The sequence below is a fragment of the Mustelus asterias genome, chromosome 22, assembly GCF_964213995.1.
Source record: "Mustelus asterias chromosome 22, sMusAst1.hap1.1, whole genome shotgun sequence".
In the NCBI taxonomy this organism is placed as follows: Eukaryota; Metazoa; Chordata; class Chondrichthyes; order Carcharhiniformes; family Triakidae; genus Mustelus; species Mustelus asterias.
In genome coordinates this window covers 53891130-54035308 of record NC_135822.1, presented here as the reverse complement: position 1 = coordinate 54035308, position 144179 = coordinate 53891130, and the positions used below count along the sequence as shown (strand labels likewise).

Below are 144179 nucleotides of genomic sequence, written 5' to 3'. Positions count from 1 at the left end.
CAGATAGCTGCGGGGGGGGTGAGCCCCCAAGCTGACTGCACCCCCCCCCCCGGACCTTCACCACAAACACCGCCCTGACTGAAACTACCTCTCTGAGCCAGCAGTGCCGGCTCTCACTGCCTCTGGACAGTTAAAACCATTTCAACGATGTCAATATTAAACACTGAATCTCCACTGGATAATCGGAGCTGATTTAGGAGTCTCATCACGCTGGAATCATGCTATCCAAAGCATAGGTTCTCATCACACGGCCAGCTTGCTTTAAAGATTCGTTTGAAAGTTGATTTATTAGCATTATGAGTAGGCTTACATTAACGCTGCAGTGAAGTTATTGTGACTATCCCCCTAGTCGCCACAATCCGGCGCCTGTTTGGGTACACTGAGGGAGAATTTAGCACCTGACCGGCACATCTTTCGGACTGTGGGAGGAAACCCACACAGACACAGGGGAAGAATGTGCAGACTCCGCACAGACAGTGACCCGAGCCGGGAATCGAACCCGGGTCCCTCCGCTGTGAGGCGGCAGTGCTAACTGCTGTGCCGCCCCCTCTGGAGCGGTGCGCTTGCTCCTGGAGCACCAGCAAGCGATGGAGGGGTTATCAAAATTAGAAAATTTTAAAAACGCTCAGCTCACAGACGGAGCGAAGTTAGCAACTAATTTCAAAATAAAACCCAATTGTGTTTTGTCCTGCTTGAATTTTTCAGCAAAGCAGGCAATACCAATGCTTTTTTTTTTGGTTGTCCCCTCTCCAAAACGTACGGGCAGGTATTTCAATCGCTGGCAATCTTCCTCACCAGTGCAAAGAAAGAGCTTTTTCCTTGACCTTTAAAGCAAACGGACCATTGATACAGTGTCAAGCAATGATCAGTGGGTAACAAACTCAAAAATTTCTTTAAAAATCTATTATATATAAAGGACTCACAGTACATACTGAACTATATTATGTAAATATTCATCATTTGTTGTCACCAAGCAACTACTGACTTCTCACACATCTTGCCACTAATTTATCTGCATACCAGTCTCAGCCTAATGTACATGGCAAAAAAACAGTACAAGCAGATGCAACTGTACATTTTATTCCCCCAAGTGGAACACAACAGTGATCGGAGAGGTAGCTAGGCACACAGCTATTGGGAGCCGAGTCGGCTCAAGAAAAGCAACGGGAGGGTTGTCGTGGCAACCCTCGGGCTGCACGGACTGGCGTTTGAAGGGAGAAATTGTTCAGCGGCCATGCCCCACCCGACAGGCGACCCTCGCCGGTGATCTGGCCGCATGAACTATCATGCCTCTCCCTTCCTAGCGGGGTGTCATCCGCAATAATCAGACGCGACCATCACTACACAGAGTCGCTGTTCTCCAACACTTGAGGGTATCTGGCCTCGTGTGGTCCTCGGAAACCGAGCTGAGTTCTTTTAACATTTTTTTTTTACTGAATGCTAACTTATAACTTGCATTTTGTTGTTTGTTGCCATATACAAGCGGGTAAATGATTGAAAAATGGGCTGTTCCTACCGCCAGAGGAATAGCGTTCTGGGTGTTCGAAGTTTATTTAGCGTTGCCACAAGTAGGCTTACGTTAACACTGCAATGAAGTTACTGTGAAAATCCCCTGGGCGCCTGTTCGGGCCAATGCACCTTAACCTGCACGTCCTTTCGGGACTGCAGGAGGAAACCCACGCAGACACGGGGGAGAATGTGCAGGCGGTGAAGCTGAGCCGGGAATCGGACCCGGGTCCCTGGCGCTGTGAGGCAGCAGTGCTAAACCACTGTGCCGTCATGCCCTCCCATTCTGGAATTATCCCCAGCGAGATGGGTGGGTAGGGGCAAGGCGGGGAGGGGATGGGAAAGAGGGCAGGATGGTTTACTTGGTAAAGGGTAAACTGCATCCGTTTCCCCCCCCCAGCTCCCGACTGGAATGGGATAACGCTCCCAAGTGTTGAGGCAGTTGCCGAATTCTGGCATCCACTGTATTTATTTACGGCAAACATGATTATGGATAGATCAATGCAGCGGGCAGGAACTGGAGCACCACGCCGAGGACGGGCACCCCTGATCAGCTAACAGAACAGACTCTGTCGAATGCCAGTCATAAAACAGCAGCAGGCAGTGCATGACCACGCCTTGTACCAGGCAAGATTACGGATCAAAGCCCTGCCGTGGCAATGAGAGATGACAGTCACTAGCGCACGGCAAGCCCTTCCAAAGCTCAATCACTCCACCGACCGGTGAAAGAGATTGGACTTCAAGGGCCAAGCTGTAATTCTCCACTGCTGTCCGCCAGTAGCAGTAGATGCACTGGGCACAGTGCAGAATCTTGGTCCGTTGCACACCGTACTAAGGCAATCCCTCAGTGAGAAAGATCACACACACACACACACACAATCCTGTGACACCCCACCCCCCCAATGAAAGGGTTTGGGAAAAGGCAAATCAGGACTGGCCTGTGGGCGTTACCCCATGCCCCCCCCCCCCCCCCCCCCCTTCCCCACCCACCCCTCAGCAACCGTTCATGGGAACAGTTCAGGACAGAATCTGGGAACTAGCTGCTTGGTTCTCAGAGCGGATAGCGAGATATCTGAAAAGAGGGAAAAGCGGAAAGTATATATAAAAAAATCAAAACCTCAAACGTAGTAAATTTGCTTTAACTGAGACACAAAAAGCTAGTTACCAAAAAAAAATTAGCTAGAATAGATCAAGTCTAGTTTATAACCTTTTAAGTGTCATTTCATCATTTACACATATTGGTACCTCCCCATGTGTCAAATTTCAGCACAGTGTCTGGGACTTTGTGGTCAATTTTGACAAATGTAGGGCAAAGCTTACTTCATTGTGAAATGTCTGGACATCATGAACACTGAGCACCAGACTGTGCTAAGAGTGATGACTTCCGGGATGAACCAATGCACCCTCAGCCCAGTGGACAGGCTGCCACCCACCAGGCTTAAGCACCCGTGCCCTTCCTTGGTAACTGCAGCCAAAATAAAAATAAATAAAGGGCGCGAGGGGGAGGGGCAGTACTGGGAATTGCAACTTCCTACAACAGGGCATCAATCTTCTTTAAAAAATAAAGGGGGTAAGCAAATGCCCGAGGGGGCGAATACTGGATGGGAGCCGCGCAAAGTTAGCACCGAACTAGCCATCGCGTCTCACCCTCGGAAGGATCACTCTGGATTCGAGCTAATTACTGCATCAAATAAGCCAAACCGCCAGAACGAAGAGGGAGAGGGGGTTACACCCCTCTCTGCACCTCCAGCAACAAGCTGATGGACACAGGGCACTGGAGTGAGTGTGATGGGACCAAACTGGATAGGGATCCAGTGACTCATGCAACTGTGCGTCAGAGCATGGAAAACCGTCATACATCACTCTTAATTGGAACAACTTTCACCGCACTAGTGTGCAAGGTCCAAATTTCAATACGCTTTCACACAGCCAGGCTGCGGCTGACAATGGTTAGTGTGTGACAAGGTTAGTGAGCGATGCTCAATATTCGAACTGCAATTATTATTTCGACAGACACAGGGTGGTGGGGGGAACATTACTGATTAAAGGATTGTTAATTGGTCAATGCCTAATTAGAAAGCAGGCATCGGGGAGCCCTGCGCCAACTACCGTCCGAGCCGCTCGCGGGGCTGGTCTGAAGGGCTCCCTAATCTGCTTCCCAGAGCCAGTTGACCCTCTCAAAGCGGGTTATCCCCGTGGTAAGTTACACATTAATAGCCTATGAGTCTTTTTTTTTTCCTTTTTCTATATATTAATGGCCCGTGAAGGGGGCTACAGTATTTCTGAAATAGGGTCAGTTAAATTGTAGCTCTTTACACTGCTGGATTAAGCACACACATGTACAGAATTTATTATATCTCCCCCGCCCCCCAAATTAAATTCAAAAAGGCTGGTCTAATGCGAAACATCTTCTAACGTCATTCTGCTTTGTGAAAGACAAACTGATCTGTTTAACTAATAGGACGGTCAGACTGTGGAGGTCCAGTGAGTCTTTCTTAACCGTATTGTCACCCGTTATGAAGGTGTGGGACAAGTGAGAATTGGTCCAAGTCTCCCCCCGCCACCTCCCCAACCACCACCGAACTTCCACAATCAATCAGATTGCTTCTCTCTCTGGACCCACTTCCCTTAAGAGAAAAAAAGAGAAGTTTGACAGTCTTTAAAGGGAACTGCCCATGTTTGGGAGCCTCGTGACCAGCCAGCAGTACAAGTCTACCTGAAGGTCAGATGGGCCGGGAACAGCTCTGCTCTCAAACGCCAGGGATGGCACTGTACTACGCGGCGAGGCCAGCGCTCATGAGGGAACTACGATCACCCGGACCCATTAGAATGGGGAGGGTGGGTCACAAGTCACCTGGGTGGGGGGAGGAACGGAGCAGGAAACGTCCAACAGCGCGTAGCTCGACGATCGAGAGCTGGGAATACATTCCCATTGCAACCCCGTGCAAGCTGCCCGTGTTCCTGGTCACCCTCCCCTCCGCCGTCCTGGACTTGGCCAGATCGTGGATCTCTCGTGCGAATTAGCAGAGTGTGAAACTGGGCCCAACTGCTTCTTAAACCCTCCGCTACGCCGGAGGGAAAATGGGCAGGCGGCTCGATGATTAATCAGCAGCGAGGTGCTCAAAACAAGTCAACTGTATCACGTATACCCGTCACAGAACGAGGTTCAAACCAAAAGCTCACATTAACAAAAGCCCTTTAAAAAAAATTTCATTCCCCCCCAAGCTTTTTTTAACAATGTGCCCAAACCAAGAATGACGCAGAGGTTGTGAGAAAGAGGCCCTGCTGCATTTGCAAGCTCATTTAGAAAATGTTTGAGATCAATAAATGAAGCTGTGGCAGTGCACCTGTAGGGAAACACCTTCTCTACTGTGGAAAACCTCTAGCCCTTCCACTTTGCACACTCTCACTCCGAGTACGGATATTCTTTTGAACTGCCGAATGCAGAGGTTACCTGGCTCCTGATTTACCCAGGAAGATGGCTCACCCACAACGCATTCCCCTCTACACCAGAAGCACTTCTCCCTCACCACATCCAACCAGTCTGCCCCCCCGAGGTAAACCATTCCCACGGCCCGGACCAGCTCCGAGCAGGCGGGGAGGCAGTCGTACTCGACAAGGATGCCACTGGCGTTACTGTCACGTTACACGGAGCAAGGAGGTGCAAACTGCAGCCCCCCCCCCCCCCCCCCCCCCCCCGTGCTACTGGTAACCTAAAACCCCGGAACGGCGCACCCCTGCTTCCTCGTCTCTCCTCACCTCACGAGGCCGACAGTCTAAAACCCCCAAAACGTACACAAGTGCAACGGGTCCGGAGGCGATTGCGGACAATCGCTTCTCCACCGGTATTAAAGCGATAACATTCTCATTTCATATATTGCTCAGCAGTTTTCTCCCGGGCTGTCCTCGGCTGCCAGCTTTACAGGAGATTCACCTGTTTGCGCTTTGCAGCCAAGAGATTGTGTTTACAGCAAAATACATTCAAACAGGAAGCTGCGGGGGGAGGAGGAGGGGTGAATGTGCTGTCAATGTCCTCGCTTTGATTCCTACGCTTAGATTCACACCCCCTCAACCCCCCTCCACACACCCACACACACAACAACTTAAACCGGGCAACACATCACAACTTTTAAGATGGAGGTTACCCGTGGGAATCCAACAACAAGAGATTACAGAAAAAGAAACTTGAGGGGGGGTTCGATGAATGAGCACAAAATGTAAGGGTCTACAAATGTGGGATAATAACTTGCAGGGGGGGGTGGGGGTGGAAACAATGGACAGAAAATTATGCTCCATTATCTGCTCTAACACGCCAGAGCTCTTGAGGGGAAAATACTGCAAAATATAATTACTGCTTTCTAATAAATAAATACAATTAAAAAGCCTAAATTCCTGCCCAACTTAAAATGGAAAAGAAACCATAAAGATCTGCCTGACTCCTTATTCTTCTTTAAGTGCCGGCTTTAGTTAATTGTTTAACATTTGTTCTCATCTACGCTGTCCAATATCTAATCACTTTGTGGACGTAAATAATGTTTCTTGGGAAATGGCGGCTGCGAATTTTTTTTTATACAATTATTCTGTTTAAAAGCAAATGCACATTCTCAAGTCTGGAAAAGTCAAATCGTGTCGCGTTTTCTTTTTTAAAAAAAAAACCCCTAAAAATAAAAAGAAACTTGAATATTTCTTTACAAGGCTTGACATGTCACGTGTCAGTTACCCACAGTAGCACCTGGGCTAGTTACAAGCAGTCTCTACTGCAAGGATAACAAGTCCACACTAGCAGCAAAAGGTCTGCTTGATGATTTGCACTGGGAGCAGTTAATACAGATGCGTGTTAACACTGCCAAAAGAATACTGGGAAACAAAAAACAAACAAACGCACTACAGATAACCAAAATACAAAATCGGGAAAAAAAAAGTATTACTGGCTAAAGAATGAGTTATCAGTCACCAATATACATGTTAACCCTGGCAGTAGATATTATGTGGAACTAGCTCTGAACTGTAGACTAAGCTACTGAATAAGTCAAGCCTTCATATTATCTCTATTTAAAAACATATTCATTTTTTACATCAGGACCAAGACATTTTTTATCAAAGATATATTTCAAATATTCAGAATGAAAACAAATTTTAAAAATGACTCGATTGTCCAGTATTTAAAATAATTAAAAAAAAAACTTCCTTAAGAACTTTGCTTTGTATATGAAAAGAACTGTGTTTTCCAAGTGTTGCTGGCATCAGTGACACACGTGGTGGTGTCTCTCCAGGTCATTTCTCACTCCAGGTTGGGATCAGATTTGGTTACTTCTTCCTTTGCGTTTAAGAATTTTTCTTTTGCTTTGTTCTGTCACCGTGCCAAATCTTGTTTTTCTTTTCTCTGCAAACTGAATCGATGGCTCAGTGACAACGACGCTTTTCCACAAATAACAGTGTGTATTTTGCCAACGAACCGTTTTAATCCATCATCTTCGAGAAGAAATTGCCCCTTTCCCCACCTCCCCGGTAGCATGTCGTCCGATCTGTTGACACGCTCGCATCCACACGTACGAACCGAGACATGTCGCAGTGAGCGTGTCGGTTCCTCCTCCTCTGAAAGAAGATGTGTTTCACCGATGGAACGGTTTCCCAAAAAATACTATTCGATACTCCTTTTCTTCTGTTTGTGTGTCGATACTCCTTTATCCTATGTGTGCGAGTGTGTTTGTGTCTATAATCCTTTTCTTCTGTGCGAAGCTCCTTTCCTTCTGTATGTTTGTCTGCAAATGTTCATACTCATTTTCTTCTATGTGTGGGGAAACTCCTTTCCTCCTGTGTGTGGATACTCCTTTTGTTGTGTGCGTGCCTTGACACTACTTGTGTCAAACTCCTTTTCTTCTGTGTGTGTGTGGAAAGTCATTTTCTATGTATGTGTATGTTTGTATGTGTGTCAATATTCCTTTTCTGTGTGTATGTCTTTTTCTGAGTATACATCTGTGTATACTTTGTGTGTACATTGATGCGTATACTCTTTTTTTGTGTATGTCTGTGTCGATACTCCTTTTCTTGTGTGTCTGTGTTTGAGAGTGAGAGAGAAAACGTCCAAAACAAAAGGTGATTTGCACCACAGATCCAATCATGCTTTTCCTTCTTCTCCAATTGTGTTAGGTTTGAGACAATATTGTGAGATTTTTGTTAGCTCTGTATTGGTTTGAGGGTGTATGTATGGGTGCGTGGGGGGAGGGTATGTAGGAGCGAGGGGAGGGTGTGTTTTGGTTAGCTGTGTGTGGGGGGGGATTATGTGTGGGTGGGGGTTATGTATGGGTGGGTGTTTGTGTGGGGATGTGTTTTGGTTAGCTGTGTGTGTGTGTGTGTGTGTGGGGGGTATGTATGGGTGTGGGGAGAGTGTGTGGGTGGGTGTGGATTGGTGTGTGTGTGTGGGGGGTTATGTATGGGTGGGTGTGGGGGGGTTATGTATGGGTGGAATGGATGGGTGGGTGTTTGCGTGGGGATGTGTTTTGGTTAGCTGTGTGTGTGGGGGTTATGTGTGGGTGGGTGGGTGTGTGGGGGGTATGTATGGGTGGGTGTGGATTGGTGTGTGTATGTATGAGGGGGGGGGGGGGGGTGGAAGGCTTCTGAATGGACACCAAGTGTTGGTGAGTGTCTCCTGGGGTTCTCTCTCTCTCTCTCTCTGGGTGTGTGGTGGTGGTGGCGAGGCAGCCTCGGCTCAGTCGTCGTCCACGTCCTCGGCGTCCGACTCGTCGGGCCGCCGGTCGAAGAGCAGCTTGTCGCGGTGCTTGTCCTGGATCTCCTTCATCTCCTCGGCGTACTTGGTGAAGGCGCCGCCGAACTTGGCCCAGGCCTTGTAGGGCACGGTGATGGAGTTGCGGTACGAGGGCTTGACCTCGCTCACCCGCATGAAGACGCCGTACTTGTTGGAGCCCACGTCGAAGAAGAAGCGCTTGCTGTCCACGGTGATGGAGGTGCCCTCGGGCAGCTCGGCCTGGCCGCACGGCTCGTCCTCGGCGCCGTAGTCGTCGATCAGCTTGGCCAGCGCGTCCCGGAACTCGATCAGGCCCTGGGCGGGCAGCGCGATGGTCTGGCCCTGGCTGCCGCCCAGCCCCGGGCCCCGATTCAGGGTCTGTCGGACCCGCAGGAAGCGGCCGCGCTGGTTCTCCTTCAGGTCCATGTAGTACTTGCGGTTCTCCCGCACCAGGAACTCGGATTTGAGGGCCCGCCGCGGCTCCTCGCCGCCCCCTCCGCCGCCACTCGAGGCCGAGGCCTGGCCCGCCGCCTCCGACTCCGAGGGCCCCAGCTGCGCGTAGTGCTCGATGAAGTCGCCCAGGTAGTCGCGGAACTCGGCCGCCACCGCCATGCTGAGGGTCAGGCGGCTCTTGTTGCCGCCCGCGCCCACCTCAGCGATCTTGATGAAGCGGCCCTTGGCGTTCTGCTTGACGTCCAGGTAGAAGCGTTTGTTCTGGATGTCCACCCGCTTGGAGGCCAGCTCCTGGGTCTCCTGCTGCCCCTGCAGTGCCGGCGCCGCCAGCAGGCCGCCCCCGCCGCCTCCCCCTCCTCCTCCACCACCACCACCTCCACCGCCCCCTCCTCCGCCGCCTCCACCTCCGCCGCGCTCACTCCCGCTGTCACCCTCCGCCATCTTAGCCGCCAGCCTTCCCCTCTCCGCCCGCTCCAGCCCGCTCCGGCTCCAACTCCCGCCGCCCCCCCCAACCCCGCGGCCGGACCTCGCGAGAGCACGGCGTCGGCCCGCGTCTGCACGCCCAGCGCACCCCGTGTCTGCACGCTGCGGCACCGCGTCAGCACGCTGCGGGGACCACGCACAGCGCACCGCGTCAGCACGCTGCGGGGGCCACGCACCGCGTCAGCACGCTGCGGGGGCCACGCACTGCGTCAGCACGCTGCGGGGCCACGCACTGCGTCGGCACGCTGCGGGGCCACGCACAGCACGCGGCGAGGGCACGCACAGCGCACCGCGTCGGCACGCGGCGAGGGCACGCACGGCGCCGCGCACGCTCTCCCTGTCTCGGCCACGCGCCAGTCTGACCCGCTCACCCTCTTCCCTCACCCGGCGAACGCAACCGCCTCCTTACGTCCTCACGTCGCCCGTACACGTCCCTCAACAACGTCCTCCTTACGTTCTCGCGTCTTCCAAGACGTCCCTCACGTCGCTCATGCGTCCTCTTTACGTCCCCTCGCAACGTCTTCTTAACGTCCCCCTTACCTCCCTCAAATCATCCTCCTGACCGCCTCACGTCGTCCTTACGTCGCTCACACGTCCTTCTCCGATCCTCACGTCTCACATACGTCCTTCTTACGTCAGCACGTCTTCAATGCGTCCCTCCAAACGTCCTCCTCAGGTCCTCCCGGGTTCCATACGTCCTCTTTACGTCAGCACGTCCTCAATGCGTGCTCGTTACGTCATCGCGTATTCAATGCGTGCTCCTTACGTTCCTCATGCCGCCGAGACATCCTCCTCACGACATCCTCACGGCTTCCATGCGTCCTCCTTACGTCCCTCACAACGTCCTCCTTGCGTCCTTACGTTGTGGCGACGTCCTCCTTACGTCCCCTCCCCCGCTGGGCGTACACCTGACGTTCAGCGCACCGCGGTGGCCCCGCCCCTAGCAACAACAGCAGGTCCTTCAGCCCGTTAGCCCCTCAGTGCTATCCCCCTGTCCACTCTGGAGATGCTGGCGTTGGACTGGGGTAAACACAGTAAGAGTTTTAACAACACCAGGTGAAAACACAACAGGTTTATCTGGTAGCAGAAGAACCTGCTGGACTTTAACCTGGTGTTGTTAAAACTCTGACTGTGTCTATCAGGTGGCCAGGCATTGAGCTCCATCCCACTCCCCAGTCCCAGCTCTATCCCACTCCCCAGTCCCAGCTCCATCCCACTCCCCAGTCCCAGCTCCATCCCACTCCCCAGTCCCAGCTCCATCCCACTCCCCAGTCCCAGCTCCATCCCACTTCCCAGTCCCAGCTCCATCCCACTCCCCAGTCCCAGCTCCATCCCACTCCCCAGTCCCAGCTCCATCCCACTTCCCAGTCCCAGCTCCATCCCACTCCCCAGTCCCAGCTCCATCCCACTCCCCAGTCCCATCCCACTCCCCAGTCCCAGCTCCATCCCACTCCCCAGTCCCATCCCACTCCCCAGTCCCAGCTCCATCCCACTCCCCAGTCCCAGCTCCATCCCACTCCCCAGTCCCAACTCCATCCCACTCCCCAGTCCCAGCTCCATCACCAGCTCTGCTGCAAGTGTCCCAGCTTCCACATCAGCCTGTTTAAAATCTACTTTACGAATGTTTCCCAGGATAGATCCTGGTCATTCCCTGTGGGATCCTGGGACCTGGGTCATTCCCTGTGGGATCCCGGGATCTGGGTCAGTTCCTGTGGAACCCGGGATGTGGGTCATTCCCTGTATGATCCTGGGATGTGGGTCATTCCCTGTGGGGGCCTCGGATCTAATCATTCCCTGTGTGATCCCGGGATCTGGGTCTGACCCTGTGGGATCCCAGGATCTAGTTCAGTCCCTATGCGATCCTGGGACAGATGTTGATCAGTCCCTGTGGTATCCCGGGATCTGGGTCAGTCCCTGTGGTATCCCGGGATCTGGGTCATTCCCTGTGGGATCCCGGGATCTGGGTCCCTGTGGGATCCCAGGATCTGGGTCAGTTCCTGTGGGATCCCGGGATCTGGGTCAGTCCCTATGCGATCCCGGGAAGATGTTGGTCAGTCCCTGTGGAATCCCGGGATCTAGTTCAGTCCCTGTGGGATCCCGGGATGTGGGTCATTCCCTATATGATCCTGGGATCTGGGTCTGACCCTGTGGGATCCCGGGATCTAGTTCAGTCCCTATGCGATCCTGGGATAGATGTTGGTCAGTCCCTGTGGGATCCCGGGATCTAGTTCAGTCCCTATGCGATCCCGGGATAGATGTTGGTCAGTCCCTGTGGTATCCTGGGATCTGGGTCAGTCCCTGTGGTATCCCGGGATCTATGTGAGAAAATAGAGGTGTTGGTGTGTTCTTTCACTATAGCGTCGGCAGGGAGGGACCAGGACAATTTGTTGATGATTTGGATACTGAGAAACTTGAAGCTCTCGACCATTTCCCCTCTGTTTCAGAGGGCATTTGAGAGTCAACCACAATTCGCTGCATCTGGAATCACATGTTAACAGACCAGGTAAGGGTGGCAGATTTCCGAAAGGTGGGTTTTTACGGCAATCGCCTTTTAATTCCAGATTTTTTAATTATTGAATTCAAAACTCGCCATCTGCCATGGTGGGCTTGGAACCAGGGTGACTAGAACATGGATTACTAATTGAGTGTCCAATGCCCTTGACCTCCTCCACACCATGGTGATGACTGGCACTGCGGATCCTGAGCATTGGCACTCACTGGCATTCTGTTGCAAGCTTGGGCATACACATTGCCCCACTCCCTCAAAGCACATCTGCATTATGAACATAGGGCGGCACGGTGGCACAGTGGTTGGCACTGCTTCCTCACAGCGCCAGGGACCTGGATTCGATTCCGGCCTCGGGTGAGTGTGTGGAGTTTGCACATTCCCCCCATGTCGGCGTGGGTTTCCTCCGGGTGCTCCGGTTTCCTCCCACAGTCCAAATATGTGCAGCTTAGGTGGAGTGGCCATGCTAAATTGCTCCTTAGTGTCCAAAGATATGCGGGTTAGATGGATTGGCCATGCTAAATTGCCCCTTAGTGTCCAAAGATGTGTAGGTTAGGGTGATTGGCCATACTAAATTGCTCCTTAATGTCCAAAAATGTGCGGGTTAGATGGATTGGCCATACTAAATTGCCCCTTAGTGTCCACAGATGTGTAGGTTAGGTGGATTGGCTATGCTAAATTGTCCCTTGGTGTCCAAAGATGTGTAGGTTAGGTGGATTGGCCATGCTAAATTGCCCCTTAGGGTCCAAAGATGTGCACATTTTGTGGATTGGCCATGCTAAATTGCCCCTTAATGTCGAAAGATGTGCGGGTTAGTTGGATTGACCATGCTAAATTGCCCCTCAATGTCCTAAGTTGTGCAGGTTAGGTGGGTTGGCCATGCTAAAATGCCCCTTAGTGTCCAAAGATGTGCAAGTTTTGTGGAATTGCCATGCTAAATTGCCCCTTAGTGTCCAAAGATGTGCAGGTTAGGTGGATTGGCCATGCTAAATTGCCCCTTAGTGTCCAAAGATGTGCAAATCTTGTGGATTGGCCATGCTAAATTCCCCTTTATTGTCCAAAGAAGGTCAGGTTAGGTGGATTGGCCATGCTAAAATGCCCCTTAGTGTCCAAAGGTGTGTGGGTTAGGTGGATTGGCCATGCTAAATTATTCCATAATGTCAGGGGGACTCGCTAGAGTAACTGCATGCGATTACGGGGATAGGGCCTGAGTGGGATTGTTGTCGATGCAGGTTTGATGGGCTGAATGGCCTCCTGTACTGTAGGATTCTATGAATGGCGGTGCTGAACAGAGTATCTTTCAAAAGACAACTGTCAGAGATTTAGAAAAGAGTCTCGGCCGGGGTGCCTAACTGGATTGCTCTTCGGAAGATTTGATGGGCCGAATGGCCTTTCTCTGCACTCCAATGTTCGGTGAACACCTTTAGGAGAGAATAGTAAGTACTCTGATAGGGAAGAGGAGCTTGTATCGGGTGTGTCTGCGAGACACAAGCAAGACAGAGTGGGTTATACTGAGCTTAAAATAATGCGATGGACGCTAAGGTTGTAATCGGAGAATCCCTGCAGTTTGTTTTCACTGATTCTCCCCAGATTGACTGTTAATTTGGGAGAAGGGAGCGGGCATTCCTCCCTCAGTTTCTCTCTTTTTATTGCGTCCTCAAAAATCCTTCAAAAATGGGATTTTAAATGAATAATGAAGATTGACCTCACCTTTGTTGCTGTTGTTTGGTTGTAATACTAATAAATGACCAGCAGAGGTCAGTATCGGGCACACACTCCATGATACGTCCCATAGAAACCATAGAATCCCTCCAGTGCAGAAGGAGGCCATTCGGCCCATCGAGTCTGCACCGACCACAATCCCACCCAGGCCCCACTCCCACAACCTTACACATTTACCCTGCTGATCTCTCCAACCTACACATCCCGGGACAGTAAGGGGCAATCTAGCATGGCCAATCAACCTAATGTGGAGATGCCGGCGTTGGACTGGGGTAAACACAGTAAGAAGTTTAACAACACCAGGTTAAAGTCCAACAGGTTTATTTGGTAGCAAAAGCCACACAAGCTTTCGAGGCTCTGAGCCCCTTCTTCAGGTGAGTGGGAATTCTGTTCACAAACAGAACTTATAAGACACAGACTCAATTTACATGAATAATGGTTGGAATGCGAATACTTACAACTAATCCAGTCTTTAAGAAACAAAACAATGGGAGTGGAGAGAGCATCAAGACAGGCTAAAAAGATGTGTATTGTCTCCAGACAAGACAGCCAGTGAAACTCTGCAATCAACCTAACCCACACATCTTTGGAGTGTGGGAGGAAATCGGAGCACCCCGGAGGTGAAGATATTGTGAAGATATTCAACAACCAGTTCTTCATCCAGACACACGGAACAGCCATGGGGACCAAATTCGCACCTCAATATGCCAACATCTTCATGCACAGGTTCGAACAAGATTTCTTCACCGCACAGGACCTTCAACCGATGCTATACACTCGATACATCGATGACATTTTCTTCCTTTGGACTCATGGTGAACAATCACTGAAACAACTCTATGATGACATCAACAAGTTCCATCCCACCATCAGACTCACCATAGACTACTCTCCGGAATCGGTTGCATTCTTGGACACATGCATCTCCATTAAGGACGGTCACCTCAGCACCTCACTGTACCGCAAGCCCACGGATAACCTCACGATGCTCCACTTCTCCAGCTTCCACCCTAAACACGTTAAAGAAGCCATCCCCTACGGACAAGCCCTCCGTATACACAGGATCTGCTCGGATGAGGAGGATCGCAACAGACACCTCCAGACGCTGAAAGATGCCCTCATAAGAACAGGATATAGCGCTCGACTCATTGATCAACAGTTCCAACGCGCCACAGCGAAAAACCGCACCGACCTCCTCAGAAGACAAACACGGGACACGGTGGACAGAGTACCCTTCGTTGTCCAGTACTTCCCCGGAGCGGAGAAGCTACGGCATCTCCTCCGGAGCCTTCAACATGTCATTGATGAAGACGAACATCTCGCCAAGGCCATCCCCACACCCCCACTTCTTGCCTTCAAACAACCGCACAACCTCAAACAGACCATTGTCTGCAGCAAACTACCCAGCCTTCAGGAGAACAGTGACCACGACACCACACAACCCTGCCACAGCAACCTCTGCAAGACGTGCCGGATCATCGACACAGATGCCATCATCTCACGTGAGAACACCATCCACCAGGTACACGGTACATACTCTTGCAACTCAGCCAACGTTGTCTACCTGATACGCTGCAGGAAAGGATGTCCCGAGGCATGGTACATTGGGGAAACTATGCAGACGCTGCGACAACGGATGAATGAACACCGCTCGACAATCACCAGGCAAGACTGTTTTCTTCCTGTTGGGGAGCACTTCAGCGGTCACGGGCATTTGGCCTCTGATATTCGGGTAAGCGTTCTCCAAGGCGGCCTTCGCGACACACGACAGCGCAGAGTCGCTGAGCAGAAACTGATAGCCAAGTTCCGCACACACGAGGATGGCCTCAACCGGGATATTGGGTTCATGTCACACTATTTGTAACCCCCACAGTTGCCTGGACCTGCAGAGTTTCACTGGCTGTCTTGTCTAGAGACAATACACATCTTTTTAGCCTGTCTTGATGCTCTCTCCACTCCCATTGTTTTGTTTCTTAAAGACTTGATTAGTTGTAAGTATTCGCATTCCAACCATTATTCATGTAAATTGAGTTTGTGTCTTTATATGCCTTGTTTGTGAACAGAATTCTCACTCACCTGAAGAAGGGGCTTAGAGCTTCGAAAGCATGTGTGGCTTTTGCTACCAAATAAACCTGTTGGACTTTAACCTGGTGTTGTTAAACTTCTGACTGTGTTTACCCCAGTCCAACGCCGGCATCTCCACATCACTCTGGAGATGACGGCGTTGGACTGGGGTAAACACAGTAAGAAGTTTAACAACACCAGGTGAAAACACAACAGGTTTATTTGGTAGCAAAAGCCACACAAGCTTTCGAAGCTCCAAGCACCTTCTTCAGGTGAGTGGGAATTCTGTTCACAAACAAGGCATATAAAGACAAACAGTTTGACTCTCAAACTGACTAGCACAAACAAACAGTTTGTGAACAGAATTCCCACTCACCTGAAGAAGGGGCTTGGAGCTCCGAAAGCTTGTGTGGCTTTTGCTACCAAATAAACCTGTTGGACTTTAACCTGGTGTTGTTAAACTTCTTACTGTGTCTATCAGGTGGCCAGGCATTGAGCTCCATCCCACTCCCCAGTCCCAGCTCCATCCCACTCCCCAGTCCCAGCTCCATCCCACTCCCCAGTCCCAGCTCCATCCCACTCCCCAGTCCCAGCTCCATCCCACTCCCCAGTCCCATCCCACTCCCCAGTCCCAGCTCCATCCCACTCCCCAGTCCCAGCTCCATCCCACTCCCCAGTCCCAGCTCCATCCCACTTCCCAGTCCCAGCTCCATCCCACTCCCCAGTCCCAGCTCCATCCCACTCCCCAGTCCCAGCTCCATCACCAGCTCTGCTGCAAGTGTCCCAGCTTCCACATCTACTTTACGAATGTTTCCCAGGATAGATCCTGGTCATTCCCTGTGGGATCCCGGGATCTGGGTCATTCCCTGTGGGATACCGAGATCTGGGTCATTCCCTGTGGGATCCCGGGATCTGGGTCCCTGTGGGATCCCGGGTCTGGGTCAGTTCCTGTGGAATCCGGGATGTGGGTCATTCCCTATATGATCCTGGGATGTGGGTCATTCCCTGTGGGGTCCTCAGATCTAATCATTCCCTGTGTGATCCCGGGATCTGGGTCTGACCCTGTGGGATCCCAGGATCTAGTTCAGTCCCTATGCGATCCTGGGATAGATGTTGATCAGTCCCTGTGGTATCCCGGGATCTAGTTCAGTCCCTGTGGTATCCCGGGATCTAGTTCAGTCCCTATGCGATCCCGGGATAGATGTTGGTCAGTCCCTGTGGTATCCTGGGATCTGGGTCAGTCCCTGTGGGATACCGAGATCTGGGTCACTCCCTGTGGGATCCCGGGATCTGGGTCCCTGTGGGATCCCAGGATCTGGGTCAGTTCCTGTGGGATCCCGAGATCTGGGTCAGTCCCTATGCGATCCCGGGATAGATGTTGGTCAGTTCCTGTGGAATCCTGGGATCTAGTTCAGTCCCTGTGGGATCCCGGGATGTGGGTCATTCCCTATATGATCCTGGGATCTGGGTCTGACCCTGTGGGATCCCGGGATCTAGTTCAGTCCCTATGCGATCCTGGGATAGATGTTGGTCAGTCCCTGTGGAATCCCGGGATCTAGTTCAGTCCCTGTGGGATCCTGGGATCTGGGTCAGTCCCTGTGGGATCCCGGGATCTGGGTCTGACCCTGTGGGATCCCAGGATCTAGTTTTCAGTCCCTATGCGATCCTGGGATAGATGTTGGTCAGTCCCTGTGGGATCCTGGGATCTGGGTCAGTCCCTGTGGGATCCCGGGATCTGGGTCAGTCCCTGTGGTATCCCGGGATCTATGTGAGAAAATAGAGGTGTTGGTGTGTTCTTTCACTATAGCGTCGGCAGGGAGGGACCAGGACAATTTGTTGATGATTTGGATACCGAGAAACTTGAAGCTCTCAACCATTTCCCCTCTGTTTCAGAGGGCATTTGAGAGTCAACCACAATTCGCTGCATCTGGAATCACATGTTAACAGACCAGGTAAGGGTGGCAGATTTCCGAAAGGTGGGTTTTTACGGCAATCGCCTTTTACTTCCAGATTTTTTTATTATTGAATTCAAAACTCGCCATCTGCCATGGTGGGCTTGGAACCAGGGTGACTAGAACATGGATTACTAATTGAGTGTCCAATGCCCTTGACCTCCTCCAACACCATGGTGATGACTGGCACTGCGGATCCTGAGCATTGGCACTCACTGGCATTCTGTTGCAAGCTTGGGCATACACATTGCCCCAATCCCTCAAAGCACATCTGCATTATGAACATAGGGCGGCACGGTGGCTGGCACTGCTTCTTCACAGCGCCAGGGACCTGGATTCGATTCCGGCCTCGGGTGATTGTGTGGAGTTTGCACATTCCCCCATGTCGGCGTGGGTTTCCTCCGGGTGCTCCAGTTTCCTCCCACAGTCCAAAGATGTGCAGGTTAGGTGGATTGGCCATGCTAAGTTGCCCCTTAGTGTCCAAAGATGTGCAAATTTTGTGGATTGGCCATGCTAAATTGCCCCTTAGTGTCCAAAGGTGTGTGGGTTAGGTGGATTGGCCATGCTAAAGTCTTCCATAATGTCAGGGGGACTCGCTAGGGTAACTGCATGCGATTACGGGGATAGGGCCTGAGTGGGATTGTTGTCGATGCAGGTTTGATGGGCTGAATGGCCTCCTGTACTGTAGGATTCTATGAATGGCGGTGCTGAACAGAGTATCTTTCAAAAGACAACTGTCAGAGATTTAGAAAAGAGTCTCGGCCGGGGTGCCTAACTGGATTGCTCTTCGGAAGATTTGATGGGCCGAATGGCCTTTCTCTGCACTCCAATGTTCGGTGAACACCTTTAGGAGAGAATAGTAAGTACTCTGATAGGGAAGAGGAGCTTGTATCGGGTGTGTCTGCGAGACACAAGCAAGACAGAGTGGGTTATACTGAGCTTAAAATAATGCGATGGACGCTAAGGTTGTAATCGGAGAATCCCTGCAGTTTGTTTTCACTGATTCTCCCCAGATTGACTGTTAATTTGGGAGAAGGGAGCGGGCATTCCTCCCTCAGTTTCTCTCTTTTTATTGCGTCCTCAAAAATCCTTCAAAAATGGGATTTTAAATGAATAATGAAGATTGACCTCACCTTTGTTGCTGTTGTTTGGTTGTAATACTAATAAATGACCAGCAGAGGTCATTATCGGGCACACACTCCATGATACTTCTTTCGATACCAATCAAGTAAACGAACTCAAATTAACTTAGGGACAAAGTAAAAGGGGCAGCTCCCCAAAAGGAAGGGGGGAACAGCCCGAACCAAAATCAAAGTCGAAAGGAAACTTAAAACGTCAAACCAAAAGGTGATTATCGGGGTCGATAATACACCCCAGCCCCTGCGGCGCCCAGCGGGCGCGGAAGGCATCAACCGCGCCCGTGGACACCGCATGCTCCCTCTCCAGAGACACCTGGCTGCGAATGTAGCCGCGGTAGAGGGGCAGACAGTCGGGATGGACGGCCCCGTCGATCGCCCGCTGCCTGGACCTGTTGATGGCGCATCTCGCCAGGCCCAGGAGCAGGTTCACGAGGAGGTCGGCATCCCGACCCGCCCCTCTCCGCACCAGGTGCCCGTAGATCAGGAGCGTGGGACTGAAGTGCAAACAAAACATCAATAAGAGGTGTTTGAGGAAACCAAAAAGGGTGTGCAGCCTAAAACACAGAACGTAGACATGGTCCACGGACTCCACGAGGCCACAGAAAGGGCAGTCTCGGGAGCCCGTGTACCGGAAAAACCTACGGTTGCACGGCACTGCTGCGTGCAGCACCCTCCACCCCAGGTCCCCGAGATAATTGGGGGAGATCCCTCCGTAGAGGGACCTCCACTGGGGACCTCCGCCGCCCGGCGGCAACAAGGCCCGCCAAGGTGTATCCGGGCGACGGGCGAGGACGCGGTAGTGAAAGGTGTGCAGCAGCAGCCCGTACAGGAAACGCCTCCGCGCGGTGGAAAAGGGCACGGAGGGCATTTCCGCGAAGCGGCACACGCAGTGGGGCACCTGACCCGGGGGGGGTGGGGGGGGGGAGAGGTCTAGGCTTCGGGCCAATGTGAAATTCCGTCCGAGCAGGGGAACGCTCGGGCAGGATCCCACCGCACGCCTGCGCCGCCTCCAGACTGCGTGCGCACTCGGGGCCGAGCACGACTGTCCTAAGGTCTTGGATGGCTTTGGCCACGCGCCGGACGGTCACCCCCGCGCGCTCAGCCAGCACGTCGGGGCTCATCCAGCCCGCCCCTCCGCCATCCAGCACGTCCCCAATCCTGGTCACCCCGGCGTCCACGGCCCTTCTCTCCGCCAGCCACCTGAAGTCGTAAGGTTGGAGGTGCGGATTCCTGAGCAGCGGCTCTCGTGCGAGAGCCGCTACTCCTGACGGGGGAGAGCTGCGTCGTGAGGCGACCGTGTTCCAGACCGTGAGGAGGTCCTGGTAAAAGACGGGCAAGTCCCGCAGGGAGGTGGGAATACGCCCCAGGTTGATGTGCAGGAGCTGCACATCGTAATTGAGGCCGTGCAAGTGGCGGAAAAAATACGTCGCCATCGCACGCCATCGTGGAGGAGGCTCGACGTAAAGGTATCGCTGCAGGGTCTGGAGGCGGAAGGTCACTACCTGCGTGCAGAGGCACACCAGACCTTGTCCGCCCTCCTCAATCGGGAGATGCAGCACCTCGACAGCGACCCAGTGCAGTCGGTTGTCCCAGAAAAACCGCACGAGGGCTTTCTGCATATCGGTGACAAAGCCAGGGGGAGGGGTCAAAGTGACCAGCCGGTACCACAGCATGGAGGCAACCAGCTGGTTTATGACGAGAACTCGCGCCCTGTAGGACAGCACTCAGAGCAGTCCTGTCCAGCGACCCAGGCGGGCGGAGACTTTGGCCTCCAACTCCCGCCAGTTCGCCGGCCAGGATTCCTCGGCTGGGCAGAGATGGACCCCCAGGTAGAGGAGGTTGGTCCTGCTCCAGGTGAAAGGCCTGAGCTCCTCCGGAAGGGGGTCCGTCTCCCACGGAACTCCCTCCATGATACGTCCCATAGAATCCCGACAGTGCAGAAGGAGGCCATTCGGCCCAGCGAGTCTGCACCGACCACAATCCCACCCAGGCCCCACTCCCACAACCTTACACATTTACCCTGCTGATCCCTCCAACCTACACATCCCGGGACATGAAGGGGCAATCTAGCATGGCCAATCAACCTAACCCACACGTCTTTGGAGTGTGGGAGGAAACCGGAGCACCCGGAGGAAACCCACGCAGACACGGGGAGAATGTGCAAACTCCACACAGACAGTGACCCGAGCCTGGAATCAAACCCAGCTCCCTGGAGCTGTGGGGCAGCAGTGCTAACCACTGTGCCACCGTGTCGCCCCAGTGGGCAATTGTCGTGCTTCTCACTTTGAAGTGCCCAACAGGCAGGAAAATGGGAGGTTTTTACGCCTGTTTTTTGGGTGAGTGTAGTAAAATGGATTTTAGGCACTCTGCAACACAGAGGCCATCAGCCGATTCATGCCAGTGTGGGGAGGGGAGATGGTGGGGCCTAACCCTGCTTAAGAGGCTGGCATCAGACTGCTGAGGGGGCCATTGGGCATGCGCCAATCTCCCCAGCCTCTGATTGCCGGCCCCACTTCAGCACCCCCCTTTCCCTTCCCTCCTATCTCCCCACCCCCTGCCCTTATCTGTCTCTGCCATGGTCAGGTCCTGCCTCCCCATGAGGCCCCTCCCTCTCAGGCCCCACTACCTTGGTGCTGCTTGGTGGGCAGGGCCAGTGTGCCAGGCAGGCAGGGTTAGGGTGCCAGGCAGGCAGTGTCATGGTGCCTCATGGGCAGTGCCAGCGTGCCAGGCAGCCAGTGCCAGGGTGCCTGGTGGGCAGTGCCAGGGTGCTCAGTGGGCCGTGCCATGGTGCCAAACTGGCACTACTCAAGAGTCCCTGCCCCTGCCACCGCCGACTTCCCAGGGGAGCCTCAATGGCCTCCCACCCCACCAACAAGGCCATCACGTCAGGTCCCCTGTTGCTGGGAACTATCTGTGATCCCCGCTGGTGAGAACCTTCACCGGCGAGGTCGGAATATAAAGTAAGCCCGGAGACTTGCGTCCCGAACTCGCTAAACCAATGTAAATGATGTTATAAATACTTAAATCAGCCCTGCACTGTTCCCCAGCGTGAGGCTGAACACGTGATAAATATTGACCCAGGAAGATTGGGACAGGCTGGACCCCGGTCGTGATTCCCGTCATTGGCCACCCACTTACGCTTCCCGGCCCGCTAGGCCACCCAACCAGCCTGGCAGGGCAGGATAATGGCACCCAATCACTTTGTTGGTCGGAACTGAAGAAAGGGAGAAATGCGTTAGGTTTTAACAGTGAGAGGTTGCAACAGAAGTGTTGCAAATTTGGGAAGAAAAGATAGATGGGCCCGGTGCGGGAGGGTAACAGTCCAAGACTGTCGAACTCAGCAGTGAGTCCCAAGGACTATAACATGCCCTGCAGGGAGATGACAGAGCATCGGGAACAGTGAACCCAGTGGACAAGTTGAAGGAGCTGCAAGTGAAATATTACATAACCCGAAAGGAACACTTGTGTCCTTGAATGGTGAGGAGGGAGGAAGGTGAGGAGGAAGGGGGTGAGGAGTTGGGCATGATGGAGGAGTGGACCCGGGTGTCACGGAGGGAGTGGTCCCTGCGGAAGGCTGACGGGGGTAGGAGGGTGGGTTTCATGGTGGCATCATACTGGAGTTGGCGCAAATGGTGGAGGATTACAACAGCACGGTGGCACAGTAGTTAGCACTGCTGCCTCACAGCACCAGGGACCCGGGTTCAATTCCTGGCTTGGGTCACTGTCAATGTGGACTCTGCACATTCTCCCCGTGTCTGCGTGGGTTTCCTCCGGGTGCTGCAGTTTCCTCCCACAGTCCAAAGATGTGCAGGTTAGATGGTTTGACCATGCTAAATTACTCCTTAGTGTCTGAAGATGTGCAGGTTAGATGGATTAGCCATGCTAAATTGCTCCTTAGTGTCCAAAGATGTGCAGGTTAGGTGGCTTGGCCATGCTAAATTGCCCCTTAGTGTCCAAAGATGTGCAGGTTAGTGGATTGGCCATGCTAAATTGCCCCACAGTGTCCAAAAATGTGTAGGTTAGGTGGATTGGCCATGGTAAATTGCCCCTTAGTGTCTGAAGATGTGTAGGTTAAGTGGATTGGCCATGCTAAATTGTCCCTAGGTGTCCAAAGATGTACAGGTTGGGTGGATTAGCCATGTTAAATTGCCCCTTAGTGTCAAAAAATGCGCAGGTTAGGTGGATTGGCCATGCTAAATTGCCCCTTAGTGTTTAAAGATGTGCAGATTAGGTTGATTGACCATGTTAAATTACTCCTTAGTGTCTGAAGAAGTGTAGGTTAAGTGGATTGGCCATGCTAAATTGCCCCTTAATGTCCAAGGATGTGTAGGTTAGGTGGATTGGCCATGCTAAATTGCCTCTTAACCTCAGGGGGACTAGCTAGGGTAAATACGTGGGGATACGGGATAGGGCCTGGATGAGATTGTTGGCTGTGCAGGTTTGATGGGCCGAATGGCCTCCTTCTGCACTGTTGCGATTTTATGATTCTCGGCTGATCCTTTGAATGCAGTCTGATGGGTGCAAAGTGCGGAGAAGGGGGGGAACCCATCATGGCTGTGGGAGTGAGGGGAAGGGGTCGAACCCGGTCGAGTGCCCTGCCAGTCTCGGCTGGGTGGGACTTCGGATAAGGAGACAAGCAGACATACCAGAAGCACCATTTCCGAGTCGGTTTATTGAGAAATATCATCGTGACAAAAGCCAAGTTAGTGATGACGATACAAACGGACAAATCAGTCATAATTGATGGCACAGATATTAACAATAGTTAAAATAAAATAGCACAATCACAAAAGAATTACACAATTAGCATGAAAATATGTTGCAAATACAGGACTTAATCGACAAAAGAGAAATGAAATGGCCACAGCGTTATGCATTTTGCATTGAAGATCCAGTTGAGTTCATTCAATTCCCAATCATTTACATCCTAATGATCCATCTAAACATGGAGCTATTAAAAAATGGGATTCTAATGGGGCGGCACAGTTGTTAGCACCGCTGCCACAGCGCCAGGGACTCAGGTTCGATTCCCGGCCTCGGGTCGCTGTCCGTGTCAGTCTGCACTTCATGTTTGGCACAACATGGTGGTCGAAGGGTCTGTTCCTCTGCTGTGTTCTATGTTCTAAGATGAGCCTAAGGAATTTATAGCAAAGTGTTTTGCCAGTGTTGTCGAGGGGGCAGATGTGCCATCCGCATGGCTAAAGGCCCCGATTTCACCACAGCTCAGGAAGGAATGATGGGGGAAAGTTATTGAAACACCCGAGAGATGACGAATAGGACAGGATTCTCCATCGATTGCCAGGTACGTACCTCCGACCAGGTTCTTCTGCCCGCCCCCATTTGGCTTCCCCGTGACGGAGGCGGGGTTCATCATTGGCCGCAGGCGGGACCTGTCAGCGCCGCCAAAGTTATTGGCTATTTGCGTTGTTGCCGGGAAACCCGACGGGAGGTGTGGTTGCCTTCATTCGACAGGAAGACCTCACCAGTGGTAAAGGTACACCGTCCACGCTTTTCCAACACAAAGAGGGTGTTCTCGCTATCGCAGTCGTTGTCAAGTTTTAGAACTTTCTTGGAGACGCAGAGGAACCAACCGTCATTCAGGTAGGGCTGGAATTTGTATCGTTCGCTGTCTATTGTCACCTTGAAGAGGTTGGCCTTCTCCGAGGTGACATAACTCTCCTGTGGAAAAAGAATGGACACTGGTTCCAATTTACCGAAAAGAATCACTTGGCGTCTTTGATGATTAATTTACTCACGTTGATTTGTGAGGCAAATCCGAAATATTGGTGAGAATTTAGCCCTCGAGGTTAAAAGGATGTTAGCATCTCTGTCTCACAGCACCAGGGACCCGGGTTCAATTCCCGGTTTGGGTCACTGTCTGTGTGGAGCCTGCACATTCTCCCCGTGTCTGCGTGGGTTTCCTCTGGGTGCTCCGGTTTCCTCCAAAGATTTGTGGGTTTGGGGGAATGGCCATGCTAAATTGCCCCTTAGTGTCCAAGGTATTTGGTTAGGGTGGATTGGCCGTGCTAAGTCGCCCCTTAATGTCCCAAGATGTGGAGGTTAGGATGGATTGGCCATGCTAAATTGTCCCTTAGTGTCCAAAGATGTGTAGGTTAGGTGGATTGGCCATGCTAAATTGTCCCTTAGTGTACAAAGATGTGTAGGTTAGGGTGGATTGGCCATGCTAAACGGCCCCTCAGTGTCTAAAGATGTGTAGGTTAGGTGGATTGGCCATGCTAAATTGCCCCTTAGTGTCTAAAGATGTGTAGGTTAGGTGGTTCGATTCCCGGCTTGGGTAACTGTGTGGAGTCTGCACGTTCTCCCCGTGTCTGCATGGGTTTCGTCCGGGTGCTCCGGTTTCCTCCCACAGTCTGAAAGATGTGCTGGTTAGTTGCTAAATTCTCCCTCAGTGTACCCGAACAGTGTGGCGAATAGGAGATTTTCCACAGTAACTTCATTGCAGCGTTAATGTAAGCCGGCTTGTGACGGTAATAATGGCGTACTCTCCATATGTCAGATAGTTTCCAAAAACAAATTAACTATTATATTATTAGTTTACTTTACATATTAGTGCTGTGAATAACGGGTGGGCTGAAGATATATCAGAGATGTTATTACCTCTGGTTTCAGTTCCAAGCATGGATTATCTTTTTTCTCCTTGCAATAAAGGAAATATTTTTTGGATTTGTGCTTAAACATAAATGAGACGCAGATTTGATGTGGATCTGGCTGTGGACTTTCACAAAACCGTACTTCTATGAATAAAGCAAAGAGGATGTTTTATTGCAAACCACACACGGACACACACAGACACACACACAGCAAAAGATGGTTCAACTCTAAGCTCATTTGATAAATTAAAGAATCCATAGAATCATACGGTGCAGAATAGTCCCTTCGGCCCATCGAGTCTGCACCGACACGCGAGAAACACCTGACCTCCCATCTAATCCCATCTACCTGGGCCCATAGCCCTGAATGTTATGACGTGCCAAGTGCTCCCACGCAGCACATTCCAGGCTGCTTAAAGTCTAAAGTTTATTTATTAGTGTCACAAGTAAGCATACATTAATGCCACAATGAATTTACTGTGAAAATCCCCTAGTCGCCACACTCAGGGGCCTGTTCGAGTACACTGAGGGAGAATTTAGCACCTAACCCGCACGTCTTTCGGACTGTGGGAGGAAACCCACGCAGACACGGGGAGAACGTGCAGACTCCGCACAGACAATGATCCAAAAAGGGAATCGAACCCAGGTCCCTGGGGCTGTGAGGCTAATCACTGTGCCACGCCACCCTCTGGATAAAAGCTTTTCCTCATATCCCTCCCCCTGAACCTTCTGCCCCCTCACTTTGAATCTATGTCCCCTTGTAACTGACCCTTCAACTAAGGGGAACAGCTGCTCCTTATCCACTCTGTCCATGCCCCTAATAATCTTGAACACCTCGATCAGGTCGCCCCTCAGTCTTCTCTGCTCCAATGAAAACAACCCAAGCCTATCCAACCTCTCTTCATAACTTAAATGCTCCGTCCCAGGCAGCATCCTGGTGAATCTCCTCTGCACTCCCTCCACTGCAATCACACCCTTCCTATAATGTGGCGACCAGAACTGCACACAGTGCTTCAGCTGTGGCCTCACCAAAGTTCTATACAACTCCAACATGAATTCAACCAAAAGAGAAAATGCTGGAAAATCTCAGCAGGTCTGGCAGCATCTGTAAGGAGAGAAAAGAGTTGACGGTTCGAGTCCAGACGACCCTTTGTCAAAGCATGACTTCCCTGATTTTGTAATCTCTGCCCCGATTGATAAAGGCAAGTGTCCCATGTGCCGCCTTCACCATCCTACTAACTTGCCCTTCCGGCTTCAGAGATCAATGGACAAACACGCCAAGATCCCTTTGTTCCACAGAACTTCCTAGTGTCCTACCATTCATTGAGTACTTCCTTGTCAAATTACTCCTTCCAAAGTGTATCACCTCACACTTTTCAGGGTTAGGTCCAGGGCCAGAATTTAACATTGCTTGGGCAGGTGTGCTGACATCATCGCGTGCTCTTCTGGTCAGCCAGTGTCCCAGGTGCACCCACCACTGACTCACTGGGACCCACCTGATGAAGGAGCTCTTGATTCCAAATAAACTTGTTGGACTTCAACCTAGTGTTGTGAGACTTGTACTGAACTTAATACAGGGTAGGTTGATTCAAAAGTCTGATGGAAGCAGGGAAGAAGCTGTTCTTGAGTCGGTTGGTACGTGACCTCAGACTTTTGTGTCTTTTTTCCGACGGAAGAAGGTGGAAGAGAGAATGTCTGGGGTGCGTGGGGTTCTTAATTATGCTGGCTGCTTTTCCGAGGCAGCGGGAAATGTAGACAGAGTCAATGGATGGGAGGCTGGTTTGCGTGATGGACTGGGCTACATTCATGACTTTTTGTAGTTCCTTGCTGTCTTGGCAGAGCAGGAGCCATACCAAGCTGTGATACAACCAGAAAGAATGCTTTCTACGGTGCATCTGTAAAAATTGGTGAGAGTCGTAGCCGGTGGCATGACATGTTGCAAAGCTGTTTGACTGGATCCTTTGCTTTATTCGCAAGAGATGGAGTCAATAAAGCACTCCAAACCCCCAGTGGACACGGAAGACCTTGATGATGCCAGCAGATGTTGCATGCTCCCTTTCCAGGGATACCCAGGCATAGAGGAGGTGATGGCCTAGTGGTATTATCGCTACACTATTAATCCAGAAACTCAGCTAATGTTCTGGGGACCCGGGTTCGAATCCCGCCACGGCAGATGGTGGAATTTGAATTCAATTTTTAAAAATCTGGAATTATGAATCTACTGATGACCATGAAACCATTGTCGATTGTCGGAAAAAACCATCTGGTTCACTAGTGCCCTTTAAGGAAGGAAATCTGCCGTCCTTACCTGGTGTGGTCTACATGTGACTCCAGAGCTACAGAAATGTGGTTGACTCTCAGCTGCCCTCTGAACAAAGGCAATTAGGGATGGGCAATAAATGCTGGCCAGACAGCAACTCCCATGTCCCACGAATGAATAATAAAACACAAAAGCAAGGGGGTTACATCAAACTACTATATCACTGAACTCATATTTGATTCGAATCATAAAATCCCAATGTTGCTGAAGGAGGCCATTCAGCCCATCGAGCCTGCACTGACTACAATCCCACCCAGGCCCTATCCCTACAACTCCAAGTATTTACTCTGCTAGTTCCACTGACACTAATGGGCAATCCATGCTGCAGGTTAGGGGGATTGGCCATGCTAAATTGCCCCTCAGTGTCCAAAGATGTGCAGGTTAGGTGGATTGGCCATGCTAAATTGCCCCTCAGTGTCCAAAGATGTGCGGGCTAGGTGGATTGGCCATGCTAAATTGCCCCTCAGTGTCCAAAGATGTGCAGGTTAGGTGGATTGGCCATGCTAAATTGCCCCTTAGTGTCCAAAGATGTGTAGGTTAGGAGGATTGGCCATGCTAAATTGCCCCTTAGTGTCCAAAGATGTGTGGGTTAGGAGGATTGGCCATGCTAAATTGCCCCTTAGTGTCCAATGATGTGCAGATTAGGTGGATTGGCCATGCTAAATTGTCCCTTAGCGTCCAATGATGTGCAGATTAGGTGGATTGGCCATGCTAAATTGTCCCTTAGCGTCCAATGATGTGCAGATTAGGTGGATTGGCTATAGTAAAATCTGCCCCTTAGTGTTCCATTAGCCATGTTGAATGTGTGGGATTACGGGGATAGGGTGGGGGAGAGGGTCAGACCCTCGGTCAAAGTGTCGGTGCAGACTCGATGGGCCAAATGGCCTCTTCTGCACTGTCGGGATTCTATGATTCTAACTGTGGGATCCACATACGAGAATATGCTTAACAAATATGGATGCTATAGCAGCCTGACACCGCCCCCCCTAGGTTCAGGTACAAAATGGTTAGATGTAGATTAGAGAGAGACTCGCTCTATCATGCACTCCCAAGATATGAGGTTAGATGAAGAATAAAGCTCAACCCTTCCCTTTACTCTCAGCGCAAGCCAAGTCATAAATTTGCAAATACAGTTTCATCCACCCCTTTGAAGTTGATCCGAGGAAGACAGGTCAAAAGGGCTGCGTGTCTGATACCACTTACCCACTTCTTTATTCGCTTTCGTTGTCATGACAACGTATTTCTTGTTGGCTTTCCGCCCAACAGTTAGTGCTCTGTTTCTCATCTTCATGATGACGGTCATTTTTCTCCTCATTCTATCTATCAACTCCCTTGGAAGCCTCGGAGACTTGCTTCGACCCATTGTGCTGTATTGTAATGAACAAACTGAAACTAACGGTACATATTATGTAACATTCTGCTTCAGGTTAACTCTGCGCGAGCCACACCGAGAATCATCAAACCACTTTCATTTTGATCATTGGCTGATCATCAAATTCAATATCCTGATCCACCCCTTCCCCCCCCATATCCCTCGATCCCTTTAGCCCCAAGAGCGAAATCTAATTTCTTCTTGAAATCACACAAGGTTTTGGCCTCAGCTACTTTCTGTGGGAGTGAATTCCGCACATTCGCCACCCCCTGAGTGAAGAAATTTAGAATAGAATCCCTCGAATCTGAAAGACGTGCTGGTTAGGTGCTAAATTCTCCCTCAGTGAACCCGAACAGGAGTGTGGTGGCTAGGGGATTTTCACAGCAACTTCATTGCAGTGTTAACGTAAGCCGACTTGTGACTAATAAATAAACTTTACAGTGCAAAAAGAGGCCGTTCGGCCCATCGAGTCTGCACTGACAACAATCCCACCCAGGCCCTATCCCCGTTACACCATGCATTTACCCTGCTAATCCCCCTGACACTTAAGGGGCAATTTAGCATGGTCAATCAACCTAACCTGCACATCTTTGGACTGTGGGAGGAAACCGGAGCATCCAGAAGAAACCCATGCAGACACTGGGAGAATGTGCAAACTCCTCACCTCAGCGTTAAAAGGTTTACCCATTATCCTCAAACTATGACCTGGATTCTCCCACCATCGGGAACATTCTTTCTGAATCCACCCTGTCCAACCTTGTTAGAATTTTATAAGTTTCTATGAGATCCCCTCTCACTCTTCTAAACCCCAGTGAATATAATCCTAACCGACTTAGTCTCTCCTCATATGACAGACCTGCCATCCCAGGAATCAGCCTGGTAAACCTTCGCTGTGCTCCCTCTATAGCAAGGACATCCTTCCTCAGATAAGGACACCAAAACTGCACACAATACTCCAGCTTTGGCCTCACCAATACCCTGTGCAATTGCAGCAAAACATCCCTATCCCTATACTCAAATCCAATTAAACCTGAGGTTAAAATGGAAGCTTACATGCATTTCCCAGTCCTTCATAATTCTTCTCCCTCCCCACCATTCTCTTACAAGCAGACAATATATAACATAACATGCATATTAGCAGTGGTTAGCACTGCTGTCTCACAGCGCCAGGGACCCGGGTTCGATTCCCGGCTTGGGTCACTGTCAGTGTGGAGTCTGTACATTCTCCCCATGTCTGCGGTTTCCTCCCACAGTCCAAAAGTCGTGCTGATTCGGTGCTAAATCCTCCCTCAGTGTCCCCGAACAGGCACCAGAGTGTGGCAACTGGGGGATTTTCACAGTAACTTCATTGCAGTGTTAGAACAAACAAAGAACAAAGAACAATACAGCACAGGAACAGGCCCTACGGCCCTCCAAGCCCACGCCGCTCCCTGGTCCAAACTAGACCATTCTTTTGTATCCCTCCATTCCCACTCCATTCGTTTGGCTGTCTAGATAAGCCTTAAACGTTCCCAGTTTGTCCGCCTCCACCACCTTGCCTGGCAGCGCATTCCAGGCCCCCACCACCCTCTGTGTAAAATATGTCCTTCTGATATCCGTGTTAAACCTCCCCCCCTTCACCTTGAACCTATGACCCCCTCGTGAACGTCACCACCGACCTGGGAAAAAGCTTCCCACCGTTCACCCTATCTATGCCTTTCATAATTTTATACACCTCTATTAAGTCTCCCCTCATCCTCCGTCTTTCCAGGGAGAACAACACCAGTTTACCCAATCTCTCCTCATAACTAAGCCCCTCCATACCAGGCAACATCCTGGTAAACCTCCTCTGTACTCTCTCCAAAACCTCTACGTCCTTCTGGTAGTGTGGCGACCAGAACTGGACGCAGTATTCCAAATGCGGCCGAACCAACGTTCTATACAACTGCAACATCAGACCCCAACTTTTATACTCTATGCCCCGTCCTATAAAGGCAAGCATGCCATATGCCTTCTTCACCACCTTCTCCACCTGTGACATCACCTTCAAGGATCTGTGGACTTGCGCACCCAGGTCCCTCTGCGTATCTACACCCTTTATGGTTCTGCCATTTATCGTATAGCTCCTCCCTACATTATTTCTACCAAAATGCATCACTTCGCATTTATCAGGATTGAACTCCATCTGCCATTTCTTTGCCCAAATTTCCAGCCTATCTATATCCTTCTGTAGCTTCTGACAATGCTCCTCACTATCTGCAAGTCCTGCCAATTTTGTGTCGTCCGCAAACTTACTGATCACCCCAGTTACACCTTCTTCCAGATCGTTTATATAAATCACAAACAGCAGAGGTCCCAATACAGAGCCCTGCGGAACACCACTCGTCACAGGCCTCCAGCCGGAAAAAGACCCTTTCACTACCGCCCTCTGTCTTCTGTGACCAAGCCAGTTCTCCACCCATCTAGCCACCTCCCCCTTTATCCCATGAGATCCAACCTTTTTCACCAGCCTACCATGAGGGACTTTGTCAAACGCTTTACTAAAGTCCATATAGACGACATCCACGGCTCTTCCCTCGTCAACCATTCTGGTCACTTCTTCAAAAAACTCCACCAGGTTAGTGAGGCATGACCTCCCTCTCACAAAACCATGCTGACTATCGTTAATGAGTTTATTCCTTTCTAAATGCGCATACATCCTATCTCTAAGAATCTTCTCCAACAACTTCCCTACCACGGACGTCAAGCTCACCGGTCTATAATTACCCGGGTTATCCTTCCTACCCTTCTTAAATAACGGGACCACATTAGCTATCCTCCAATCCTCTGGGACCTCACCTGTGTCCAATGACGAGACAAAGATTTGCGTCAGAGGCCCAGCGATTTCATCTCTCATCTCCCTGAGCAGCCTTGGATAGATTCCATCAGGCCCTGGGGATTTGTCAGTCTTTATATTCTCTAACAAACCTAACACTTCCTCCCTTGTAATGGAGATTTTCTCCAACAGTTCAACACTCCCCTCCGAGACACTCCCAGTCAACACATCCCTCTCCTTTGTGAATACCGACTCAAAGGATTCATTTAGGATCTCCCCTACTTCTTTGCCCTCCAAGCATAATTCCCCACTTTTGTCCCTGAGAGGTCCGATTTTTTCCCTGACAACCCTTTTGTTCCTAACGTATGAATAAAATGCCTTGGGATTCTCCTTAATCCTGTCTGCCAAGAACATTTCGTGACACCTTTTTGCCCTTCTAATTCCCCGTTTGAGTTCTTTCCTACTTTCTTTGTACTCCTCCAGAGCTCCCTCCATTTTTAGCTGCCTGGACCTAACATACGCCTCTCTTTTCTTTTTGACCAGTCCCTCAATTTCCCTGGTTATCCACGGTTCTCGAATCCTACCCTTCCTATCCTTCTTTTTTACAGGCACATGCCTGTCCTGCAGCCCTAACAACTGTTTCTTTAAAGACTCCCACATGCCAGATGTGGATTTACCCTCAAACAGCCTCTCCCAATCAAGAGCTGCCAATTTCTGCCTAATCCCACTAAAGTTAGCCTTCCCCCAATCCAACACCTTACCCTTGGGACACCACTCATCCTTTTCCATCACTATCCTAAAACTAACAGAATTGTGGTCACTATTTGCCACATGTTCCCCTACCGAAACTTTGAAGACCTGACCGGGCTCATTCCCCAGTACTAGGTCCAGTATAGCCCCCTCTCTAGTCGGGCTATCTACATATTGTTCCAAAGAACCCTCCTGTACGCATTTTACAAATTCCTCCCCATTCAGAGTCCCAGTTCTCAGCGATTTCCAGTCTATACCAGGGAAATTGAAGTCTCCCACTACAACAACCTTATTTTTCCTGCACCTATCCATTATCTCCTGACATATCCGTTCTTCCACTTCCCTTGGGCTGTTGGGGGGCCTGTAGTACACCTCCAACATAGTGACTGCGCCCTTCCTGTTTCTAAGCTCCACTCAGAGTGACTCGTTACACGACCCCTCTGAATTGTCCTCCCTCTGCACCGCTGTAATATGCTCTCCAACTAATACTGCTACTCCCCCACCTCTTTTGGCCCCTCCTCTGTCTCGCCTAAAACACTTGTACCCCGGAATATTCAGCTGCCAGTCCTGTCCCTCTTTCAACCAAGTCACTGTCACCGCATCCACATCCAAATTCCTCGTGAGCATTAAGGCCCTAAGTTCATCTGTCTTACCTGCTACGCTCCTTGCACTGAAGTATAAGCACTCCAGACCTCCAGGCCCAGTGAGGTCATCCTCCCCCAGAGTGCTCTTCTTCTTTGCCAGCCTTGTCCCAGCCCCAAGCTCGTCCCCAGCCTCTACATTTGTAGACCTAATATTTTGATCCCCACCCCCCTGCCATACTAGTTTAAACCCCCCCGAACTGCACTAGCAAAACTCCCAGCCAGGATATTCGTGCCCTTCCAACTTAGTTGTGACCCGTCCTTCTTGTACAGCTTGTTAACATAAGCTGACTTGTGACACTAATAAATAAACTTTAAGAAAACTTATACTGTTTGTACACGATTCATGAATACTCGACCTAAGGTAGCAAAGCATAAATTTGAAGTATAGCCAGTACAAATATTAGGTTGCAATAGATTTTGTCACAAGCCCAGATGAAAAAGCTTGGCAGATAAACTTGGCAGATCAACTCAGAGAGTGTGGGAGAGGCTGAGAGCGAAAGAAGTAAAGTTAATTTTTCAGTGTCACAAGTGGGCTCACATTAACACTGCAATGAAGTTACTGTGAAAATCCCCCAGTTGCCACACTCTGGCGCCTGTTCGGGTTACACTGAGGGAGAATTTAGCACCTAACCAGCATGTCATTCGGACTGTCGGAGGAAACCCACGCAGACACAGGGGAGAACGTGCAGACTCCGCACAGACAGTGACCCGAGCTGGGATTCGAACCCAGAGCCCTGGTGCTGTGAGACAACAGTGCTAACCGCTGTGCCACCATGTCTCCCCTATCGAGCCCTATCCCTATTACCCCATGCATTCATCCTGCTAGTCCCCCTGACACTAAAGAGCAATTTAGCACGGCCAATCCACCTAACTTGCACATCTTTGGAGTGTGGGAAGAAACCGGAGCATCCGGAGGAAACCCACGCAGACACCGGGAGAACGTGCAAACTCCTCACCTCAGTTCTAAAAGGTTTACCCCTTGTCCTCAAACTATGACCCCCTAGTTCTGGACTCCCCCCACCATCGGGAACATTCTTTCTGAATCTACCCTGTCTAATCCTGTTAGAATTTTATAAGTTTCTATGAGATCCCCTCTCACTCTTCTAAACCCCAGTGAATATAATCCTAACCGACTTAGTCTCTCCTCATATGACAGACCTGCCATCCCAGGAATCAGCCTGGTAAACCTTCGCTGTGCTCCCTCTATAGCAAGGACATCCTTCCTCAGATAAGGAGACCAAAACTGCACACAATACTCCAGTTGTGGCCTCACCAACGCCCTGTACAATTGCAGCAAAACATCCCTATCCCTGTTAGAATTTTATAAGCTTCTCGGTGTTCCAAACTCCAAAGTGTACAATCTTCTGAGAGGGACGCTCAGAGTGAGAGAAACCTGGCTCACCTTAGATTGAGAGGCTGCGGTGAAAGATGGCGGAGGCGAATAGCTGTCCGTTCAAGTGTGGCTGATGTTGAATCACCTTCAGACCTGCAGCACTGCCGTTCCTCCTCTAGTCTCCGGAGTGAGGTGCTCGCTAAACTTATGAGCCAGGAAAGAAAATAGGCAGTAAGTCCTCAGTTGAGTTTCTGCTCTGGTTTACAATGTGACGGGAAAGACAATTGATGCAGAAGGCAACAAATTCAAATCAGAGACCACTCCCAGCACTGAGTTGAGTTTGACTGTTCCGTGACACTGTCTTTATAGGACTGGAAAGTGTGGCGGGGGGCGGGGGGGGGGGGAGGTCAATTTTCAAATATTCCTGGACTAAATAATCTTTGACTGAACAATTAAGTGTCATTGGCAGGGTTACTGTGAGGGAAAAACATTTCCAAATCGGTCTCCAAGCCACCAATGCACTGATCACATTATGATGGCTCCAGGATTTGGCTGGAAAGGAAGTGTGCTTCACTGCACAATATTAAATCAAGTACTTAAAAACAAACCACAAGTCTCTGGAGAAAGACAAAACAGGTCCTGACTGCGTCAATGTAATCGTGCGAATTAATAATGTAATTAGCTGCATGGAGTGCAGCGAAGGTTTACCAGGCTGGTTCCGGGGAAGGCGGGACTGATGTATGAGGAGAGATTGACGAGGTTAGGATTGTTTTCACTGGAGTTCAGATGAATGAGGGAGGATCTCAGAGACTTATAAAATTCTAACAGGACTAGACAGGGTAGACGCAGGGAGGATGTTCCCGATGGTGGGGGGAGTGCAGAACCAGGGGTCACGGATTCGGGGTAGACCATTTAGGACGGAGGTGAGGAGACATTTCTTCACCCAAAGAGTGGTGAGCCTGTGGGATTCATTACCACAGGAAGTAGTTGATGCCAAAACATTGAATGTATTCGAGAGGTGGCTGGATATAGCACTTGGGGCGAATGGGATCAAAGGTTACGGGGAGAAAGCAGGATTCGGCTATTGAGTTGGACGATCAGCCATGATGGTGATGAATGGCGGAGCAGGCTCGAAGGGCCGAATGGCCTCCTCCTGCTCCTATAAAGAACAAAGAACAAAGAACAATACAGCACAGGAACAGGCCCTTCGGCCCTCCAAGCCCGCGCCGCTCCCCGGTCCAGGATTGAATCCTGAATCCAGGATCCCCGCCCAATTTTCCAGCCTATCTACATACCAATATCCTATCCACCGAGCTGTCCCTCACAGCTACGATGCTTTGTTCATTACAACCTATTAACTCACCCCCACCCCCCTATTCCAGACCATGTGATCCCCAGGGAGAGGCGAAAACCCAGAGTGAAAAACCCCAGGGCCAATATGGGGAACAAAAAAAATCTGGGAAATTCCTCTCCGACCCCCTGAGGCGATCGAAACGAGTCCAGGAGATCACAATGGCCCTGATCGGAAAATGCTTCCCAACCCTAGTCATTTCCACTTCCATGAACACCATATGAATTCCCTGCCCCCGAGACAGGTTCCCAACTATCCGCAGTCTCGCTCTGTACTGGCACCAGCAAGATGATCATAGAATGAAGCCTTGAAACGAGAAACAAGGAACAATTAGCCCGCGCCGCTCCCTGGTCCAAACTAGACCACTCTTTTGTATCCCTCCATTCCCACTCCGGTCATATAGCTGTCTAGATAAGTCTTAAACGTTCCCAGTGTGTCCGCCTCCACCACCTTGCCCGGCAACACATTCCAGGCCCCCACGACCCTCTGTGTGAAATATGTCCTTCTGATATCTGTGTTAAACCTCCCCCCCTTCAAAGAACAAAGAACAAAGAACAGTACAGCACAGGAAACAGGCCTTCGGCCCTCCAAGCCTGTGCCGCTCCTTGGTCCAACTAGACCAATCGTTTGTATCCCTCCATTCCCAGGCTGCTCATGTGACTATCCAGGTAAGTCTTAAACGATGTCAGCGTGCCTGCCTCCACCACCCTACTTGGCAGCGCATTCCAGGCCCCCACCACCCTCTGTGTAAAAAACGTCCCTCTGATGTCTGAGTTATACTTCGCCCCTCTCAGCTTGAGCCCGTGACCCCTCGTGATCGTCACCTCCGACCTGGGAAAAAGCTTCCCACTGTTCACCCTATCTATACCCTTCATAATCTTGTATACCTCTATTAGATCTCCCCTCATTCTCCGTCTTTCCAAGGAGAACAACCCCAGTCTACCCAATCTCTCCTCATAGCTAAGACCCTCCATACCAGGCAACATCCTGGTAAACCTTCTCTGCACTCTCTCCAATGCCTCCACGTCCTTCTGGTAGTGCGGCGACCAGAACTGGACGCAGTACTCCAAATGCGGCCTAACCAGCGTTCTATACAGCTGCATCATCAGACTCCAGCTTTTATACTCTATACCCCGTCCTATAAAGGCAAGCATACCATATGCCTTCTTCACCACCTTCTCCACCTGTGTTGCCACCTTCAAGGATTTGTGGACTTGCACACCTAGGTCCCTCTGTGTTTCTATACTCCTGATGACTCTGCCATTTATTGCATAACTCCTCCCTACATTATTTCTTCCAAAATGCATCACTTCGCATTTATCCGGATTAAATTCCATCTGCCACCTCTCCGCCCAATTTTCCAGCCTATCTATATCCTGCTGTATTGCCCGACAATGCTCTTCGCTATCCGCAATTCCAGCCATCTTTGTGTCATCCGCAAACTTGCTGATTACACCAGTTACACCTTCTTCCAAATCATTTATATATATCACAAATAGCAGAGGTCCCAGTACAGAGCCCTGCGGAACACCACTGGTCACAGACCTCCAGCCGGAAAAAGACCCTTCGACCACTACCCTCTGTCTCCTATGGCCAAGCCAGTTCTCCACCCATCGAGCCACTTCTCCTTGTATCCCATGAGCCTTAACCTTCTTAACCAACCTGCCATGTGGGACTTTGTCAAATGCCTTATCTTCTATGTTTTCTTACAATGGTCACCAGTAGGAACGGCACGGTGGCACATGGTTAGCACTGCTGCCTCACAGCGCCAGGGACTCGGGTTCGATTCCCGGCTTGGGTCACTGTCTGTGCGGAGTCTGCACGTTCTCCCCATGTCTGCGTGGGTTTCCTCCGGGTGCTCCAGTTTCATCCCACAGTCCGAAAGATGTGCTGGTTAGGGTGCATCGACCGTGCTAAATTCTCCCTCGGTGTTCCCAGGACTGTGGCGACTAGGGGATTTTCATAGTAACTTCATTGCAGTGTTAATGTAAGCCGACTTGTGACACGAATAAATAAAAAGAAATGGAATGGTAACATGTTCAGTAAGTGTGGTTAAAGATTCAGCCCAATTATACAAGATAAAGGCAAAATACTGCGGATGCTGGAATCTGAAAGAAAAACAGAAAATGCTGGATAATCTCAGCAGGTCTGACAGCATCTGTGGAGAGAGAATAGAGCCAATGTTTCGAGTCGAGATGAGTCATCCAGATGCTGTCAGGCCTGCTGAGATTTTCCAGCAATTTCTATTTTGGGAGAATATATCACACTGACAGAAAAATGTTCCCATTCGGTTTTGTTTATTTATTAGTGTCACAAGTAGGCTTACATTAACACCGCAATGAAGTTACTATGAAAATCCCTTAGTCGCCACACTCCCGGTGCCTGTTCGGGTTACACTGAGGGAGAATTTAGCACCTAACCAGCACGTCTTTCGGGCTGTGGGAGGAAACCGGAGCACCCGGAGGAAACCCACGCAGACACAGGGAGAATTTGCAGGCTCCACACAGACAGTGACCCTGCTGAGATTTTTCAGCATTTTCTGTAATTGCAAGATGTCTTCCATGATCATATTGAATGACGGAGCAGGCTCGAAGGGCCGAATGGCCTACTCCTGCAGCTATTTCCAATGTTTCCATGTTGGGTCTGAAACAATAAAGCTATCCGACTCTTGTTCCTGTTCTACCATCTTCAATTCTCTGGTATCATAGTTTGAAACTCATCTTTAACTTCGCTTTCTCTGATTCTGTCCCTCGCAACTGTTCTTTTATTCATCCGTGGGACATGGGACGTCGCTGGCTGGGCCAGCACTTATTGCCCATCCCTAGTTGCCCGAGAGCCAACCACCGTTGCTATGGCTCTGGAGTCACATGTAGGCCAGACCGGGTAAGGACAGCAGATTTCCTTCCCTGACAAGTCTTCCCATATGAGCGAGTGGGTGCAACAGTCCACGGGAGCCAACCAGAGACAAGGATAGAGAGATTGTGTCTTGTTTTTTGTCAAAATCGAGAAAGAGTTTCTTGTGTTTCTCACATCAGGACAGCCCCACTTGAACTGCTGGTAAATACAACTTGAAGTTTCTTCAGGAATTTTAAGAAAATTAAGAGTTCTCTTCCAATGTTCCTCCCTTTCTTCCCCTCAAGTAAATAGCAGAGTATTACTCTACCTATACTCCCTTAGGAGTATTGACAGGCAGAGAGATCTGGGCCTACATGTCCACCAATCACTGAAAGTGGCATTGCAGGTGGATAAGGTAGTCAAGAAGGCATACAGCATGCTTGCCTTCATCGGCCGGGGCATTGAGTATAAAAATTGGCAGGTCAGGCTGCAGGTTCGGCCTCATTTAGAATATTGCGTACAATTCTGGTCACCACACTACCAGTAGGATGTGGAGGCTTTGGAGAGGGTACAGAAGAGGTTTACCACGATGTTGCCTGGTATGGAGGGCATTAGCTATGAGGAGAGGTTGGATAAACTCGGTTTGTTCTCACTGGAACGACGGAGGTTGAGGGGTGACCTGATAGAGGTTTACAAGATTATGAGGGGCATGGACAGAGTGGATAGTCAGAAGCTTTTTCCTAGGGTAGAAAAGTCAAGTACTCGGGGACATGGGTTTAAGGTGCGTGGGGAAAAGTTTAGAGGAAATGTGCGAGGCAAGTTTTTTACACAGAGGGGGGTGAATGTCTGTAATGTGTTGCCCAGGGAGGTGGTGGGAGCGGGTACAATAGCGGCATTTAAGGGGCAACTAGACAAATACATGAATAGAATAGGAATGGAAGGATACGGACTCTGTAAGTGCAAAAGGTTTTAGTTGAGGCAGACATTATGATCGGCGCAGGCTTGGAGGGCCCATGTTTTGTTCCTGTGCTGTACTCTTCTTTGTTCTAAAGCTGTTTATTGTATTTTTTGCCACAATGCAGTGAAGGAGGAAAAATATACAGATGGGTACACATAAGATGGTTGCCTGGCACACAAACAGTCACCTGGGAAAGAGACATTAAACAGACAGTGACTTTCAGTACAGACAGCCACCTGAGATTAAAACATAAAGGACAGACAGCTATCCAAAGTTAAACATGCAGGAATCAAATCCTACAGGAAGCCAGCCAGGGCTTAAAGATAAGGACAATAGGGGAAGATAATGAGATTAACTACATGTGGGATCGGGAATACATAACTGCAGGAAAACCAATTACTGTAAATTACTATATGAATAGGCCGAAACTAAAAACCATTGATAGCCACTGACGTAGGAAATGTATCCATTCCTAAGACAATGTGATGTTAACATGTTCATGTCTGTATTTGTCTATAACGATGTGTTAACGATCGATCACCAACTTGATTACAACGATGTGATAATGGCTAGATGCCGGTCCATCTATTGTGTAAAGGGTATAAAGATGGACTGCTCCTATTGTCTCATTGAGAGAAGGTTTGCTGCTTGTTAGTGCCTTTTCTCCACGAAGCTTCGTTAAAATAAAACTGTATTCTTGAAACCTTCAAGCCTGACCTTGTGGTACTTTTCCCACAACAATTGGCGTAGTCGGCAGGATCCTATTACTGGTGAGATCGATTGGCCACGATCGGAGCCGGAGTAGAGATCACTGAATCTGTGAGACTCAGACAAGGTCAAGAATACAGTTTGCAAGGGGTTAAACTTAAGGGATATTTGTATTAATAAGTATTGTTGTATGTGATACAGTGATAAGTACTAACTGCTGATAGTGATAAGTAACTGTTGCTTGTGCTGACCGACAAGAGGACAAGGTAGTGCCTGTCTCAAAACCCTGCCTTAGACCGGTTGTTAAGAGGAGGAACCTCCCACACGAAGGTCAGGAGATTGAAGTGGGTAAAGAGACACCAAGGGCACTTAGGATTGTGATGCACAAGTGGCAGAGGTCGGTTAACATCAAACCCTGCAGTGGCGAACAAACGCAGAGTTGCCATCTGATTGCATGAAAGTTTGAAAAGTTGGGAACTGTACTGTCAATGTTGTGAAAAGCGGGGTGAAAAGGAGCTTGATCAACTCTGACCTAAACTGGACTCCGGTGGAGAAGCACCTTGCCGAGGTGGTAATAGTGGAAGCCGTGAGTATAACTTGAAACCCTGTAACGCTAGTGAAACACGGTGCTAGAGTAGTAATAGTGGCCGGGGGTAATGAAGTCCCTACGGTAGAGAGCACACTTTACGAGGGAGTAATCGTGGCCGGAGTTAGTGAAGTCTGTGAAATGGCAGATAATGAAGTTAAAAGGGGAACTGCAGGATCCCTCATTGAAATTTACATGACAGACAGGAAAGAGTTAATAAAGAGAATGCAAAAGGATGCTGGGATACTTCTCACACCTTAGAGCAGCAGAGAGAGTGGATAGATAAAGAAAAGAGAAACAAGACAAAGAAGATAGGAGTAATGTTAATACATCAGTTAGCTGGTCTAATTGAGCAAGTAGTCGCCTGTACTAAGAAGTGGAGAGAAAATAAAGAAAGGATTAGAGAATTAGAATCCTGAGTGAGGGAACTGGAGAAGCAAAACCAGGTTTCAGAAGAAAAGCAATGGAGAGGGGAAACTGTTCCTATACCTCCTTATGAGTCCACACAGCAGGGACCAACTGCTCCCCCAGAGGAGTGGGAAGCGCTAGAACACAACTTAGCACCAGTAACCCGAGGGGGAACAAATGCATGACCAAAGGCAACTTATCAACCCTTCACCCCAGGTGAGAGACAGCAGATAATGGCTTCCCTGGGTAAATTACAACCTAGAAGTGCAAACACTCAATTCTGGGAAGAATTAGACACAATCTAGGTAGGACACCAATTACACCTGAGAGATGTACACCAGCTGGTCAGGGCAGCCTGTCCAGCGGATAAGTGGGGGCAGGTAGCAGGTGGACCCGCCGCTCCTCCAGCACAGGATTATAATGGGGGACGGTGGACACATGCAGTCGCCCGAACATCAGAGATAGATGCCCAACAGGCGCCCTTCACCCAGTTTAAAGCAGAGATTCAGAGAGTATTAGGGAATGCTCCCACTAATTGGAGCAGAATGACCACAACAAAACAGTTAAAAGGGGAAGGAGCTTCTGAATACGGGGAACGGTTGTTCCAGGTATATCAAGAGTGCTCAGGACAAGGGAACCCAGGTTGAGAGGATCGAGCGTTCATCCAGGCTTTTAAGGATGGACTCTCCAGCGCTCACCAGGTCATCCTAAAAATGGGAGTGATTATGTCCCAAGATTACGATGAGTTGGTAGAGTGGGCTAGCGGAGTACCGGGAGAAGAGAAATCCCAGGCAAGAACAAGGCTAGAAAGAGTAGCAGCCGACAGTAATGGGAATGGAACAAAGTCTAAACTGACTTGCCACAATTGTGGCCGGCAAGGACACTTTGCGAGGGATTGCGGGACTCCACGGAAAGGGAACAGATTTGGGAACAGTGGGAAACATTGCAGCCACTGTAAGAAATATGGACACACAGAAGCAGTGTGTTGGAATAAGCATGGGAAACCCCCGACCCAATCCATGACCACAGCAGAACCGGAGGAACCACAGGATCTCCGGGGTCAGCAAGATTGACGGTCTGCAGCCCCCATTCACAAGGGTAAGAAGGAGGGAAGGATTTACACATCAGCACTAGTAGGGGGCAGGCAATGTGAGATGCTGGTGGACACAGGAGCGTCCATATCTGTCACCAACCTACCCTTACCCACTACAAATAAAATGATTTACCTGACCGGGATAGGAGGGAACAAAACACCCGCCTACCTGAGCGAGACCACGTTAGTAGAGATAAATAATCTGTATATACCAATGAGGTTTTATGTCTGCAAAAATAATGGGGAATGATCTGATGAAAGAATATGAGATTCTGATAGACTGTGTGCAGTCGGGAATGGGTTAATGACCCTTGTCACACTTAAGCAGTAAGACCCGAACTCTGTGATTTTGTTTAGAACACTGCAGAGTCCATGTTTTCGTCAGAGTTCGGTGTTTTTCATTTCTGTGCCAGATAATAGGAACAGCTATTCCTCTGTCTCCATTTGTTATCAAGAAATGCGATTAACCCAGCTCGAAATAAGCTAAACAGTCTCCATTTTTATGTACCTTTGTTTAACACAATGGAGTTGGCATGTATGCCTTCTGTCTTTGAATCACCATAGATTCATATATATATATTCATCATACGTTATTCATCTTATCCTGATATAAAGTATTATACAAACCTGTATGTAGATTAGTTAACTTGTTTGTGCAAAACCTGTAATATTGTTTCAAGGCAATGGCGAATGATCGTGGCCTTGGAGATCGAACAAACTACGCAGAGGAAGATACTGCTAAAACAACAAGAATCTCACCATGAACAATGACAGACATCTTAGAGAATTGCAATGTAATGAGGGCGGGGCCCGGGACATATATAAACTCTGTTCTTACTTGTGTTCGATGAGAAGCCCTGGGTCCACTGTTAGGAACCTCACTTCTCCCACAATTGTGAAAATAAACCTGCATTTTGATCTACTAATAGTGTCAGAAGTTTTTTACCTACATCACTGTGGAAAGGGAGAATTAATCTGGCCAAGACAGGACGGTCGGAAAATGAGAATAGGGAGACTTACAAGTCACCTCGAAATTATTAGGGTGGCCACAGTCATCACCAAAAATTGGGAATTAGAAACAGGAGGGTTCGGAGCCATCTGTGCTTCCATCCCCGGAGTATGGGCTAAAACAAAGTTAGATACCGGTTTGACTAAAACGGACCCAATAAAGGTACCGGGACCAGAGCATAAGCCACACCGACAATACCCAATCAAACCAGAGGCAGAGAAAGCTGTAGTGGAGATAGTTAAAGGGTTAGTGAAAAGGGGGATTCTGAGAGAAACCACAAGGACCACTAACTCCCCAACATGGCCAGTGAGCAAGCCTGACGGAAGCTATAGGCTCACGATAGATTACACCAGACTCAATAAAGTCACGTCCAAATTGCACCTGTAGCGGGATCCCTCTTTTTAACTCCACTGGGCTTATTTTAGGTTTGGTTCTCCGTCACCCAAACCCCACCAATGCCCGAGTGATTCTCTCTCTTGCCGATGGAACAATGGCCACCTTGCGTCTACTTCACTAGAGTAGCGCTCCCAAGAGAGAGAAAAGGAAACTGCTGCCTATCCACTACCTGGCAGCCTTTCCTGAGTGGGCGGTTTCGAAGCGCCCAGGGTACCCTCAGTTCTAGACTCCGGAATTATGGTAAGGAATATTTATATTGTGACTTAGTCAGAGATCATTGGTGAGAAATTGAAAGATCAAAACGGACTCCAACGGAAGTCAAAGATATATATTAAAACATCAAGGTCAAAGGTCACCAAACACCAGGAAAACAACACACAATGCCTTATGCTCTATGAGACTATAACTATGGAAGGAATACTAAAACGGACGCATCGGAATTCTTACTTTATACAAGTTTACCAGTATCTTAAACTATGAAAGGTGCATGCAAAAGCCTCCCCACTTTCCCCAAAGCCTCATCCACTATGATGATCTCGGGAACTTCGCGAAACAATCCTAGTTTAAATTGCTCAGTGGGCTTCGGGCTGTGTGCTGGATACGAACGAGAGGCAGGAACAGGAGAGTGCTGTCATGCTGGTCCGAAGAGAAAAGAGAGAAAAAATGGCCGGCCTGACCATCCTTTTATATTGTAAAACTTGAATTCTTTTCCTGCCAACTCCGCCCCCCTTCCAGCCGGCAGTTCCACAGACAAAGGCTTGCTCGTTATCTGCAACTGCGATCTTACAGTCCATAGAGACCAGATGGTCCCATCCCAGGTGATAGGTCTCTTGCTGTCCTGTATTGATCCATCGGAGATCGTTTAATTGTTTTCCTATTATGGAAATGGGCTTCTCCTCGCTCTGGGACAAGGCCATTATCACCTGTATTGAGTCCAGACCAGGTGCATTGTCTTGCTGCCGGCCTAGTCTGGTGATGTCGTGAGGTTCTTTTTGTGCTGCTGATAACCTAATCAGCAGTCTGTCTGCTTGCAATTTTTGGACTGGGCCCCTTCACACACACACACACACACACAGGCTGGCTGGGCTCCCTGGGACATTTTTGGTCAAGTCCTGCAGTCAAGTGTGGCCACTTTCACAGTTCTTTAGGGTTCAAGTCCTTTTCCCAGCTCATAAAAAAAGTCCTGAGTTGCCCGAAAAACTTACAGAAAGGGAGAATTAATCTGGCCAAGACAGGACGGTCGGAAAATGAGAATAGGGAGACTTACAAGTCACCTCGAAATTATTAGGGTGGCCACAGTCATCACCAGAAATTGGGAATTAGAAACAGGAGGGTTCGGAGCCATCTGTGCCTCCATCCCAGGAGTATGGGCTAAAACGAAGTTAGATACCGGTTTGACTAAAACGGACCCAATAAAGGTACCGGGACCGGAGCATAAGCCCCACCGACAATACCCAATCAAACCAGAGGCAGAGAAAGCTGTAGTGGAGATAGTTAGTGGGAAGGGGGATTCTGAGAGAAACCACAAGCACCACTAACTCCCCAACATGGCCAGTGAGCAAGCCTGACGGAAGCTATAGGCTCACAATAGATTACACCGGACTCAATAAAGTCACGTCCAAGTTGCACCCCATTGTAGCAAGCCCTTCGACAATCCTGAATGGACTGTCACAGGAGCATAAAATAATCACAGTATTGGACACAGCCAATGGATTCTGCTCCTTACCATTGGATCCTGAATCCCAAGACAAATTTGCCTTTACAGTGGGAGACAGACAGTACACTTGGACTCGTCTACCACAGGGATTCCACAACAGCCCCGCTATATTCCATCGAGTAATGTGTGACATCCTGAACAGAGTAGAACTGCCAGAGGGTAGTACGGTCCTACAATATGTAGACGATATCCTGATAGCTTCAGAGTCCAAGTCAGGACATCAAGAAGCCTTATATTTAGTACTGAATGAATTAAAAGCCGCAGGGTTAAAGGTGAGCCCCAAAAAGGCAGAAATCGGGAAAACACAGGTCCTATACCTAGGACACCTTATATCCCAAGGACTTAAAGAAATGCCAACGGACCGAAAGAAGACGGTACAACAAAAGCCGTGACCCGTCACCGTAAGAGGGGTCAGAAAGGTGCGAGGACTATTCAACTATAGCCGGAGTTTCATCCCAGGGTTCGCAAAATTAGCAGAACCCATACAAAGACTAGTCAAAGGGGGAAAACCAGCTTCAGATCCCATAGAATGGGGACCCGAGCAGGAAGAGGCTCACACTAAACTAAAAACAGAACTGATATCAGCCCTGGACTAGGATTACCCGATTCTAATAAGGACTTCCATATCCACTGTAGTAATGAGGGAGGGTTCTATTCCGCCGTGGTAACACAAGACCATGGCGACAGAAAGAGACCCATAGGATATTATTCCACAGCAGAAGGGCCGGTAGTTACCGGACTGCCAAGGTGCATAGCCGCCTTGGATTGCGCCGCCTGGGCTGTAAAGGTTAGCGAGCCCGTAATCATGGCAGGGAATATAATCCTTCACACCAAACACACCTTGGTGGAAATGTTGAACACGGGAAAACTAAGGTCAGTCTCAAACACGAGAAGGGCTAAGTGGGAAGCTGTCCTCCTACCTCCAAGCAAGTCCGTGATAATAATAAGGGATACAGGGAATAACCCAGCAGAAGGGATTTTAGACGAAGGAGAGCCACACAATTGTGAAGATGTAGATAGGGACGAGGAAGAGGGTAGGATAAAGGATATACCCTTAATAACAGCTGAGGAGACCCTTTTTGTGGATGGGTCACGCAAATATGTGGAAGGGTCACCCCGACCAGGGTGGACAGTGGTGAATGACAAATTAGAGACAGTAAGGTCAGGAAGGATTGACGGAGGTCTATCCGCACAAGTGGCAGAACTAGTGGCACTCACACAGGCACTAGAGTTATCGGAAGTAAAACGGTGAACATCTATACAGACAGTCGCTATGCATTCGGAGTCATACATGACTACATGACAGCATGGGGAAGAAGAGGGTTCATAACCACAGGAGGGACCCCTATTAAGCACCAGCAAAGAATTGAGGCATTATTGAGAGCTAGCGAGAAACCTAGAGAAACCGCAGTAATCAAAACTAAAGCACACCAGAAAGAGCCAGGAAGAGATAACCCGGACTGGTTAAATTTTAAAGGGAACCAAGCTGCAGACAGGGCAGCGGTGGCACAGTTAGCCTTAGGACAAGAAACAATTGGCGAGCTGCCAATAGCAGCAACAGAACAGACCGGAGACGAAATAGATATTCGGGACTTACATGAGGATATCCCATGGGAGGAAAAGGAGAAATGGGAAGCACAGGGAGCAGCCAAAGGGACTGATAACATTTGGAGATGGGAAGATAAGGTAATAGCACCAGAGTGCATACAAAACACCCTATTGGAACTACACCATGGACTCTCACATGTGGGTAGAGAGGCCATGATAACTAGTGTAGGAAAGGAATGGCGGTGGAAAGGAATGGGAAGAGACATAGCCCGACACTGTCACCGATGTGTGACGAGCGCGCAACACAACCCTGGTAGACCCATAAAAATTAAAATGGGACACCAGCCGAGACCCAAGGGACCCTGGGAACATCTGCAAATAGATTTCACAGGGCTACTACCACAATCCCATGGCAAAACCTATTGTCTGGTTATTATAGACCAGTTCACCAGGTGGGTAGAAGCGTTCCCTACGACAAATTGTACTGCTACCACGGTGGCTAGGATATTGGCAGAAGAGGTAATCCCTAGATGGGGTGTACCCCTACAAATCGATTCGGACCAAGGACGCACTTCACCGGAAAGGTGGTAAAAACAGTGTGCCAACTAATGGGGATAAAACAAAAATTTCACATCCCTTACCACCTACAGAGTTTGGAATGGTGGAACGCATGAATAGAACACTACAAAATGCATTAGCTAAAGCCATACAAACATCAGGGAAAATGTGGACAGAGGTATTGCCCACTATACTAATGAGATTAAGAGCTACCACAAACCGGACAACCGGATTAACCCCTTATGAGCTAATGACAGGACGGGCGATGCAATTACCAGAAAGCATCATAACAGTTGGGACCGATGTAGGTCCACTAAAAGCTAAAATCAGGAGATATGTTCTGGAACTGAGCACCCAACTAAAAGGGATGCGCAAATTGGTAAAGGACAATCAGGAAATAAAAGACGCAGAGAGAGAGCTTGAAGTGCTCCCTGACGTCCCAACAGCGGGAAGTCGCGTCCTAGTGAAAACATTACCTGACAAACCAGGGTTTGCACCAAAATGGAATGGGCCATATGAAGTTATAATTAGTGGAGACACCTGTGCCTGTCTAGACATAAGAGGGAAAGGTGTCTGGAAGCATTGGACACAGCTAAAACTATACAAGGGGACAAATACGTAATTAAATTGATGAACTAACGAAAATGCTTTCCTCAACACAGGCAAAGACTGCAAGCAAGAGCGACTGGTGCGCGCGGGTTGATAGATAATATAACTTGTAAAGATTATATGAATTATAGTGTTAGGTTTGATATTTGATCGTTGCGAATATGTATGTAATCGCGTATGTAACTGTACTACTTTGCGTTGTCGCGACTGTAAATTTAAGTGGATTGGAGGATAACTTGTTTTACAAAGCAAACATACATTTACACAGGAATCGAACTGTATGTTACCCGTTAGCACAATCGGTAGAAGCCCTATTTGTAGCCACCCCTGGGTGGACCCCTCATGACTTATATACTGTAGATACATCAGATACACGCTGTAAGGGACAAATTGGCAAATATAAAAGAGGTATACAGGGGAGATGTGTGGGACTTGTAAACCCCACAGATCCTGTGTGCAGGGGGTTCCAACAGGTGGGAGGAAAAGCTTGTTCAGATCCTGCAAGCTATCTGCTTTGTTTTACGGGGCAGGGATGGGGATGTGCCTCTGCCTTGGTCCCTAAGAATGATTCCTGCGTACAGACTCAGTGCATCCGTCAACATTGTCGGGTTAATAAGGGACAGTTTACTTGCACTTGTGATGAACAGAAATGTCTGAATATAACCGCGGGAAGACATCTTATTTGTGGACAATACAATAGAACTCACGGAAGCTCAGACAAATGGACATACCCATTTGATACTTACCAGGTGGTGGGATCAAACGGGGAGTCAAGTAAACCGAACAATTGGCAATATGAACACACTCATAATCAAGACACTAAATGTTACCGGGCTAAGAAGGGATATGTGTTCCTCTTCAATGGTACTTACATGACAGAAACACCAAACCTCCCAAACCGTTTTGCAGTAGGGACAATCGGACCACTGACTGTTCCATGCCCTCAGAAGGGGCATATTCGGAAGAGAATAGTAACTCGGGCTATCAGCAAAGAATTCTGCACTGACTGGGAAGCCCCGGGCACAATGGGATCCTCACTGGGATATAAAGAACAAAGAACAGTACAGCACAGGAAACAGGCCCTTCGGCCCTCCAAGCCTGTGCCGCTCCTTGGTCCAACTAGACCAATCGTTTGTATCCCTCCATTCCCAGGCTGCTCATGTGACTATCCAGGTAAGTCTTAAACGATGTCAGCGTGCCTGCCTCCACCACCCTACTTGGCAGTGCATTCCAGGCCCCCACCACCCTCTGTGTAAAAAACATCCCTCTAATATCTGAGTTATACTTCGCCCCTCTCACCTTGAGCCCGTGACCCCTCGTGAACGTCACTTCTGATCTGGGAAAAAGCTTCTCACCGTTCACCCTATCTATCCCCTTCATAATCTTGTACACCTCTATTAGATCTCCCCTCATTCTCCGTCTTTCCAGGGAGAACAACCCCAATTTACCCAATCTCATAGCTAAGACCCTCCATACCAGGCAACATCCTGGTAAACCTTCTCTGCATTCTCTCTAACGCCTCCACGTCCTTCTGGTAGTGCGGCGACCAGGACTGGACGCAGTATTCCAAATGTGGCCTAACCAGCGTTCTATACAGCTGCATCATCAGACTCCAGCTTTTATACTCAATACCCCGTCCTATAAAGGCAAGCATACCATATGCCTTCTTCACCACCTTCTCCACCTGTGTTGCCACCTTCAAGGATTTGTGGACTTGCACACCTAGGTCCCTCTGTGTTTCTATACTCCTGATGACTCTGCCATTTATTGTATAACTCCCCCCTACATTATTTCTTCCAAAATGCATCACTTCGCATTTATCCGGATTAAACTCCATCTGCCACCTCTCCGCCCAATTTTCCAGCCTATCTATATCCTGCTGTATTGCCCGACAATTCTCTTCGCTATCCGCAAGTCCATATGGGTTCCTTGGAGCCTTATCTCTTGGGGGGGGGGGGGGGGGGGGGCGCAGCAGGAGTGATTAGTGCAAAGAATAGGAATCATATTGTTTGTGGACTAACAGTCCTGGGAAACAGCACTTCAAAAGCACTGGAGGCTGTTAACCAAGAAATGGCTGAACTGAGATTATATGCACAACAGACACGATACACAGTGGACTATCAGTTAGCACAACAAGTGGGGGTGTGTACAATTATAGGCAATAAACCCATGTCACAGACGAGTCCTATAACATTACACAGGACATCAATAGCATTAGAGAACAACTTGATAGTTTCAGACAGGGACCCAAGAAAGGAAGTAACTGGCTGGAATGGCTAGTGGGGGGCGGGGGGGGTGGGGTCCTGGGAATCTTACTTATTACATGGATTGGTCACACTCATCTCAATTGTAATTGTCTGTTGTCTAACTGTTGGATGCCTAAAAGTCTGTTGCAAGGTGATGGTGACTAGAATTGTGCCAGGAGCCAGTGTATACATTGAAGAAGAAACCCCGATGAAGATCCCCGAAGACATCAGAAGAAACGAAGAAGGAAAGAAGAAGAACAAAGAATTATACATATAAAAATTGTATTGTTGGTCTAAGGATTAGTGAAACTCATAATCCGACCAAAAGTGGGGACTGAAGGAGGAAAAATATACAGATGGGTACACAAACAAAGAACAAAGAACAATACAGCACAGGAACAGGCCCTTCGGCCCTCCAAGCCCGCGCCGCTCCCCGGTCCAGGATTGAATCCTGAATCCAGGATCCCCGCCCAATTTTCCAGCCTATCTACATACCAATATCCTATCCACCGAGCTGTCCCTCACAGCTACGATGCTTTGTTCATTACAACCTATTAACTCACCCCCACCCCCCTATTCCAGACCATGTGATCCCCAGGGAGAGGCGAAAACCCAGAGTGAAAAACCCCAGGGCCAATATGGGGAAAAAAAAAATCTGGGAAATTCCTCTCCGACCCCCTGAGGCGATCGAAACGAGTCCAGGAGATCACAATGGCCCTGATCGGAAAATGCTTCCCAACCCTAGTCATTTCCACTTCCATGAACACCATATGAATTCCCTGCCCCCGAGACAGGTTCCCAACTATCCGCAGTCTCGCTCTGTACTGGCACCAGCAAGATGATCATAGAATGAAGCCTTGAAACGAGAAACAAGGAACAATTAGCCCGCGCCGCTCCCTGGTCCAAACTAGACCACTCTTTTGTATCCCTCCATTCCCACTCCGGTCATATAGCTGTCTAGATAAGTCTTAAACGTTCCCAGTGTGTCCGCCTCCACCACCTTGCCCGGCAACACATTCCAGGCCCCCACGACCCTCTGTGTGAAATATGTCCTTCTGATATCTGTGTTAAACCTCCCCCCCTTCAAAGAACAAAGAACAGTACAGCACAGGAAACAGGCCTTCGGCCCTCCAAGCCTGTGCCGCTCCTTGGTCAAACTAGACCAATCGTTTGTATCCCTCCATTCCCAGGCTGCTCATGTGACTATCCAGGTAAGTCTTAAACGATGTCAGCGTGCCTGCCTCCACCACCCTACTTGGCAGCGCATTCCAGGCCCCCACCACCCTCTGTGTAAAAAACGTCCCTCTGATGTCTGTGTTATACTTCGCCCTTCTCAGCTTGAGCCCGTGACCCCTCGTGATCGTCACCTCCGACCTGGGAAAAAGCTTCCCACTGTTCACCCTATCTATACCCTTCATAATCTTGTATACCTCTATTAGATCTCCCCTCATTCTCCGTCTTTCCAAGGAGAACAACCCCAGTCTACCCAATCTCTCCTCATAGCTAAGACCCTCCATACCAGGCAACATCCTGGTAAACCTTCTCTGCACTCTCTCCAATGCCTCCACGTCCTTCTGGTAGTGCGGCGACCAGAACTGGACGCAGTACTCCAAATGCGGCCTAACCAGCGTTCTATACAGCTGCATCATCAGACTCCAGCTTTTATACTCTATACCCCGTCCTATAAAGGCAAGCATACCATATGCCTTCTTCACCACCTTCTCCACCTGTGTTGCCACCTTCAAGGATTTGTGGACTTGCACACCTAGGTCCCTCTGTGTTTCTATACTCCTGATGACTCTGCCATTTATTGCATAACTCCTCCCTACATTATTTCTTCCAAAATGCATCACTTCGCATTTATCCGGATTAAATTCCATCTGCCACCTCTCCGCCCAATTTTCCAGCCTATCTATATCCTGCTGTATTGCCCGACAATGCTCTTCGCTATCCGCAATTCCAGCCATCTTTGTGTCATCCGCAAACTTGCTGATTACACCAGTTACACCTTCTTCCAAATCATTTATATATATCACAAATAGCAGAGGTCCCAGTACAGAGCCCTGCGGAACACCACTGGTCACAGACCTCCAGCCGGAAAAAGACCCTTCGACCACTACCCTCTGTCTCCTATGGCCAAGCCAGTTCTCCACCCATCGAGCCACTTCTCCTTGTATCCCATGAGCCTTAACCTTCTTAACCAACCTGCCATGTGGGACTTTGTCAAATGCCTTACTGAAATCCATATAGACGACATCCACGGCCCTTCCTTCATCAACCGTTTTTGTCACTTCCTCAAAAAACTCCACCAAATTTGTAAGGCACGACCTCCCTCTTACAAAACCATGCTGTCTGTCACTAATGAGATTGTTCCGTTCTAAATGCACATACATCCTGTCTCTAAGAATCCTCTCCAACAACTTCCCTACCACGGACGTCAAGCTCACCGGCCTATAATTTCCTGGGTTATCCCTGCTACCCTTCTTAAACAACGGGACCACATTCGCTATCCTCCAATCCTCAGGGACCTCACCCGTGTCCAAAGAAGCGACAAAGATTTCCGTCAGAGGCCCAGCAATTTCCTCTCTCGTCTCCCTGAGCAGTCGAGGATAGATGCCATCAGGCCCTGGGGCTTTGTCAGTTTTAATGTTCCCTAAAAAACCTAACACTTCCTCTCTCGTAATGGAGATTTTCTCTAACGGGTCAACACCTCCCTCCGAGACACTCCCGGTTAACACGCCCCTCTCCTTCGTGAATACCGATGCAAAGTATTCATTTAGGATCTCCCCTATTCCCTTGGGTTCTAAGCATAATTCCCCTCCTTTGTCCCTGAGAGGTCCGATTTTCTCCCTGACAACTCTTTTGTTCCTAACGTATGAATAGAATGCCTTAGGATTCTCCTTAATCCTGCCTGCCAAGAACATCTCGTGCCCTCTTTTTGCCCTTCTAACTCCCCGTTTGAGATCTTTCCTACTCTCTCTGTATTCCTCCAGAGCTCCATCTGTTTTCAGTTGCCTGGACTTAACGTACGCCTCCCTTTTCATTTTAATCAGATCCTCAATTTCCCTGGTTATCCACGGCTCTCGAATCCTACCTTTCCTATCTTTCCTTTTTACAGGCACATGCCTATCCTGCAGCCTTATCAATAGTTCCTTAAAAGACTCCCACATGCCAGACGCGGACTTACCCTCGAACATCCTCTCCCAATCAACATCCACCAATTCCTGCCTAATCCGGCTATAGTCAGCCTTCCCCCAATTTAGCACCCTGCCCGTAGGACAGCACTCATCCTTGTTCATTACTATCCTAAAGTTAACAGAGTTGTGGTCACTATTTGCCACATGTTCCCCTACCGAAACTTTGACGACCTGACCGGGCTCATTTCCCAGAACTAGGTCCAGTGTAGCCCCCTCTCTAGTCGGGCTATCTACATACTGTTAAATTACACATAAGATGGTTGCCTGGCACACAAACAGTCACCTGGGAAAGAGACATTAAACGGGCACTGACTTTCAGTACAGACAGCCACCTGAGATTAAAACATAAAGGGCAGACAGCTATCCAAAGTTAAACATGCAGGAATCAAATCCTACAGGATGCCATCCAGGGCTTAAAGATAAGGACAATAGGGGAAGATAATGAGATTAACTACAAGTGGGATCGGGAATACATAACTGCAGGAAAACCAATTACTGTAAATTACTATATGAATAGGTCGAAACTAAAAACCATTGATAGCCACTGACGTAGGAAATGTATCCATTCCTAAGCCAATGTGATGTTCACATGTTCATGTCTGTATTTGTCTATAATGATGTGTTTAACGATCGATCACCTACTTGATTACAACGATGTGATAATGGCTAGATGTCCGGTCCATCTACTGTGTAAAGGGTATAAAGATGGACTGCTCCTATCGTCTCATTGAGAGAAGGTTTGCTGCTTGTTAGTGCCTTTTCTCCACGAAGCTTCGTTAAAATAAACCTGTATTCTTGAAACCTTCAAGCCTGACCTGGTGGTACTTTTCCCACAACAGCAGCAACCCTGGTTTTCGAACCTCTCCACCCCCAACTCTACTGCAGCCCAATCTTATCATCACGAGCACAGTTCCTGTTAACTGCCTATCAGCAAACAGCGAGTAAGCCTTGGGAACAATCATGCTGACGACATGAGGAAATGCTTTTAACGTAGTGAGTGGCTAGGATCTGGAATGTACTGCCCGAGAGTGAGGTGGAAGCAGATTCCATCAAAGGAATCTTTCAAGAGCAAATTGACTGGGGAGATGAAGGGAGAATATTTACAGGGTTACAGGGGAATTATAGAATCCTAGTGCAGAATGAGGCCATTTGGCCCATCAGGTCTGCGCCAACTACAATCCCACCCAAGCCCTATCCCCATAACCCCATGCATTTACTCTAGTTAGTCCCCCTGGCACTAAGGGGCAATTTATCATGGCCAATCAACCTAACCCGCACATCTTTGGACACTAAGGGGCAATTTAGCATGGCCAATCAACCTAACCTGCACATCTTTGGACACTAAGGGGCAATTTAGCATGGCCAATCAACCTAACCTGCACATCTTTAGACACTAAGGGGCAATTTAGCATGGCCAATCAACTTAACCCGCACATCTTTGGACACTAAGGGGCAATTTAGCAAGGCCAATCCACTTAACCTACACATCTTTGGACACTCAGGGGCAATTTAGCATGGCCAATCCACCTAACCTGCACATCTTTGGAGTGTGGGAGGTAACTGGAGCACCCAGAGGAAAACCCATGCATGCAGACATGGGGAAAACATACAAAGTCCACACAGACAGTGACCCAAGCTGGAAATCGAACCTGGGTCCCTGGCGCTGTGAGGCAGCAGTGCTAACCATTGTGCCACAATGTCACCCCCTTTTACTTTTGATAGAGCTAATGGACTTTTGTTTACAAAAACAAAAGTTCCCCTGAGGTGTTCAATTAAAGGAATGGAAGGTGGGTTTAGGTAGGCAGGGTCATGTGATAATGGGAGGAGCTAGATATTTAGCAGGGGGAAAAACAGCTTTCCGTTCTGGTTGGGGATTGTTTAAAGACAGAGCTCTACAAGTGGCTCTGAAAATCAAAAACCTCTCTGAAAGCTTTAAGACTGCGTACACGCCTTATAACAAGCATATTTATAGTTATTAACTCTATTTAAAATAAAATTTTAAATCTGTAATATAATGTTGTTCATTTGGAACTGAAATAGGGATGTTAGAAATTAAAGTTGTTTCCTTTCATTTTTTAACTCTTGTTCAACTGTTAAGTTGCTCCATTTTGTTAGAATAATAGTTGAACTACAGTATTAAATAATTTTTTTAAATTATTCATTCGTGGGACATGGGTGTCGCTGGCTGGCCAACATTTATTGCCCATCCCTAGTTGCCCCTTGAGAAGGTGGTGGTGAGCCGCCATCTTGAATCGCTGCAGTCCACGTGCCATGAGTTGACCCACAATGCCGTTAGGGAGGGAATTCCAGGATTTTGACCCAGCGAGTGTGAAGGAACGGCCGATATATTTGCAAGTCAGGATGGTGAGTGGCTCGGAGGGGAACTTGCAGATGGTGGTGTTCCCCATGTATCTGCTGCCCTTGTCCTTCTCGATGTAAGTGGTCGTGGGTTTCGAAGGTGATGTCTAAGGGTCTTTGTTGAATTGCTGCAGTGCATCTTGTAGATGGTACACACTGCTGCTACTGAGCGTCGGTGGTGGAGGGAGTGAGTGTTTGTGGATGGGGTGCCAATCAAGAGTGGCTGCTCTATCCTTGATGGTGTCAAGCTTCTTGAGTGTTGTTGGAGCTGCACCCATCCAGGCAAGTGGGAAGTATTCCATCACACTCCTGACTTGTGCCTTGTAGATGGTGGATAGGCTTTGGGGAGTCAGAAGGTGAGTCCTCACCGCAGTATTCCTAGCCTCTGATCTTCTCTGGTAGCCATTGTGTTAATGTGTTGAGTCCAGTTGAGTTTCTGGTCAATGGTAACCCCAAGGATGTTGACAGTGGGGGAATTCAGTGATGGTTACACCATTGAATGTCAAGGGGTGGTGGTTAGAGTGTCTCTTATTGGTGATGGTCATTGCCTGGCATTTGTGTGATGTGAATGTTACTTGCCACCCAAGCCTGGATATTGTCCAGATCTTGCTGCATTTGGACATGGACTGCTTCAGTATCTGAGGAGTCGCGAATGGTGCTGAACATTGTGCAATCCCCACTTCTGACCTTATGATGGAGGGAAGGTCATTGATCATAGAATGCATAGAATCCCTACAGTGCAGGAGGCCGCCATTTGGCCCATCGAGTCTGCACCGACTACAATCCCACCCTGGCCATATTCCCGTGATCCCACATATTTACCCTGCTAATCCCCTGACACTAAGGTCAATTTAGCATGGCCAATCAACCTAACCCACACATCTTTAGACTGTGGGAGGAAACTGGAGCACCCGGAGGAAACCCACGCAGACACGTGGAGAATGTGCAAACTCCACACAGACAGTGACCCGAGGCCGGAATTGAACCCGGGTCCCTGGCGCTGTGAGGCAGCAGTGCTAACTGCTGTGCCATTGATGAAGCAGCTGAAGATTGTTGGGCCTAGGACAGTACTCTGAGGGACTCCTACAGAGATGTCCTGGAGCTGAGATGACTGACCCTCCTCAACTACAACCATCTTCATATATAACGGTATGATTCCACTTGTTTCAACAATAATAGATCCCTAATTTGTCAGTGGAATTACTCCAGGAGTGAAACATCCTATCAGATTTATACAAAAATAGAAAAAGTGTTGGTGTAAATTGCGGCTCTGGTCCAGGGTCCTAACAGTGTAAACGGAGGTTTCTGTTCATCTCACCAAAACAGCTTACGCAGTTCTAGAACATTTGATGATAATTGAAAGCAGGTTTGTTCCTTCTCTTGTTGAGAAACCTTAATGTGACTCACAAAGTGACAAATATTGGTGTGGGCTGTTGAGAAATCCATGGAATCGCTTTAGGTCACAGAATACAGGAAAGAGATAGAGAATCTGGGGAACTGGTGCGATGATAATCTGTCCCTCAATGTCAACAAAACGAAGGAGATTGTCATCGACTTCAGGAAGCGTAGTGGAGAACATGTCCCTGTCTACATCAACGGGGACGAAGTAGAAATGGTCAAAATCTTCATTTTCTAGGTGTCCAGATCACCAACAACCTGTCCTGGTCTCCCCATGCCGACACTATAGTTAAGAAAGCCCAACAACGCCTCTACTTTCTCAGAAGACTAAGGAAATTCGGCACGTCAGCGCTGACTCTCACAAATGTTTACAGATGCATCATAGAAAGCATTCTTTCTGGTTGTATCACAGCTTGGTTTGGCTCCTGCTCTGCCCAAGATCGCAAGAAAGTACAAAGGGTCATGAAAGTAGCCCAATCCATCAGACAAACCAGCCTCCTGTCCATTGACTCCACCTACACTTCCCGCTGCCTCGGGAAAAGCAGCCAGCATAATTAAGGACCCCACGCACCCTGGACATTCTCTCTTCCACCTTCTTCCGTCGGGAAAAAGATGCAAAAGTCTGACGTCACGTACCAACCGACTCAAGAACAGCTTCTTCCCTGCTGCCATTAGACTTGTGAATGGACCTACCTCCCATTAAGTTGATCTTTCTCTACACCCTGGCTATGACTGTAACACTACATTCTGCATTCTCTTGTTTCCTTCTCTATGAATGGTATGCTTTGTCTGTATAGTGCGAGAGAAACAATACTTTTCACTGTGTACTAATATATGTGAAAATAAATCAAATCAAATCTGTTATCAATCACGTAGCATGGCATGTCTAACCGCAGCTTGCTTGTTAATTCACATATACCTCATACTCAGTAAATAAATAATTTTCTGAACACAAACTGGAGGAACAGCATCTCATCTTCCGGCTCGGCACTTTACAGCCTTCCGGTCTCAACATCAAATTCAACAACTTCAGTTGATTTGCTCTACCCCACCTTCACCCCTTTGTTTCCATTCTATTTTTTAATTCTAATTTTTGTACTGTTCTCTACCTTTTATTGCTTTATGATCTTTCTTCATTTTTCTTCCTCCCCCACTCTCTCCTTCCCCCTACTTCATCCCCCTTCCCTTATCTTTTTTTCCCTACCCCCGCTTCCCCTTTTCTACATTCTACCTCTGTCCCATTTCTCCCCCCCCCACCTCCCCTAACATCTCCATCTGTCACAGCTTACAGCTTCTCTGCCGTTTGGCCATTCACACCCTTTATTCTCTCTATGGACAGCTAGTTGCAGTCTTTTCCCCTGGTTTCTATGGCTATGACTCAACTTTCATTCCGTCAACCTGCACTATAAATATCTCCCACTTTCTATGCCTTTTAGCTTTGACAAAGGGTCATCTGGACTCGAAACATCAGCTCTTTTCTCTCCTTACAGATGCTGCCAGACCTGCTGAGATTTTCCAGTGTTTTCTCTTTTGGTTTACCTCATACTCACCTTTGGAGGTCAGGAACTCTGATTCCTCACCAACATCAAGCCAGCCGAGAAATGGCCTCATGTGTGCAGGTCACTTCAGGCCTGGGGGGAATGGCATGAACATGCAGGTCAGATAACCTGATATGGATTGCCATTGTGTCGAGTGTCCCCCAGCGAGTTTAACAGGGGAGGGAGAAGGTTCCAAAATTGGGAGGAGGACACAGAGTTCTGAAAAGATGTCCCAGGTAAGGGACAAAGATAGGAGATAGGTCCCAAGAGCATAAGGAGAGGTGATGGCCTCGTGGTATTATCACCAGACTAGGAATCCAGAAACTCAGCTAATGTCCTGGGGACCCAGGTTCAAATCCCGCCACGGGAGATGGTGGAATTTGAATTCAATAAAAAAAGTCTGGAATTAAGAGTCTATTAATGACCATGAAACCACTGTCAGAAAAACCCATCTGGTTCACTAATATCCCTTTAGGGAAGGAAATCTGCTGTCCTTACCTGGTCTGGACTATGAAGAAGGGTTGAACAAACTTGAATCGTTTTCATTGGAGCATCGGAGGATGAGGGGGACCTGATAGAGGTTTACAAAATCATGACAGGCTTTGATAGAGTGGATAGTCAGAGTCTTTTTACCAGGGTCAGAGGAGGCATAGGTTGAGAGTGAGGGGGGGGAAAGTTTAAAAGAGATGTAAGGGGGCAAGTTTTTCACAGAGGGTGGTGAATGCTTGGAACGCACTGCCGGAGGAGGTGGTGGAAGCAGATTCTGTAACAACGTTCAAGAGGCAAGTGGATAGATACATGAATAGGCAGCGACTGGAGGAATATGGACCAGGTAGAGGCAAGAAAATATTAGAGAGGCATTTGTTTCAGCACAGACTTGATGAGCCCGTTCCTCTGCTGTACTGTTCTTAATTCGCGTGTGACTTCAGAGAAATGTGGTTGACTCTCAACTGCTCTCAGGCAACTAGAGATGGGCAGATGCTTATGTTCCCTGAATGAACTAAAACAAAATTATTATTCAAGCCATCAGATACTGCTTACCATTGGAAAGGTTTCCTTGAAGAAACATTTCTCTCCTAATAGCTCAGATCTTGGCAGGCGGTTTGTAAATGTGGGATTTGCGATATTCATTTGGTATGCTATCTACCCATGAGGAAAGCTCACAAGGAAGGGAAAAAATGAGTCCCTGTGCGCACATAAGTCGTTTGGCCTTTACATTCTTCACATCATGATTCAGTTGGCTTGCTGGACAATGGATCGTTGTTGGAAAGTGGACTGCAGAGCTCATATTCCACAGTTATTTCTGAGTCACTTCCCCCACAGGAATATCAGCACCATTTCCTGATTCGGTCACAGAAAGAATTGCAACGTTACTGCTGGATTCCACTGCGCAAGTTCCGAGTAACTTTTAAGGAATAAATAAGCCAAGGTGAATGTTACAAGCCAAGACAGGGGGATTTATCTTGGGGAGTAGGGAAATGACAGAGAAACTAAATGATTGTATTGTGTGTCCATCTTCAAAGATACAAGCATCTGAGGTCAAGTACAAACCGACTCAACTTTTGAATGGATCTACCTAGGGCGGCACAGTGGTTAGCACTGCTGCCTCACAGCGCCAGGGACCCAGGTTCAATTCCAGACTCTGGTGACTGCCTGTGTGGAGTTTACACGTTCTCTCTGTGTCTGCTTGTTAATTCACATATACCTCATACTCCCAGTGTCTGCGTGGGTTTCCTCCGGGTGCTCCGGTTTCCTCCCACAGTCAAGATGTGTGGGTTAGGTTGATTGGCTATGCTAAATTGCCCCTTAGTGGCGGGGGGGTTAGGACAGTAAATATATAGGTTTAGAATAAGACCTGGATGGGATTGTTGTCAGTGTAGGCTCAATGGGTCACATGGCCTCATTCTTCACTGTAGATTCTATGATCTACGATACCTTATATTAAGCTAATCTTTCTCCACACCCTAGCTATGAGTGTACGCTACATTCTGCACTCTCTCCTTTCCTTCTCCCCCATGTACTCTATGCACGGTATGCTGTGTCTGTTTGGGTGCAAGAAACAATACTTTTCACTGTATCCCAGTCCATGTGATAATAAGATATCAAATGGCATTGCTCTAACTCAAGAGGCCAGATTCAGCCAACAAGTCAAGGGAACACCAGTTCCAAAATGGCCATCTGGGCCGTATCCGGTCAGATTAAACTGGGACCAATACTTTGTACAGAACTTCCCATTAAGATCAGCCAGCAATGTATGAAGACAGACCATTAAATACACTAATTATTACCAGCAGAAATTTACTGCTGAACACCAGAAACAATCCCGAATGTAGGTTGGGGTAAAGGTTGCCAATTCTTTTGAATGGACCTACCTTATATTAAGTTGATCTTTCTCCACACCCTAGCTGTGACTGTAACACTATATTCTGCACCCTCTTCTTTCCTTCTCCCCTATGTAGTCTATGAACGGTATGCTTTGCCTGTATAGCGCACAAGAAACAATACTTTTCACTTTTTAAATTAATTCATAGAATCCCTACAGTGCAGAAGGAGGCCATTTGGCCCATCGAGCCTGCACCGACCACAATCCCACCCAGTCCCAATCCCCGTGACCCCAAGTATTTACCCTGCTAATCCCCCCTGACATGAAGGGTCAACTTAGCACGGCCAATCAACCTAATCTGTATGTCTTTGGAGTGTGGGAGAAAACCCACACAGACACGGGGAGAACATGCAAACTCCACAGTCACCCGTGGGACATGGTCGTCACTGGCTGGCCAGCATTTATTGCCCTCCCTAGTTGCTGGAGGACAGTTGAGAGTCAACCACATTGCTGTGGCTCTGGAGTCACATATAGGCCAGACCGGGTAAGGACGGCAGATTTCCTTCCCTAAAGGATATTAGTGAACCAGATGGGGTTTTCCAACAATCGACTCATGATCATCGGCAGATTCTTAATTCTAGCTGTATACCAATACATAAAGTTTGTTTATTAGTGCCACAAGTCGGCTTACATTAACACCTCAATGAAGTTACTGTGAAAATCCCCTAGTTGCCACACTCCAGCACCTGTTCGGGTACACTGAGGGAGAATTTAGCACCTAACCAGCACGTCTTTCGGACTGTGGGAGGAAAATGGAGCACCCGGAGGAAATCCATGCAGACATGGGGAGAATGTGCAGACTCCTCACAGACAGTGACCCAAACCGGGAATTGAACCTGGGTCCCTGGCGCTGTGAGGAAGCAGTGCTAACCACTGTCGCCTGGTGACATGTGACAATGAAAAATCAAATCATGGAGGTCGATGCAATAAAAAAACAGCCCCCAGGTACAGTAGAGAATGAAGGGACTTGCGGGAACAAGTCACTGAAAGAACTTTAGTAAAACGGAGTATTGGAGAAAATAATGGGACTGAAAGTTGGTAAATCCCCCTGGACTGGATGATCTAGATAGAAGCATAGAAACCCTACAGTGCAGAAAGAGGCCATTCGGCCCATCGAGTCTGCACCGACAATGATCTCCCCCCCCACAGGCCCCATTCCTGTTCCCCCATATATTTACCCCATTAATCCTTCTAACCTACGCATCCCGGGATACTAAGGGTCAATTTAGCACGGCCAATGCACCTAACCTGCACACCTTTGGAGTGTGGGAGGAAACCGGAGCACCCGGAGGAAATCCACACAGTCACGAAGAATGTGCAGACTCCACACAGACAGTGACCCAAGCCGGGAATCGAACCCGGGTCCCTGGAGCTGTGAGGCAGCAGTCAAACCACTGTGCCACCGCGCTGCCCATAAAAATAAGCTTTTAAACTTTAACGGTAGATTTTTGATTCCAGCTATTTTTTATTGAATTCAAATTCCAGCATCTGCCGTGGCGGGATTCAAACCCAGGTCCCCAGATCATTAGCTGAAATTCTGGATTTAGTCGAGTGATAATACCAGTAGGCCATCGCCTCCCCAAATCCCAGGATGTTGAAAGGAGTGGTTGGAGAGATAGTGGATGCATTGGAGGTCACCTATCAAAATTCTATACATTGTGCGGCTGATTGGGAAGTTCAAAGTGCAACATCACTATTTACTGAAGCTCTCCATAGTCAAATGCAGCAAAATCTGGACAATATCCAGGCTTGGGCTGACAAGTGGCAAGTAACATTCGCACCTCACAAGTGCCAGGCAATGACCATCACCAATAAGACACTATCATCCCTTGATATCCAATGGTGTAACCATCACTGAATCCCCCCACTGTCAACATCCTGGAGGTTACCATTGACCAGAAACTCAACTGGACTGAACACATAAACACAGTGGGCGGGATTTTCTGGCCGCTCTCATCCCAAACAGGAAAATTCCACCCGAGGTCAACAGACGCCTCCCAGTGACTACAAGAGCAAGTCAGAGGCTGGGAATACTGCGGAGAGTAACTCATCTCCTGACTTCCCAAAGACTGTCCACCATCTACAAGGCACAAGACAGGAGTGTGATGGAATATTCCCCACTTGCCTGGATGGTGCAGCTCCAACAACACTCAAGAAGCTCGACACCATCCAGGACAAAGCAGCCCCGCTTGATTGGCACCCCATCCACAAACACTCACTCCCTCCACCACCGACGCTCAGTAGCAGCAGTGTGGACCATCTACAAGATGCACTGCAGCAACTCATCCTTAGACAGCACCTTCCAAACCCATGACCTTCACCATCTAGAAGGACAAGGGCAGCAGATAAATGGGAATACCACCACCTGCAAGTTCCCCTCCAAGCGGCATGGTGGCACAGTGGTTAGCATTGCTGCCTCACAGTGCCAGGGACCCGGGTTCGATTCCCAGCATGGGTCATTGTCCGTGCAGTGGCTGCATGTGCTCTCCGTGTCTGCGTGGGCTTCCTCCCGGTGCTCCGGTTTCCTCCCACAGTCCGAAAGATGTGCAGGTTAGGTGCTGAATTCTCCCTCCGTGTCACCCGAGCAGGCGCCAGAGTGTGGTGGCGACTTGGGGTTTTTCACAGTAATTTCATTGCAGTGTTAATGTAAGCCTACTTGTGACACTAATAAACTTTTAAAAACTTTTTAAGCCACTCACCATCCTGACTTAGAAATTTATCGCCGTTCCTTCACAGTTGCTGGGTCAAAATCCTGGAATTCCCTCCCTAACGGCATTGTGGGTCAACCCACAGCACGTGGACTGCAGCGATTCAAGATGGCGGCTCACCACCACCTTCTCAAGGGGCAACTAGGGATGGGCAATAAAGGTTGGTCAGCCAGCGACACCCATGTCCCAGCAGCACTAACCACTGTGCCACCATGCCACCCAACTTTCCCATAACTCCATTCTGCTCTTCCCTTGGCACAACCAGAACTAAGCAAAGTACCGTGGCACATGATTCCTACTTATCCTGGTCAGTATCGGCCTTTGACGAAATCGTCCCTGGAAAAGGGAAATGTCACACGATCCAGCTTCAGTTTCACTTTTACCCGAGAGTGGAACACAGCGCACACAGCTCTGCTGCTGATGCCTTCAGGCTTTCCATCCCCAGCTTTCTAACGGTGGGAGAAGCTGCAACCCTCTCCCTCAATCCATCACTGCAGCGGGGAAAGGCAAACTGCAACATTTAAAACATTTGGCAACACATTCAGAGGAAAGATTCATAATGAGGACAGAGGAGGCAGATTAAAATAGAAACACGACAAGTGGTGGCAGAAGGAGGCAACGTCTTTCCAACATTTATCATGGATATTCAGGATAATATTACAATAATAATAGTCTTTCCAAAAGGTGAGAATGTGCATTACTGGAATGATGAGTAACAGAACGTGACTTGTCCAAGGGGACATATGCTGGCCTTTCGAGAGAATTCGATCATTTTTAACATTATAAGCGGCTAGAATAAGTTTAATATGTACAGTAATACATTTGATATTCATTATAAGGCTATTTACAAAACGATGCAGGCCATGCTTGAAGTGCGTACATTAGGGAGTGCTTTCGGGAGCCACGTTGCTGTCATTCTCCCAGCAGAGCCCGGTTCTCTCGATAGACAAAGGTTTCTGCCTCCTCCACGGCTAAGAGTTCATCCAGAGAGGTCACGCAGTAGTCATGTTCCTTCAGCATCGCAGGATGTGAAGTGGAGGCGTGCTCAATGCGTACGGAGCGACGGACTGGAGTGAGGAACTTCACTTCTCGTTTCCCAACCGACCGCATCCTATCCACAGTTTCTTTTCCTCTGTGATGAAAGACAGACACCGTGTCATCGTCTCAAACCCGCACTGCCGGGGAAGCAGGGAAGCCCCGGATCCAGGCTGGACACGGAGATCAGGAGCGGGAATCACTCCCTCACTGACCCAAGGGAAGCCCCGGATCCAGGCTGGACACGGAGATCAGGAGCGGGAATCACCCCCTCACTGACCAAGGGAAGTCCCGGATCCAGGCTGGACACGGAGATCAGGAGCGGGAATCACCCCCTCACTGACCAAGGGAAGTCCCGGATCCAGGGTGGACACGGAGATCAGGAGCAGGAATCACCTCCGCATTGACCCAAGGGAAGCCCCGGATCCAGGCTGGACAAGCAGATCAGCGGGAATCACCTCCTCACTGACCCAAGGGAAGCTCCGGATCCAGGCTGGACACTGAGATCAGGAGTGGGAATCACTCCCTCACTGACCAAGGGAAGCCCCGGATCCAGGATGGACACGGAGATCAGGAGCAGGAATCACTCCCTCACTGACCAAGGGAAGCCCCGGATCCAGGCTGGACGCGGAGATCAGGAGCGGGAATCACCACTTCACTGACCAAGGGAAGCTCCGGATCCAGGCTGGACACGGAGATCAGGAGCGGGAATCACCCCCTCACTGACCCACGCACAATCCACCCAGAACGTGGCATGATGGAAAGCTCTCCACCTGAACCAATGGAGGAGTTAAAGAACTTGCAGTTCCATAGCGCCTTTCACAACCTCAGCATCCTTGTACGCAGCAAGATTCTACAAACAATGTCACAAGTGACCAGAGAATCTTCTTTGAGTGATGATGCTTGAGGGATAAATATTGGTCAGGACCAAAGCAGTAAAGGGAACAGTGTATAAAAATGGGTCATCTTGATACAGCTGTAGAGGGCAAGACCACATCTGGATTTTGTTCTCCATATTTCATTGAATTCCCACAGTACAGAAGGAGGCTATTCGGCCCATCGAGATACATGGCTCTCTGACAGACCATCTTACCCAGGCCCTCTCCCCGCAGCCACTACATATTTACCCCACTAATCCCCCTAATCTACACATCTTGGGACACTAAGGGGTAATTTAGCATGGCCAATCCCCCTAACCTGTACATCTTTGGACACTAAGAGACAATTAAGCATGGCCAATCCACCTAACTGGCACATCTTTGGAGTGTGGGAGGAAACCAGAGCACCCGGAGGAAACCCACGCAGACACGGGGAGAACATGCACATTCCATACAGACAGTCACCTGAGGCTGAAATCGAACCCGGGTCTCTGGCAGCAGTGCTAACCACTGTGTTGTCCAATTAGGAGAGATGTATTTGCATTGGTAGGTTCACTACGCTTATAACTGGGATGAAAGGGTTTATCCTATGAGGAGAGGTTGAGCAGTTTGGACTATTCTCTTTGGAGTTAAGAAGAGAGGGGATCTTGTTAGAACACAAGAATGTGAGGGGGCTTGGCTGGGTGGATACTGAGAGGATGTTCTTCTTGATCTGGAATCTGGAACGAGGGGAAGGATTTTCCCACTTATGACGGAGATGAGGTAGAATTCCTTCTCTTTGAGGGTTGTTTCTCTGTGGAATTCTCTGTCCCCGACAGCAGTGGAGGTTGCGAGTCATTGAATATATTCAAGGAGGAGTTATCATAGAATCATAGAAACCCTACAGTGCAGAAAGAGGCCATTTGGCCCATCGAGTCTGCACCGACAACAATCCCACCCAGGCCCTACCCCCATATCCCTACATATTTACCCACTAATCCCTCTAACCTACGCATCTCAGGGCACTTAAAGGGCAATTTTAGCATAGCCAATCAACCTAACTCGCACATCTTTGGACTGACAGATTTGCCCTTGGAGTTAGACAGATTTTTGATAGACAAGGGAGTTTGGGGTTACAGGAGGATGGGTGGGGCAGAGGAGTTAAAGCCACGATCCTATTGAATTGTGGATCAGGCTCTATGGCCTACTCCTGCTTTCCAGCTTGGAGAATGTTTCAGCTGCTCATTTCCAAGGTCATAGATGAATCATAGAATCCGATTCAGACAGACAGTCACCTGAGGCAGAAGGAGGCCATACAGCTCATCGAGTGCACGTACCACAATCCCCAGGCTCTATCCCCATAACCCCATGCATTTACCCTAGCTAGTTCCCCTGACACGAAGGGGCAATTTAGCATGGCCAATCCACCTAACCTGCACATCTTAGGACAGAGAGGAAACCGGAGCGCCCGGAGGAAACCCACGCAGACACGGGGAGAACGTGCAAACTCCACACAGTGATCCGAGCCGGGAATCGAACCCGGGTCCCTGGCGCTTTGGGGCAGCAGCGCTAACCACCGTGCCGCCCATGAACATCAACAGGGTGATACTGCCACTGTGTTGTCTCAAGCAGTAGTGATGGGGGAGCTGGAGTTGCTGGGAGTCGGAATGAGCTTGCTCTTACAGGGGAGAGCACTGAAACAGTCAGGTCAGGAAGTACCAAAGCACGGATAAGAGTTTTGTTTTCTATTAATTCATGGGACATGGGCGTCGCTGGCTGGGCCAGCATTTATTGCCCATCCCTAGTTGCCCGAGGGCAGTTGAGAGTCAACCACAATGCTGTGGCTCTGGGGTCACGTGTAGGCCAGACCGGGTAAGGACGGCAGACTTCCTTCCCTAAAGGGAGCCAGATGGGTTTTCCCGACAATGGTTTCATGGTCATCAGTAGATTCTCAATTCCAGATTTTTTTATTGAATTCAAATTTCACCACCTGCCGTGGCGGGATTCGAACCCGGGTCCCCAGAACATTAGCTGAGTTTCTGGATTAATAGTCTGGCGATAATACCACTGGGCCATCGCCTCCCTCCTCAGGGCTGGAGGAGGGAGTCGACACTCTCAATGTTGGAGGGAAAGAAACGAAAGTTAAGAGAAAGGGCGGCACGGTAGCACAGTGGTTAGCACTGCTGCTTCACAGCTCCAGGGTCCCAGGTTCGATTCCCGGCTCGGGTCACTGTCTGTGTGGAGTTTGCACATTCTCCTCGTGTCTGCGTGGGTTTCCTCCGGGTGCTCCGGTTTCTTCCCACAGTCCAAAGATGTGCGGGTTAGGTTGATTGGCCAGGTTAAAAATTGCCCCTTAGAGTCCTGAGATGCGTAGGTTAGAGGGATTAGTGGGTAAATATGTGGGGGGGTGGGGTCTGGGTGGGATTGTGGTTGGTGCAGACTCGATGGGCCGAATGGCCTCCTTCTGCACTGTAGGGTTTCTATGTGTTTCTAAAGGAGTAAATGCTGCAACTATGTTGGCCAGTTGAGTATCTGACACTTTGCTCCCTGCTGAGTTGAGCATTTTGTGCTGATTTTTAACAGCGACCCCTGGTTCCACCACAATGCCAAGGAGCACATCTAGAATTGCAGAAGAAATAGAGGCAGCAGCCGAACTCAAAAATCCAAATACTTCCAGGAAGGAAGCATAACATTCCAAGAAACAACTGGCTCAGTGTTTTACTTGGATACGATACAATCTGATTGTCACACATTGATTTCTGTGGTTTACAATAATATTTATGTAATGTGAGTGACCAGCACAGCTGCCTCACAGCATCAGGGACCCAGGTTCAATTCCCAGCTTGGGTCACTGAATGTGTGGAGTCTGCACATTCTCTCCATGTCTGCGTGGGTTTCCTCCGGGTGCTCCCACAGTGCGAAGGACATGCTGGTTAGGGTGCATTGGCGGTGCTAAATTCTCCCTCTGTGTAACCCGAACAGGCGCTGGAGTGTGGCGACTAGGGGATTTTCACAGGAACTTCATTGCAGTGTTAATGTCAGCCTACTCGTGACACTAATAAATAAAGTTTAAAAGTTTGTGGGAGGGAAGTGGTGCTGACGCTGTGAGTCAGCAGTGCTATGCTAACCACTGTGCCACCGTGTCGAAGATGTGTGGGTTAGGTTGATTGGCCATGCTAAATTGTCCCTTAGTGGCAGGGGGTATTAGTAGGGTAAATACATGGGGTTACGGGGATAGGGCCTGGGTGGGATTGTTGTCGATGCAGGCTTGATGGGCTGAATGGCCTTTTTCAGCACGAAGGACTCGGGTTCGATTCGTGGCTTGGGTCACTGTTTGTGATGCACTGCAGTTTGCAAATGATACAAAGATAGGTGGAGGGACAGGGAGTATTGAGGTGGCACAGTGGTTAGCACTGCTGCCTCACGGCGCCAGGAGTCCAGGTTCTGTCTGTGCAGAGTCTGCACGTTCTCCCCGTGTCTGCATGGGTTTCCTCCGGGTGCTCCGGTTTCCTCCCAGTCCAAAAGACGTGCTGGTTAGGTGCTAAATTCTCCCTCAGTGTAACCCGAACAGGCGCCGGAGTGTGGCGACTAGGGGATTTTCACAGTAACCTCATTGCAGTGGTAATGTAAGCTTACTTGTGACTAATAAATAAACTTTAAAACTTTCTGCACTGTAGGGATTCTATAATTCAGTAATCCACATTACACTGTTCACTCTCACCTCCTCAATCCAGGTCTCCCACCCTGGTGAGTCAGATATCACCAACTGACCCCATTCTAGACACTGCTGCCGCGCCCTTGTAGTGACTTCTAAACAGCCAGGATAACAAAATGTTGTTCCAGTCAAACAGAATAGAGGGTGAGGCACACCAGCCAGTCTGAACTAAAGGAATCTGTGCATGTCATCCTCTGGCCAGCCATTGCAGGAGATTGGCATTTAACCAATTCTCCCCCAGTTTAAAAACAGAACGGAATCAATCCTTACCTGAGCACTTGAGGTGTTGCGGTAACTCTGTATTTGACCACGGATGAACCGTGACTCTCTGTTTCCTCACACAAGATCCTCATTGCTGTTGCATGTGGTGTGACGGTGGCTAATTCCACACAATCTTCAGTTTCATCATCTTCCGTTCTGTCATCTCCCGTTTCTATCAGAGACCAATGAGAGTCAAAGTTGACAAAAACCCCATCCATAGGATTTGAAAGAGGGTGCAGAGAGACTTGGGGTATTACATAGTAGAATCCCCCCATGCCGACGCTATATTAAGAAAGCCCACCAACTTCCGCTTTCTCAGAAGACTAAGGAAATTTGGCACGTCCGCTAAGGCTCTCACCAACTTTTACAGATGCACCATAGAAAGCATCGTTTCCGGATGTATCACAGCTTGGTGTGGCTCCTGCTCTGCCCAAGACCACAAGAAACTACAAAAGGTTGTGAACGAGGCCCAGTCCATCACGCAAACCAGCCTCCCATCCATTGACTGTCTACACTTCCCGCTGCCTTGGGAAAAGCAGCCAGCACAATCAAGGACCCCACGCACTCCGGACATTCTCTCTTCCGGGAAAAAGATACAAAAGTCTGAGGTCACGTACCAACCGACTCAAGAACAGCTTCTTCCCTGCTGCTGTCAGACTTTTGAATGGACCTACCATGCATCAAGTTGATCTTTCTCTACACCCTTGCTGTGACTGTAACACTATATTTTGCACACTCTCCTTTCCTTCTCCCCTATGTACTCAATGAATGGTATGCTTTGTGTATAGCACACAAGAAACAATACTTTTCACTGTATCCCAATACGTGACAATAATAAATCAAACAATACTTTTCACTGTATCCCAATACATGTGACAATAATAAATCAAACAATACTTTTCACTGTATCCCAGTACATGTGACAATAATAAATCAAACAATACTTTTCACTGTATCCCAGTACATGTGACAATAATACATCAAACAATACTTTTCACTGTATCCCAGTACATGTGACAATAATAAATCAAATCAAATCCAATCAGTACAGATGGAGGCCTTTTAGCCCATCGAGCCAGCACCGACAACAATCCTACCAGGCCCCATCCCTTTAGCCCCTTATGTTCATCCAGCTAATGCCTCTGACACTAAGGGGCAATTTAGCATGGCCAATCAACCTAACCCAGCGCCAGAGGCCTGAGTTCGATTCCTGGCTTGTGTCACTGTCTGTGCGGAGTCTATAAGGAGTTCTCCCCGTGTTTGTGTGGGTTTCCTCCGACAGTCCAAAAGACGTGCTGGTGAGGTGCTAAATTCTTCCTCAGTGTCCCCGAACAGGTGCCGCAGTGTGGCGACTTGGGGATTTCACAGTAATTTCATTGCAGTGTTAATGTAAGCCTACTTGTGATACTAATAAATAACCTTCAAAAAAATGAGCCTTTTTGGAAACAGCAGTCCTTTGACTGGAGCGTCAGCACTTATCAGCTCACACACAATGTTGTTTACTTTCCCAGAATTGCTGCTGGGCAGGTTTCCAACTAGCTTTTCAGCCACCTGGGACATGTCCCCATTATTACTTGAACCATACAATAAGGGTCATGCTGTTTCACAAAAGGCAAGTGAGATAGGCCAACCTGAACTGATCGGCATTTCACACCCACACATGTACTTTTCAACATCAACTAACCCAGCATAGAGTCAGGGTGCTGTGCCAATTCAGGGGTTGTGGACCCAAAACAGCGGAAGGACAATTAAATGCTGACCCAACCATCTATACGCAACCATCTATATGAACAAATAAACAACAGAACATTTCCAGTATTTTTCTTAATTGTTTAGATTTTTGCTTTCACCAAATCTGTATTTGGCTCAACTAATCACTGACATTTAAATTAATAAGACCACATTAAATGCATGTGTTTCCGGGCTTGGGTCACTGTCTGTGTGGAATCGGCACGTTCTCTCCGTGTCTACGTGGGTTTCCTCAGGTGCTCCGGCTTCCTCCCACAGTCCAAAAGACGTGCTGGTTAGGTGCTAAATTCTCCCTCAGTGCGCAGAAAGCAATGGCACTCAATGGCAAATCAATTGATTAGGGGTACCTGAGGAGATGATGGCCTAGTGGTATTATCGCTAGACGATTAATCCAGAAACTCAGCTAAGGTTCTGGTGACCCGGGTTCGAATCCCACCACGGCAGGTAGTAGAGTTTGAATTCAACTTTAAAAAATCTGGAATTAAGAATTTACTGATGACCATGAAACTCTTGTCGATTGTTGGAAAACCCCATCTGGTTCATTAATGTCCTTTAGGGAAGGAAATCTGCTGTCCTTACCCGGTCTGGCCTACATGTGACTCCAGAGCCACAGCAATGTGGTTGACTCCCAACTGCCCTCGGGCAACTAGGGATGGCAATAAATGGTGGCCCAGCCAGCGACGCCCGTGTCCCATGAATGAATAAAAAGAATGTCCTTTAGGGAAAGAAATCTGCCACCTTTACTTGGTCTGGCCTACATGTGACTCCAGAGCCACAGCAATGTGGCTGACTCTTAAAATATGCCCTCTGAAATGGCCTAGCGATCCCTTCAGTTCAAGGCTAATTATGGATGGGCAATAAATGCTGGCCCAGCCAGCGATGCACGCATACCACATGAGTAAAAAATTATTTGACTGTCCGAATGGAAACTGGGCCTTCCTATCCACGCTCTCACCCGTCAATAAAATTAGTCTCCTCTGTCCCAAGACAACCCTAGTGTATCCAAACCTTCCGCAGGAAAAACATTCTCTTCAATCTCCTCTCTTGTGTGACCGCATCCTTCCTTGCAATGCAGGTTTGTGGCCTAACTAGTGTTTGTACAGCTTGAGCATAACTTCCTTGCGCTTATGTGCCCGGGCTATTAAAGGAAAGTGCCCCCCCATCCAATGCTCCCTTAAATCACACTATCTACCTGTCCAGCTATCATCAAGGATCTATAGGCATCCATTCCAGGTACTCCCCTACACCTTTCAGTGCAGAAGCTAGTCTATCATGTTGCAACTGGTCAAAAGCCTTGCTAAAATCCATGCAGATGGACTACCCTGACAACCCTAATTGAATTAGCAGGACATGACTTTGCTGTAACAAATTCATCCCAACTGTCCTCGATTCTGGGGATGGAAGGGCTGGTGTATGAGGAGAGATTAAACAGTTTGGATTTATACTCGCTGGAGTTTAGAAGAATGAGAGGGGATCTGATCGAGGTATGTAAAATACTAAAAGGGATTGATAAAGTAAACGTAGCCCAAATGTTTCCCCTTGTGGGACAATCTGGAACAAGAGGTCACAGGGTATAGGCTGAGAGGCGGTAGATTTAAAACTGAGATGAGGAGGAACTACTTCTCGCAGAGGGTGGTGAATTTGTGGGAGTCGCTGCCCCATCGCGCGGGGAAGTCGGAATCATTAAATAGTTTCAGGAAGGGGATAGACAGCTTGGCCATTTCTGAGGGCAGTTGAGAGTCAACCACATTGCTGTTGCTCTGGAGTCACGTGTAGGCCAGACCGGGTAAGGACGGCAGATTTCCTTCCCTAAAGGACATTAGTGAACCAGATGGGTTTTTCTGACAATGGTCACCAGTAGGAGCGGCACGGTGGTTAGCACTGCTGCCTCACAGCGCCAGGGACCCGGGTAAGGACAGCAGATTTCCTTCCCTAAAGGACATTACTGAACCAGATGGGTTTTTCTGACAATCGACAATGGTTTCATGGTCGTCAGTAGATTCTGAATTCCAGATGGTTTTTATTGAATTCAAATTCCACCAGCTGCCGTGGCAGGATTTCAACTCAGGTCCCCAGACATTAGCTGAGTTGCTGGATTAATAGTCTAGCAATAATCCCACTAGGCCATCGCCTACCCTGTAACTGTTATTAAATAAGCTTTGTTTGATAAGAGCTCCCTAGTGGGTCACTTGGATCATACCTGGAGTGAGACACCTTATGCTCACCTGTGCCAGATTCAATATGGTCTAGGCTGACCTTCTGACCTGGATCATAACAGTTATGAATTTACCTGGCAAAGCTGTTTGAGAGTTGGCGTTCCTCATGATGGTTTTGACAAGCGCAGATCGCAATTCTTCAACAGGCTGGAAAAGTTAGAATTTGTTATTGCAATTTGCCTCAGGGCAAGGAGGCATTTTGACAATAAAAGGAGAATCTGGGAAGAGATCCAGCATTTTCTACACGCATATGCAAGATCCGATTTTCTGCATCTCCACCACAGGCCAAGATGCTGAAAATCTGCCTCAGAATATCGTACAAAAGGAAGAGGAATTTCTTCAGCCAGATTGTTTGGTGAATCTGTGGAATTCATTGCCACAGAAGGCTGTGGACGCCGGGTCATTGAGTGCATTTAAGACAGAGATAGATAGGTTCTTGATTGGTAAGGGGATCAAAGGTTATGGGGAAAAGGCGCGAGAGTGGGGTTCAGAAACTAATCAGCTATGATTGAATAGTGGAGTAGACTCGATGGGCCAAATGGCCTAATTCTGCTCCTATATCATAAAAATCCTACAGTACAGAAAGAGGCCATTTGGCCCATTGAGTCTGCACCGACCACAATCCCACCCAGGCCCTACCCGCATATCCCTACATATGTTACCTACTAATCCCTCTAACCTACACATCTCAGGACACTAAGGGGCAATTTAAGCATGGCCAATCAACCTAACCCGCATATCTTTGGAATGTGGGAGGAAACCGGAGCACCCGGAGGAAACCCACGCAGACACGAGGAGAATATGCAGACTCCACACAGACAGTGACCTAAGCCGGGAATCGAACCCAGGTCCCTGGAGCTGTGGAGCTCTTATCAAGACCATATCTTATGGTCTTGATATATTGGGCCAGATTTTGCAGTCAGAAGCAAAGCAAAGCAAGGGCACACAAGCCGAGAGATGCTGAGATTGCTGTGGCAAGAACTTGAATTCTCTCCAATGGAAGTATAGTTTTAATAGGGATTCCCAAGCCTTGCCCTGTGGTGATGGCCATCAAGCTGCCCAAACAGCCAAACACATTAAAGAATTCTCACAGCCAACCAGGAAAAGGTAAGCGTAATAACTCGATCACTTTATTTAAACAGATGAGGTCTTACACATTAGGCTAAGATAGAAGCTGAAATATCATGAACAAATTTTATTTTTAAACTCAAAAAATCTAGCATAATGGAAACATTTAATGACATTCTATAACATAACTTTCACTTTTCACGGCCAGCTGAGTTGCTGAACAGTAATTATTGCTCAGATTACTGTTAAAACCCCAGTTGGACTTTGTTTATTCATTCGTGGGACATGTGTGTCGCTGGTTGGCCAGCATTTATTGCCCTAGTTGCCCGAGGGCGGTTGAGAGTCAACCACATTGCTGTGGCTCTGGAGTCACATGTAGGCCAGACCGGGTAAGGACGGCAGATTTCCTTCCCTAAAGGACATTAGTGAACCAGATGGGTTTTTCCGACAATCAACAATGGTTTCATGGTCATCAGTAGATTCTTAATTCCAGATTTTGTTTTTAAGTGAATTCAAATTCCATCATCAGCGGGATTCGAACCCGGGTCCCCAGAACATTAGCTGAGTTTCTAGATTAACAGTCCAGCGATAATACCACGAGGCCACTGTCTATCATCGCCTTGCCATCGCAAAACTCAAGTTTTAGTGTTCCTCACAGTTTCAACAACGCCTCGAGACTAGAGAAGGGAAAGTTCAGAGAAACATAGAAGATAGGAGCAGGAGGAGGCCATTTGGCCCTTCGAGCCTGCTCCGCCATTCATCCAACTCAATAGCCTTCTCCCCATAACCTTTGATCCAATTCACCCCAAGTGCTATATCCAGCCGCCTCTTGAATACGTTCAATGTTTTGGCATCAACTACTTCCTGTGGTAATGAATTCCACAGGCTCACCGGGTGAAGAAATGTCTCCTCACCTCCGCCCTAAATGGTCTACCCCGAATCCTCAGACTGTGACCCCTGGTTCTGGACTCCCCCACCATCGGGAACATACTCCCTGCATCTACCCATGTCAAGTCAACTGATTTCAGCCTGTGGTGAGCGGTGACAGAAATGGCAACCTCAGGATGTGTGTGTTAATCTATGCCAGTGCAAAACTCAGATGTTTTGACTGGGTTTGGAGAGGTAACAATGGCAAAGTGCTCACACTTCCTGACCATTAACTGCACTTTAGTCACCATTTGTTCAAATCGTATGAAAATGGAAGCCATGGGTATTTACATGTAAAGTTACATTTTAAGAACTCGGAATTGCCTCACCTCTGCACCACTGTGAACCGCCTGCTCAAACAGTGCAACGACAGCCTCCATTGGGCCAGTTAACTCCAGAAGACGGGCCCGGCAGATCCAGTACTTGGCAAACTTTTCACCTTCTGGAACATTCTGCAGTGTGGCAGACACTTGCTCCGGTGGGGAACCCTGAAGGGACACAAAGCAAAGGACAAAACCTTCCCAGCTTAACACAAAGAGATCCACCATCAGTGGAGAACAAGGGGGTTAAAGTTTAGTGTTACAAGTAGGCTTACATTAACACTTCAATGAAGTTGCTGTGAAAATCCCCCTAGTCGCCACACTCCGGCACCCGTTTGGGTTACACTGAGGAGGGGAGAATTTAGCACCTAACCAGCACACCTTTTGGACTGAGGGAGGAAACCGGTGCACCTGGAGGAAACCCATGCAGACATGGGGAGAACGTGCAGATTCCACACAGACAGTGACCCAAGGCCGGGAATCGAACCCGGCTCCCTGGCGCTGCGAGGCAGCAGTGCCAATCATTGTACCACCCTGCCGCCCTAAGCAAGTGAACGATGCGAGTTCATGGCTCTGAAACGCTAACTCTGATTCTCTCTCCACAGATGCTGCCTGCCCTGCTGAGTGTTTCCAGCACTTTTGTATTTAATTACAAGCTACTGGGTGCATTAATCGCATGGATGAACCCACAGGCGTGTGTGGACGAACCCACACAGACACCCCGCCCTTCCCAAACCCCCACACACTCCCAAAACCCACCCATGCACCCGAACCCAATCAACGGATCATATCCAAGTTCTGCAATCCTACCACATTCCAGTTGGGAATGGTGGTGAGTCCAATTAAGTGGGGCAGGAGTCCAGCACATCAGTGCAAACGACAAGGCATTTGCAACCGTCCTCAGGCAAAAGTTTTTTTTATTGATTTATTCTTTTATGGGACAATTTGAGTCCCTTTGAGGTCTGTCACTATCCCCTTCACCAGAATTGTTCCAAAGGAGCGGCGAGAGAGGTGATTCAAGTGAGGAGAGCTGGTAGGAAAGAGGGATTTCTAACTTATTTTTTTATTTCCTTTTTCGGAGTTTTTGTAAGGCGGCTGGAAGTGTAAAACCGGAAGTAGGCCCCAGTGTGACCTGGGAAGTTTTTTTTTCTTCCTGACGTCAGCGAGTAGTGCGCGGAAGGTTTAAAAAGCAGGCCACTCTATCCAGCGGGCAGCATTGTGAGCGGGCGGCGGAGTGAAGGCTGAAGGGCTTTGGCTCAACGGGGTTAGGCGGAAACGGGCGATGCAGGGTAGGTTTAGTTCTTAGTTGCTTCCTGTCTTATTTGAAGAAAGGGGAATTGTGAGTGTGAGGCCAGTTTGTTGTTCTCGGTGTCGGATGTGGGAGGTCCTGGAGTCTCCTAGCCTCCCGGACGTCCATATCTGCGCCAGGTGCGTCGGGCTGCAGCTCCTAAGGGACCGCGTTAGGGAACTGGAGCTGCAGCTCAATGACCTTCGTCTGGTCAGGGAGAATGAGGAGGTGATAGAGAGGAGTTACAGGCAGATGGTCAGACTGGGGCCACGGGAGGCAGACAAGTGGGTCACGGTTAGGAAGGGGAAGGGGAAAGGTCAGGTACTAGAGAGTACCCCAGTGGCTGTGCCCCTTAACAATAAGTACTCCTGTTTGAGTGCTGTTGGGGGGGACAGCCTACCTGGGGGAAGCAACAGTGGCCGTGCCTCCGGCACAGAGTCCGGCCCTGTAGCTCAGAAGGGTAGGGAAAGGAGGGGGAAGGCAGTAGTGATAGGTGACTCTATAGTGAAGGGGTCGGACAGGCGATTCTGTGGACGCAGACAAGAAACTCGGATGGTAGTTTGTCTCCTTGGTGCCAGGATCCGGGATGTTTCTGATCGCGTCCAGGATATCCTGAAGTGGGAGGGAGAAGAGCCAGAGGTCATGGTACATATTGGTACCAATGACATAGGTAGGAAAAGGGAAGAGGTCCTGAAAGGAGAATGGAGGGAGTTGGGAAGGGAGTTGAGAAGAAGGACCGCAAAGGTAGTCATCTCGGGATTGCTGCCTGTGCCACGTGACAGTGAGAGTAGGAATGGAACGTGGTGGAGGATAAATGCGTGGCTGAGGGATTGGAGCAGGGGGCAGGGATTCAGGTTTCTGCATCATTGGGACCTCTTTTGGGGCAGGTGTGACCTGTACAATAAGGACGGGTTGCACTTGAATCCCAGGGGGACCAATATCCTGGCGGGGAGGTTTGCTAAGGCTACTGGGGAGAGTTTAAACTAGTATGGTTGGGGGGTAGGAATCAAATTGAAGTGACTGGGAGAGAGGAGGTTAGCTCACAAATAGAGAAAGCTTGCCGAGAGTGTGAGAGGAAGGATAGGCAGGTGATAGAGAAGGGGAGCGCTCAGACCGAAGGTTTGAGATGTGTCTATTTTAACGCAAGGAGTGTTGTGAACAAAGTGGATGAGCTTAGAGCGTGGATCACTACTTGGAAATATGATGTGGTGGCCATTACAGAGACATGGATGACTCAGGGACAAGACTGGATACTTCAAGTGTCGGGTTTCAGATGTTTCAGAAGGGACAGGGAGGGAGGCAAAAGAGGTGGGGGAGTGGCACCGTTGATCAGAAATAGTGTCATGGCTGCAGAAAAGATGGACACCATGGAGGGATTGTCTCCGGAGTCTCTGTGGGTGGAGGTTACGAACAGGAAGGGGTCAATAACTTTACTGGGTGTTTTCTATAGGCCGCCCAATAGTAACAGGGATGTTGAAGAGCAGATAGGGAAACAGATCCTGGAAAGGTGTAATAATAACAGAGTTGTCGTGATGGGAGATTTTAATTTCCCAAATATTGATTGGAATCTCCCTAGAGTAAGGGATGTAGATGGGGAGGAGTTTGTTAGGTGTGTTCAGGAGGGTTTCTTGACACAGTATGTAGATAAGCCTACAAGAGGAGAGGCTGTACTTCATTTGGTATTGGGAAATGAACCTGGTCAGGTGTCAGATCTCTCAGTGGGAGAGCATTTTGGAGATAGTGATCATAATTCTATCTCCTTTACAATAGCATTGGAGAGAGATAGGATCAGACAAGTTAGAAAAGTGTTTAATTGGAGTAAGGGGAATTATGAGGCTATCAGGCAGGAAATTGGAGGCTTAAATTGGAAAGAGGTTTTCTCGGGGAAATGCACGGAAGAAATGTGGCAAATTTTCAGGAAATATTTGTCTGGTGTTCTGCATAGCAACGTTCCAATGAGACAGGGAAGTTATGGGAGGTTACAGGAACCGTGGTATACAAAGGCTGTAATTAATCTAGTCAAGAAGAAAATAAGATTCTTAGAGATAGGATGTATGCGCATTTAGAAAGGAATAAACTCATTAACGATAGTCAACATGGTTTTGTGAGAGGGAGGTCATGCCTCACTAACCTGGTGGTGTTTTTTGAAGAAGTGACCAAAATGGTTGACGAAGGAAGGGCCGTGGATGTTGTCTATATGGTCTTTAGTAAAGCGTTTGACAAAGTCCCTCATGGTAGGCTAGTGAAAAAGGTTGAATCCCATGGGATAAAGGGGGAGGTGGCTAGATGGGTGGAGAACTGGCTTGGTCACAGAAGACAGAGGGTGGTAGTGGAAGGGTCTTTTTCCGGCTGGAGGCCTGTGACTAGTGGTGTACTGCAGGGCTCTGTATTGGGACCTCTGCTGTTTGTGATTTATATAAATGATCTGGAAGGAGGAGTAACTGGGGTGATCAGTAAGTTTGCGGACGACACAAAACTGGCAGGACTTGCAGATAGTGAGGAACATTGTCAGAGGCTACAGAAGGATATAGATAGGCTGGAAATTTGGGCAAGGAAATGGCAGATGGAGTTCAATCCTGATAAATGCGAAGTGATGCATTTTGGTGGGAATAATGTAGGGAGGAGCTACACGATAAATGGAAGAACCATAAAGGGTGTAGAGACGCAGAGGGACCTGGGTGTGCAAGTCCACAGATCTTTGAAGGTGACGTCACAGGTGGAGAAGGTGGTGAAGAAGGCATATGGCATGCTTGCCTTTATAGGACGGGGCATAGAGTATAAGAGTTGGGGTCTGATGTTGCAGATGTATAGAACGTTGGTTCGGCCGCATTTGGAATACTGCGTCCAGTTCTGGTCGCCACACTACCAGAAGGACGTGGAGGCTTTGGAGAGAGTACAGAGGAGGTTTACCAGGATGTTGCCTGGTATGGAGGGGCTTGGTTATGAGGAGAGATTGGGGAAACTGGGGTTGTTCTCCTTGGAAAGACGGAGGATGAGGGGAGACTTAATAGAGGTGTATAAAATTATGAAAGGCATAGATAGGGTGAACGGTGGGAAGCTTTTCCCCGGGTCGGTGGTGACGTTCACGAGGGGTCATAGGTTCAAGGTGAAGGGGGGGGAGGTTTAACACAGATATCAGAAGGACATATTTCACACAGAGGGTCGTGGGGGCCTGGAATGTGTTGCCGGGCAAGGTGGTGGAGGCGGACACACTGGGAACGTTTAAGACTTATCTAGACAGCTATATGAACGGAGTGGGAATGGAGGGATACAAAAGAGTGGTCTAGTTTGGACCAGGGAGCGGCGCGGGCTAATTGTTCCTTGTTTCTCGTTTCAAGGCTTCATTCTATGATCATCTTGCTGGTGCCAGTACAGAGCGAGACTGCGGATAGTTGGGAACCTGTCTCGGGGGCAGGGAATTCATATGGTGTTCGTGGAAGTGGAAATGACTAGGGTTGGGAAGCATTTTCCGATCAGGGCCATTGTGATCTCCTGGACTCGTTTCGATCGCCTCAGGGGGTCGGAGAGGAATTTCCCAGATTTTTTTCCCCCATATTGGCCCTGGGGTTTTTCACTCTGGGTTTTCGCCTCTCCCTGGAGATCACATGGTCTGGAATGGGGGGGTGGGGGTGAGTTAATAGGTTGTAATCAACAAAGCATCGTAGCTGTGAGGGACAGCTCGGTGGATAGGATATTGGTATGTAGATAGGCTGGAAAATTGGGCGGGGATCCTGGATTCAGGATTCAATCCTGGACCGGGGAGCGGCGCGGGCTTGGAGGGCCGAAGGGCCTGTTCCTGTGCTGTATTGTTCTTTGTTTGTTCTTACAAAAGGTTCAGGGAGCTAGGTAATGTTAGAGATCTAGAAGAGTATACAGCTAATAGGAAGGATCTTAAGGAGGAAATTAGAAGAGCCAGAAGGGGTCATGAGAAGGCCTTGGCAGGCAGGATTAAGGAAAACCCCAAGGCATTCTACAAGTATGTGAAGAGTAAGAGGATAAGACGTGAAAGAATAGGACCTATCAAGTGTGACGGTGGGAAAGTTTGTATGGAGCCGGAAGAAATAGCAAAGGTACTTAATGAATACTTTTCTTCAGTATTCACTATGGAAAAGGATCTTGGTGGTTGTAGTGCAGACTTGCAGTGGACTGAAAAGCTTGAGCATGTAGATATTAAGAAAGAGGATATGTTGGAGCTTTTGAAAAGCATCAAGTTAGATAAGTCGCCGGGACTGGATGAGATGTACCCCAGGCTACTGTGGGAGGCGAGGGAGGAGATTGCTGAGCCTCTGGCGATGATCTTTGCATCAATGGAGACGGGAGAGGTTCTAGAGGACTGCAGACGTTGTTCCTTTATTCAAGAAAGGGAGTAGAGATAGCCCTGGAAATTATAGACCAGTGAGTCGAACCTCAGTGGTTGGTAAGTTGACGGAGAAGATCCTGAGAGGCAGGATTTATGAACATTTGGAGAGGTATAATATGATTAAGAATAGTCAGCATGGCTTTGTCAAAGACAGATCATGCCTTACGAGCAAAGAACAACAAAGAACAAAGAACAATACAGCACAGGAACAGGCCCTTCGGCCCTCCAAGCCCGCGCCGCTCCCCGGTCCAGGATTGAATCCTGAATCCAGGGTCCCCGCCCAATTTTCCAGCCTATCTACATACCAATATCCTATCCACCGAGCTGTCCCTCACAGCTACGATGCTTTGTTGATTACAACCTATTAACTCACCCCCACCCCCCCATTCCAGACCATGTGATCTCCAGGGAGAGGCGAAAACCCAGAGTGAAAAACCCCAGGGCCAATATGGGGAAAAAAAATCTGGGAAATTCCTCTCCGACCCCCTGAGGCGATCGAAACGAGTCCAGGAGATCACAATGGCCCTGATCGGAAAATGCTTCCCAACCCTAGTCATTTCCACTTCCACGAACACCATATGAATTCCCTGCCCCCGAGACAGGTTCCCAACTATCCGCAGTCTCGCTCTGTACTGGCACCAGCAAGATGATCATAGAATGAAGCCTTGAAACGAGAAACAAGGAACAATTAGCCCGCGCCGCTCCCTGGTCCAAACTAGACCACTCTTTTGTATCCCTCCATTCCCACTCCGTTCATATAGCTGTCTAGATAAGTCTTAAACGTTCCCAGTGTGTCCGCCTCCACCACCTTGCCCGGCAACACATTCCAGGCCCCCACGACCCTCTGTGTGAAATATGTCCTTCTGATATCTGTGTTAAACCTCCCCCCCCTTCACCTTGAACCTATGACCCCTCGTGAACGTCACCACCGACCCGGGGAAAAGCTTCCCACCGTTCACCCTATCTATGCCTTTCATAATTTTATACACCTCTATTAAGTCTCCCCTCATCCTCCGTCTTTCCAAGGAGAACAACCCCAGTTTCCCCAATCTCTCCTCATAACCAAGCCCCTCCATACCAGGCAACATCCTGGTAAACCTCCTCTGTACTCTCTCCAAAGCCTCCACGTCCTTCTGGTAGTGTGGCGACCAGAACTGGACGCAGTATTCCAAATGCGGCCGAACCAACGTTCTATACATCTGCAACATCAGACCCCAACTCTTATACTCTATGCCCCGTCCTATAAAGGCAAGCATGCCATATGCCTTCTTCACCACCTTCTCCACCTGTGACGTCACCTTCAAAGATCTGTGGACTTGCACACCCAGGTCCCTCTGCGTCTCTACACCCTTTATGGTTCTTCCATTTATCGTGTAGCTCCTCCCTACATTATTCCCACCAAAATGCATCACTTCGCATTTATCAGGATTGAACTCCATCTGCCATTTCCTTGCCCAAATTTCAAGCCTCTGACAATGTTCCTCACTATCTGCAAGTCCTGCCAGTTTTGTGTCGTCCGCAAACTTACTGATCACCCCAGTTACTCCTCCTTCCAGATCATTTATATAAATCACAAACAGCAGAGGTCCCAATACAGAGCCCTGCGGTACACCACTAGTCACAGGCCTCCAGCCGGAAAAAGACCCTTCCACTACCACCCTCTGTCTTCTATGACCAAGCCAGTTCTCCACCCATCTAGCCATCTCCCCCTTTATCCCATGGGATCCAACCTTTTTCACTAGCCTACCATGAGGGACTTTGTCAAACGCTTTACTAAAGACCATATAGACAACATCCACGGCCCTTCCTTCGTCAACCATTTTGGTCACTTCTTCAAAAAACACCACCAGGTTAGTGAGGCATGACCTCCCTCTCACAAAACCATGTTGACTATCGTTAATGAGTTTATTCCTTTCTAAATGCGCATACATCCTATCTCTAAGAATCTTCTCCAACAACTTCCCCACCACGGACGTCAAGCTCACCGGCCTATAATTACCCGGGTTATCCTTCCTACCCTTCTTAAATAACGGGACCACATTGGCTATCCTCCAATCCTCTGGGACCTCACCTGTGTCCAGTGACGAGACAAAGATTTGCGTCAGAGGCCCAACGATTTCACCTCTCGTCTCCCTGAGCAGCCTTGGATAGATTCCATCAGGCCCTGGGGATTTGTCAGTCTTTATATTCTCTAACAAACCTAACACTTCCTCCTTTGTAATGGAGATTTTCTCCAACGGTTCAACACTCCCCTCAGAGACACTCCCAGTCAACACATCCCTCTCCTTTGTGAATACCGACGCAAAGTATTCATTTAGGATCTCCCCTACTTCTTTGGGCTCCAAGCATAAGTCCCCACTTTTGTCCCTGAGAGGTCCGATTTTTTCCCTAACAACCCTTTTGTTCCTAACGTATGAATAAAATGCCTTGGGATTCTCCTTAATCCTGTCTGCCAAGAACATTTCGTGACCCCTTTTTGCTCTTCTAATTCCCCGTTTGAGTACTTTCCCACTTTCATTGTACTCCTCCAGAGCTCCCTCCGTTTTTAGCTGCTTGGACCTAACATACGCCTCTCTTTTCCTTTTGACCAGTCCCTCAATTTCCCTGGTTATCCACGGTTCTCTAATCCTACCCTTCCTATCCTTCTTTTTTACAGGCACATGCTTGTCCTGTAGCCCTAACAACCGTTCCTTAAAAGACTGCCACATACCAGATGTGGATTTACCTTCAAACAGCCTCTCCCAATCAAGAGCTGCCAATTTCTGCCTGATCCCAATAAAGTTAGCCTTCCCCCAATCCAACACCTTACCCTTGGGACACCACTCATCCTTTTCCATCACTATCCTAAAGCTAACAGAATTGTGGTCACTATTTGCCACATGTTCCCCAACCAAAATTTTGAAGACCTGACCGGGCTCATTCCCCAGTACCAGGTCCAGTATAGCCCCCTCTCTAGTTGGGCTGTCCACATATTGTTCCAACGAACCCTCCTGTACACATTTTACAAATTCCTCCCCATCCAGAGTCCCTGCCCTCAGCGATTTCCAGTCTATACCAGGGAAATTGAAGTCTCCCACTACAACAACCCTATATTTCCTGCACCTATCCAGTATCTCCTGACATATCCATTCTTCCACTTCCCTTGGGCTGTTGGGGGGCCTGTAGTACACCCCCAACATAGTGACTGCGCCTTTCCTGTTTCTAAGCTCCACCCAGAGTGACTCGCTACACGACTCCTCCGAATTGTCCTCCCTCTGCACCGCTGTAATATGCTCTCCAACCAATACCGCTACTCCCCCACCTCTTTTGGCCCCTCCTCTGTCTCGCCTAAAACACTTGTACCCTGGAATATTCAGCTGCCAGTCCTGTCCCTCTTTCAACCAAGTCTCTGTCACCGCAACCACATCCAAATTCCTCGTGCGCATTAAGGCCCCAAGTTCGTCTGTTTTACCTGCTACGCTCCTTGCATTGAAGTATAAGCACTCCAGATCCCCAGGCTCAGTGAGGTCGTCCTCCCCCAGAGTGCTCTTCTTCTTTGCCAGCCTTGTCCCAGCCCCAAGCTCGTCCCCAGCCACCACACTTATAGACCTAATAGTTTGATCCCCACCCCCCTGCCATACTAGTTTAAACCCCCCCAAACTGCACTAGCAAAGCTCCCAGCCAGGATATTTGTGCCCTTCCAACTTAGTTGTGACCCCTCCCTCTTGTACAGGTGCCATCCTCTCCTGAAAACCTCCCATTGGTCTATGAAAATAAAGCCCTCCCTCCTGGACCAGTCCTTTAGCCAGGCATTCATTTGAACCAACTCCCTATTCTTAGCCTCACTGGCACGAGGCATTGGGAGCAGCCCAGAGATGGCCACCCTAGTGACCCTACTTTTTAACCTATTTCCCAACTCCCTGAATTGCTCTCTTAGGACCCCCCTACTCTTCCTATCTACGTCATTTCCACCAATGTGTATAATGACATCCGTTTCTTTATCTTCCCCTTTTTTGGGTTGCCTGGTTGAATTTTTTGAGGATGTGACTAAACACATTGATGAAGGAAGAGCAGTAGATGTAGTATATATGGACTTCAGCAAGGCATTTGATAAGGTGCCCCATGCAAGGCTTATTGAGAAAATGAGGGGGCATAGGATCCAAGGGGACATTGCTTTGTGGATCCAGAACTGGCTTGCCCACAGAAGGCAAAGAATGATTATAGATGGGTCATATTCTGCATGGAGGTCGGGCACCAGTGGATCTGTTCTGGGACCCTTACTCTGTGATTTTTATAAATGACCTGGATGAGGAAGTGGAGGGATGGGTTGGTAAGTTTGCTGATGACACAAATGTTGGAGGTCTTGTGGATAGTGTGGAGGGATGTCAGAAGTTGCAGCGAGACATTGATAGGATGCAAGACTGGGCGGAGAAGTGGCAGATGGAGTTTAACCCAGATAAGTGTGAGGTGGTTCATTTTGGCAGGTCAAATAGGATGGCGGAATATAATATTAATGGTAGGACTCTTGGCAGAGTGGAAGATCAGAAGGATCTTGGGGTCCGAGTTCATAGGACGCTCAAAGCAACTGTGCAGGTTGAGGCTGTGGTTAAGGCGGTGTATGGTGTACTGGCCTTCATCAATCGAGGAATTGTGTTTAGGAGTCGTGAGATAATGTTGCAGCTATATAGGACCCTGGTCAGACCCCACTTGGAGTACTGTGCTCAGTTCTGGTTGCCTCATTACAGGAAGGATGTGGAAGCCATAGAAAGGGTGCAGAGGAGATTTACAATGATGTTGCCTGGGTTGGGGAGCATGCCTTACAAGGATAGGTTGAGTGAGCTCGGCCTTTTCTCCTTGGAGAGACGAAGGATGAGGGTGACCTGATAAAGGTGTATAAGATGTTGAGAGGTATTGATCGAGTGGACAGTCAGACGCTTTTTCCCAGGGCTGAAATGGTTGCCACAAGAGGACACAGGTTTAAGGTGCTGGGGAGTAGGTACAGAGGAGATGTCAGGGGTAAGTTTTTCACTCAGAGGGTGGTGCGTGCGTGGAATGGGCTGCCAGCAACGGTGGTGGAGGCGGATTCGATAGGGTCTTTTAAGAGACTTTTAGATAAGTACATGGAACTTAGTAAGATAGAGGGTTATAGGTAAGCCTAGTAATCGCTAAGGTAGGGACATGTTCGGCACAACTTTGTGGGCTGAAGGGCCTGTATTGTGCTGTAGTTTTTCTATGTTTCTAACTGCCAAGTAACAGCACTGACATTGCCCTGGGCACCTCCGTACCTTCTCCAGTAGCCTCATGCAGTCATCCAGCATGTGGTTCACTCGGCTGGTCAGGCTCCTCTGCTCTTCCTCCTCCTCCTCGATCGCCTCCTGGAAGGAGAGCTCCAAATTCTTTTTAACGGATTGCACTGAACGCTTGAAAGGGGTCGGCATGGGAGGGCGCTTGTAGGTCTTCCCCTTGGACAGCAGCCATTCTTCAAGACGTTTCCTGGAGCAAAGTAGGAGTTGTACCATTACATATCAGAGAAAATAAACGACCCCGGCAAAATCACCAATCGATATTCTATCAGAACTAAATCCTTTTGTTGGGGGGGCGCATTTGCAAATTGTATTATAGAATCATAAAATCCCTACAGTGCAGGAAGTCATTTGGCCCATCGAGTCTGCATCGACAGAGCATCTTACCCAGGGCCTAACCCTATTACTCCACATATTTACCCCGCTATTCCCCCTAACCTACCCATCTTAAAGTTTTTAATGTTTATTTATTTGTGTCACAAGAAGGCTTACGTTAACATTGCAATGACGTTACTGTGAAAATCCCCTAGTCGCCACACTCCGGTGCCTGTTCGGGTCACACTGAGGGCGAATTTAGCACCTAACCAGCATGTCTTTCGGACTGTGGGAGGAAACCGGAGCACCCGGAGTAAACTCAAGCAGACACGGGGGGAGAACGTGCAGACTCCGCACAGACAGTGACCCGAGCCGGGAATTGAACCCAGGTCCCTGGAGCTATGAGGCAGCAGTGCTAACCACTGTGCCACCGTGCAGGAGGGACACTCCGGGGAAATTTAGCATGGCCAAAATTCTAGGGGAGCAAGATTTTGATTCGGTCTTAGAGGGTAACTGGGAGTCCATTCTCTCTCGAGTACACTCCTCAACTATTTGTGCAAGACATAGGTTGCTACAATTTTAAAATCTTACATCATATCCACCTAGTCAAAGAGAAATGATCTAAGATTTATCCAAACACTATACTGCCCCAGCCTCTCTGATGCACATACACCTGGCTGTGTCCTAATTTGGTTTTAATTTGGACAAACACTTGTTTTTTTAACATCACTCTCACATATTTTAAGTAGTAACATTGAACCTTCTCCCATTACAGCACTCCTTGGTACCAAATGGCTTGCCTCCTACAAGGTTTCGGACTGATGTGTTCGACTTTTCAACATTATTCCATTAAATCGGAAGCAATCCGCCTGCCTTCTTTTTAACAATGGGAAATGAGAGCTTACACAGAATCTTACGGTGGCACAGTGGTTGGCACTGCTGCCTCACAGTGCCAGGGACCCAGGATTAATTCCAGCCTCGGGTCTCTGTCTGTGTAGAGTCTGCGCGTTCTCCCCGTGTCTGCGTGGGTTTCCTCCCACACTCCAAAGATGTGTCGGTTAGGTTGATTGGCCACTTAGGGTCAGGGGAATTAGCTGGGTAAATACGTGAGGTTACAGGGATAGGGTCTGCGTGGGATTATTATCGAACGATGGTTTCATGGTCATCAGTAGATTCTTAATTCCAGATTTTTTTTATTGAATTCAAATTTCACCATCTACTGCGGCGGGATTCAAACCTGGGTCTCCAGAACATTAGCTGAGTTTCTGGATTAATAGTCTAGTGATAATACTGTGGCCAAACGGGCCATTTAAAATGTTGATTTGTAAAGCACTCTGGGATAATTGGGCAAGAACTAAAACAGCAGGCTGCAGCCTAAAAGACAGAGATAAACAGGATGCAGCCCAGACGGGTGTTTAACAGGATATGGGCCATCTCCAGGACAAAAGGGACTTTCTGATCAAACTGCGTTGTTTACCAGACACAGGGGTGCCGTAACCCCTTATTTGGGAGGGAGGTGTGTGTCCTCCGTGCCCCCAGCACCTACAGACATGGCCGTTGGGGACACACGCAGAGATTGGCGTGGCAGCACCGATTGGACTTTATCGATCAGGGTGATCAAGTTCTGATCGATTGATTGGCAATGGCCAAAAGGGGCGCGAAACCCAAAGGGGTATAAAGGGTGCTGCACAACCAGGAATCTCTCTCTCTCTGACCCCACGAACGAGCTACAACAACAACGGTGACTGTTGCCATCAACGACCAGCACGAGGAGAGCCACCACACCCAAGAAGGAAGGAAGACCAGAGCCAGACCAAAGGGCCAGACTACGCAGAGGACTACTGAGACCAGTGCACAGATAAAGGCCAATATCTGCTTGGGTACTTGTCAGTCACGCAAAGTTAAGTCAAGGTCTAGTATTGGACTTGAATTCTAGTATTTTCTGTAAGATAACTTATTGTTGGTTGGGTGGGTGATTATTGATTCTGTGTTTTACATATTGGTTGTACTAACAAGATGTCTACTCGCAGTTCTTTGTCCATCATATAAGGGTTAAAACAGACTGTGCGGCAGGCACAACAATACCAGTAGCCCACCGCTTCCCCTTGTTGAATGCAACAAGACCTAGACAACATTCAGGCTTGGATGGATAAGGGACACCACCATCACCCCTTGACATTCAATAGCATTGCCATCACTGAATCCCCCGCTATCAACATCCCGGGGGTTAACACTGACCAGAAACGGGTGTCAATGAGAATATGGGCAAAAACTCTCCACTGGTTGGAATCAATGGACAGCATTATTGGTGAGGACTCAGATACTGAACAGTCCGTGTCCAAATGCAGCAAGATGTGGACAATATCCAGGTTTGGGCTGACAAGTGGCAAGTAACATTTACACCACACAAGTGCCAGGCAATGGCCATCTTCAACAGGAGAGGATCTAACCATCGCCCCTTGACATTCAATGGCATTCCCATCGCTGAATCCCCCACTATCAACATCCTGGGCGTTTCCATTGACCAGAAACTGAGCTGGATCCAGCCATATCAATACTGTGGCTACCAGAGCAGGTCAGAGGCTGGGAATCCTGCGGAGAGTAACTCACCTCCTGACTCCCCCAAAGCCTGTCCACCATCTACAAGGCACAAGTCAGGAGTGTGATGGAATACTCCCCACTTGCCTGGATGGGTGCAGCTCCAATAATACAACACATCTAGGATAAAGCAGCCTGCTTGATTGCCACCCCTTCAACAAACATCCACGCCCTCCACCACTGACGCTCAGTAGCAGCAGTGTGGACCATCTACAAGATGCACTGCAGTGACTCACCGAGATCCCTTGGACTGTACCTTCCAAACCCACAAAGATCTAGAAGGACAAGGACGCCACCACCTGGAGATTCCCATCCAAGTCACCTGCCATCCAGACTTGGTAATATATCACCGTTCCTTCACTTCGCCGGGTCAAAGTCCTGGAACTCCCTCCCCAACAGCACTGTGGGTGTACCTACACCACCAATGGTTCAAGGCGGCAGCTCATCACCACCTTGGCAAGGGCAATTAGGGATGGGCAATAAAATGCTGGCCTAGCCAGCGACACCTGACATCCTTTGAACGAAACAAACTCATAATAACTGTCCACCACTGAGAGATTTCCATGCTACATATGTACACCGAAATATAAACCGACATCGTGTAGGAGCGTGGCTGATTGCCTGCTCTGACATTCACAAAGGGTAGAAAGATACAAAGGGTAAGAATTACACCCCAGGCCAGTTTCCAGACAGTGCATGCATCCTCTGTGCCACAGCCCAAGTGAAATGCATGACGGACAGAGCAGGGGACATAGATTCAAGCAGACTGTGCCCAGGATTTCAGATGGGCAGAAAAACCCTTACACAAACACCTTCCTGAAAGAGAAACCATTCTTAGACAAGCGTGCGGGTTCAAAGAGAACCAAACCATTCTGCGACAGTTAAAAACTATTTCCCCTTACCTCCGTTCAGCTTGTCCTTTGACGGTCTTGCGCACAGTGCTTCCATCTTTGCCAGTGTCGAGTGCCGACGTGGTTGACTTGCTCGCATTATGCACCACTCCATTACTTCCCTTTGTGCTCCGAGGGGCAGACCACCAAGCTGGATGCAGTCTTCGAGCAGACCTTGTGAAAGGCTGCCAGATTGTCACCGGCTTATTTGCAGTGGAATCAATGGCGATCGGTGGCGGTAAGCCAGCAGTGGGCTTGGTTTTGTGACCTGTCAGCTGTTGTGTCGAGTTCCTCAATCTCTGGTAGCCATCACTCTGATCTCTATCTGTGTCGGTGAACTGCGGTGAAACCGGCACCATTCCAACAGGTTTAGCATCCGCCCCGGCAATGCCAACAGGTTTATCTACGCCATGTGCCGCCCCGGCAATGCCAACAGGTTTATCCGCACCAGGTGCCACCTTGGCAATGCCAACAGGTTTATCTACACCAGGTGCCACCTTGGCAATGCCAACAGGTTTATCCGCACGAGGTGCCACCTTGGCAATGCCAACAGCTTTATCCGCACCATGTGCCACCCTGGCAGTGCCAACAGGTCTAGTTGCACCATGTGCCGCCCTGGCAGTGCCGACAGGCTTTGCTGCACCATGTGCCACCCTGGCAGTGCCGACAGGTTTATCCACACCAGGTGCCGCCCTGGCAGTGCCGACAGGCTTTGCTGCACCATGTGCCACCCTGGCAGTGCCGACAGGTTTATCCACACCAGGTGCCGCCCTGGCAGTGCCGACAGGCTTTGCTGCACCATGTGCCACCCTGGCAGTGCCGACAGGTTTATCCGCACCAGGTGCCGCCCTGGCAGTGCCGACAGTTTTGGCAGCACCGGGAGCGGTCTTTGCCATAGCTGCCCATTTAGCCGCACCAGGGGCAGCTTTGGTTGTTCTGCCTATGCCAACAGCCCGTAACCGATTCTCTGAAACAGCGTTCTTAGATTTGCCAGCTTGCGTTTTATTTGCTGGATTTGTAAAGGGTTTGATTGAAGCTGTGCTGACAGAGTGCCCAGTGTTTGGAGCTGCGTCTACCGTCTGCCTGCTCTTCTCCTGATTATCTGATTGACAGAGACCTGCAGCAGGGTTTAAACTCCCGCCATACTGTCCTGATTGAGCTGTCTGAGCAGCGGGCGTTTCATTCTCTACTCTCTTCGACGCCACTGGGAAGAAAGTGGGTGCTTTCCTGTGGGCGCCGATCCTTGTTTGGAGCAACGCGGGAGCAGCTTTGGAGAGAGTCTCAGAGGGTTTCGTGTTGCCTCGAGTTTTGGAGTTGGCAGCCACTGCTTTGGTGCGGTTAGTCGATGCTAAGTTGTCTGTGCCTCGCGGTTTAGCTGGTTTAGTGGGACCACCACCTCCTCCCTGAAACAAAATGAGGAAGAGCTCATGCAGGCATGAGAGCAAGTCGATTTTCCATTGCCCTAACACTTGTCCGTGCATTGCAACTGGACTTGGTTAACCTTAAATATAAATATATTCTTATTAATTCACAGGAAATGGGGAAAAAAAAACATTCACGTCTTTTCCAATGTCCTGTGCCCATCTCAGAGTCAGAGGATACAGCCTGGAAACAGGCCCTTTGGCCCAACTTGTCCATGCCGCCCAGTTTTTAACCGCTAAGCTAGTCCCAATTGCCCGTGTTTGGCCCATATCCCTCTGTACCCATCTTACCCATGTAACTGTCTAAATGCTTTTTAAAAGACAAAATTGTTCCCGCCTCTACTACACCCTCTGGCAGCTCGTTCCAGACACACTCACCACCCTGTGTGTGAATAAATTGCCCCTCTGGACGCTTTTGTATCTCTCCCCTCTCACCTTAAACCTATGCCCTCTAGTTTTACACTCCCCTACCTTTGGGAAAAGATGTCTATCTACCTGATCTGTACCCTTCATTATTTTATAGACCTCTATAAAATCACCCCTCAGGCTCCTACCCTCCAGGGAAAAAAGTCCCAGTCTATCCAGCCTCTCCTTATAACGCAAATCATCAAGTCCCAGTAGCATCCAGTAAATCTTTCCTGCACTCTTTGTAGTTTAATAATACCCTTTCTATAATAGGGTGAGCAGAACTGTACACAGTATTCCAAGTGTGGCCATACCAATGTCTAGTACAACTTGAGCAAGACTTCTCCCCCTTAACCTTGTTTTAATCCCTGTAGACTGCTCAGTCCCCTCCCTCCTCATCACCCACCAATCCTCAAACATCTTCCCTCGGGTTATGGTTCAGGTTAGAAACTCCAAAGTGTTTTATGAAGCCCGCCTGAATCATAAGTTCTGCATCTTGAATTTGGCTAGGATAAGCATAAGATGTTTCACTTCAGGTATGATTCAAGTGACCCACTGGGGAGCTTTTATCAAACAAAGTGTATTTAAGAATATAGTTGACGTGTATAGTTAGAAAATTAGCAAGAACTTTTATCAATTACAAACAAGAAACAAAACAACCACTATAATGCATAACCCTTAATGAATATCTCTAATGTGTTCCAATTAAACCCAAACTCAATAAACAAAACCCTTTAAACAGATTAATCACTGCACAGGCGAGAGCTCACATGATACTGGAATTCAGTGCCCTGGGTTAAATGCTGATTTCAAATGATCTTGAAAACTCAGAGCAGCTTATAGTCTTCAAAACCCCAAAACATAGATTCCTTACTGCAGGATGGCAACAAGATGTGCTTTCAGCTAACTGGTAAAACTTCCAAAATAAAAAGAGAGAGACTTCTTTCAGCTATGCTTTGAACACTGCAGCCAAAACAAAACGAAAGACAACACTTGTCATCTGACTGGCACAGTTTTTTTCCAAGTTCTCCTCCTACCAATTTCATCACCTAAAGCTGAGAGCTGCAGAGATCATGACTTAAAAAAAAAACATCACTTAAAGGGCCACTAATAGATATACCTCATGGTACTATTCTGACAGTGAGACGACCAGAGAATGGCCACCGACCCCAGGCAGCTACTTCCACCCCTACAGTCCCTCTGCCACCAGGCTGACTGTTAATCTAAGACTATGCTAACATCATGGAGACGGAAGCCTGTGTCTTTGGCACAATAAACCACACCAATCCCATGCCACATTGCCCTGCACATTCTCAGCCACTGGCTCACTCAGGCAGTTCAGCCCCTTCCGTGTCCGTCGCTCCAATCCAATTTGTTGCTCTCTCCTTACACCACCTGAATTCACGTCTGCAAAGATTCAGCAATCCGCAATTTTTCCCCCACAGTTAGGTTCGGCTCTCCCCTCACCCTGGTCCTTGCTAATCTTTCCCTTTCCAGCAACATGTTCGATTTAAAATCTGTACCAAGAACTCACATCGTAGAATCCCTACAGTGCAGGAGGAGGCCATTTGGCCCACCGAATCTACACCGACTCCGACAGAGCATCATACTCAGGTCCTAACCCTGTAACCCAACACATTTACCGCACTAATCCCGCTGACCTGCACATCTTTGGACACTAAGGGGCAATTTAGCATGGCCAATCCACCTAACCTGCACATCTTTGGACACTAAGGGGCAATTTACCATGGCCAATCCCCCTAACCCGCACATCTTTGGACACTAAGAGGCAATTTACCATGGCCAATCCACCTAACCTGCACATCTTTGGACACTAAGGGGCAATTTACCATGGCCAATCCCCCTAACCCGCACATCTTTGGACACTAAGGGGCAATTTAGCATGGCAAATCCACCTAACCTGCACATCTTTGGACACTAAGGGGCAATTTACCATGGCCAATCCCCCTAACTTACACATCTTGGGATGGCCAGTTCTCCTCGCCTACACATCTTTGGATTGTGGGAAGAAACCCATGTGGAGAACATGCAAACTCCACACAGTCACCAAGGCCGGAATCGAACCTGGGTCCCCTGAAGCTGTGAGACAGCAGTGCTAACTGCTGTGCCACCATGAGAAATCAGACAAAATACTGCAAGGAGATCTCCATTCACATGTCATAGAATCATAGAAACCCTACAGTGCAGAAGGAGGCCATTTGGCCCATCGAGTCTGCACCGACCACAATCCCACCCAGGCCCTACCCCCACATATCTACCCGCTAATCCCTCTAACCTACACATCCCAGGACTCGAAGGGGCAATTTTTAACCTGGCCAATCAACCTAACCCGCACATCTTTGGACTGTGGGAGGAAACCGGAGCACCCGGAGGAAACCCACGCAGACACGAGGAGAATGTGCAAACTCCACACAGACAGTGACCCGAGCCGGGAATCGAACCCGGGACCCTGGAGCTGTGAAGCAGCAGTGCTAACCACTGTGCTACCGTGCCGCCCTGGCACAGAGGTCCAGAGCAAACTGTCAGAAAGTAGATTTCTGGGGAGAAGGAAGGGACATTTACCCACCTCTGAATCAATGAACATTTCTCACCGATGAGCCTAATTCTGTGTACAGAATGGAAGTGACTTAAGCTCGACCTGCGATATTTTGCAGACTATATTCTGAAGATGTTCCGACTTACCAAGCCAACTTTGAAGGAAGCAGTTGGGGGCTGTATTTTTCGATTAGTCTTGTCCCCTAAGTAGTACCTGAAGAGAGAGAATATTTTTCACTACATTCAAAATAAAGGACACAGGGTTTATAAATGATTTACTCAGTTTCAAATCACATCACACATGTCCCCCACTCCCTCAGCGGCCATTACTTTTAATATGAGGAAACAAAGGAAAATATCAATCTTCCTTATGAAGTGTCATTCTAGATTGGGTTAAACTGTGTTCTCCAAGGGTTTTGATACGATGTCAAGTGGGACTTTTAAACAATACCTGATTTGAACCACACGGGTCCCATTACACAAATCTGCTTCACAACAAAACAAAAAGCCACGGGCTAGTTTAACATCAGCCTAGGAGCCTTAAAATGCTTCAAATTCGATGACTTCTGATATTAATGTCAGAGGAAGACAAGGAGGATTTCTATAGGGGCACAGAATCGAGTAAATTGCCGAATAGTAACCAGTAACCAATTAGAAAGAAAGTTAGATGGCCTAGTGGTTAGCACGGGTGGCACTATTGGCCGGTGGCTCTGACATCCACCATTATGAAGTGCTTCGAAAGGCTAGACATGGCACGAATCAATTCCAGCCTCCCGGACTACCTGGATCCACTACAGTTTGCCTACCACCGCAACAGGTCCACAGCAGACGCCATCTCCCTGGCCCTGCACTCAACCCTGGAACACCTAGATAACAAGGACACCTATGTCAGACTCCTATTTATTGACTACAGCTCAGCCTTTGAACACTATTATTCCCACAAAACTCATCTCCAAACTCCGTGGCCTGGAGCTCAGCTGTTCCCTCTGCGACTGGATCCTGAACTTCCTAACCCACAGACCGTAATCAGTAAGGACAGGCAACAACACCTTCTCCACGATCATCCTCAACACCAGTGCCCCACAAGACTGTGTTCTCAGCCTCCTACTATACTCCTTATACACCTCTGACTGTACAGCCAAATTCCCCTCCAACTCGATTTTCAAGTTTGCTGACGACACCACCGTAGTGGGTCGGATCTCAAACAATGACGAGACAGAGTACAGGAATGAGATAGAGAATCTGGTGAACTGGTGCGGCAACAATAATCCCCCCCTCAATGTCAACAAAATGAAGGAGATTGTCATCGACTTCAGGAAACGTAAAGCAGAACATACCCCTGTCTACATCAACAGGGACGAAGTAGAAAGGGTCGAGAGCTTCAAGTTTTTAGGTGTCCAGATCACCAACAACCTGTCCTGGTCCCCCCATGCTGACACTATAGTTAAGAAAGCCCACCAACGCATTGCATCCACTTTCTCAGAAGGCTAAGGAAATTTGGCATGTCAGCCACGACTCTCACCAACCTTAACAGATGCACCACAGAAAGCATTCTTTCTGGTTGTATCACAGCTTGGTATGGCTCCTGCTCTGCCCAAGACTGCAAGAAACTACAAAAGGTTCTGAACGTAGCCCAGTCCATCACGCAAACCAGCCTCCCATCTATTGTTCCCCCTGCCTTGGGAAAAGCAGCCAGCATAATTAAGGATCCCACGCACCCCGGACATTCTCTCTTCCACCTTCTTCCATCGGGAAAAAGATACAAAAGTCTGAGGTCACGTACCAACCGGCTCAAAAACAGCTTCTTCCCTGCTGCTGTCAGACTTTTGAATGGACCTACCTCACATTAAGTTGATCTTTCTCTACACCCTAGCTATGACTGTAACACGACATTCTGCACTCTCGTTTCCTTCTCCAAGACTCTGTATAGCATGCAAGAAACAATACTTTTCACTGTATGCTAATACACGTGACAATAATAAATCAATCAAATCACAATAGTTAGCACTGCTGGCCAGGGACCTGGGTTCGATTCCCGGCTTGGGTCACTGTCTGTGTGGAGTTTGCACATTCTCCCCGTGTCTGCGTGGGTTTCCTCCGGGTGCTCCGGTTTCCTCCACACTCTAAAGATGTGTAGGTTAGTTGGATTGGCCGTGCTAAATTCTCCCTTAGTGTCCGAAGAGGTGTATACTCTGCACAGACAGTGACCCAAGCCGGGAACTGAACCCGGGTCCCTGGCACTGAGAGGCAGCAGCGCTAACCACTGTGCCACCTCAATGCGACCTGTCCCTCCACCTGTCATCTGGAAACTGTGGTCCGTCACTGAAATGCGAACAAGCCTGCTGTTATAACTGATGTGAAACACATACCTGGCATCGGGACCTGCAACCTTCAACTTGCCCTTTTGGGAGAGATAGGCCTCAAGTTGCTGTCTCCGAAATTCTGTTTGAGAGAGAAGAGATCAAAGTCAGAATACAGCATTTAAAATCATGGCTAAAATGTACCAAACCCACGCTCGATAAAAAGTTGAGACAAGCTGGTATTATGGAGTAAGCTGGTTCACACAAAACAAAACTGCAAACTGTCAGATGGAGAGGCTTTGGCTGCACCTTAATTGGATTTGCTCCAGCACAGAGATTTATTCCTCATGCTCTCACATTTCATCTCCCACTTACACATTTCAATCGCTTGGGGAACTTCAGCAGAAAGTAAGGGGCAGTTAATCACGCTGCGTTAGTTAGAGAGAAACATTTGTCCTCATGTCACATTCAAGAGGTGTGCCGCTACACCCAGGGCAAACCAGGATTTGCCACAGAGTGGGCAAAATTTCAGCCTCAGAGGGTAGCGCGGTGGCACAGTGGTTAGCACTGCTGCCTCACAGCGCCAGGGACCCGGCTTTGATTCCCGGCTTGGGTCGCTGTCTGTGTGGAATCTGCCAGCGTCTGCGTGGGTTTCCTCCAGGGTGCTCCGGTTTCCTCCCGGAGTCCAAAAATGTGCAGGTTTGAGGGATTGGCTATGCTAAAATTGCCCTTTAGTGTCGGGGGACTAGTTAGGGCAAATGCATGGGGTTAAGGGGGTAGGGCCTGGGTGGGATCGTGATCGGTGCAGCCTCGATGGGCTGAATGGCCTCCGTCAGCACTGTAGGATTCTACGATCTATGATTTTATTCTTTCATGGGAATTGGGCACCACTGGCTAGGCCCGGCATTTATTGCCCATCACTAATTGCCCCTTGATAAGGTGCTGATGAGCCGCCTTCTTGAATCGCTGCAGTCCCTGAGGCGTAGGTACACCCACAGTGCTGTTAGGGAGGGAATTCCAGGATTTTGACCCAGTGACAGTGAAAGAAGGGCTGATATATTTCCACGTTGGGATGCTGAGTGGCTTGGAGGGGAACTTGCAGGTGGTGGTGTTCCCCATGTATCTGCTGCCCTGTACACCATATATAGTGTATGTATATTACACACACACATTGCGCACACATGATGGCTGGTATTCCCCCAAAAACATTCCACATCCCCAATTTGCGTGAAAACAGGAGTAACTCATGCTGGTTTTTTTTAAAGTGGGATTTTCAGATTGCAGTGCTCAGTGTCGGTGACTCAGAGTGCCCTCGCTGAAAATCAGCGGGAGGGGCCGATCCCCGCTGGAGAGGACGGCAGCAGAGTGCTGAGCGGGCTACTGTGCCGACCTGTCAGAGTGGAGATCAGCATATGCACAGTGGCCCTGCATTGCCAGCCTCCCAGTCGCTGGCCAGCCTTGCGACCGTGCGTCACTGCCCCTCTGAACCTCACCCCACCCCCCCAACCCCCCTGCCCCCACCCCCACCCCGATCGCTGGCCTCCCGGACAGCCCCAGGCCGGCCCCGATGTCCCCACTCACTAGCTAGACCCAACCTCTCGATTCTGCACCCCACCCTTGATTCGACAGTCCCGAATCCCCCGGCAGTCCCGACCCGGATGGCCAGCCCCGATTGCTGTCCTCCCTCCCTGCGATCCTGATTAGAGTGGCAGCGGGACAACGCTCCCCAATAGGCCCCACCCCTCTGGCCTCACTCCCTTGGCACTGCCTGCTGCCCATTAGATATTGCCAGTTTGCCCTGTGGGCAGTGCCGGGGAACAGTCTGGCACTGCCCAAGGGGCACCCCCCCTTATCCCCTACCTCCTGGATGGGGCCTCCATGTCCTCTCTTCCACCTGTTCCCCGCTAGTGGGGAGCTGTTGTAAACCCCGCAGGAGTGAAACACTCCTGGTGGGGGATGAAATTGAATTGTGGATTATATAATACTGAAATCAGCTCTGCGCTGATTTCTGACGCTGAAAAACTTTGGCGCAGAGGCCCGGGCGTCCAGCAGGAAGCCCATGAAATGGCTCCAGTGATGTCTCCTGCAGAGCAGTGCTGCTGTACGCCGCGCACCCGCCCCCACACACACACCATGCCGCAGATTATATCACGCACGCCGTACATTATGTATACACACACACAGTATATTGTGTAGATGCAGACACGCACTGTACATACATTATACACACTGTACGTGCACACACACACATTGTATATATTGCACACATGCACACACTATATATTGTGCACATGAACTCTATATATACACACATGCACTGTAAGATATATAATATATATATATATATATATAGTGTACACACACAGTATATTATCTACATGCATACAGCGCACACGCACTACATGCATACAGCACGTATATTGTGTACACACTACACAGACATATATATAGTGTGTGCGTGTATTGTACATACGCACACACTATATATATGTGCGTGCATATTGTACACGCGCACCGTGCATATTGTACACGCGCGCCGTGCATATTGTACACGCGCGCCGTGCATATTGTACACGCGCGCCGTGCATATTGTACACGCGCGCCGTGCATATTGTACACACGCGCCGTGCACACTGTACACGCGCGCCGTGCACACTGTACACGCGCGCCGTGCATATTGTACACGCGCGCCGTGCATATTGTACACGCGCGCCGTGCATATTGTTCACGCGCGCCGTGCATATTGTACACGCGCGCCGTGCATATTGTTCACGCGCGCCGTGCATATTGTTCACGCGCGCCGTGCATATTGTTCACACACGCCGTGCATATTGTACAGACACACCGTACATATTGTAGACACACCGTACATATTGTACACACACTGTATATCTTGTGTACACACACTGTATACTGTACACACACACTGTATATATTGTACACACACTGTATATATTGTACACACACTGTATATATTGTACACACACTGTATATATTGTACACACACTGTATATATTGTACACACACTGTATATATTGTACACACACTGTATATATTGTACACACACTGTATATATTGTACACACAGTAAGGAGTCTAACAACACCAGGTTAAAGTCCAACATGTTTAGTTGGTAGCAAACGCCACTAGCTTTCGGAGCGCTGCTCCTTCGTCAGGTGACTCACCTGACGAAGGAGCAGCGCTACGAAAGCTAGTGGCGTTTGCTAACAAATAAACCTGTTGGACTTTAACCTGGTGTTGTGAGACTCCTTACTGGGTTGACCCCAGTCCAACGGCGGCATCTCCACATCATGACTATATTGTACACGCGCACTGCACACACTGTGTACGCGCGCACTGCACGCACTGTGTACGCGCGCACTGCACGCACTGTGTACGCGCGCACTGCACGCACAGTACGCACGCACAGTACGCACGCACTGTACGCACACACTGTACGCACAGTACGCACACACTGTACGCACAGTACGCACACACTGTACGCACAGTACGCACACACTGTACGCACACACTGTACGCACACACTGTACGCACTGTACGCACACACTGTACGCACAGTACGCACAGACTGTACGCACAGTACGCACACACTGTACGCACAGTACGCACACACTGTACGCACAGTACGCACACACTGTACGCACACACTGTACATGCTGTACGCACACACTGTACATGCTGTACGCACACACTGTACATGCTGTACGCACACACTGTACATGCTGTACGCACACACTGTACATGCTGTACGCACACACTGTACATGCTGTACGCACACACTGTACATGCTGTACGCACACACTGTACATACTGTACGCACACACTGTACATACTGTACGCACACACTGTACATACTGTACGCACACTGTACATACTGTACGCACACTGTACATAGTATGTACAGTGTGTGCGTACAGTACGCACACACTGTACATACTGTACGCACACACTGTACATACTGTACGCACACACTGTACATACTGTACGCACACACTGTACATACTGTACGCACACTATGCACTGTACGCACACACTATGCACTGTACATGCTGCACGCGCACACTGTACATGCTGCACGCGCACACTGTACATGCTGCACGCGCACACTGTACATGCTGCACGCGCACACTGTACATGCTGCACGCGCACACTGTACATGCTGCACGCGCACACTGTACATGCTGCACGCGCACACTGTACATGCTGCACGCGCACACTGTACATGCTGCACGCGCACACTGTACATGCTGCACGCGCACACTGTACATGCTGCACGCGCACACTGTACATGCTGCACGCGCACACTGTACATGCTGCACGCGCACACTGTACATGCTGCACGCGCACACTGTACATGCTGCACGCGCACACTGTACATGCTGCACGCGCACACTGTACATGCTGCACGCGCACACTGTACATGCTGCACGCGCACACTGTACATGCTGCACGCGCACACTGTACATGCTGCACGCGCACACTGTACATGCTGCACGCGCACTGTACATGCTGCACGCGCACACTGTACATGCTGCACGCGCACACTGTACATGCTGCACGCGCACACTGTACATGCTGCACGCGCACACTGTACATACTGCACGCGCACACTGTACATACTGCACGCACACACTGTACATACTGCACGCACACACTGTACATACTGCACGCACACACTGTACATACTGTACACACTGTACATATCGTGTACGCACGCTGTATATATCGTATACGCGCACTGTATATTGTGTACACGCATTGTATATTGTGTACACACACAGTATATATTGTACACAGTATATATTGTACACAGTATATATTGTACACACACAGTATATATTGTGTACACGGTATATTGTGTACACGCACTGTATATCTTGTGTACACACACTGTATATATTGTGTGTACACACTGTATATATAGTGTGTACACACTGTATATATAGTGTGTACACACGCACTGTACACAGATCAGTGGGTGATGTATTTCAGGAAGGTTGCTGCAGATGTTGCTGTGAAGCGCCCAGCTGTGTTTAATGCTGGAGCTCAGGCTGAGCCGGGGGGGACTCTCTGGACAAACAGCCGCCTCACGCTGCTGCCTTCCCGGGCCGCCCCGGCTCGGTGCCGTTTACCTGACAGCGATAGTCTCTGTCCCCAGCTCCGGGTTCTGTCCCCTCTCCCCAGCTCCGTTCCCGGCCCCGCTGCCGCTTACCTGACTGCTGGAGCCGAGCCCGGCCGCACCTCGCGCCCGCAGCCGCCATTGCGCCGCCACCAACCGCCACCTTCAAACCCAACCGCCGCCGCGCCCCATTGGTCGCCGCCCTCCTGACGCTCTTCAAAATGCACCAATCAGAGCGGCGGAGGGAGGCTGGATCCGCCCACCCAGCCTCGCGAGCCACCCCCGACCCCGCCCCGCTCGTAGGCCCGCCCACCCCGCCCCCGACTCCTCCCATCGCCACGCCCCCGACTCCGCCCCCTCCCATCCCGCCGACTCCGCCCCCTCCCTTCGCCACGCCCCTCCTCGCTCCCTGGATCCGCCCCCTCCCATCGTCCAACCGCTCCACTCGCCCGGTCTTCGGCCTGACCCCGCCCCTTATCATAGCCCCGCCCCGAGGCTCCGCCCTCTTCTCCTGCCCCGCCCCCTCCACCCACATCTGTCGATGTCCTGACGCCGCCCGTTATCATAGCCCCGCCCTCTCTCCTAGCCCCGCCCTCTTTCCTAGCCCCGCCCCCTCCACTCACTCGGTCTCTGTCCTGACTCCGCCCCTGCAGTAGCCCCGCCCTGTCCCTGCTCTGCCACCCTGAGCTGTCAATCAGCTGCAGCCCCTTCCCTGGCTCTCTCCAGTTCAGCTAAATGCAACCCTGTCTGCACTCAGCAGCACTCCAGACTGGGCCTTAGTGCCCACTTCATTTAGACAGGGTGTGGAAAAGTCCCGGGGATGAGGCTCCTCAGTAACAGGGATGGAGGAGACTCCCTGCACTGCAGAAAGTGGCCTTTCAGCCCACCGAGTCTGTGCCGACTCTCCAACTGATAGTCTCACCCAGGCCCCATACCCATAACCCCATCTACTTAGCCCATAAATCCCCCTGCCCTGCACTTTTTCCACACTAACTTCATTGCAATGTTAATGTAAGCTGACTTGTGGCACTAACAAATAAATTCCAAAAACATCTTTGGACACTAAGGGGCAATTTAGCATGGCCAATCCCCCTAACCTGCACATCTTTGGACACTAAGGGGCAATTTAGCATGGCCAATCCACCTAACCTGCACATCTTTGGACACTAAGGGGCACTTTAGCATGGCCAATCCACCTAACCTGCACATCTTTAGACACTAAGGGGCAATTTAGCATGGCCAATCCACCTAACCTGCACATCTTTAGACACTAAGGGACAATTTAGCATGGCCAATCCCCCTAACCTGCACATCTTTAGACACTAAGGGGCAATTTAGCATGGCCAATCCAACTAACCTACACATCTTTGGACACTAACGGCAACTTAGCATGGCCAATCCACCTACACATTTTCGGACTGTGAGAGGAAACTGGTGCATCTGGAAGAAACCCATGTAGACATGGGGAGAATGTGCAGGCTCCGCACAGACAGTGACCCAAGGCCAGAATTGAAGCTGGGTCTGTGGCACTGTGAGGCTGCAGTGCTAACCACTAAAAACAGAATGGCAAATTATTATCCAAATGGAAAGCAGATGCAGAGGGATCTGGGTGTCTTTGCGCATGAATCGCAAAAGGTCGGTATGCAGGTGCAGCATGTAATAAAAAGGCAAATGGGATATCGACATTTATTGCAAAGGGACTGGAGTATAAAAGTAGAGAAGTGTTGCTGCAATTGTATAGGGTGTTGGTGAGACCACATCTGGAGTATTGTGTCCAGTTTTGGTCTCCTTATTTGAGGAAGAATGCGGTGGTACTGGAGGCAGTTCAGAGGAGGTTCACCAGATTGATTCCGGGGATGAAAGGGTTGACGTATGAGGAGAGATTAAACAGTTTGGGTTTGTACTCGCTGGAGTTTAGAAAGATGAGAGGGAATCTGATCGAGGTATATAAAATTCTAAAAGGGATTGATAAAGTAAACGTGGACCAAATGTTTCCCCTTGTGGGACAATCTGGAACAAGAGGTCACAGGTATAGGTTGAGAGGTGGTAGAGTTAAAACTGAGATGAGGAGGAACTACTTCTCGCAGAGGGTGGTGAATTTGTGGAACTCGCTGCCCCATAGCGCGGGGGAGTCTGAATCATTGAATGGTTTCAAGAAGGAGATGGATATATTTCTGATAGAAAACGGGTTAAAGGGATATGGGGAACAGGTGGGGAGATGGATTTGAAACCAGGGAGAGATCAGCCATGATCTGAGTGAATGGCGGAGCAGGTTCGAGGGGCTGAATTTTCCCACTTCTGCTCCTAATTCCCATGTGCCACCGTGTGGCCCAGACTGCAACTGTTTTCTTTGGAGGAGAGAAGGTTGAGACACAATTTGATCGAGGTGTTCAAAATCACGCGGGGTCTGGACAGAGTGGATAGGGAGAAACTGTTCCCATGGGTGGAAGGATCGAGAGTGAGAATACACAGATTTAAAATGATTCTGAAAGGAAGCATTGAAGATGTGTTGAGCGTAAGAGCAAGGAAGTTATGAGGGAACTGTTTAAAATGCTGGTTAGGTCACAGCTAGAGTACTTAAAGTTTAATATTTAGTGTCACAAGTAAACTTACATTAACACTGCAATGAAGTTACAGTGAAAATCCCTTAGTCGCCACACTCCGGCTCCTGTTTGGGTAAACTAAGGGGCAAATTAGCATGGCCAATCCACCTAACCTGCACATCTTTGGAGTGTGGGAGGAAACCGGAGCACCCGGAACAAACCCACGCAGACACGGGGAGAACGTGCAAACTCCACCCAGACAGTGACCCAAGCCGGGAATCGAACCCGAGTCCCTGGCGCTGTGAGGAAGCAGTGCTAACCACTGTGCCACCCATATGCTAATTAATTTAGATTACTTAAAACAATTAAATCAATAATTAACATGTAAATGACACCAGCCTGAATGACAAGGTCCAGAGACATTTCACCATCAGATCGAAGATCTCAGTAAATGATCCATCACAACTTTTATGGGAAACTATCGCCCAGCAAGGTGAGTCTGAGTAAACACTTACTAATTTAGATCAATTAAATAATTCATTAAATCAATAATTAATGTGCACATGACACTAGCCTGACTAATAAGATGCAGAAACACTTCACCATCTGCGTCGCAGTGTTACCTGATTGGAATTTTCCACTGTTTATGTCTGAGTTTAGTGGGGGGCATGGAGACTGATTTAATTTGCTTTATTGTTGTTACATGTATTGGGATACAGCAAAAGGTATTGTTTCCAGCACGCTGGAGAGACAAAGAATACCGTCCACAAAAAGTAAAATAGTTAAAGTTTATTTATTAGTCACAAGTAAGGCTTACATTAACACTGCAATGAAGTGACTTTGAAATTCCCCTAATTCCCATAGTAAATCAGTCATAGAGTACATAGGGGAGAAGGAAAGGAGAGAGTGCAGAATGTAGTGTTACAGTCAGAGCTAGGGTGTAGAGAAAGATCAGCTTAGTGCGAGGTAGGTCCATTCAAAAGTCTGACAGCAGCAGGGAAGAAGCTGTTCTTGAGTCGGTTGGTACGTGACCTCAGACTTTTGTATCTTTTTCCCGACAGAAGAAGGTGGAAGAGAGAATGTCCCCTCTCACACAGTGTACCCGAACAGGCGCCGGAGTGTGGTGATGAGGGGATTTTCACAGTAACTTCATTCCGGTGTTAATGTAAACCTTATGACACTAATAAATAAACTTTAAAACTTGAAAAAGAAAGCTACTCATACATGTGACAATAATAAATCAAAATCAAATCAAACCCTCGCTATGATTGTAATACTACATTCTGCACTCTCTCCTTTCCTTCTCTCTTATGTACTCTATGAACGGTATGCTTTGTATAGCGCGTAAGAAACAATACTTTTCACTGTGTCCCAGTACATGTGACAATAATAAATCAAACAATACTTTTCACTGTATCCCAGTACATGTGACAATAATAAATCAAACAATACTTTTCACTGTATCCCAATACATGTGACAATAATAAATCAAACAATACTTTTCACTGTATCCCAGTACATGTGACAATAATAAATCAAACAATACTTTTCACTGTATCCCAATACATGTGACAATAATAAATCAAACAATACTTTTCACTGTATCCCAGTACATGTGACAATAATAAATCAAACAATACTTTTCACTGTATCCCAATACATGTGACAATAATAAATCAAACAATACTTTTCACTGTATCCCAATACATGTGACAATAATAAAACAAACAATACTTTTCACTGTATCCCAGTACATGTGACAATAATAAATCAAACAATACTTTTCACTGTATCCCAGTACATGTGACAATAATAAATCAAACAATACTTTTCACTGTATCCCAATACATGTGACAATAATAAATCAAACAATACTTTTCACTGTGTCCCAGTACATGTGACAATAATAAATCAAACAATACTTTTCACTGTATCCCAGTACATGTGACAATAATAAATCAAACAATACTTTTCACTGTATCCCAATACATGTGACAATAATAAATCAAACAATACTTTTCACTGTATCCCAGTACATGTGACAATAATAAATCAAACAATACTTTTCACTGTATCCCAATACATGTGACAATAATAAATCAAACAATACTTTTCACTGTATCCCAGTACATGTGACAATAATAAATCAAACAATACTTTTCACTGTATCCCAATACATGTGACAATAATAAATCAAACAATACTTTTCACTGTATCCCAGTACATGTGACAATAATAAATCAAACAATACTTTTCACGGTATCCCAGTACATGTGACAATAATAAATCAAACAATACTTTTCACTGTATCCCAATACATGTGACAATAATAAATCAAACAATACTTTTCACTGTATCCCAGTACATGTGACAATAATAAATCAAACAATACTTTTCACTGTGTCCCAGTACATGTGACAATAATAAATCAAACAATACTTTTCACTGTATCCCAGTACATGTGACAATAATAAATCAAACAATACTTTTCACTGTATCCCAGTACATGTGACAATAATAAATCAAACAATACTTTTCACTGTATCCCAGTACATGTGACAATAATAAATCAAACAATACTTTTCACTGTATCCCAGTACATGTGACAATAATAAATCAAACAATACTTTTCACTGTATCCCAATACATGTGACAATAATAAATCAAACAATACTTTTCACTGTGTCCCAATACATGTGACAATAATAAATCAAACAATACTTTTCACTGTATCCCAATACATGTGACAATAATAAATCAAACAATACTTTTCACTGTGTCCCAATACATGTGACAATAATACATCAAACAATACTTTTCACTGTATCCCAATACATGTGACAATAATAAATCAAACAATACTTTTCACTGTGTCCCAATACATGTGACAATAATAAATCAAATCAAATCAAAAATCAATCTTGCGCTGTCAGGCTGTGGACACCAGGTGGCACTGCACACTATAATCCAAGGTTTAAAGAGTGCAGTGGCGACCATTCAGCCCATTGAGTTTTTGACAGCTCCTTCAGGGAGAAATCTAGTTAGTCCTACCCTCCCTCACCTCAGGGTCTTGCAGTTTCTATCCTACTTTGAGTACTTATCCAACCTCCCCTTTGAACTGTGCGGAAGTGTCCTGCTCTCTCGTACATCTGTGACCCAAACCAAAGCCCAGGTTTCGGGTCAACTACCTTGCAGGAAAGGAGAGAGAGAGACGTAATAGATTTTAAACTCGCGGAATGGGGGCAGCGTGGGAAGAGAAAAAGGGAAAGGGGTCATCTGGTTATAGGGCCAAAATGTGGGGGGGTCAACTGACCAATGAGTTGGTGAGGCAGAGCCAAACACAACAATGGAGGAGGTGACGGCCTAGTGGTATTATCGCTGGACTTCATTCGTGGGACATGGGTGTCGCTGGCTGGGCCCAGCATTTATTGCCCATCCCTAGTTGCCCGACGGCAGTTGAGAGTCAACCACATTGCTGTGGCTCTGGAGTCACATGTAGGCCAGACCGGGTAAGGACGGCAGATTTCCTTCCCTAAAGGGAACCAAATGGGCTTTTCCAACAATGGTTTCATGGTCATCAGTGGATTCTTAATTCCAGATATTATTTATATTGAATTCAAATTCCAACATCTGCCGTGGCGGGATTCGAACCCGGGTCCCCAGAACATTAGCTGAGTTTCTGGGTTAATAGTCGAGCGATAATACTACTCGGCCTTCCCTGTTACTGAACTGGACAGTAAGAAGTCTCACAACACCAGGTTAAAGTCCAACAGGTTTATTTGGTAGCAAATACCATAAGCTTTCGGAGCACAGCTCCTTCGTCAGATGGGGTGGATATCTGTTCTCCAACAGTGCACAGACACAGAAATCAAGTTACAGAATACTAATTAGAATGCAAATCTCTACAGCCAGCCAGGTCTTAAAGGTACAGATAATGTGGGTGGAGGGAGCATTCAACACAGGTTAAAGAGATGTGTATTGTCTCCAGACAGAACAGCTAGTGAGATTCTACAAGCCCAGGAGGCAAGCTGTGGGGATTACTGATAATGTGACATAAATCCAACATCCCGGTTTAGGCCGTCCTCATGTGTGCGGAACTTGGCTATCAGTTTCTGCTCAGTGACTCTGCGCTGTCGTGTGTTGTGAAGGCCGCCTAGGAGAACGCTTACCTGAAGATCCAAGGCTGAATGCCCGTGACTGCTGAAGTGCTCCCCCACAGGAAGAGAACAGTCTTGCCTGGTGATTGTCGAGCGATGTTCATTGTGAGACTTCTTACTGTGCTTACCCCAGTCCAACACCGGCATCTCCACATCATGACTGAACTGGACCCAGCCATATAAACACAGTGGCTACCAGAGCAGGTCAGAGGCTGGGAATCCTGCGGCGAGTAACTCACCTCCTGACTCCCCCAAAGCCTGTCCACCATCAACAAGGCACAAGTCAGGAGTGTGATGGAATACTCCCCACTTGCCTGGATGGGTGCGGCTCCAACAACACTCAAGAAGCTCGACACCATCCAGGACAAAGCAGCCCCGCTTGATTGGCACCCCATCCACAAACACTCACTCCTTCCACCACCGACGCTCATTAGCAGCAGTGTGGACCATCTACAAGATGCACTGCAGCAACTCATCCTTAGACAGCACCTTCCAAACCCACGACCACTTCCATCGAGAAGGACAAGGGCAGCAGACACATGGGGAACACCCCCACCTGCAAGTTCCCCTCCGAGCCACTCACCATCCTGACTTGGAAATATATCGGCTGTTCCTTCACTGTCGTTGGGTCAAAATCCTGGAACTCCCTCCCTAACAGCACTGTGGGTGTACCTACACCTCAGAGACTGCGGCAATGCAAGAAGGCAGCTCACCACCACCTTCTCAAGGGGCAATTAGGGATGGACAATCAATGCTGGGCCCAGCCTGTGGCTCCTGCATCCCATGGAAGAATTTAAAACAAAGCTTGTGGGATGAAGGAACAAGATGTGAGGAAAATAGCATCATCTTCAATGGTTCACTGCTGTTTTGCCATGACCAATTCAGTGATGGTAACACCTGTCTCCTCGATAGGATGTGCAGCCATAGAGTCACAGAGTCAGAGAGGTTTACAGCATGGAAACAGGCCCTTCGGCCCAACCTGTCCATGCCGCCCCTTTTTTAACCACTAAGCTAGTCCCAATTGCCCTCGTTTGGCCCATATCCCTCTATACCCATCTTACCCATGTAACTGTCTGAATGCTTTTTAAAAGACAAAATTGTACCCGCCTCTACTACTACCTCTGGCAGCTTGTTCCAGACACTCACCACCCTCTGTGTGAAAAAATTGCCCCTTTTGTATCTCTCCCCTCTCACCTTCAACCTATGCCCTCTAGTTTTTATTCAATGTTCTGACCAATGAAACCAAGCATGCTGAATGCCTTCTTCACCACTCTGTCCACCTGTGACTCCACTTTCAAGGAGCTATGAACCTGGACCCCTGGATGTCTTTGTTCTGTAACTCTCCCCAATGCCCTACAATGTCTGTCCCTCACTTCCTGTGGTTCTGCTACTTTGTCCTGCAAGAGAGAGAGTGAGCGGGAAGTGCATTAGTGAGCAATTATTCTGGGGGATTTCCGCTGCATGGTGCATAGCTAATAGTCTGTGACAACTGTGAGCTGTTGCATTTTGGTAAAATAAACCAGGGTAGGACACAGTTAATGGTGGGACCCTGGGGAGTGTTGTTGAACCGAGGGTCCGAGGGGTGCAAGTACATAGTTCCTTGAAAGTTACATCACAGGTCGACAGGGTGGTGAAGAAGGCATTTGGTGCACTTACCTTCATGGGTCAGAGCATTGGGTACAGGAGTTGGGATGTTATGTTACAGCAAGATTTACTCGGATGATAATGGGACTTGAAGGATTGAGTTATAAGGAGAGGCTGGATAGACTGGGACTCTTTTCCCTGGAGCGTAGGAGGCTGAGGGGTGATCTTATAGAGGTCTATAAAATAATGAGGGGCATTGATCAGCTAGATAGTCAATATCTTTTCCCAAAGGTAGGGGAGTCTAAAACTAGAGGGCACAGGTTTAAGGTGAGAGGGGAGAGATACAAAAGGGTCCAGAGGGGCAATTTTTTCACACAGAGGGTGGTGAGTGTCTGGAACAAGCTGCCAGAGGCAGTAGTAGAGGCGGGTACAATTTTGTCTTTTATAAAACATTTAGACAGTTACATGGGTAAGATGGGTCGAGAGGGATATGGGCCAAACACGGGCAATTGGGACTAGCTTAGTGGTAAAAAACTGGGTGACATGGACAAGTTGGGCCGAATGGCCTGTTTCCATGCTGTAAACCTCTATGACTCTATAACTCTACAAGACATTGTTAAGGCCACATTTGGAGCACTGCGGACAACTCTGGTCACCCTGCTATAGGAAGGATGTTATTAAACTGGAAAGGGTGCAAAAAAGATTTACAAGGATGTTCCCGGGACTGAAATCTTTGAATTGTAGGGAGAGGTGGGATAGGCTGGGATTTTTTGTCCCTGGAGTGTAGGAGGATGGGGGGTGACCTTATAGAGGTGCCACAAGGCTGGCATTGAACCCGGGTCCCTGGCGCTGTGAGGCAGCAGCGCTAACCACTGTGTCACCGTGCTGCTTAATAAAAATGTAGCCACTGCCACTCAGAATCGTTGTGCAAGTGGAGAGAGAAAGTGTTAATTGGCTCAATCCTGTGCCTGTTACAGATTCACACTGCTGCCTCACAGCGCCAGGGACCTGGGTTCGATTCCCGGCTCGGGTCACTGTCTGTGTGGAGTTTGCACATTCTCCCCGTGTCTGCGTTGGTTTCCTCCGGGTGCTCCGGTTTCCTCCCACAGTCTGAAAGACGTGTTGGTTAGGTGCTAAATTCTCCCTCAGTGTAACCCGAACAGGCGCCGGAGTGTCGCGCCTGGGGGATTTTCATTGCAGTGTTAATGTAAGCCTGATTGTGACACTAATAAATAAAGTTAAAAATTTAAACTTAAGATTGGCGGGTCAGAGAGGAGTGGTCAATGGCTGGCGAGCATTGTTAAATCTTGTCCCGTGTCAGTGGGATGTTAAAGCGTGTGCAGGGCCATGTGTGTCACCGGTAACCTGCAATCTCTTTGCAGCGTGAGCCTTGTTTTTGGACCTTAATGAATCCTGTCCCCAAGGCTGGATGAAAAACCCTCAAGAACTATCCAGCAGAGGGTGAGGGAGGTGGGGAAACATGTGACTGTAGGGATTGCAAAGGATCTCCGTGAACGGGATTGGTTTTCACACCGTGATGTCCTTCCATGTTTTAAACAGAATCACAGAATTGTTCCGGTAGACAAGGAGGCCATTTGGCCTGTCGTGTCTGTACTGTCCTCCAATTGAGCAGCGTGAGCCAATCCCCTGCCTTTCCCCCCCGTACCCCTGTACATTGTTTCCATTCAAATAATCATCTAAAACCCTCTCGAACGCCTCGATTGAACCCGCCTCCACCACACTTCCAGGCGGAACATTCCAGACCCCAACCACTTGCTGTGTGGAAGAGATTTTCCTCACATCACATTTGCTTCTTTTGTAAATCACTTTAAATCTGTGTCCATCTCAAAGAACAAAAGTTACAAAGAACAATACAGCACAGGAACAGGCCCTTCGGCTCTCCAAGCCCCCGCCGCTCCCTGGTCCAAACTAGACCATTCTTTTGTATCCCTCCATTCCCACTCCGTTCATATAGCTATCCACGTAAGTCTCAAACGTTCCCAGTGTGTCTGCCTCCACCACTTTGCCCGGCAGTGCATTCCAGGCCTCCACCACCCTCTGTGTAAAATATGTCCTTCTGATATCCGTGTTAAACCTCCCCCCCCTCACCTTGAACCTATGACCCCTCGTGAACGTCACCACCGATCTGGGAATGAGCTTCCCACCGTTCACCCTATCTATGCCTTTCATAATTTTATACACCTCTATTAGGTCAGCCCTCATCCTCCGTCTTTCCAGTGAGAACAACGCCAGTTTACCCAATCTCTCCTCATAACTAAGACCCTCCATACCAGGCAACATCCTGGTAAACCTCCTCTGTACTCTCTCTAAAGCCTCCACGTCCTTCTGGTAGTGTGGCGACCACAACTGTGTGCAGTATTCCAAATGTGGCCGAACCCACGTTCTATACAACTGCAACATCAGACCCCAACTTTTATACTCTATGCCCCGTCCTATAAAGGCAAGCATGCCATATGCCTTATTCACTACCCTCTCCACCTGTGACGTCACCTTCAAGGATCTGTGGACTTGCACACCCAGGTCCCTCTACGTATCTACACCCTTTATGGTTCTGCCATTTATCGTATAGCTCCCCCCTACGTTAGTTCTACCAAAATGCATCACTTCGCATTTATCAGGACTGAACTCCATCTGCCATTTCTTTGCCCAAATTTCCAGCCTATCTATACCCTTCTGCAGCTTCTGACAATGTTCCTCACTATCTGCAAGTCCAGCCATTTTCGTGTCATCCACAAACTTACTGATCACCCCAGTTACACCTTCTTCCAGATCGTTTATATAAATCACAAACAGCAGAGGTCCCAATACAGAGCCCTGCAGAACACCACTAGTCACAGGCATCCAGCCGGAAAAAGACCCTTCCACTACCACCCTCTGTCTTCTGTGACCAAGCCAGTTCTCCACCCATCTAGCCACCTCCCCCTTTATCCCATGAGATCCAACCTTTTGCACCAACCTACCATGAGGGACTTTGTCAAACGCTTTACTAAAGTCCATATAAATGACATCCACCGCTCTTCCCTCATCAACCATTCTAGTCACTTCTTCAAAAAACTCCACCAGGTTAGTGAGGCATGACCTCCCTCTCACAAAACCATGCTGACTATCGTTAATGAGTTTATTCCTTTCCAAATGCGCATACATCCTATCTATAAGAATCCTCTCCAACAACTTCCCTACCATGGACGTCAAGCTCACCGACCTATAATTTCCCGGGTTATCTTTCCTACCCTTCTTACCCTTCTCTCGTTCCTGATCCTGTTCCGAGGGGGAACAGTTTCTCCCTCTCTACTCTGTCCAGCCCTCTCATGATTTTGAACATCTCTATCGAATCTCCTCTCAGCCTTCTTCTCTCCAAGGGGAACAGTCCCAACCGCTCCAATCTATCCTCACCACTGAAGTTTCTCATCACTGGAACCATTCTTGTAAACCTCTTCTGCGCTCTCTCCAATGCGTTCACATCCTTCCTGTTGTGTGGCACCCAGAACTGTGCACAATGTTCCAGCTGAGGTCTAACTAGTGTCTTCGAAAAGTTCAGCACAACCCCCTTGCTCTTGTACCCTGTGCCCCTATTAATAAAGCCCACGATACTATATGCTTTGTTAACTGCTCTCTCCACCTGTCCTGCCACACTCAATGATCTCTGCACAGATACACCCAGCTCCCTGTGCTCCTGCAGCCCTTTAAGAATTTTACCCCTTATTCTATCTTGTCTTTCCATTTTCTTCCTGCCAAAATGCATCACCTCACACGTCTCTGGGGAGGCGATGGCCTCGAGGTATTATCGCCAGGACGGCATGGTGGCACAGTGGTTAGCACTGCTGCCTCACAGCGCCAGGGACCCGGGTTCAATCCCTGGCTTGGGCCACTGTCTGTGCGGAGTCTCTGCGTTCTCCCCCGCCCCCCCCGTGTCTGCGTGCGGGTGCTCCGGTTTCCTCCCACCGCCCCGAAAGACATGCTGGTTAGGCGCTAAATTCTCCCTCAGCGTCGGGGACCCGGGTTCGATTCCCGGCTTGGGACACCGTCTGTGTGGAGTCTGCACATTCTCCCCCGTGTCTGCGCGGGTTTCCTCTGGGTGCTCCGGTTTCCTCTCGCAGTCCAAAAGACGTGCGGGTGAGGTGCTAAATTCTCCCTCAGTGTAACCCGAACAGGCGCCAGAGTGTGACAACTAGGGGATTTTCACAGTCACTTCATTGCGGCGTTAATGTGAGCCGACTTGTGACACTAACAAACAAAATAAAATAAACCTTCCCCCAGCCCGGAAACTATCATTTGACTGTTCCTCTCTGGGTCCCGTAATTCAGCCAATTTCGTATCCACGTCACGACTGTCCCTTTTATGTGAAGAAAATCAAGTTGGAGCCAAGATGTTTGACAAAGAGCTTAATTTAATGAAAAAAAGGATAGATTGTATCCTCCAATATGGCAATAAATTAATGAGGGAGATAAATAACAATAAATACTTCAAATATTAAATAATCATTTCTCAGAACACAAGTTACACTCAAATAAAATAACGTCAAAATAAAACAGTCGCAAATATTGCCACTGATTTTGTTTTGTTCCATCAATTATTTTCAGTTGGCCTTTGATCACATGACAATTCGATTTGCCCCCATTTGATTCGAATGGGATTAGAATACTGTACTCAGTACATACACACACTCTCTCTAAACCAACTATTTGTGATTTGGGTTGTGAATGGCCCCGGGATTGACGGCGTCTCAGTCCGAGGTGAAGATGGTGATCCTTTTGTGGTTCTCCTTCACATCCAGTTCGACGGGCTGCCTGTTCTTCCTGGAGGTGCTGAGGTACCAGCCGCGGAACATGGCCGATTCCAGCTCAAAATGGCCGCCGGAGCTGGAGACTTTCTGAAAGAACACAAAACGCAGCAAATCGGTGGTGCTGCTGATGTTCTGCAACTTTCTATCCCACTTCTGCGAACGAGAGCAAAGAACATGTTTTTAGTTTCAAGTTTATTTATTCCTGTCGCAAGCAAGGCTTACATTAACGCTGCAATGAAGTTACTGTGAAAATCTCCTCGTCGCCGCCACACTCCTGTCCGGGTTACACTGAGGGAGAATTTAGCACCCTAACCAGCACGTCTTTCGGACTGTGGGAGGAAACCGGAGCACCCGGAGGAAACCCACGCAGACACGGGGAGAACGTGCAAACTCCGCTCAGACAGTGACCCATCTGGGAATGGAACCCGGGTCCCTGGCGCTGTGAGGCAGCAGTGCTAACCACTGTGCTGCCGTGCCGCCAACATGGGACATGGGAGTCACCAGCATTTATGACCCAGCCCCAGTTGCCTGAGGGCTGTTGAGAGTCAATGACATTGCTGTGGCTCTGGATTCACATGTCGGCCAGACCAGTGTAAGGATGGCAGAGTTTTATCCTAAAGGACACCAGTGAACAATAGAATCCTACAGTGCAGAAGGAGGCCGTTTAGCCCATCGAGTCTGCACCGACCACAATCCTACCCAGGCCCTATCCCCACAACCCCATACATTTACCCTGCTAATCTCCCTGACACGAAGGGGCAATTTAGCATGGCCAATCCACCTAACCTGCGCATCATTGGAGTGTGGGAGGAAACCGGAGCACCCAGAGGAAACCCACCCAGACACAAGGAGAATGTGCAAATTCCACACAGACAGTGACCCAGGATGGGAATCGAACCCAGGTTCCTGGCACTGTGGGGCAGCAGTACTGACCACTGTGCCACCGTGCCACCCCAAGTTGGCTGAATGATATGAACAGTAGCCGATCCTCCAACTAGCAGTGATAGGCCATCGGAAGCACTTGGGACGGTGGGCAAGGTCGTTGCCTCTTGACCAGAAGCTCTGTGTTAGAGTCCCACCACAGGACTTTGATGGCCAAGAACATAACACGGACAAACAAGTTGATTATCAACCTGAAAATCCTTCGAAGACACAACGATGGCAGTGGGGGAAATTCCTGTCCAAACCACGTGATGGAACAAACACTGAAACCTTCATTCTCCCGATTGTACCAAGCCTTTATTCAAGTTGTTACGGCAACCTGGGTCCCTGATTGACAGCACATCAACCCCAGAGTTAACTGCGTGAACTCTCACCTCCAAATGCAGCCTGGGTCTGTCTTCTGGCCCCACACAAGAGAGGAAGAGATTCTGGCTGCTGATTGACAACACGACGGGTAGATTGTCCTCATTGCTTGGAGTTGTCTTGTAGTACCTCACATCCAACTGAACTGTAAATCAAAGCAGCATCATGTTAGAACAGCAGGCAACAGCCATAGCCAGCAAGGTGAAGAGTCGCAATGTGGCTACCTGAATTTCAACTGGGCCAGTGCGTTCCAGCTAACGGATCATAGAATCCCTGCAGAAACAGACCGTTTGGCCCATCGAGCCTGCACCGACAACAACCCCGCCCTATCCCCTGTAACCCCCTGACTCTAAGGAGCATTTTAGCATGGCCAATCCACCTAACCTGCACATCTTTGGACGCTAAGGGGCAATTTACCATGGCCAATCCACCTAACCTGCACTTCTTTGGACACTCAGGGGCAATTTAGCATGGCCAATCCACCTAACCTACACATCTTTGGACACTAAGGGGCAATTTAGCATGGCCAATCCACCTAACCTGCATATCTTTGGACTAAGAGAGGACACTGGAGCGCCCGGAGGAACCCCACGCAGACACGGGAAGAACCTGCAAACTCCACACAGACAGTGACCCGAGCTGGGAATTGAACCCGGGTCCCTGGCGCTGTGAGGCAGCAGTGCTAACCCCAGTGGCATCGTGCCCGCTCCGTGCAGACCAGATGGTTCAAGGTAACCAAACCAGTGACGGGAACATTAGAATCGGCCTCAGCTGTGCCAAGGACAACCAGTCCTGCTCTATATCCTGACATCCGTCCATTAGGCTTGGCTGTACCCACCTGCATCCTTCGGTTGTTGCAAAGACATGGCCAGGAGTTGGAGGTTCTCCGAGAGGATCAGGGATTGGTCGCGATCGTTTTTCATCTGTTGGCGTTCGCTCGACATGAGGCGGTAAGAACAGGCGGCCATTTCCACATCATCGTAACTGGTGCAGGTGAAAGCTTCTGTGGGCAAAAAATCCAGACTGTTTACCCACTGTCCATAAAGGAAGAGAATTGAATAATCCGGACAAATGTGAGGTAATGCATTTTGGAAGGTCTAACACAGATAGGAAATATACAGTAAATGGCAGATCCCTGAAGAGTATTGTAGGCAGAGGGATCTGGGTGTACAGGTACACAGGTCACTGAAGGTCGCAACGCAGGTGGAGAAGGTAGTCAAGAAGGCATACGGCATGCTTGCCTTCATCGGCCGGGGCATTGAGTTTAAAAATTGGCAAATCATGTTGCAGCTTTATTGAACCTTAGTTAGGCCGTACTTGGAATATAGTGTTCAATTCTGGTCACCACACTACCAGAAGGATGCGGAGGATTTGCAGAGGGTACAGAAAAGATTTACCAGGATGTTGCCTGGTGTGGAGGGCATTAGCTATGAGGAGAGATTGGAGAAACTTGGTTTGTTCTTCCTGGAACGACGGAGGTTGAGGGGCGACCTGATCGAAGTCTACAAGATTATGAGAGGCATGGACAGAGTGGATAGTCAGAAGATTTTTCCCAGGGTGGAAGAGTCAATTACTGGGGGGGCACAGGATTAAGGTGCGAGGGGCAAGGTTTAAAGGAGATGGACGAGGCACGTTATTGACACAGAGGGTGGTGGGTGCCTGGAACTCGCTGCGGGGGGTGGCAGTGGAAGCGGACACGATAGTGACTTACCCACCTCCCCCGCGCAACTCCCCTCATCCCCAATCCCTGTGAGTTGTCCATGGGTGTTAAGGAAGAGAGAAACGGGAGAGACTTCTTACCTTCCAGGAGGGCATCGAAGTTCCCCAGCAAGTCAGTGTCGGCGAAAGGGGCGCCATCACGCTGCCAGCCGTCGCTGGAGGGTCGCCTCAGTTTGCTCTTGAATTTCTCCACTGCCAAGACCAGCATGATGGCGCGCTCCAGCGAGAGGCTGGCACTGCCCGCAGCACTGATGGCCGAGGAGGTGCCGGAGATTTTGAGCTGGTAGCTCCCTCGCTCGGCCTGGCAACAGCTGCTGTCCACCTCGGTTGGGTTGGGGTTGAAGATCTCGGAGCTCTGTGGAAAGGAGAGATCGGAGTCAGATTCCAGCCAGGCTGCGGAAGGACAAAGATCCCCAATCTCTTTTGTCTCATTGTGAAAGATTGTTCAGAATTGATTTGTGGAACGTGGGCGTCTGGGCCAGCGTTTGTTCCCCATCTCTAATTGGACCTGAACTGAGTGTCTCACTCGGCCATTTTCAGAGGGGCCATTTAAGAGTCACCCACATTGCTGTGGCCCTGGAGTCACGTGTAGGCCAGACCAGGGTAAGGACGGCAGATTTCCTTCCCTAGAGGATATGTGGGTGGCACGGTGGCACAGTGGTTAGCACTGCTGCCTCACAGCGCCAGGGAACCGGGTTCCATTCCGGCCTCGGGTCACTGACTGTGTGGAGTTTGCACATTCTCCCCGTGTCTGCATGGGTTTCCTCCAGAAACTCTGGATTCCTCCCTCAGTGTCCGTGTAGGTGGATCGGCCATGCTAAATTGCCCCTTAGTGTCCAAATATGTGTGGACTTGGGGGATTGGCCATGCTAAATTGCCCCTTAGTGTGCCAGGTTGTGTGAGTTGGGGGGATCAGTGGTGTAATTACGTGCGGTAATGGGGATAGGGTCTGCACAAGATGCTCTATCGGAATGAGCCGGCACAGACTCGATTGGCCGAATGGGCTGTTTCAGCACTTTGGGGTTCTATGATCAGATGTTGACTTTGCCCCAAAACCACATTGTTCCCTCTTCCCAATCTCAGCCCGAGGTGTATCCAGGAAGGAAAAACGCTTACCTTGGTCTGGGGGCCGGCAGTCGGGGAAGTGAGATGCGAATCCCTTTTGCGTTTGACACTGAAGGTTCTGCGGAGAGAGCAATGATCATGGTCAGTTTGTAGGAAAGAAGGGAAGTGACCTTGAGAGAGGAAGAGATAGAGAGAGAGAGACTGAGGGAGAGAGAGAGAAACTGAGGTGGGGAGAGATAGAGACTGAGGGAGAGAGAGAGAGACTGAGGTGGAGAGAGATAGAGACTGAGGGGGAGAGATTGAGAAATAGAGAGACAAAGGGGGAGAGGGATAAAGATATAGAGAAAGGAAGAGAGAGAGGGAGAGAGCTAGAAAGACAGAGGGAGAGGGTGTGTGAGAGAGCGACGGATGGAGAGACAGAGAGAGAGGGAAAGAGAGAGAGAGCAAGAGAATATAAGAGAGAGAATGAGTGAGAAAGAGAGACAGAGATATAATGGGAGAGATAGAGAGAGCGATTGATAGAGAGAGAGCAAAGAGAGATATAGAGAGAGGGAGAGAGATATAGAGAGAGAATGACAAAGAGAGAGAGAGTGCGAGCGACAGAGAGATAGAGAGAGAGCAGGAAAGAGATATAGAGAGAGAGGGAGAGAGAGAGTGAGAGAGAGAGAGAAAGATTGAGAGTGAGTGTGACAGAGAGATAGAGAGTGAGAGCGACAGTGAGAGATAGAGAGAGAGAGATCACTGAGTTCAGTTTTAAAGGTTAAGTGAGACGGTGATATTACCTGCGAGGTTCATTCTCAACCATTGGAATGGTCACAACTCCACCCTCAGTCCTCATATCTCGTATCTGTACAGTGATTAGGAAGTTCTCAGTAGTTTGCCGTTGTATCTCTGTGTCGTTCTGTACAACCAGTCCTCAAGCCCTCCTTTTATGTCTTCCACAAGCTCCTCCTCCCCCTCTGGGCTGGCTGCTTCCTTTCGATGGAAAATTTTGACGATGTGATGAGTAATGAGAAGTTCCAGTTTGTGGAGTGCCCCAAAATTAACCCTCTGTCTGCTGGACACGGTGGCACAGGGGTCAGCACTGCTGTCTCACAGCGCCAGAGACCCCGGGTTCAATTCCTGAACTGTCTGTGTGGAGTCTGCGCGTTCTCCCCGTGTCTGCGTGGGTTTCCTCCGGGTGCTTGGGTTTCCTCCCACAGTCCGAAAGACATGCTGATTCGGTGCTAAATTCTCCCTCAGTGTCCCCGAACAGGCGCCGGAGTGTGGCGACTAGGGGACTTTCACAATAACTTCATTGCGGTGTTAATGTAAACCGACTTGTGACGTTAATAAATAAATAAAAATTTAAAAAATCACCAAAACGATTTTAAAAAATAAAGCATTCTTGTCATTGCCGATGTCCGGCTGCCATTTTAACATCTTAATGCAATGTGTTGAGGATCACAAGGCAATACTGGAAAACTAACGAATCCAACATCTACATTCCCTGTCCCTCTCCCTCACCTGCTGAAATCTGAACATCTTGTCTTCCGACAAATCAGTTCACAGATTTCCATTTGTAACATGTCGCTGTCCGAGGGTTAAGAATCATTGAATTCCTACAGTGCAGAAGGAGGCCATTCGGTCCATCGAGTCTGCATTGCCTATTACCCAGGCTTACCCTATAATCCCGCTAGCCTAAGGGGCAATTTAGCATGGCCAATCCACCTAACCTGCACATCTTTGGACACTAAGAGGCAATTTAGCGTGGCCAATCCACCTAACCCGCACATCTTTGGACACTAAGAGGCAATTTAGCATGGCCAATCCACCTAACCTGCACATCTTTGGACACTAAGGGGCAATTTAGCATGGCAAATCCACCTAACCCGCACATCTTTGGACACTAAGGGGCAATTTAGCATGGCCAATCCACCTAACCTGCACATCTTTGGGACACTAAAGGACAATTTAGCATGGCCAATCCAGCTGATGTGCATATTTTTAGAGTGTGGGAGGAAACCGGAGCATCCGGAGGAAACCCACGCAGACACGGGGAGAACGTGCGGACTCCTCACAGACAGTGACCCAAGCCGGGAATCGAACCCGGGTCTCTGGCGCTGTGAGGCAGCAGTGCCAACCACTGTGCCACCGTGCCGCCCCAATTCAGATGGTCTCAGGGGATGTGCCATGGTCGGAGTGAGGAAAACACAGTAAGAGGTTTAACAACACCAGGTTAACGTCCAACAGGTTTATTTGGTAGCAAGAGCCCCAAGTCCCTTCTTCAGGTGAGTGGGAATTCTGTTCACAAACTGTTTACCCCAGTCCAACGCCGGCATCTCCACATCAGGAGTGAGGGAAGGCAGAGATGTCAGATAATCAGTAACGCAACCTGAGTTAGGGTCAGGAGATTTGCTATATATACGCAACGAGTTATTATCTGACAATTTTTGCCTGTCAGATTTGTGGCAGCTGATTCAATAATATCTTTCAAAAGGGAATTGGATCAGGATTTAAAAAGGCAAAGTGATTGCGGTTGGAGGGAAGGAGTGGGGTGAATTTAATCACCCTTACAATGAGACACAGGCCCCCGTGTATGTTGTGTGTATTTCTGCTTCCATTGTTTTAGACAATGAACTAAACCTGAAGCTTAAAAGTGAGAGACACAAAGAGGAAGAGTTGTACAGACTGTCGAAAGGGCAGCATGGTGGTACAGTGGTTAGCACTGCAGCCTCACTGGACCCGGGTTCAATTCCGGCCTCGGGTCACTGTGTGGAGTCTGCACGTCCTCCCCGTGTCTGCGTGGGTTTCCTCCGGGTGCCCCGATTTCCTCGCACAGACCAAAGATGTGCAGGTTAGGTGGACTGGCCATGCTAAATTTCCCCTTAGTGGGAGGGGGACTAGCTAGGGTGAATACATGGGGTTATGGGGATAGGATCTCTGTGGGATTGTGGTTGGTGCAGACCCGATGGGCTGAATGGCCTCCTTCTGCACTGTCGGGATTCTATTCTGTGAGAGGAGCGGCTTATTTAAGACAACATTTCCTGAGGCCTCCATTTGGGATGACACAGGTCTGGAAATGTGTCTCTCGCGCTCACACGGATGTTCTTTTGAAACATGCAAACAATGGGAGTCTCCACCCATGTAACCCAGAACTACGTAGCCCAGTATCACTGAACGAGCTCTGGTTTCAACTGTGCACAGAGCACTCAGCGACCCAACTTCCTTTGGCTGAGATGACACAGCGAAGAAAGCCGACCTCACTCGCCCCGGGGTAGGGGGAATCTGTGGGCAGACCATTTCCCCATGAACTCAGCAATCTCACACAAAACAAACTTTCTCAGCTCGCACTGTGGACAGTTGCACCACACTTTGCCGGGGGAGTTGGGGTTTTAATGAGCATTACAGAGGCACACGTTGTAATCCGTTTGCTAAAGAGGTCCTTCGAGTTGGAAATTGGGCCTTGCGTGTAAGAGGAGACTGATGCAACATTAAACCACAGAATCCCGACAGCGTAGAGGGAGGTCGTTCAGCCCATCAAATCAGCACCGACTTTCCCACAGAGTGTCCCACCCATGCCCTATCCTGCAGCCCCACGAATTTGACCCACTAATCCCCTCTAACCTACACATCTTTGGACACTCTTGTTTTTTGTGCGTTATACAGACAAAGCATACCCTTCATAGAGAAGGAAAGGAGAGAGTGCAGAATGTAGTGTCACAGTCAGAGCTAGGATGTGGAGAGAATTGTTTGAGAGTTTAGAAGAGTTAGAATGAAAGTTTCCTTCCCGAAAGGGAACCAGGTGGGTTTTTCCGACAATGGTTTCAGGGTCATCAGCAGATTCTTAATTCCAGATTTTTTTTTCTTAAATTCAAATTCCACCATCTGCCGTGGCGGGATTCGAACCCGGGTCCCCAGAACATGAGCTGAGTTTCTGAATAAACAGTCTAGCCTTTATACCACTAGGCCATCGCCTTCCCTTGATTTCATTTGATTTGATTTATTATTGTCACATGTATTGGGATACAGTGAAAAGTAATGTTCCTTGCGCACTATACAGACAAAGCATACCGTTCATAGAGTACATCGTGGAGAAGGAAAGGAGCGAGTGCAGAATGTAGTGTTAGTCACAGCTAGGGTGTAGAGAAAGATCAGCTTAATATAAGGTCGGTCCATTCAAAAGTCTGATGGCAGCAGGGAAGAAGCTGTTCTTGAGTCGGTTGGTACGTGACCTCAGACCTTTGTATCTTATTCCTGACGGAAGAAGGTGGAAGAGAGAATGTCCGGGGTGCGTGGGGTTCTTGATCATGCTGGCTGCTTTTCCCAAGGCAGCGGGAAATGTAGACAGAGTCCATGGATGGAAGGCTGGGTTTGTGTGATGGACTGGGCTACATTTACGACCTTTTGTAGTTTCTTGTGGTTTGGGCAGAGCAGGCGCCATACCAAGCTGTGATACAACCAGAAAGAATGCTTTCTATGGTGCATCTGTAAAAGTTGGTCAGAGTCGTAGCTGACGTGTTTCCTTAGTCTTCTGAGAAAGTACAAACAAAGAACAAAGAACAATACAGCACAGGAACAGGCCCCTCGGCCCTCCAAGCCCGCGCCGCTCCCCGGTCCAGGATTGAATCCTGAATCCAGGATCCCCGCCCAATTTTCCAGCCTATCTACATACCAATATCCTATCCACCGAGCTGTCCCTCACAGCTACGATGCTTTGTTCATCACAACCTATTAACTCACCCCCACCCCCCCATTCCAGACCATGTGATCTCCAGGGAGAGGCGAAAACCCAGAGTGAAAACCCCAGGGCCAATATGGGGAAACAAAATCTGGGAAATTCCTCTCTGACCCCCTGAGGCGATCGAAACGAGTCCAGGAGATCACACTGGCCCTGATCGGAAAATGCTTCCCTTTGTCCCGAGACAGGTTCCCAACTATCCGCAGTCTCGCTCTGTACTGGCACCAGCAAGATGATCATAGAATGAAGCCTTGAAATGAGAAACAAGGAACAATTAGCCCGCGCCGCTCCCTGGTCCAAACTAGACCACTCTTTTGTATCCCTCCATTCCCACTCCGTTCATATAGCTGTCTAGATAAGTCTTAAACGTTCCCAGTGTGTCCGCCTCCACCACCTTGCCCGGCAACACATTCCAGGCCCCCACGACCCTCTGTGTAAAATATGTCCTTCTGATATCTGTGTTAAACCTCCCCCGCTTCACCTTGAACCTATGACCCCTCGTGAACGTCACCACCGACCCGGGGAAAAGCTTCCCACCGTTCACCCTATCTATGCCTTTCATAATTTTATACACCTCTATTAAGTCTCCCCTCATCCTCCGTCTTTCCAAGGAGAACAATCCCAGTTTCCCCAATCTCTCCTCATAACCAAGCCCCTCCATACCAGGCAACATCCTGGTAAACCTCCTCTGTACTCTCTCCAAAGCCTCCACGTCCTTCTGGTAGTGTGGCGACCAGAACTGGACGCAGTATTCCAAATGCGGCCGAACCAACGTTCTATACATCTGCAACATCAGACCCCAACTCTTATACTCTATGCCCCGTCCTATAAAGGCAAGCATGCCATATGCCTTCTTCACCACCTTCTCCACCTGTGACGTCACCTTCAAAGATCTGTGGACTTGCACACCCAGGTCCCTCTGCGTCTCTACACCCTTTATGGTTCTTCCATTTATCGTGTAGCTCCTCCCTACATTATTCCCACCAAAATGCATCACTTCGCATTAATCTGGATTGAACTCCATCTGCCATTTCCTTGCCCAAATTTCCAGCCTATCTATATCCTTCTGTAGCCTCTGACAATGTTCCTCACTATCTGCAAGTCCTGCCAGTTTTGTGTTGTCCGCAAACTTACTGATCACCCCAGTTACTCCTTCTTCCAGATCATTTATATAAATCACAAACAGCAGAGGTCCCAATACAGAGCCCTGCGGTACACCACTAGTCACAGGCCTCCAGCCGGAAAAAGACCCTTCCACTACCACCCTCTGTCTTCTATGACCAAGCCAGTTCTCCACCCATCTAGCCACCTCCCCCTTTATCCCATGAAATCCAACCTTTTTCACTAGCCTACCATGAGGGACTTTGTCAAACGCTTTACTAAAGTCCATATAGACAACATCCACGGCCCTTCCTTCGTCAACCATTTTGGTCACTTCTTCAAAAAACACCACCAGGTTAGTGAGGCATGACCTCCCTCTCACAAAACCATGCTGACTATCGTTAATGAGTTTATTCCTTTCTAAATGCGCATACATCCTATCTCTAAGAATCTTCTCCAACAACTTCCCCACCACGGACGTCAAGCTCACCGGCCTATAATTACCCGGGTTATCCTTCCTGCCCTTCTTAAATAACGGGACCACATTGGCTATCCTCCAATCCTCTGGGACCTCACCTGTGTCCAGTGACGAGACAAAGATTTGCGTCAGAGGCCCAACGATTTCACCTCTCGTCTCCCTGAGCAGCCTTGGATAGATTCCATCAGGCCCTGGGGATTTGTCAGTCTTTATATTCTCTAACAAACCTAACACTTCCTCCTTTGTAATGGAGATTTTCTCCAACGGTTCAACACTCCCCTCAGAGACACTCCCAGTCAACACATCCCTCTCCTTTGTGAATACCGACGCAAAGTATTCATTTAGGATCTCCCCTACTTCTTTGGGCTCCAAGCATAAGTCCCCACTTTTGTCCCTGAGAGGTCCGATTTTTTCCCTAACAACCCTTTTGTTCCTAACGCATGAATAAAATGCCTTGGGATTCTCCTTAATCCTGTCTGCCAAGAACATTTTGTGACCCCTTTTTGCTCTTCTAATTCCCCGTTTGAGTACTTTCCTACTTTCATTGTACTCCTCCAGAGCTCCCTCCGTTTTTAGCTGCGTTGATGGGCTTTCTTAACTATAGCAGCGGCGTGGGGGGACCAGGACAGGTTGTTGGTGATCTGGACACCTAAAAACTTGAAGCTTTTGACCATTTCTACTTCGTCCGCGTTGATGTCGACAGGGACATGTTCTCCTTTACGCTTCCTGAAGTCGATGACAATCTCCTTTGCTTTGTTGACATTGAGGGAGAGATTATTGTTGTAAGGCCATTCGTACCTTTTGGCTGTTCGTCACAGCGATTATTTTAGATTCCGCTTATTTTGGACAGAGTACAGACACTGACAGAGCTAACAGTCAGAAGAGGAATGATAACTCATCCACATGAATTATGGAATGCTACAGTGCAGAAGGAAGCCACTTGGCCCATCGAGTCAGCAACAACCACAATCGCACCCAGCCCCTATTCCCGTGACCCCACATATTTACTCTACTAATCCCCCCCCTTGACACTAGGGTCAATTTAGCACAGCCAATCAACCCAACCCGCACATCTTTTGGAGTGTGGGAGGGAACTGGAGCACCCAAAGGAAACCCGCGCAGACACGGGGAGAACATGCAGACTCCACACAGCCAGTGACCCAAGTTGGGAATCGAACCCGGGTCCCTGGCACTGAGAGGCAGCAGTGCTAACCACTGTGCCACCCCAATTGATAGAGATTTGTTACCCATCTCTAACTGAGTGGCTGGCAAGGCCATATCAAAGGGCAGTTGAGAGTTAACCACATTGCTGCGTCTCTGGAGTCACATGTAGGCCAGACCGGGTAAGGACGGCAGATTTCTTTCCCGAAAGGGAACCAGATGGGTTTTTCCGAAAATTGACAATGGTTTCATGGTCATCAGTAGATTCTTAATTCCAGATATTTTTTGTATTGAATTCAAATTCCAACATCTGCCGTGGCGGGATTCGAACCCGAGACCCCAGAACATTCGCTGAGTTTCTGGGTTCCTAGTCTAGCGATAATACCAATAGGCTTTCCCTATTACTGAACTGGACCCAGCCATATAAACACTGTGGCTACCAGAGCAGGTCAGATGCTGGGAATCCTGCGGAGAGTAACTCACCTCCTGACTCCCCAAAGCCTGTCCACCATCTACAAGGCACAAGTCAGGAGTGTGATGGAATACTCCCCACTTGCCTGGATGGGTGCGGCTCCAACAACACTCAAGAAGCTCGACACCATCAAAGCAGCCCCGCTTGATTGGCACCCCATCCACAAACACTCATTCCCTCCACCACCGACGCTCAGTAGCAGCAGTGTGGACCATCTACAAGATGCACTGCAGCAACTCATCCTTAGACAGCACCTTCCAAACCCACGGCCACTTCCATCTAGAAGGACAAGGGCAGCAGATACATGGGGAACACCCCCACCTGCAAGTTCCCCTCCGAGCCACTCACCATCCTGACTTGGAAATATATCGGCTGTTCCTTCACTGTCGCTGGGTCAAAATCCTGCAACTGCGTCCCTAACAGCACTGTGGGTGTACCTACACCTCAGAGACTGCGGCAATGCAAGAAGGCAGCTCACCACCACCTTCTCAAGGGGCAATTAGGGATGGGCAATCAATGCTGGGCCCAGCCTGTGGCTCCTGCATCCCATGGAAGAATTCAAAACAAAGCTTGTGGGATGAAGGAACAAGATGTGAGGAAAATAGCATCATCTTCAATGGTTCACTGCTGTTTTGCCATGACCAATTCAGTGGTGGTAACACCTGTCTCCTCGATAGGACGTGCAGCCATAGAGTCACAGAGTCAGAGAGGTTTACAGCATGGAAACAGGCCCTTCGGCCCAACCTGTCCATGCCGCCCCTTTTTTAACCACTAAGCTAGTCCCAATTGCCCGCGTTTGGCCCATATCCCTCTATACCCATCTTACCCATGTAACTGTCTAAATGCTTTTTAAAAGACAAAATTGTACCCGCCTCTACTACTGCCTCTGGCAGCTTGTTCCAGACACTCACCACCCTCTGTGTGAAAAAATTGCCCCTTTTGTATCTCTCCCTTCTCACCTTCAACCCATGCCCTCTAGTTTTTATTCAATGTTCTGACCAATGAAACCAAGCATGCTGAATGCCTTCTTCACCACTCTGTCCACCTGTGACTCCACTTTCAAGGAGCTATGAACCTGGACCCCTGGATGTCTTTGTTCTGTAACTCTCCCCAATGCCCTACAATGTCTGTCCCTCACTTCCTGTGGTTCTGCTACTTTGTCCTGCAAGAGAGAGAGTGAGCGGGAAGTGCATTAGTGAGCAATTATTCTGGGGGATTTCCACTGCATGGTGCATAGCTAATAGTCTGTGACAACTGTGAGCTGTTGCATTTTGGTAAAATAAACCAGGGTAGGACACAGTTAATGGTGGGACCCTGGAGAGTGTTGTTGAACAGAGGGTCCGAGGGGTGCAAGTACATAGTTCCTTGAAAGTTACATCACAGGTCGACAGGGTGGTGAAGAAGGCATTTGGTGCACTTACCTTCATGGGTCAGAGCATTGGGTACAGGAGTTGGGATGTTATGTTACAACAAGATTTACTCGGATGATAATGGGACTTGATGGTTTGAGTTATAAGGAGAGGCTGGATAGACTGGGACTCTTTTCCCTGGAGTGTAGGAGGCTGAGGGGTGATCTTATAGAGGTCTACAAAATAATGAGGGGCATTGATCAGCTAGATAGACAACATCATTTCCCAAAGGTAGGGGAGTCCAAAACTAGAGGGCACAGGTTTAAGGTGAGAGGGGAGAGATACAAAAGGGTCCAGAGGGGCAATTTCTTCACACACAGAGGGTGATGAGTGCCTGGAACAAGCTGCCAGAGGTAGTAGTAGAGGCGGGGACAATTTTGTCTTTTATAAAACATTTAGACAGTTACATGGGTAAGATGGGTCTAGAGGGATATGGGCCAGACGCGGGCAATTGGGACTAGCTTAGTGGTAAAAAACTGGGTGACATGGACAAGTTGGGCCAAAGGGCCTGTTTCAAACTGTGAACCTCTCTGAACCTATAACTCTACAAGACATTGTCAAGAGCACATTTGGAGTACTGCGGACAATTCTGGTCACCCTGCTACAGGAAGGATGTTATTAAACTGGAAAGGGTGCAAAAAAGATTTACAAGGATGTTCCCGGGACTGAAATCTTTGAATTGTAGGGAGAGGTGGAATAGGCTGGGATTTTTTGTTCCTGGAGTGTAGGAAGATGGGGGGGGTGACCTTATAGAGGTGCCACAAGGCTGGAATTCAATCCGGGTCCCTGGCGCTGAGAGGCAGCAGCGCTAACCACTGTGTCACCGTGCTGCTTAATAAAAATGTAGCCACTGCCACTCAGAATCGTTGTGCAAGTGGAGAGAGAAAGTGTTAATTGGCTCAATCCTGTGCCTGTTACAGATTCACACTGCTGCCTCACGATTCCCGGCTCGGGAACTAATAAACAAAATAAAATAAACCTTCCCCCAGCCTGAAAACTATCATTTGACCGTTCCTCTCTGGGTCCTGTAATTCAGCCAATATCGTATCCACGTCACGACTGTCCCTTTTATGTGAAGAAAATCAAGTTGGAGCCAAGGTGTTTGACAAAGAACTTAATTTAATGAAAAAAAGGATAGATTGTATCCTCCAATACAGCAATAAATTAATGAGGGAGATAAATAACAATAAATACTTCAAATATTAAATAATCATTTCTCAGAACACAAGTTACACTCAAATAAAATAACGTCAAAATAAAACAGTCGCAAATATTGCCACTGATTTTGTTTTGTTCCATCAATTATTTTCAGTTGGCCTTTGATCACATGACAATTCGATTTGCCCCCATTTGATTCGAATGGGATTAGAATACTGTACTCAGTACATACACACACTCTCTCTAAACCAACTATTTGTGATTTGGGTTGTGAATGGCCCCGGGATTGACGGCGTCTCAGTCCGAGGTGAAGATGGTGATCCTTTTGTGGTTCTCCTTCACATCCAGTTCGACGGGCTGCCTGTTCTTCCTGGAGGTGCTAAGGTACCAGCCGCGGAACATGGCCGATTCCAGCTCAAAATGGCCGCCGGAGCTGGAGACTTTCTGAAAGAACACAAAACGCAGCAAATCGGTGGTGCTGCTGATGTTCTGCAACTTTCTATCCCACTTCTGCGAATGAGAGCAAAGAACATGTTTTTAGTTTCAAGTTTATTTATTCCTGTCGCAAGCAAGGCTTACATTAACGCTGCAATGAAGTTACTGTGTAAATCTCCTCGTCGCCGCCACACTCCTGTCCGGGTTACACTGAGGGGGAATTTAGCACCCTAACCAGCACGTCTTTCGCACTGTGGGAGGAAACCGGAGCACCCGGAGGAAACCCACGCAGACATGGGGAGAACGTGCAAACTCCACACAGACAGTGACCCAAGCCGGGATTCGAACCCGGATCCCTGGCGCTGGGAGGCAGCAGTGCTAACCACTGTGCTGCCGGGCCGCCAACATGGGACATGGGAGTCACCAGCATTTATGACCCAGCCCCAGTTGCCCGAGGGCTGTTGAGAGTCAATGACATTGCTGTGGCTCTGGGATCACATGTAGGCCAGACCAGCGTAAGGATGGCAGAGTTTTATCCTAAAGGACACCAGTGAACAATAGAATCCTACAGTGCAGAAGGAGGCCGTTTGGCCCATCGAGTCTGCACCGTCAACAATCCGACCCAGGCCCTATCCCCACAACCCCATACATTTACCCTGCTAATCTCCCTGACACGAAGGGGCAATTTAGCATGGCCAATCCACCTAACCTGCGCATCATTGGAGTGTGGGAGGAAACCGGAGCACCCAGAGGAAACCCACCCAGACACAAGGAGAATGTGCAAATTCCACACAGACAGTGACCCAGGATGGGAATCGAACCCAGGTTCCTGGCACTGTGGGGCAGCAGTGCTGACCACTGTGCCACCGTGCCACCCCAAGTTGGCTGAATGATATGAACAGTAGCCGATCCTCCAACTAGCAGTGATAGGCCATCGGAAGCACTTGGGACGGTGGGCAAGGTCGTTGCCTCTTGACCAGATGCTCTGTGTTCGAGTCCCACTACAGGACTTTGATGGCCAAGAACATAACACAGACAAACAAGTTGATTATCAACCTGAAAATCCTTCGAAGACACAACGACGGCAGTGGGGAAAATTCCTGTCCAAACCACGTGATGGAACAAACACTGAAACCTTCATTATCCCGATTGTACCAAGCGTTTATTCAAGTTGTTACGGCAACCTGGGTCCCTGATTGACAGCACATCAACCCCAGAGTTAACTGCGTGAACTCTCACCTCCAAATGCAGCCTGGGTCTGTCTTCTGGCCCCACACAAGAGAGGAAGAGATTCTGGCTGCTGATTGACAACACGACGGGTAGATTGTCCTCATTGCTTGGAGTTGTCTTGTAGTACCTCACATCCAACTGAACTGTAAATCAAAGCAGCATCATGTTAGAACAGCAGACAACAGCCATAGCCAGCAAGGTGAAGAGTCGCAATGTGGCTACCTGAATTTCAACTGGGCCAGTGCGTTCCAGCTAACGGATCATAGAATCCCTGCAGAAACAGACCGTTTGGCCCATCGAGCCTGCACCGACAACAACCCCGCCCTATCCCCTGTAACCCCCTGACTCTAAGGAGCATTTTAGCATGGCCAATCCACCTAACCCGCACATCTTTGGACACTAAGGGGCAATTTAGCATGGCCAATCCCCCTAACCCGTACATCTTTGGACACTAAGGGGCAATTTAGCATGGCCAATCCACCTAACCCGTACATCTTTGGATACTACGGGGCAATTTAGAATAGCCAATCCACCTAACCTGCACATCTTTGGACACTAAGGAGCAATTTAGCATGGCCAATCCACCTAACCCGCACATCTTTGGACTGCGAGAGGACACTGGAGCACCCGGAGGAAACCCACGCAGACACGGGAAGAACCTGCAAACTCCACACAGACAGTGACCCGAGCTGGGAATTGAACCCAGGTCCCTGGCGCTGTGAGGCAGCAGTGCTCACCCCAGTGGCATCGTGCCCGCTCCGTGCAGACCAGATGGTTCAAGGTAACCAAACCAGTGACGGGAACATTAGAATCGGCCTCAGCTGTGCCAAGGACAACCAGTCCTGCTCTATATCCTGACATCCGTCCATTAGGCTTGGCTGTACCCACCTGCATCCTTCGGTTGTTGCAAAGACATGGCCAGGAGTTGGAGGTTCTCCGAGAGGATCAGGGATTGGTCGCGATCGTCTTTCATCTGTTGGCGTTCGCTCGACATGAGGCGGTAAGAACAGGCGGCCATTTCCACATCATCGTAACTGGTGCAGGTGAAAGCTTCTGTGGGCAAAAAATCCAGACTGTTTACCCACTGTCCATAAAGGAAGAGAATTGAATAATCCGGACAAATGTGAGGTAATGCATTTTGGAAGGTCTAACACAGATAGGAAATATACAGTAAATGGCAGATCCCTGAAGAGTATTGGTAGGCAGAGGGATCTGGGTGTACAGGCACACAGGTCACTGAAGGTGGCAACGCAGGTGGAGATGGTAGTCAAGAAGGCATACGGCATGCTTGCCTTCATCGGCCGGGGCATTGAGTTTAAAAATTGGCAAATCATGTTGCAGCTTTATTGGGCCTTAGTTAGGCCGTCCTTGGAATATAGTGTTCAATTCTGGTCGCCACACTACCAGAAGGATGCGGAGGCTTTGGAGAGGGTACAGAAAAGATTTACCAGGATGTTGCCTGGCACGGAGGGCATTAGCTATGAGGAGAGGTTGGAGAAACTTGGTTTGTTCTTCCTGGAACGACGGAGGTTGAGGGGTGACCTGATAGAAGTCTACAAGATGATGAGGGGCATGGACAGAGTGGATAGTCAGAAGCTTTTCCCAGGGTGGAAGAGTCAATTACTAGGGGGCACAGGTTTAAGGTGCGAGGGGCAAAGTTTAAAGGAGATGGACGAGGCACGTTATTGACACAGAGGGTGGTGGGTGCCTGGAACTCGCTGCGGGGGGTGGCAGTGGAAGCGGACACGATAGTGACTTACCCACCTCCCCCGCGCAACTCCCCTCATCCCCAATCCCTGTGAGTTGTCCATGGGTGTTAAGGAAGAGAGAAACGGGAGAGACTTCTTACCTTCCAGGAGGGCATCGAAGTTCCCCAGCAAGTCAGTGTCGGCGAAAGGGGCACCATCACGCTGCCAGCCGTCGCTGGAGGGTCGCCTCAGTTTGCTCTTGAATTTCTCCACTGCCAAGACCAGCATGATGGCGCGCTCCAGCGAGAGGCTGGCACTGCCCGCAGCACTGATGGCCGAGGAGGTGCCGGAGATTTTGAGCTGGTAGCTCCCTCGCTCGGCCTGGCAACAGCTGCTGTCCACCTCGGTTGGGTTGGGGTTGAAGATCTCGGAGCTCTGTGGAAAGGAGAGAACGGAGTCAGATTCCAGCCAGGCTGCGGAAGGACAAAGCTCCCCAATCTCTTTTGTCTCATTGTGAAAGATTGTTCAGAATTGATTTGTGGAACGTGGGCGTCTGGGCCAGCGTTTGTTCCCCATCTCTAATTGGACCTGAACTGAGTGTCTCACTCGGCCATTTTCAGAGGGGCCATTTAAGAGTCAACCACATTGCTGTGGCCCTGGAGTCACGTGTAGGCCAGACCAGGGTAAGGACGGCAGATTTCCTTCCCTAGGGGATATGTGGGTGGCACGGTGGCACAGTGGTTAGCACTGCTGCCTCACAGCGCCAGGGAACCGGGTTCCATTCCGGCCTCGGATCACTGACTGTGTGGAGTTTGCACATTCTCCCCGTGTCTGCATGGGTTTCCTCCAGAAACTCTGGATTCCTCCCTCAGTGTCCGGGTTAGGTGGATTGGCCATGCTAAATTGCTCCTTAGTATCCAAAGATGTGCAGGTTAGGTGGATTGGCCATGCTAAATTGCCCCTTAGTGTGCCAGGTTGTGTGAGTTGGGGGGATCAGTGGTGTAATTACGTGTGGTAATGGGGATAGGGTCTGCACAAGATGCTCTATCAGAGTGAGCCGGCACAGACTCGATTGGCCGAATGGGCTGCTTCTGCACTTTAGGGTTCTATGATCAGAAGTTGACTTTGCCCCAAAACCACATTGTTCCCTCTTCCCAATCTCAGCCCGAGGTGTATCCAGGAAGGAGAAACGCTTACCTTGGTCTGGGGGCCGGCAGTCGGGGAAGTGAGATGCGAATCCCTTTTGCGTTTGACACTGAAGGTTCTGCGGAGAGAGCAATGATCATGGTCAGTTTGTAGGAAAGAAGGGAAGTGACCTTGAGAGCGGAAGAGAGAGAGAGAGAGAGAGACTGAGGGAGAGAGAGAGATAGAGAGACTGAGGGAGAGAGAGAGAGAGAGACTGAGGGAGAGAGAGAGAGAGAGACTGAGGGAGAGAGAGAGACTGAGGGGGTGAGAGAGAGAGAGACTGAGGGAGAGACACTGAGGGGGAGAGAGAGAAAGAAATAGAGAGACAAAGGGGGCGAGGGATAAAGATATAGAGAAAGGAAGAGAGAAAGAGATAGAGAGGGAGAGAGCTAGAAAGACAGAGGGAAAGAGTGTGTGAGAGAGCGAGGGATGGAGAGACAGAGAGAGAGGGAAAGAGAGCGAGGGCAAGAGAATGTAAGAGAGAGAATGAGTGAGATAGAGAGACAGAGATATAGTGGGAGAGATAGAGAGAGCGATTGGTAAAGAGAGAGCAAAGAGAGATATAGAGAGAGGGAGAGAGAGAGAGATACAGAGAGAGAATGACAGAAAGAGAGAGAGAGTGAGAGAGAGAGAGTGCGAGCGACAGATAGAGAGAGAGCAGGAAAGAGATATAGAGAGAGATAGAGAGTGAGATCACTGAGTTCAGGTTTAAAGGTTAAGTGAGACGGTGTTATTACCTGCGAGGTTCATTCTCAACCATTGGAATGGTCACAACTCCACCCTCAGTCCTCATATCTCGTATCTGTACAGTGATTAGGAAGTTCTCAGTAGTTTGCCGTTGTATCTCTGTGTCGTTCTGTACAACCAGTCCTCAAGCCCTCCTTTTATGTCTTCCACAAGCTCCTCCTCCCCCTCTGGGCTGGCTGCTTCCTTTCTATGGGAAATTTTGACGATGTGATGAGTAATGAGAAGTTCCAGTTTGTGGAGTGCCCCAAAATTAACCCTCTGTCTGCTGGACACGGTGGCACAGGGGTCAGCACTGCTGCCTCACAGCGCCAGGGACCTAGGCTTCAATTCCTGAACTGTCTGTGTGGAGTCTGCGCGTTCTCCCCGTGTCTGCGTGGGTTTCCTCCGGGTGCTCTGGTTTCCTCCCACAGTCCGAAAGACGTGCTGATTCGGTGCTAAATTCTCGCTCAGTGTAACCCGAACAGGCGCCGGAGTGTGGCGACTGGGGGACTTTCACAGTAACTTCATTGCAGTGTTAATGTAAGCCGACTTGTGACGCTAATAAATAAATAAAAATTTTAAAAATCACCAAAACGATTTTAAAAAATAAAGCATTCTTGTCATTGCCGATGTCCGGCTGCCATTTTAACATCTTAATGCAATGTGTTGAGGATCACAAGGCAATACTGGAAAACTAACGAATCCAACATCTACATTCCCTGTCCCTCTCCCTCACCTGCTGAAATCTGAACATCTTGTCTTCCGACAAATCAGTTCACAGATTTCCATTTGTAACATGTCGCTGTCCGAGGGTTAAGATTCATTGAATTCCTACAGTGCAGAAGGAGGCCATTCGGTCCATCAAGTCTGCATTGCCTATTACCCAGGCTTACCCTATAATCCCGCTAGCCTAAGGGACAATTCAGCATGGCCAATCCACCTAACCTGCACATCTTTGGACACTAAGAGGCAATTTAGCATGGCCAATCCACCTAACCTGCACATCTTTGGACACTAAGAGGCAATTTAGCATGGCCAATCCACCTAACCTGCACATCTTTGGACACTAAGGGGCAATTTAGCATGGCCAATCCACCTAACCTACACATCTTTGGACACTAAGGGGCAATTTAGCATGGCCAATCCATCTAACCTGCACATCTTTGGGACACTAAAGGACAATTTAGAATGGCCAATCCACCTGATGTGCATATTTTTAGATGTGGGAGGAAACCGGAGCATCCGGAGGAAACCCACGCAGACACGGGGGGAGAACGTGCAGACTCCGCACAGACAGTGACCCAAGCCGGGAATCGAACCCGGGTCTCTGGCGCTGTGAGGCAGCAGTGCCAACCACTGTGCCACCGTGCCGCCCCAATTCAGATGGTCTCAGGGGCTGTGCCATGGTCGGAGTGAGGAAAACACAGTAAGAGGTTTAACAACACCAGGTTAACATCCAACAGGTTTATTTGGTAGCAAAATCCACACAAGCTTTCGGAGCCCCAAGCCCCTTCTTCAGGTGAGTGGGAATTCTGTTCACAAACTGTTTACCCCAGTCCAACGCCGGCATCTCCACATCAGGAGTGAGGGAAGGCAGAGATGTCAGATAATCAGTAACGCAACCTGAGTTAGGGTCAGGAGATTTGCTATATATACACAACGAGTTATTATCTGACAATTTTTGCCTGTCAGATTTGTGGCAGCTGATTCAACAATATCTTTCAAAAGGGAATTGGATCAGGATTTAAAAAGGCAAAGTGTTTGCGGTTGGAGGGAAGGAGTGGGGTGAATTTAATCACCCTTACAATGAGACACAGGCCCCCATGTATGTTGTGCGTATTTCTGCTTCCTTTTTTTCAGTCAATGAACTAAACCTGAAGCTAAAAAGTGAGAGACACAAAGAGGAAGAGTTGTACAGACTGTCGAAAGGGCAGCATGGTGGGCACAGTGGTTAGCACTGCTGCCTCACTGGACCCGGGTTCAATTCCGGCCTCGGGTCACTGTGTGGAGTCTGCACGTTCTCCCCGTGTCTGCGTGGGTTTCCTCCGGGTGCCCCGGTTTCCTCGCACAGACCAAAGATGTGCAGGTTAGGTGGATTGGCCATGCTAAATTGCCCCTTAGTGGGAGGGGGACTAGCTAGGGTGAATACATGGGGTTATGGGGATAGAATGTCGGTGGGATTGTGGTTGGTGCAGAGTCGATGGGCTGAATGGCCTCCTTCTGCGCTGTAGGGATTCTATTCTGTGAGAGGAGCGGCTTATTTAAGACAACATTTCCTGAGGCCTCCATTTGGGATGACACAGGTCTGGAAATGTGTCTCTCGCGCTCACACGGATGTTCTTTTGAAACATGCAAACAATGGGAGTCTCCACCCATGTAACCCAGAACTACGTAGCCCAGTATCACTGAACGAGCTCTGGTTTCAACTGTGCACAGAGCACTCAGCGGTCCCAACTTCCTTTGGCTGAGATGACACAGCGAAGAAAGCCGACCTCACTCGCCCCGGGGAAGGGGGAATCTGTGGGCAGGCCATTTCCCCATGAACTCAGCAATCTCACACGAAACAAACTTTCTCAGCTCGCACTGTGGACAGTTGCACCACACTTTGCCGGGGGAGTTGGGGTTTTAATGAGCATTACAGAGGCACACGTTGTAATCCGTTTGCTAAAGAGGTCCTTCGAGTTGAAAATTGGGCCTTGCGTGTAAGAGGAGACTGATGCAACATTAAACCACAGAATCCCGACAGCGCAGAGGGAGGCCATTCAGCCCATCAAATCAGCACCGACTTTCCAACAAACTTTCCCACCCATGCCCTATCCTGTAGCCCCACGAATTTGTCCCACTAATCCCCTCTAACCTACACATCTTTGGACACCCTTGTTTTTTGCGCATTATACAGACAAAGCAGACCGTTCATAGAGAAGGAAAGGAGAGAGTGCAGAATGTTGTGTCACAGTCAGAGCTAGGATGTGGAGAGAATTGTTTGAGAGTTTAGAAGAGTTAGAATGAAAGTTTCCTTCCCGAAAGGGAACCAGGTGGGTTTTTCCGACAATGGTTTCAGGGTCATCAGCAGATTCTTAATTCCAGATTTTTTTTTCTTAAATTCAAATTCCACCATCTGCCGTGGCGGGATTCGAACCCAGATCCCCAGAACGTTAGCTGAGTTTCTGAATAAATAGTCTGGCGATAATACCAGTGGCCATCGCCTTCCCTTGATTTGATTTGATTTATTATTGTCACATGTATTGGGATACAGTGAAAAGTATTGTTTGATTTATTATTGTCACATGTATTGGGATACAGTGAAAAGTATTGTTTGATTCATTATTGTAACATGTATTGGGATACAGTGAAAAGTATTGTTTGATTCATTATTGTCACATGTATTGGGATACAGTGAAAAGTATTGTTTGATTTATTATTGTCACATGTACTGGGATACAGTGAAAAGTATTGTTTGATTTATTATTGTCACATGTACTGGGACACAGTGAAAAGTATTGTTTGATTTATTATTGTCACATGTACTGGGACACAGTGAAAAGTATTGTTTGATTTATTATTGTCACATGTATTGGGATACAGTGAAAAGTATTGTTTGATTCATTATTGTAACATGTATTGGGATACAGTGAAAAGTATTGTTTGATTCATTATTGTCACATGTATTGGGATACAGTGAAAAGTATTGTTTGATTCATTATTGTAACATGTATTGGGATACAGTGAAAAGTATTGTTTGATTCATTATTGTCACATGTACTGGGATACAGTGAAAAGTATTGTTTGATTTATTATTGTCACATGTACTGGGATACAGGGAAAAGTATTGTTTGATTTATTATTGTCACATGTACTGGGATACAGGGAAAAGTATTGTTTGATTTATTATTGTCACATGTACTGGGATACAGTGAAAAGTATTGCTTGATTTATTATTGTAGGAAGCTATAGACCAGTTGGTTTAACATCTGTTGTTGAGAAATAGTTAGATCCATTAGTAAGGAAGTAGTGAGAGGATATTTGGAAAGTCAAAACGCAATCTATCAAAGTCATTGCGGTTTTGACTAATTTGCTAGAGTTGTTTGAAAATGTAACAAGCCAAAGGGAGGCAATGCCTAATGGTATTATCCTAGACTATTAATCCAGAAACCCAGCTCATGTTCTGGGTTCAAATCCTGCCACGGCAGATGGTGGAATTTGAATTCAATTGAACTAAAATATCTGAAATTCAGAATCTACTGATGACCATGAAACCATTGTCAGAAAAAACCCATTTGGTTCACCATTGTCCTGTAGGGAAGGAAATCTACCATCCTTACCCGGTCTGGCCTGCATGTGACTCCAGAGCCACAGCAATGTGGTTAACTCTGAACTGCCTTCCAAGGGTAACTAAATGTGGGCACTAAATGCTGGCCCAACCAGCGACGCCCGTGTCCCACGAATGAATAAAATAAAACTGGATCAAAGCAAATTACTGCAGATGCTGGAATCTGAAACCAAAATCCTGGAAAATTCTACATTTTCTCAACATTACAGTAGATATTTTGGAACCTGTAGATGTAGTCTATCTGAAGTTCAGGAAGGAGTTTGATAAGGTGCCACACAGAAGGTTAATACACAAGATAATATCACAAGGGGTTAAGGGTCATTTATTAAGGGGCAGCAGGATGGCACAGTGATTAGCACTGCAGCCCTCACAGCGCCAGGGACCCGGGTTCAATTCCAGCCTCGGGTCACTGTGTGGAATTTACATGTTCTCCCCGTGTCTGCGTGGGCTTCCTCCGGGTGCTCCGGTTTCCTCCCACACGCCAAAGTTGTGTGGGTTAGGTTGATTGGCCGTGCTAAATTGACCCTTAATGTCAGGGTGGATTAGCAGGGTAAATATGTACGGTTACGGGAAGAGGTCCTGGGTGGGATTGTGGTCGGTGCAGACTCAATGGGCCGAATGGCCTTCTTCTGTATGAAGGATTCTATGATTAGCTTGGATAGAGGACTGGTTAGATGGCAGAGAGTTGGGGTTAATGGGTCTTTTTCTGGATGGCAAGACGCAACTAGTGGGATGCCACAGGGGTCAGTCCTTGGACCCCAACGATTTACAATCTATATTAATAACTTGGACCCAGGGATAGCAGGATCAATAGCCAAATTTACAGATGGCACTAAAATAGGTGGGATAATAAGTTGCAATGAGGAATTAAGAAATTTAAAACACATTTAGAAAGGTTAGATGAACTTGCCAACTTGTGGATAACGTGGCTAAGTGTGAGGTTATCCATTTTGGTTGGAAACATGGAAAGGGTAACTTATTATCTAAACGGAGAGAGACTTTGGTGCGTTTCAGTGCAGAGGGATCTGGGTGTCCTTGTGCATGAGTCACAGATAACTGCTATGCAGGTACAGCAGGTGATATGGAAAGCAAATGGAATTTTGGCATTTATAGCGAAAGGAATAGAGTATGAAAGTAAGGAAGGGGTTGCTGCAGCTATTCAAGACATTGGTAAGGCCGCACCTGGAGTATTGTGCACAGTTTTGGTCCCCCTATTTGAGGAAGGATGTTGTAAAATTAGAGGCAGTTCAGAGGAGGTTCACTAGATTGAGTTAACTTTATTTATTAGTGTCACAATTAGGTTTGCAATAACATTGCAATGAAGTTACTGTGAAAATTCTCTAGTCGCCACACTCCGGCGCCTGGTTGGGTTACACTGAGGGAGAATTTAGCACCTAACCAGCACGTCTTTCGGACTGTGGGAGGAAACCGGAGCACCCGGAGGAAACCCACGCAGACACGGGGAGAACGTGCAGACTCCACACAGACAGTGACCTGAGGCCAGGAAGCGAACCCAGGTCCCTGGCGCTGTGAGGCAACAGTGCTAACCACTGTGCCACCGTGTCACCCTTTTGATTCCAGAGATTAAGAATTGCCTTACGAAAAGCGATTGAGCAGTTCAGGCATCTACTCTCGAGAGTTGAGAAGAATGAGGGAAGTGGAACGAGAGAATAAGGGCGGCACGGTGGCACAGTGGTTAGCACCGCTGCCTCACAGTGCCTGGGACCCGGATTCGATTCCCGGCTTGGGTCACTGTGCAGATTTTGCACATTCTCCCCCCGTGTCTGCGTGGGTTTCCTCCAGGTGCTCCGGTTTCCTCCCACACTCCAAAGATGTGCAGGTTAGGTGGATTGGCCATGCTAAATTGCCCCTTAGTGTCCAAAGATGTGCAGGTTAGGTGGATTGGCCATGCTAAATTGCCCCTCAGTGTCCAAAGATGTGCAGGTTAGGTGGATTGGCCATGCTAAATTGTCCCTTAGTGTCCAAAGATGTACAAGTTAGGTGGATTGGCCATGCTAAATTGCCCCTTAGTGTCCAAAGATGTGCAGGTTAGGTGGATTGGCCATGCTAAATTGCCTCTTAGTGTCAGGGGGACTCGCTAGGGTAAATGCCTGGGGTTACGGGAATAGAGCCTGGGTGGAATTGTGGTCGGTGCAGGCTCGATGGACCTCCTTCTGTACTATAGGATACTATCATCTAATTGAGATGTACAGGATGCTAAGGGGGGGGTGGTTGACAAAGTAGATGTGAAGAGGGTGTTTCCTCTCGTGGGGAAATCCAGAACAAGAGGTCCTAGTTTAAGGATAAGGGGAGGGAGATTTGAAACAGACACGAGGAGAAGCTATTTCTCCCAAAGGGTTATAGAACATAGAAAAACTACAGCACAAAACAGGCCCTTTGGCCCCACAAGTTGTGCCGAACATATCCCTACCTTTTAGGCCTACCTATAACCCCCCATCCTATTAAGTCCTATGTACTCATCCAGGAGTCTCTTAAAAGACCCTATTGAGTTTGCCTCCACCACCACTGACGGCAGCCGATTCCACTCGTCCACCACCCTCTGTGTGTAAAACTTCCCCCTAACATTTCCCCTGTACCTACCCCCCAGCACCTTAAACCTGTGTCCTCTCGTAGCAGCCATTTCCACCCTGGGAAAAAGCCTCTGAGAGTCCACCCGATTCTATGCCTCTCAACATCTTATATACCTCTATTAAGTCTCCTCTCATCCCACGTCTCTCCGAGGAGAAAAGACTGAGCTCCCTCAGCCTATCCTCATAAGGCATGCCACTCAATCCAGGCAACATCCTTGTAAATCTCCTCTGCACCCTTTCAATCTTTTCCACATCCTTCCTGTAATGAGGTGACCAGAACTGAGCACAGTACTCCAAGTGGGGTCTGACGAGGGTCTTATATAGCTGCATCATTATCCCCGGACTCCTAAACTCAAGCCCTCGATTGATAAAGGCCAGCACACCACACGCCTTCTTAACCACCTCCTGCGGGGCCGATTTTAGAGTCCTATGGACCCGGACCCCAAGGTCCTTCTGATCCTCTACAGTACTAAGAGTCTTTCCCTTTATATTGTACTCCTTCATCCCATTTGACCTGCCAAAATGGACAGGTTATGAGTCCGCTACCCCAAAGTGTGGTGGATGATGGGACATTGAGTAAATTTTAAGGGGGAGATAGATAGATTTTGTATTACTAATGGGTTGAAGGGTTCTGTAGAACGGGCAGGAAAGTGGAGTTGGGGCCCAGATGAGATCAGCCATGCTTGTATTGAGTGGAGCAGGCCTGAGGGGCCGAATGGCCTACTCCTGCCCCCAGTACGCACTGCGGCGTGGTTAGATTTCCCTTGAGCAGTGTGTTTGAACACTGCGTGTGTGTACTTGTGTGGCCAGGTGCCTGTGCGATGAGGAAATGTCTCAGATCATGTGGCCTGTCACAGTTCTCCACATCCTGCCGCCCTCCGCACTGACGGGACACGCAAGGCTGAGAAATCACATTCGGCCCAAAATAACTGAGTGAGTCAGACAGCGGAAGGGAAGTTTAAAAATCTGGTCCCATTGCCCAGGATATTGAAATAAAGTGAATTCCTTGTTGAGTTGTGGATTTCCATGGATTAAGCATGAATTTATTAATAAGGATGATACAACCATTTTGCAACATTTGGGGTGACTTCACAATCACTTGAGTTCACACCTGGTGCCCGTTTCAAACCTTCGATCTCTTATTTTGTATAATATTGTATGTTCAGCACCTGTCATGCACAGGTTTTCATCACATCATCAAATCCCTACAGTGCAGAAGGAGGCCATTTGGCCCATCGAGCCTGCGCTGACAACAGTCCCAACCAGGCCCTCTCCCCGTCGTCCCACTTATTTACCCTCCGAATCTCCCTGACTAAAGGGCAATTTAGCATGGCCAATCCACCTAACCTGCACATCTTTGGACGCTAAGGGGCAATTTAGCATGGCCAATCCATCTAACCTGCACATCTTTGGACACTAAGGGGCAATTTAGCATGGCCAATCCACCTAACCTGCACATCTTTGGACACTAAAGGGCAATTTAGCATGGCCAATCCACCTAACCTGCACATCTTTGGACACTAAGGGGCAATTTAGCATGGCCAATCCACCTAACCTGCACATCTTTGGACACTAAGGGGCAATTTAGCATGGCCAATCCACCTAACCTGCACATCTT

The 144179-nt window shown here is 48.7% G+C and overlaps 5 protein-coding genes across 7 annotated transcripts in view; all 5 read right to left on the bottom strand.

Annotated features, from left to right (window-relative positions):
• The window catches only part of LOC144510062 (transcriptional regulator protein Pur-beta-like), an 11465-nt gene extending 2320 nt beyond the window's left edge, over nt 1–9145 (bottom strand). The window contains exon 1 of the mRNA XM_078239291.1: nt 1–9145. This exon is cut by the window's left edge and continues 2320 nt beyond it. Within this exon, the coding sequence (XP_078095417.1) occupies nt 8216–9145 (930 nt within the window). The 3' untranslated portion in view covers nt 1–8215.
• A 14078-nt stretch (nt 9146–23223) lies between these two features.
• LOC144510069 (uncharacterized) lies at nt 23224–35057 on the bottom strand. Of its 3 annotated transcripts, none has more exons than XM_078239302.1 (4): nt 34464–35057; nt 28705–28868; nt 25189–25325; nt 23224–24249 (listed from the first exon to the last, which is right to left on the bottom strand). In XM_078239302.1, the coding sequence occupies exons 2-4, from the start codon at nt 28862–28864 to the stop codon at nt 23986–23988; spliced, it is 561 nt and encodes a 186-aa protein (XP_078095428.1). In that variant the 5' UTR covers nt 28865–28868; nt 34464–35057; the 3' UTR covers nt 23224–23985. The 3 variants fall into 3 exon arrangements, with proteins under 3 accessions (XP_078095428.1, XP_078095430.1, XP_078095429.1); XM_078239304.1 differs by having other exon boundaries at nt 28705–28893; nt 34464–34976; XM_078239303.1 differs by having other exon boundaries at nt 25189–25322; nt 34464–34957.
• A 29542-nt stretch (nt 35058–64599) lies between these two features.
• Nucleotides 64600–102902, bottom strand: ckap2l (cytoskeleton associated protein 2-like). Its single transcript, XM_078239243.1, has 9 exons — nt 102794–102902; nt 97631–97703; nt 95409–95475; nt 90892–92282; nt 87059–87266; nt 76156–76314; nt 73906–73978; nt 69876–70038; nt 64600–65130 (listed from the first exon to the last, which is right to left on the bottom strand). The coding sequence occupies exons 1-9, from the start codon at nt 102840–102842 to the stop codon at nt 64911–64913; spliced, it is 2403 nt and encodes an 800-aa protein (XP_078095369.1). The 5' UTR covers nt 102843–102902; the 3' UTR covers nt 64600–64910.
• A 12636-nt stretch (nt 102903–115538) lies between these two features.
• Nucleotides 115539–120791, bottom strand: LOC144509773 (interleukin-1 beta-like). Its single transcript, XM_078238561.1, has 6 exons — nt 120660–120791; nt 119929–119995; nt 118894–119167; nt 117932–118096; nt 117105–117238; nt 115539–115941 (listed from the first exon to the last, which is right to left on the bottom strand). Exons 1-6 carry the CDS (start codon nt 120713–120715, stop codon nt 115729–115731), a joined length of 909 nt encoding a protein of 302 aa, XP_078094687.1. The 5' UTR covers nt 120716–120791; the 3' UTR covers nt 115539–115728.
• A 9625-nt stretch (nt 120792–130416) lies between these two features.
• LOC144509772 (interleukin-1 beta-like) lies at nt 130417–135783 on the bottom strand. Its single transcript, XM_078238560.1, has 6 exons — nt 135652–135783; nt 134927–134993; nt 133891–134164; nt 132930–133094; nt 132051–132184; nt 130417–130886 (listed from the first exon to the last, which is right to left on the bottom strand). Exons 1-6 carry the CDS (start codon nt 135705–135707, stop codon nt 130674–130676), a joined length of 909 nt encoding a protein of 302 aa, XP_078094686.1. The 5' UTR covers nt 135708–135783; the 3' UTR covers nt 130417–130673.
• Nucleotides 135784–144179: the final 8396 nt, after the last annotated feature.

Bases quoted from the DNA above. Each gene is read 5' to 3' on its own strand.
- LOC144510069 (XM_078239302.1), bottom strand. From the start codon at position 28,864: ATGGGTCGAAGCAAGTCTCCGAGGCTTCCAAGGGAGTTGATAGATAGA. The intron at 25,326-28,704 runs GTAAGTGGTATC...CTTTATTCATAG, and splicing joins GAAAGCGAATAAAGAAGTGG to AAGTACGGTTTTGTGAAAGT. The intron at 24,250-25,188 runs GTAATAACATCT...CTTTTTCCACAG, and splicing joins GCTTGGAACTGAAACCAGAG to GAGAGTTATGTCACCTCGGA.
- ckap2l (XM_078239243.1), bottom strand. From the start codon at position 102,842: ATGGCGGCTGCGGGCGCGAGGTGCGGCCGGGCTCGGCTCCAGCAGTCA. The intron at 92,283-95,408 runs GTAAGTCGGAAC...ATTTTGTTTCAG, and splicing joins CTTCCTTCAAAGTTGGCTTG to GGAGGAGGTGGTGGTCCCAC. The intron at 70,039-73,905 runs GTAAATTCATAA...GGTCTCTGATAG, and splicing joins CTCTCAAACAGCTTTGCCAG to AAACGGGAGATGACAGAACG.
- LOC144509773 (XM_078238561.1), bottom strand. From the start codon at position 120,715: ATGAGGACTGAGGGTGGAGTTGTGACCATTCCAATGGTTGAGAATGAA. The intron at 119,996-120,659 runs GTAATATCACCG...CTCTCTCCGCAG, and splicing joins GTTGAGAATGAACCTCGCAG to AACCTTCAGTGTCAAACGCA. The intron at 119,168-119,928 runs GTAAGCGTTTTT...TCCTTTCCACAG, and splicing joins CTGCCGGCCCCCAGACCAAG to AGCTCCGAGATCTTCAACCC.
- LOC144509772 (XM_078238560.1), bottom strand. From the start codon at position 135,707: ATGAGGACTGAGGGTGGAGTTGTGACCATTCCAATGGTTGAGAATGAA. The intron at 132,185-132,929 runs GTGGGTACAGCC...TTTGATTTACAG, and splicing joins GCAACAACCGAAGGATGCAG to TTCAGTTGGATGTGAGGTAC. The intron at 130,887-132,050 runs GTGAGAGTTCAC...TCTCATTCGCAG, and splicing joins GACCCAGGCTGCATTTGGAG to AAGTGGGATAGAAAGTTGCA.